Source organism: Microtus oregoni, unplaced genomic scaffold (assembly GCF_018167655.1).
Source record: "Microtus oregoni isolate MIOR12 unplaced genomic scaffold, Mior012 000129F_ref0000347, whole genome shotgun sequence".
NCBI lineage: Eukaryota > Metazoa > Chordata > Mammalia > Rodentia > Cricetidae > Microtus > Microtus oregoni.
This window is the reverse complement of record NW_024544772.1, coordinates 813,703-957,881: the sequence shown is the minus strand read 5'-3', so window position 1 is coordinate 957,881 and position 144,179 is coordinate 813,703. Positions and strand designations below refer to the sequence as shown.

Here is a 144,179-nt window from a genome sequence, read left to right as displayed (position 1 = left end):
CAGGTCATTGAATAATTCAGTTTTCACTGACCATAAACTGCTGTGGGAAAAAGCCAGATTTCTGTGGCATGTCACAAAGACTTGAATTTCAGAAGGTGAAATAATTTTTGGCTTAGAATCATACCTTATTGCTCCTCAAAGGAATCTTCTTCAGAACCACTGTATGATGTCTTGAAAACATTTCAAAGCTATGAAAACAGGAGGCATGTTCTTGGTAAAAATAAATGTGATGAGCCTTTGTAGATGGTACTGGCACATTTAATTTGTCTAGAAAAGAAGGAAACAACCCATGGCAGCTGAAATTGAGGTTTTCAGGTTGGTTTCTGCCTTTTTAAAAGAAAAATTTCTTAAGGTTTATCCAGAAGTGTCTTTGGAACACATATTATTTCTCAAGTAAGGTTTCTGTTTAATGTGTGTCTGAGCATTTCCATTGATGCCTTTTCTATTGAGAATTACTAGAGACAAAATATCTTAACAAGAAATGGTAGTGGTGTTTTTCAAATGCCAAGTTTATTTTTAATCATTAAGAAGTAGAAAATATTTTTATAGGGATCATGGAACCTCTTAAGCCAGAAAAAAATCCCCATGAATCAGTGGGAATTAGACCACTTTATATGGGTGGTGATGTGGACAGAATTGGGGAAATGACAGCTAGGTATATTTCCCTAAGAATGGCCTTTGATACTTTTCATGAAAGTTGATTTTCTGTCATTCTGGTGGAAAATCTAAAAAAGTGCAATGTTTATAGTTAATTCCTTTGTGATTGTATTGGGTCTGATTAGATTTGACCCAATTGAAAAGGTGACTCAACTTGATAGCAGAAAGAAGACTAGCCTTTAAAATGATGAACCTTAAATACAGTTAATATATAATATGTGCTTTATACACATATTCTTTCAAGTATACCAGTTACTTAGGTCAGGAAGAAGTAAGAACATTGGACAGAAAGAGTAGAATTCAATAATAGCTTACTCCTTTTGGAAATCACATTCATCACTTCAATTTTTTATTTTCAGAGGGAGAGAGAGAGAGAGAGAGAGAGAGAGAGAGAGAGAGAGAGAGAGAGAATTTATCCTATTCCTTCTGCACCTAACAAGAGTGTATTAGCGAGATTGTTTCTCAGACCCATAAAGGAAAATGAAGAGAAAAGTGCTTTTGTAGAATCTTCTTATTAAACAGCTAAGACACTCTTCTTTATGAAACCAGGACTGGAATAAGAGAGGAAGATTGAGTGCTATATTCAGACTTCCCACCTCTTTCATGCCTAATTGATGAAACTGCTCTTTACAACAGAGTTGTGGAGAACAGTTCAAGCACTTGTATTTACAAAGCACTCAGGTACCTAAGGATCAGGGAACATTGTAGAAAGGGTGTAGAGGTTGCAAGAGCCAGAGGATTTGGACATTTTCTGTGATATTGCACTGTAGAAAAGAAAGGAAAAGGAAGAAAGGAAGGAAGAAATAAAAAACCAGAAAAGGAATGAGAGGGGGACAGAGAGATTGAGAAGGAGATAAATTTAGAGTGTAATGGCACCAACTTTACTACATTACTACTGTATTTCCTGACCATTATTTCTCCAAAATCTTATGCTGAATATTTGAGACCACATCATTAATGCATTGATTGCATCAGCATGGTAATTTTCCAGTTGATAAGATCAGCACTTTTTCTTTCACAACTTCTTGCTAACTGCTTTTTTAAAATACATAATTCTGTGCCTGAAGGATCTATACAAAGGTCCTTCCCCCTAGGTTTTTTGTTTTTGTTTTTTGTTTTCAAGATATGGTTTCTCTGTGTAGTTCAGGTTTTCCTGGAACTCACTTTGTAGATTAGGCTGACCTTGAAATCACAGAGATCTTCCTGCCTCTGCCTCCCTAGTGCTGGGATTAAAGGCGTGTGCTACCACTGCCAGGTGGCAAATCCCGTTTTAATATTAATTTCTTTTGCATAAAGTATTAAAAGTTAATAGCCTATAGATTGTTGTCTTTTAATTACATATGCAGAGTTGGACAAAGTTGAAGGTATCTCATTATTTCAAAATAGCCCAAACTGTCCTATTTTAAGAACACTCTGACAAATATAAATCAAAATATTGGGTCCTACCGTCATGTACCTCAATGCAGCTATACCACTTAGGAAAAAGTGGCACACTACAGAATGAGAAAAAGATCTTTACCAGTTGTGCATCCAATAGAAGCCTCGTATCTAAAATATACTAAAAAACCTAAAAATAAAATCTTGAAGTGGGAAAAACAAACAGCATAATTAAAATTATTGTTGAACTGAACAGAGTTTTCATAAGATAATACACAAATGGCTGAGAAACGCTTAAATGTTCAACATCCATAATCATCAGGGTAATTCAAATCATCATTGCTTTTAGATTTCATCTTACAACAGCCAGAATGACAAAGTTCAATAAAATAAATTACAAAACATGTTGATAAGGATGTGGAAAAGGGGAAACATTTATCCATTGCTGGTGGGAGTGTAAATTTGTATAACTTCTGTGCAAATCAATGTAGGAGTTTCAGAAAACTGAAAATTGTTGTGCCTCAAGATCCAGATATACAACCCTGAGGCATCTACCCAAAGGACTCCATATATTTGACCACAGAAACACATGCTTTACCATGTAAGTTGCTGTTTTCTTCATAATACCCAGAAATTGGAAACAATCTACTTGTCTATCAGTTGATGAATGGATAGTGAAAAGTATGACACATTTATATAATGAAATATTATTCAGCTTTTAAAAATGAAATTATGAAATTTGCAGGTAAATGGATGGAGATGGAAAAAAGTCATCCTGAGTAAGGTAACTCAGATTCCAAGAGACACATATTGTGTTTTTTCTTTTACGTGGATGCTAACTTTTAAGCCTTCCATATGTGTGTTATAATCCATGTATCTTCTCAGGTTAAGTATCCAGTAAGGGACTACTGGGGAGGGGAGGATTCTCAATGAAGGGGAAATATATAGTCTAGAGAGACAGAGAGAAAATTGGAGTAGGGGGATTAAATGGGGAGGGATGACAGGACAGGGCTAAGGCTGTGGATATGGGGAAGAAAAAACAACATTAAGGGCCATTTGAGAGGCCATGTCTAAACTTTCTACTGTTGAAGCTTCCTAAAATTCATACGTAAGTAAAAGACATCTAAATGGAGTCACCAATTAATAGGGAGATGATGCCTCAACTAGACATCTTACACTGCTAAATGAAGCCTCCAGTGCCAGGAACAGTTTACATCTAGTTGTGTTGTTGGCCAAGGGTACTCTGTGGAAATTCCCAATATCTCAACCTATTGTCAAGGCTTTTCGTTGCTCTTCACAGTCCAGTGGTAAAACTCTATTGCTAAAGATACCAATTAGTTATCTCGTTGAACACCATTAAGTTGAGCTTAAGTATCTACCTAAGCTTAAGCTTAAGCTTAAGTATCAGCCACTAATGTTTCAGTTCCTACAGAAAGGGACTGAAGCTTACCATCCAAATCAGCTGTTCCCTCTTCCATAGTAATGAATTTCTCCTTAACATCACCCTGTACCTTTTTAAAATTTTGCTCAGTTGATCGAGTCATGTTAAACAAAGATCTGTTCTCTTCCATTAAGTATCTACCTAGAGGCTTCACTCCTATTGACTAATGTTCATGGTACTTGAAGGTACTCTGCATGCTACCAGAGGAAACAGGTAATTATCAACCCAGCTACAAAGGCTGCAAGCTATAGCTGTAACTTCCCTATAAGATATGCTGGTCCAATCGTGGCACAAACATTATGGGAGTGAAAAACCACTCTGATTAGATTTAAGGACCATTCAGGAAGATGGTACTCATACTTGAGAGTGCTTGGTGGCCAGGATTATAACATTGGATAGGCCATGGGACCAGGGGAAAACCAAATACTACTATTAAATAATTCCTAACATTCTCTTATACGGTAAATCATTGCCACTCAGTCATCATCATAGAAACTTCTTGTTGTAGATGGGATATAACACAAAGACCCACAATTTGACAATGGCACAGAGTGAGAGATTTCTGAAATCAGTCTTAAATAGGAGGTGTTCATCTACCTGCTCCTCTAAGGGATCAACAAGCTATGCTGAAGAGGATGGAGAAAGATTTTGAAGAGGCAGTGTTGATGGATGACTTCCAGGAAACAGTGTCTACCAGACACAATTGGACTGTGGGACATATGAACTCACTCAGACTGTGGCAGCAAGCACAGGGCTTGCTGTAGGTCCAAGCAAGGTGGTCTTACAGCATTGAAAAAGTTGGAAGTGGAAATGGGTTCCCATTCCTAACCAAGAAACTATTTGAAAATGACAACCAATTGGAAAGAAAAAATCAATTTTACGCAATGGGGTCCCATTGGGCACATTAACCACACAACCACATGTAAAGGAAAGTCCCATGTCTGGCAGTAGATGGCCAACACAACACAACCTCAGTGGTATTTTTTGTAGAGTTTTTGTTTCATATTGGTTTGCTTTTGTTTTACTGGCCTTTTGCTTGTATGTTATGGTTTTGATTTTGTGTTTTTGTGGGGATCATGTGTATGGTTCTTTTTTACCCTTCCATTCTTTCTTTTTTCTAAAGTGAGAGAGAAAGAGAGAAGAGTTGAATGGATAGGGAAGTGGGGAGGATCTTGGAGGGAGGTAGGGAAAGGGAAATCAATTAGAATATATTATATGAAAAAAGTTTTCAGCAAAAAATATTGGGGACTGAGGGAAAACCAAGTTATTCAGTATTAACATTAACACAATTGGAAATAGTGTCTCAGAAGGTTTTAAAACTGTCAGTCTTGATTCCTTTATATTTGAACTGTGTTTATTTTATTATTTTAGCTAATATAATATTCAGACAACTGTGCCATTAAAATTCCCTCACCCCAATGTAATGTATCTAGATGCTATTGGAGAAGTGGAAAACCAAATCCCCTGAACTAAGAAAGCAGTCCTTAATGAGTTCACAACTCCACTGGAGAGAAAATGTAAACCTATCTGACATGGTCTTGGCACATACAGGAAAATTTATTAATTGGCCCTACAAAGAAAGGCAAAGGATCATATTTCTCTGCATTGATGGAAATCATAGAGATTTTGTTTTTTAAACCGAGGCTTTAAGAGTCAGAGATGAATAGGATCATACTTTGTAAATGTCTATACATTGGAGACAGGATTGATAGTCTTATTATCCTGTGTATTTAAAACATCCCAAGTCTCTGGTGCTAAAAGATTTATACACCATTTTATATTTATTACTCATTTCCATTCATTACTCTTCAGGGTGGCTACAAGAAGGTTGTTATGAGAGTGGCCCCTGGTTACAAAGAGGGCAAAGGCACTGAAAAATGATGTGAAGAGCTAGAAGTTGGCAAGTGGGAACAGCAAGGTTCTAAGTGAGTTTTTGTTTTCTTTTTGACTATGTGATCAAAGTGACTGTTTGGAAATTGAGAAGTTTTTTGTTGTTTGTTTCTTCAGGTTAGATAAGCTACTCAAAGCTTCACTTACCATTGCGGATTCTTAGAAGTCTATACTTGTCTACAGTGTTCTCCACGGGCCTGTTTTTTTTTTTTTTTTTTGTACTGAGACAACTTAATTGGGGTAATAGGCAGAGCAAGACTCCTCTTGAACAGTCTTGAGTTGTTTTTCCATGACAACATTCTCTAGCCCCATTTATGTAGAAAGCCGAGAACAGAACAATGCTGTGGTAAATGGCATCCAGAAAACCAAATTTTAATGAATGGTTTCACCAACTCTTGAGTAAGGCATGACAAGTAGAGACTATAATATATTATTATGTTTATCTTTATGACTTGCTATGCTGAAAACTGTACAGAAAATAAAACCTAACAATTATTCTTTCTTTAATAATTTGTGGCTCTGCTCCTAGGTCGGGGCTTCTAAGAAACATGGTAGCATGGAAATAGCATGATTCTGTTTCTATATGTTCTTTTTCTGAAGATTCTGTTCAATGAAGCTGAACTTTCTTTAAACTATAGAGAAAGTCTGCTTTCAGTCTGCTAAGTCCCTCCTACCGTGTGTGTGTGTATGTGTGTGTGTGTGTGTGTGTGTGTGTGTGTGTGTGTGTGTGTGTGTGTGTAGGCAGGTCATGAAACAGAAATGGAGACTGCAAAGGGAAAGAAATACATGTTAAGGAAAGGGAGAGGGAGGAAGAAAAGAGAGAGTGATGGGATGCACCTGCAATGCAAGCAGAAGGTAGTTATTTGGAGGAACATGGGACCAGCAAGGGAAGGCAGGGATTTGGGGGAGAGCAGTGAGGAATGGCAACTAAACCATCCTGAACTCATACCTGCCATACATGCAAATGACATTGACTGAGCAGGTTATATTTAGGAAAATTAATGTAAATTTTTATATATAAATTTTATATATATCTTATATATAAATTTTATATATATCTTTTTTCTCTAAGCATATATATTTGAAGAGGAGAGGAGAGGTATATTGGAGGCTTTGGATGAGAAAAAGGAAGAGGAAATAGTTTAATTATAATTTCAAAAAGAAAAAAGTATATGTGAAAATGTTTCAATGAAACCCATTTCCTTATATTCTAAACTTAAACTTAATTTTAAAAATAAATTACCCATGAGTGCAGGGGGAAATCACTCTCATAGTCCCCAAATGATAGCTACTGTATATAATTTATAGAAAATATAATGAGTTGCTCCAATGTAATGTTTTTAAACTGCTGACTAAATTTATGTAAATGAAGAACTAGCACAAGGCATTATTTAATGTAAAGAAAAAGAGAAATTTCTTGTTTCTCTCTTACCTAGCATGCTGAGTTTAAGTGTACAGCTCAATATTGAGTACATTTATGTTACTGTTATCTCCAGAAGAATTTTCACCTTAAAAATATGAAATTTTGTCTCTGTCTCCTTTCATCGCTTGCTGAAGGTTAATATTCAGGAGGATGCCTATATGTTTTTCTTTGGGTTCTCCTTATTTAGCTTCTCTAGGATCACGAATTATAGGCTCAATGTCCTTGGTTTATGGCTAGAAACCAAATATGAGTGAGTACATCCCATTTTCCTCTTTTTGGGTCTGGCTTACCTCACTCAGGATAGTGTTTTCTATTTCCATCCATTTGCATGCAAAATTCAAGAAGGAGACAGAGACCCACATTGGAGCACAGGACTGAAATCTCAAGGTCCAAATCAGGAGCAGAAGGAGAGAGAGCACGAGCAAGGAACTCAGGACCGCGAGGGGTGCACCCACACACTGAGACAATGGGGATGTTCTACTGGGAACTCACCAAGACCAGCTGGCCTGGGTCTGGAAAAGCCTGGGATAAAACCAGACTAGCTGAACATAGTGAACAATGAGGACTACTGAGAACTCAAGAACAATGGCAATGGGTTTCTGATCCTACTGCACGCACTGGCTTTGTGGGAGCCTAGGCAGTTTGGATGCTCACCTTACTAGACCTGGATGGAGGTGGGGGTTCCTTGGACTTCCCACAGGACAGGGAACCCTGATTGCTTTTCGGGCTGGGGGGGGACTTAATTAATTGGTGGAGGGGGAGGGAAATGGGAGGCGGTGGCGGGGAAGAGACAGAAATCTTTAATAAATAAATACATTAAAAAAAGAATGAAAATAGACCCTTATCTATCACCGTGCACAAAACTCAAGTCCAAATGGATTAAAGACCTCAATATCAGCCCGAACACACTGAACCTGATAGAAGAGAAAGTGGGAAGTACCCTACAAGAGCTGGGCACAGGAGATCGCTTCCTATGTATAACCCCAGAAGCACAGACATTAAGGGCAACATTGAATAAATGGGACCTACTTAAACTGAGAAGCTTCTGTAAAGCAAAGGACATAGTCAATAAGACACAAAGGCAACCTACTGATTGGGAGAAGATCTTCACCAAACCCACAACAGACAAAGGTCTGATCTCCAAAATATATAAAGAACTCAAGAAACTAGACTTTAAAATGCTAATTAACCCAATTAAAAAAATGGGGCACTGAACTGAACAGAGAATTCTCAGCAGAGGAAGTTCAAATGGCCAAAAGACACTTAAAGTCGTGCTCAACTTCCTTAGCAATCAGGGAAATGCAAATCAAAACAACTTTGAGATATCATCTTACACCTGTCAGAATGGCTAAAGTCAAAAACACCAAGGATAACCTTTGCTGGAGAGGCTGTGGAGGAACGGGTACTCTCATCCATTGCTGGTGGGAATGCCATCTTGTGCAACCACTGTGGAAGTCAGTGTTTCGGTTTCTCAGGAAATTCGGGATCAACTTACCCCTGGACCCAGCAATACCACTCCTGGGAATATACCCAAGAGATGCTCTATCATATGACAAAAGCATTTGTTCAACTATGTTCATAGCAGTATTATTTGTAATAGCCAGAACCTGGAAACAACCTAGATGCCCTTCAATGGAAGAATGGATGAAGAAAGTATGGAATATATACACGCTAGAGTACTACGCTGCGGTAAAAAACAATGACTTCTCGAATTTTGCAGGCAAATGGATGGAAATAGAAAACACTATCCTGAGTGAGGTGTCCCAGACCCAAAAAGATGAACATGGGATGTACTCGCTCATAATTGGATTCTAGCCATAAATTAGGGCCACGGAGTCTACAATAGGTGAACCTAAAGAAGCTAAGTAAGAAGGTGAACCCAAGGAAAAACATATAGTTATCCTCTTGGCTAAGGGAAGTAGACCCAATTGCCGGGGAGAAAATTAGGATCTTGGGGGTGGGGTGGGATGGGGGTAAGGGGAGATGGGGAGAGAAAAGGTAGAAGGGAAGGAGGGGGGACTTGGGGAATCAGGAGAATTGGGATAAAGGAAAGGTGGATAGGGGAGCACGGAACCACAATTCTTAGTTAAGGGAACCACTTTAGGGTGAGCAAGAGATTTGACCCTAGAGGGGCTCCCAAGTGCCCAACATGAGGTTCCCAGTTAGTTCCTTGGGTAGCTGAGGATTGGGAAGCTGAAATGACCCTATCCAAGAGCAATACTGACGAATATCTTGCATATCATCATAGAACCTTCATCTGGTGATGGATCGAGACAGAGACAGAGACCCACACTGGAGCACTGGACTGAGCTCCCAAGGTCCCAATGAGGAGCAGAAGGAGGGAGAACATGAGCAAAGAAGTCGGGACCACGAGGCGTGCACCCACCCACTGAGACAGTGGAGCTGATCTACTGGGAGCTCACCAAGGCCAGCTGGACTGTGACCGAAAAAGCATGGGATAAAACCGGACTCTCTGAACATGGCGAACAATGAGGGCTGATGAGACGCCAAGGACAATGGCACGGGGTTTTGATCCTACTTAATGTGCTGGCTTTGTGGAAGCCTAGCCAGTTTGGATGTTCACCTTCCTAGATATGGACGGAGGGGGGAGGACCTAGGACTTACCACAGGGCAGGGAACCTGGACTGCTCTGTGGACTGGAGAGGGAGGGGGAGAGGAGTGGGCGGAGGGGTAGAAGGGTGGGAGGAGGGGGAGAAGGGTGGGAGGAGGGGGAGGGAAATGGGAGGCTGGGAGGAGGTGGAAACTTGTTTTTTGTTTATGTTTTTTTTTCTTCTTTTCTTAATAAAAAATAAATAAATAAATAAATAAATAAATAAATATGAAATTTTGTATCTATTAGACAACTCTCCAAGTCCCCTTTCCCTCAGTTGTTTACTGCCTTTAGTCCATATTCTTTTTGTGAATATGACTATTCTAGATACCTCATACAGATTGGAACATAATAATATTACTCATTTTGTGTCTGGATCTTTTCACTTAGTATAATGTTCTTAAATCTTATAAACTGTGTCAGACTTTCCTCCTTGTTTAAGAATGAAGAATGTTGCATTGTGTACACATACACACATATTATATATACTAGTTTTTATCCATAGATAAAATGCTGAGTTGGTTTTATCCTTTATGACCAAAGCTGTTATGAATGTTATGAAAACCAGAGTGCACATTTTGTCAAGAATTTGCTATAGATTATCTTGGGCATATATCTCCAAATGGGATCTCTCATTTAAAAATTCTCATATGACAATTTGATGTTTTATGGACAGTCACCATATTTCTGTTCTACAACGGCTGTGCTATTTTCCAATCAGATTGATAATACCTGAGAGTTCTAATTTTTCCATATTTTCACCAATATTGGTTACTTATTAAATAGTTACCATTCTAGTGGATGGTAGACCCAAATATGACTGTCCAAAATAATCAATGAAATGATTCCTAATGATGTTCTGCTATATTCATAGATCAGTGCCTTGTCCAGTCATCAGAAGCAGTCCTTCAGAAGCAGATGGGACAGGTGCAGAGAACCACAGCCAGACATTATGCAGAGAAAGTGTCTAAATTGGAGGTATCTTTTTTTTATTAATTTTATTGAGCTATACATTTTTTTCTGCTCCTCCCTTCTTCTCCCCTCCGCTTTGACCATCTCCCATGGTTTCCATGCTCCCAATTTACTCAGAGATCTTGTCTTTTTCTACTTCTCATGTAGAATAGATTTATGTATGTCTGTCTTAGGGAACTCATTGTTATCTAGGTTTTTTGGGATTGTGAATTGTAGGCTGTTTTTTATTTTTTTTTGTTTTGTTTTATATCTAAAAACCACTGATGAGTGAATATATATATGATAATTGTTTTTCTAGGTCTGGGTTACCTCACTCAATATGATGTTTTCTAGACTCATCCATTTGCCTGCAAATTTCAAGATGTCGTTATTTATTTATTTATTTTTTTGCTGTGTAGTACTCCATTTCGTAAATGCACCACATTTTCCCTATTTATTATTTGGTTGAAGGGCTTTTAGGTTGTTTCCCAGGTTCTGGCTATGACAAACAAAGCTGCTATGAACATAGTTGAACACATGTCCTTGTGGCACGATTGAACATCCTTTGGATATATATTCCCAAAAGTGGTATTACTGGGTCTTGAGGAAGGTTGTTTCCTAATTTTCTGAGAAATTGCCATACTGATATCCAAAAAGGCTGTATCAGCTTGCACTCCTACCAGTAATGCAGGAGTGTTCCCTTTACCTCACAACCTCTCCAGCATAAGTTGTCATCAGTGTTTTTGATCTTGGCCATTCTACAGGTGTAAGATGAAATTTCAGAGATGTTTGATTTGCATTTCTCTGATGACTAAGGATGTTGACCATTTCATTAAGTGTCTTTCAGCCATTTTAGATTCCTCTGTTGAGAGTTCTGTGTTTAGGTCTATACTCCTTTTTTTTTATTGGATTATTTGTTCTTTTGATGACCAATTTCTTGAGTTCTTTGTATATTTTGGAGATCACTCCTCTGTCTGATGTGGGGTTATTGAAGATCTTTTCCCATTGTGTAGGCTGCCATTTTGTCTTTTGATTGTGTCCTTTGCTTTACAGAAGCTTTTCAGTTTCAGGAAGTCCCATTTGTTAGTTGTTTCTCTCAGTGTCTGTGCTACTGGTGTTATATTTAGGTCTCGATCAGGTCCCTCTTTTCAGAGCTTGGGATACTCTGTGGAAGAGGGGAAGAAAAGATTGCGGAAATCAGGCTGGAGTCAGAGGGGATGGAAGGCACTAGGAGAAGATGGCCAACTAAACCAACTAAGCAGGGCTAACATGGGTTCACAGAGACTGAAACAGCAAGCATGGGTCCTGCATGGGTCTGTACCAGGTACTCTGTATATCTTTCATGACTGTTAGCTTGGTGTTATTGTTAGTCTCCTAATAGTGGAGTGGGTAAATCTCTGACTCTTTGGTCTGCTCTTAGGACTCTTTTCATCCTACTGGGTTGCCCTGCTCAGCCTGTAAAAGAAGGTTTTTGTCTTGTTTTATTGAATCTTGTTTTTTCGAGTTTGCATGTTGTGTCTTGGAGGCCTGCTCTTTTCTGAAGAGAAATATAGGGGCAGTAAATCTGGGGGGTGGGGGTGGGGAGAGAAGTGGAGGGAGCTGTGAGAAATGGAAGGAGGAGAAACTGGTTAGAATGTATTGTATAAGAGAAGAGTTCAATTGAAAAAAGCAGTCACACCTATTTGTCCTCTTTTTCCCTCTCAGGGTCAACTATCTAAATCTCCTATTCACAACAATAACTCAAAATAACTACAATAAAACTCTTTGGTTTACATATTACAATTTTATGAACTTGAAAATGATAATTTATCTTTTCCAGTTCTAATTCTAAATTCCCAGGAAAAGAGTGGTTGACGAAGCATGTATCTAGTCATAGAGTTAACTATGACCAAGGAGATAAACTCACATATTCAAATGTGTCTATATTCTCCAATCTTATCCCTTGTCATTTTCTGCATACTTTCCATATCCTTCTGATACTAAATAATGATTGTCTACTGAAGATATAGGGAAAAAGGTAGAAGCTGTTGTTCTTGGTAAGAAACATCTGAATAAGCATTTGAAACCTTACCTTCATTAGAAGACATAAAAAATTATCGCATGTAGAGGAAAAGTTCAACACATCCAGGCTAATTAATAAGATGACATAATTTAAATCAATATTGTGCTTAACAATAATATCCAATCCTAATAAGTCAAAATTTTAATGACATTGGATAAAAGGAAATCCATTTAATTTATTTGTTATGTGTGTGCTATGTGCACATGTTCATATGAGTGAATGTGCAGATGTGTGTATGTGCAAGTGAAGGACAGAGGTCTATATTGGGTAACTTATTCATTCTCTGTGTTATTTTTCTTCATGGCAGAGTCTTTTCTGAACTTCGAGCTCATTGATTTGGAAAGACCTCCAAAAATCTGCCACATCTTCCACACCTTCAACATATTTACCAGCACTGAGATTACAGATGTGTAATAATTTGCATGTCTGTTTCTGTTTTTCTTATTTGAATACGGTGGTTCAGAACTAAGGTATTCACACTTGTACAGCAGACACTTTTGTGACTGTCATCTCCCTTCCAGTAATCTAGATCTTTTAGACATCGAATTCTGAAACTGTTATGGCTATTGTATGTGCATCTCTCTTCTTTACTTTAACATGGATAAAATGTGACAGTAGTCATTGAAGTCACTCTGCCTCAACTAGACAGATAGTAGAGATTCATTTGCAAATATAGCACTTGTCATCTACCTTTATATTTTTTATCGACTAGAACTAATTGTTGAGGTAATGAATAAGTAATACAGGATTTAGGTAATGTCAGGAAAGATAGATTAGCTCCCAGAAGTTAAAGAGCAATAAATCAAAGTGGAATCCAGGTCTGTGGAGTTGGAAGAGAGCAAATTCATTGCATACATAAAATATTTTAATTCAATACTATTCAACAGTGGGGATCATTTTTTTTTGTGTGTTTGCAATTTGCAATATTAGGTATGGTAAGGATTTTAGATACAGAGAGAACTGTTTGTGAATGTTTCATGTGTTTCACAGTGAAACATCTATGAGTATTTAGAAAAGTTGTTCTATGGATGCTTTCATAAAATATTATGTTTTTACTCTAGGCACTGAATAATTGTAATATGTATAATGAAAATTATAAATTGATTACCTCATTGTTAAAACATATATACTATTGTAGTCAGCTAAAAATTATACATTTGCTTGTGTTCTTTAGTTTAATTTATGGAAATAAATACATAGTTTCAACTTCAAATCAGTGAAGACCTCTTATTTTGTAAAGATGCTGACTTATTTTTATTATTTCCTTTATTTTAAGGTTATAATAAAAATTACATCCTTTCCCCCTTCCCTTTGAACTCTTCCATATACCCCTACTTGCTGTCTTTCAGATTCATAGTATCTTTATTATTAGTAGTCATTGTTAATGTATGCATACATCCCTAAATACAGCCTGATGAGTCTAAGTAAGGTTAACTGTATGTGTATTTTCAAGACTAACCACTTTGTATTGAATAATACATTGATTTGTTATTCACAGGAGAAGACAACTTCTCCAACTCTTAGAATTTCTTAGTTTCTTGCAGTTAATTGCACAGGATTGAGACCTCATGGCTTCCTCCCCACCCCTGTCCACTTTTGCATATCTATTGTTGTTGCTCTTGTTCAGCTCTTGTTTATTTAGGAAGTTATGGTGTTGAGACTTAATGGGTATGGCTTCTGGAATCTCAAGGTGTTTCACAGCAAACACCTGATCCTCTGGTTCTTAGTAAGCTTTCTATCCTATCTTCTGAAATGTTACCAAACTGTGGCTATGGGAGGGTTTTGTGGATGGACTCACTAGGAATGGTTCTGTAGGTCTGCTTTTTGTTTGGGTGTGGTTTCTATGATATTCCTTTTTGCAAAGAAAAGCCTCCTTGATGAAGGGTGTAGACTACATTTATTTGTGAATATAAAAATAAATATTTAGTTAGGTGTTATGCTGGATTAATAAAGTGGTAGTTGTAGGTTTTCTTTGAAAATCCATCATTTTACGAGTACTGAGCAGTCCACTAGGTTTTCAGAACCAGGAGTGATTTTCCTCTTGTTGAGAAGGTCTTAAGCCCAATCATGAGCTGTTGTTAACCAACAGCACTGATACATTCTCAGGATTATCATGACATGTTGGTTGTTGTGGTTCATACTCATCATAGTTGAGTAAGAATGTCAGTTGCTTCCCTCCTTTCAAAGCCTGCATGTAATCTTCTGATACCATGAAATATAGTCTTCAGGGAGAAGGCTTTCAGTTCAGTTCCAGCTCATGGACCTCTAGGTTCTGTGTCTGAAATGCATTGTGTCTACAGCTGTAGCAACTCACTTTCCACCTCTGGGAGACAACCAAGGAAATAGCAAGTACTGGGATTCTCTTTGCCAGCTCTAACACACCAACAGCCAAAACTAAGAGAAGGTTTGATTAGTATGGTGTTGAGGGATTTGTTGTATGTCTTTGGCTCTTCAAGGGAGCATTTTCAGTCCAGGTTAGAACCTGGAAAAGGGTGTAGAAAATCTGACTGCATGGGGAGGTTGGATACAGCTCAGAGGGGACTTGGAGGTGGTGGAAGATCTTCTAATTTCTTTAAGAGTACAATTTTTGAATCCCAAGTGCTTGTGATTTTTTTATAATTCTTACTGAAAGCATTAGATATGATCATTTTTGAATTGTAATTAAGGAAAATAGCTCATTGCTTCCTTGATTTCATATGTCTCACAAAGCTGAAAATATATACTGTATAATCCCTTACAAGGAAACTTGGTGAATAATTATAGATTTAACTCTAAAATACAAAGATTTTGGAGATTATCTTTTATTATAGTGTGGATACAAAGTGTTCCTGCATGCACAGAAAGACTCATGTGTTGGGAGATTAATTGGAAGCTAACACATTTGTGGAAAGTATCTGGATCTTTAACTTTCTGATATAATCAATGGATTAACCTCTTGGTAAATTCATCATATAATGGCTTTAAGTGTAAATTGTGCCCAGTTGGAGGAAGTATTCCTAGAAAACTATATGTTGTCCCTGGGCTCTTCTTATGTTTCTTTTTGTCATCTATAAGATGAACACACTTTACCACATATGCTGCCATGATATTTGCTACCATATTTTGTCTTGCTTTGGGCCTAAAGAAATCAGTCCAGCTCCCAATGGATTGAAACTTTGGAAGCTTTCCTGTTTTTACATGTATTTGCTAACATAGTGAAAAACTGAGAGCCACAACTCCTATTCTGAACAGATGAAAGTTACCAACACTTTCATGACTTAACAAAGAACTGAAATGAAAAGGCCAATTACTACCCCAAATCTAGTTATAGTCACAATCTGTATATGTAGAGAGTAGGTCCTGGTAGAGTAGCCTGTGCTAAAACAAAACAAAACAAATTTTTATCAGTGAATAAAAATAAGTCAGCATTTTACATTGGTCAATGAGAGAATAGTATAAACACTGATACAAATAGCAATTATAATGAGGGAAAAAAAAGGTGAGGTTGTCTATATGTCTAGTTTGCAGAAGGGTTTTGTTTATGGGACAGAGAACTGTAAGTTAATGGGGCCCCTAACGTTTTAAAAATATGGCAGTGGTTGCACTTGTTCTGGTCTTATCTAGGCAGCCATATTTTTCCGGTATAATGGATGAAACTTCCCTCAGCTCCTTGTCAGATGTGTTGTCAGTTGTTTTCTGGGTCTTAGTCATTCTGACTCGGGTAAGACAAGAGCTCAAAGTAGATTTAACTTCCCTTTCTCTAATTGCTGAGGATGTTTTTAAACTATTTCTTGGTCATTTTTTATGTGTTTGTGTATTTTGCCTGTATGCATAGCTGTGGGCAGTGTGTGTGTGTGTGTGTGTGTGTGTGTGTGTGTGTGTGTGTGTGTGTGTGTGTGCAATGCTCATGGAAGCCAGAAGAGGGCATTGGAGCTGTGAGCTGCTATGTGGGTGCTAGGAAGAGGTCCCAGGTCCTCTGCAAGACCAGGCAATGATCGTAGCCAGCGAGTCATTTCTACAAGCACTTCTTTGTTGTTCTTTTATTTCTTCATTTGAGAATTTTGTATTCAGATTGTCAGTGCAAACACCACAGATCTTATCTTAAAAGAAATAAAATAGTTTATTCGGGAGCCATTTTGAGGGACTGTGGTCTGGGAAACCATCTTGACATTGCCCCAAATTCCATGTTCCAATGTGGAATCAGCTTCGTGAAGTTTACATAACAAATAAAGTCATAAGTCAAGACAAGTTTAAAGCACATTTGAGGGCACATCAAAGAGGCAGGTACATTAAAATAGGGGAAGCTTTTCTATAGACCCACGATGCTACCTGAGCTTTTGGGTTGATGAAAGTCAATGGTCTGAGATGTTAATAGATTCCAAGAGGTTTTTATCATTAGTCACAGGGTGTTAATTCTAACAGAGAAGTAGACAAGGAATGGTTGTTCTGGAGGACCAGACCCAGTCCAAAGTAAAGTCACTAGACTTTGGGCAGGCAACATTCCAATCTACCCGCAGTATTGAAATTCCAGTCATTAGTGGAGCTGATCTATTGGGAGCTCACCAAGGCCAACTGGACTGGGACTGAAAAAGCATGGGATAAAATTGGACTCTCTGAACATGGCGAACAATGAGGGCTGATGAGAAGCCAAGGACAATGGCACGGGATTTTGAACCTACGTAATGTGCTGGCTTTGTGGGAGCCTAGCCAGTGTGGATGTTCACCTTCCTAGATATGGATGGAGCGGGGAGGACCTAGGACTTACCACAGGGCAGGGAACCCTGACTGCTCTTTGGACTGGAGAGGGAGGGGGAGAGGAGTGGGGGGAGGGGGAGAAGGGTGGGAGGAGGGGGAGAAGGGTGGGAGGAGGGGGAGGGAAATGGGAGGCTGGGAGGAGGTGGAAACTTGTTTTTTTTTCTCTCCTTTTCTCAATAAAAAAATGGAAAAAAAAAGAAAGTCCAGTCATTAATTAGTCTCTGAAGACACAGATTCTTTTCAAGAGCTTTTCATTCACAGTTTCTCCTATTGCCCAAGCATCATATTTTGTGCCTTCAGAGTTCACATATCAAATATTGCAAGGTTCCTCATAGCTAAGAAGGCTGTTTCAAAGATCTGTAATAAATGAGATGAGAGAGAGAGAGTCTCAGGAGAGAGACAGCTGGATCATATTAAAACAATTTAGCATCATGATCTAGATCTAAATTGATTATTATTTTTTTTGGTTTTGGTTTTTTGAGATAGGGTTACTCTGTAGCTTTTGGGGCCCGTTCTAGAAGTAGCTCTTGTAGACCCCTCTGTAGCTGAGATATCATTTACATGTAACATAGATTACTATATCTAAAATTAAGTAATCAAGAATATAGTTTGACTTAATGGAGTGAAGGTACATAATGAAAAATATCTCTAATATAACCAAAACCTACCTAATTTAAACCAGATTGACTATATAGTTCCTGTATGTTTATACATACTTGTAGTCTATGTGCTATCATATTTAAATGGTTAGAAATGAGACTTTGGAAGGAGTCCCTGTAGCATTGTCTCTCTTTTTTATTAGTAAAATACACATATTGTTTAATTAAATTTTTAATCCTCAATAGTTGCATTTTATGACATTTTAGGTACTAATTAAATAAAAAATTCAGTACTTAAGGTATAAATTATCATGGCTGTTGTTATTATTAGAGGCCATCAGCTTAAGAGGAGGAAAGGGTTACGTGTATGTATGTGTCCTGTACCCGTGACACACATGTGGAGGTCTGAAGAGTAGACAGGAGTAGGCTCTTGCCTTCCATTGTGTGGGTCCTGGGGTTCAGTCTCAGACTTGGCAGTAAATGCCCTTACCTGCTGAGCATGGCCCTGGCACTGTGGCTGGCCTTTAAACTGTGCTTTCCCTTGACTTAGAAGTGAAGAAATCGTGCAGTTCTTACAGTACCTTAAAAATAATAAAGCCACTTCTGTCCAGCGGGTGTTAGCAAATTCCCAAGATGCCAGCTACCAGCGTTCCACTCCCTGACATGTGTGTTAAAAAGCTTGGGACTTCTCTTTATGACACTCATATCATATTTACCTAATGGCAACTTGCTTTAGGATTTCCTGTCATCTTGGACACCATTGAGCATCCCTGGGGCTGTTTGACCCATAACCACAGGTGGAATTCCTGGTTTCTGTGCTCACCTTTCCACCCAGCATTGTTATTCCCTTGTACAGTTAATGGAGTAGTGTGGTATAGACTAAAGAGCCTTGTGAGTGAAGTGGGCCTGGGCCCAGGCCTGTTAAAGCTCTACTTCTCTTTATGGTCTTAGTTACATCAGGTGTCAACTCTGCCAACAAGCTGATGGAGGCCCTTTTCAGTTCTGTAACCCAGACTCTGCCTCTCCACTTACTCTTTCCTGGTATCATTGTGTGGCTAAAGCAGCACTGACTGTCTGCTTGTCAATTGAAGGTTTATTATAGGCTGCATTGGTACAGTAAAACCAAGTTCACGGGTGCATAAATCTGTAGTGTCACCTGCTACAGTGTTTTGACTGCTCCCCTACTCCCACCTGGGCAGTAATGGAGACATCTAGGATCAGGTAGTTGGCTCTCTTGTCAAGCCATTCTTGTGGACTGAGTTCTGGACACCCGAGTGTCTAGGAATATCTTCCTTGGTGCCGAGACAGGCAGATGCCATCAAGTCTGTTCTTTCCCTGCAGAGCCAGGGATAGGGATGTGGAGTAAGGAGGGGGAAAAGCCTGGTGACAGCAGGTAAGGCAGAAGGAGAACAGGCCAGAGGACTGGCAGCCCGGTGAGGAGGAGGGAACTGCTGACAGCTGTTGTGGCTAGCATAGCAGTCAGGGGAGCTTCTCATCAGTTAGCCATGCCTTTCAGTTCCAGACTTGGAGAGGTGTCCAGGCTGCAGAAGTAGCTCTTGCCTGCCAGTCCCCGCTGCACCCAGCAGGCCTCCCAAACTGTTGTCCATTCATGACTGGCATTTGATAAAGACTGCTTTATGGGAACCATACTCAAAACACTGGTTTTAGATTCTGTTTCTTGGGATACCTGAAATTCTGCTAAAAGGAGAGAAGTGTAGAGCTATAGGAGTCTGGGAAGATAGTGTACCAGGAAGAAGAGGGCTAGCCTATGACTAGTGAAGATGCTTTGCACACATCCTGTCCCTTAAGGTACTTCTACCCCATCTGATGATGAGATCACAATTCCCCTACCCCCAACCCCATTCTTATTCTGAAACCATGCAACTAAGATCAAAGTGATTCATTGGGGGCGGGACGTTCAGGAATTCAAAAGTATTTGCATGCTGCCTTTGCATGTGACAGTTTTGTCTCCTCCTGTTTCACCTTGGAGAGTGAACATTAGGATGTATGTTCCACTAGAGCTCCTGACTGGTAGCATTTGAGGACATACGGCAAAGCTGGACTTCTCCAACCCTAGCCAGCTGGGTTTACCATCACTGCAAATGATGAACCTGCTTGCTTCCCTTCGCCCCCTGGCTTGACCTTGGCCTAAGCATGTCAGGGGTACTGATATTTTGGAGGCATGATTTTACCTGGTTGCCCAACTGGTCTTGAATTTGGCCTGTAGCCTAGGCTAGCTTTTAACCCTTGAGTCTTCTTCCCCTGACTCCCAAATAGCTGGGAAGAAAGGTCCACCCCCGTAGGCCTGAATCTTTTCCTACTTCAAGCTTTATTTCTTGTTAGTTTTCTGTGTGAGACTAGCACACCCGAGCATCAGGCATATGGAAGTAAGGTCCCATAACCACACCAACATGGCGAGGATTCGTTGCTTTAAGATTTTCAACATGCCCTGGCTCTCAGCACACTGGAACTCTCATTGTCATCACTGTTGCTATTTTTAACAGATGATGCCATTGTCACTGGTTGGCAGGTGGAATACCACATCCTGTCAAAGTTAGTTACATTTTCAAAATAACATTTCCTGATCATTCTGGTATCTTAATCTCTTTGGATATTGATGTATTATGCTAAGTGGCTTAACCAACAATGCTAGCATTTGTCTCTGTTAATAGGCTGGAAAGCTATTTTAGCAGATCATCACGTGACCTTCGTTAAGCATATGTGATGCTTGCATTTGAGGACCCTTTAGAAGGACATCCTGGGAAATTGCCACGACCAATCACCATGACAGGCAGCTTATAAAGGAAAACACAGAATTTGTGACTCACAGTTTCAGAGGTCTGGAGTCATGGGGAACATGGCAGCAAGCAGACAGACACAGTACTAGAGTAGCAGCTGGATCCACAAGTAAGTGTAACCGCGCAGCTCCTATCATTCCAACTCCAGGTAACGGGAGCTCCCTTCTATTGCAGATATTGACGAGTACAGCACCATTCCCAGAATCTGCGATGGCGGGGAGTGCACAAACAAAGTCAGCAGTTATTTCTGCAAATTACTCCTTACAACAGCTCTGTCTTTCTGAGCACAGAATCAGTCTGATGCAAAACTTCAAACCTCACTTAATGACAGGAAGACACTGTAGTGATTTGAATGAGTGGCCCCCAACAGACTCATAGATTTGTGTACCTGGTCCCCAGTTGGCAGAACTGTTTGAGAAAAATTAGGAGGTGTGGCTTTGTTGGAAGATGTGTGTCACTGGCTTTGAGGTCTCAAAAGCCACACCATTCCCAGGTTCTCTTCCATCCCCCCCTCCCTCATACTTGTGGATCCAGGGTACCCCATATCTAACAGGAAATCATGGAAGATGGCTAAAAGTCTGGTCATCTCAACGCATCAGTAGAGATCTTTCGGCTACTTGACTCCACACCACCTAGGACACTTTTGCCACAGCAGCCTCTGCCATCAGTTGATACTGCTCCTGGGATGTACCCAATCTGTCCTCACATTCTGCCCATTTCTCCCTCTTTTCCCCACATACTAATCCTAAGGAAATCCCTTAAGAAATATCTTGGGTGCTATAAAGGCCAAAGTAGATCAGCTGCTAGGGCCTGAGGCCACTGGTCTCCTCCATGAGGATAAGTTTGCTAATGGGAGCAGTTGAGGGGAAGATGAGCATTTGTGGAAATGCATTCAGCCATGGAGCATCCTGTTGGGTGGTAGTGGCATCTTGTGTCCTTGCTCATGGATTTGTTGCCGATGTCCTCAGCACATGAGTTAAGGCTCAGTTGTCTCTCTATGACTGCCTTTAGCTGTGTTGTCTCTCTATGGCCACCTTTAGTAACTTCCCAGAATCTATGCTAATTTAGGTCTGACATCTCGTAATAATCTTTAATTGATCTGGCTTCTATATGATCTACTTTGTCCGATCTACCTTCCTAAAATAGTGATTTGGTTAAATAACATTCTTGCTCAAACATCTCAGGTATTTTTCATCAGGACACAGAAACTAGTAATCTTTGATCTGTGTCCATTGATTATACATACACTACAGCCATGTCAGTACCTACATATATACATACATACTGCAGGTAAGGCAGCACATGCATGCACCCATATGCGCGCACACAAACACACACATGCACACACTTCAGGCATGGCAGTTCTACTCTTACCGGTTTTGGTGTTTTGCTTGCATGAAGACAGAAATTTTCCCACCATTTTCCTGCAGAGGCAACCCTCCAAGGGCTTCACAGGGCAGGTTTGTCTGCACACCCGCAGACTTCTCCCTGGATCTGGTTGGTAGAAGACCCATTCTTGCTGAGCCAGCTGTCCAGAAGTACAGGAACCAGGACCAACACTTTCTGGGAATTATGTCTGTGCTTGCTGGGGGTAGAAGTACCACTCCAAAATCGTCCTGTGTCTGTGATGCTCAGTCTTTTAGGGTTTGTTTAGGTTGGCCTACCCTTCTTTGCTTAAAATAAGGTAAATGTTCCTAAATTATGCATATTTATCTTTAGTGTCTCATCAATAAAGCCATCAGTATTTGAAGGCTTTGTAAGAATGACTCAGACAACAAGTGTATGTGGGTGACCCTCTGTGGCAAGACGTGATGCTTAATAGTCACATTCATGGCACGTAAGGATGGGGTTTTGACTGTGGAAATGTCTTTACTTTACACATGCCATTTCCACATATCTCATTTTAAATGAGAAGCATATTTCAAATATTATTTACTTTTCACAACTTGATTGTGTGTAAGACTGTACAGAGATATGTTTGGCTTGGAGAACCACACCCTCCACTTGTGTGGACAGCGATAGGCGTTTGCACTTGGTTATGTGTCTCCATCTTTTTACAGGGCCATCTACAGAACACGCAAGGCTCCCATTCTTATTTATAAAATGGGAAAATTAAGAAACATGCATAAACAATGTAAAAATTTTTTAATCTAACAATTGGTATAAATATTTAATAAACCAAAAATATGACTTGATTAATGCAAGAAAAATAACAAGGAAGCTTTTGTTATGGATATGTTCATTTAAATGTGGGAGCAGTATGGGAAAGACCAAAATCTGATTCAGAGAATGTATTAATGGCAGAAGATGTATGAAATTATTCTTTGGATCATTTAGTGTACAAAGTAGTTACCTGCCAACGCCTCCCTGGCATAGTTATTTTCTGAAACTGGAAGCTTTAGAGTAAGGGTGTGGGTGGGGTGGGGAGAGGCAGGCAGAGAGGCCGGGGGTACAATGTGCTCTCTGAAAGCTGAAGGGATTGTGCTCTAGTGGCTGGCTCACCCTTGGTGGCTCTTCCTCTAGGACTTAGCATCTTGTTCATTATTAGTAGATAAAGAGCTTATAATAATGGGGTTCAATGCTGTCCTCCTAGGGGTGCTGCCTTTCAACATTACCGACTACTGTCAATTGGTCCGCTATCTCTGTCAAAATGGGCGCTGCATTCCAACCCCGGGCAGCTACCGGTGTGAGTACAACAAGGGCTTCCAGCTGGACATCCGTGGGGAGTGCATTGGTAAGCAATTTATCGCTTGATTGACACTGGGAGATGTTGCAATTCTATTTCATTGTTTGTGTCTTAGTCACTGTTCTGTTGCTGTGAAGAGACACCATGACCACAGCAACTCTTATAAGGAAAATACTTAATTGGGGCTGGCTTACAGTTTCAGAGTTCTAGTCTATTATCATAAGGCCACACCTCCTAATCCCAGTCAAGTAGCACCAGTCCCTAATGACCAAGCATTCAAATATGAGTCTATGGAGGCCATTCCTTCTCAAACCACCACAGTTAATATTGGTTTTCTATTGTTGTTGTAACAAATCGCCTCTAACAGTGTCTCCAAACAGTAGAACTTGTTATTATCTTTGGCTTCCTATACAGGGCTTAAACGCTGGTAGGGTGTGTCGTCAGAACATCAGAGAGGACTTCCTTACCGTTAGTATGTCTCAGACTCTGGAGGCCAAGTCTCATGGCTTTTTGGCGTCTATACAGTCAGGAGGGCAGCGTCTTCAGCAGTCCAGCACAAGACCACTGGACAGTTGAATCTGACAACACCCAGTGGGCATGTGCTCTTTTGTCTTCAGATAAATTGGTTTCTTAGTTCTGTTAGTTCTTGTTTTCTCAAAACCTTTTGTTTCCTGCTCACATGGGCACTGTTCTAGAGGAGAGGGAAGGGATGTGTGGCTCAGTGTTAGGCCTGACTCTGTCCCCAAGAGATTTGGACCAATAAGCCTCGCTGAGCCTTACTTTCCTCAGAAACGGCAATGTAGATGGGCGGGCCCTGGTACTGAGTTTTTAATGAGCCTGTAGCATTTTGGGACTAAGGCTACCAAGACCACCTGCATGGGTGGTACTGAGAACCCCTGCAAACAGCCATGTGGCCTTCATGTTTTGTTCTCACAGGTTTAATAGAACAGCAGGAGATGCTTAGACACGAGGCAGACTTTTTCTGTATTAAAACAACAACAACAAATACAACCACCTCTGAAGGAACTGTCTCTTTGACAGTTTTTTCTCAGTGCCAGGAGTTGAACCCAGAATCTCATGTGAGTCAGACTGGTGCCCTACCACTCAACACCCTATTGCTCTTCTTCTTTTCTTTTTTTTTTTTAATTTTTGAGACAAGGTCTTACTAGGTTGTCTAGGCAAACCTTACACTTGTAATCCTCCTGAAATAACAGCCCTATGCTTTCATGTCTGCTTGATTTTCTTAGACCAGACTCACAGAAGAAAAAAAAATGTTTATTATCTGAAAGCATATTCATATTCTCTGAAAATGACATGAGAAAAGAACAGAGGTGAACTGCTTCATGGTCTCACAGTGGGTAGACACGGTATATTGTCTGTGGGAAGAGAGAAAAACACTTTGATTATGCAATTTCTTTCTTTATTGTTTCGAGTTTTGTTGAGAAAGGGTCCCACTAGGCAGCCTTGGTTGACCTGGAACTCAATATGTAGGCCAGGCTGCCCTTGAACTCATTAGACATCCACTGCCTCTGACTCCCAAATGCTGGGGGATTAAAGGTGTGTGCCGCCATGACCGGCTTTGCTGTTTTATTCACGCTAAAGAAAAAAGGTTTTATGCATGAGAAACCCACAAAGCCTTAAAATATAAGCTGTTGAAGTTCTCACTAAGATCTGTTGTGTTTTGCAGATGTGGACGAGTGTGAGAACCCCTGTACTGGTGGGGAATGCATCAATACCCAGGCTCCTATACCTGCCACTGCCGAGCTGGCTACCAGAGCACACTCACCAGGACCGAGTGCAGAGGTAAGGGGCTCCTGGGGACCGGGAAGCATCTGCCCCAAATGAAGGCGTTGCTTTGAAGAAATCCAGTGAGACATAAAGGCAATGAAGCTAACCTCTCTCCCCTACTGCTTGCTTTATGTAAGTCCCTGACTTATACTGAATCCCCATCTCTCAGCAGCCATTGGTTGCCTGTAGCTCTTCATGTAGAGGCGGAGCCCTGTGAGATTTCCTGTTCATGTTGGTGGTATGTCATGGGTTTATTTCTTAAATAATTTATTAAGCTGTCCAATATACTTTTGGTTAATATCATTTGTGCAGCAAGTTTCTGGGGCAGAAATGAATAAGATACAGTGTCCACTCTTCAAGAACTGGAAGTTTTATCTGGACATTCAGCATAGAATGACCTGTGTCATTAATCCAGTAAAACTAGATAAAAATAAGTGAGCAGGTAGAGAGGTCTAGACCACATAAAAATGTCAATCTACTAATGTGAAATAATTTTACTTGCCTCCTTTAGCAAAAGCCCTTTGTGTTAATTGAGCAGGTTTGATGTTTATCTCTGAACTATTTTCATAATCATCGCTATGTTTAGGTAGACTGCCCAATAATGTCAACTTTGAGAAGAGAAAACAAAAAACTGGAAGCACATTATTTCTTCATAACTCTATTAACAGCCTACAACCCGAATTATAAATCTGAATAATTTGAGTATTCAGCGGAGAGTCTTCTTAATGCTTTAGTTGTTAGTTAAAACAATTCACATGTCAGTCGTATACTGGACATTTTTCAATAGAAGAAACCACTGTTAAGAGACTTCGCTGCTGAATAAGCACAGAGAAATGATCGTTGAGAAAGGGTTGGCTGGATCCAGAAGGCTGCACCTTAGGCTTAGAGGATGAGCTTGGGACAAAGGGGAAGAAAAGATAGAGACAGTGGAAGGCACGTTTGAGTGATAAACTTCCATGCTGTCTAGATTGCTTGAAGTACACAGTATCCCTCATGGCATTCCACAGTGAGAAGGAAAGATGGATTATTTTTCTTATTTATTTTAATCTCAAAAAATTATAGAATGCTAAAATTGGTTCAAGAATATGTGGATTTTTTTTTTTACTATTTTTCTTTGTGGAGGAAGATAGATTTTAGTGAGCATTAGGAATAAAAGAGGAGGGAAAAAAAGGAAATCAGAGATTTTTGCCACAAAGATCAGACAGAAGAAAAGCCCAGACTGCTTCAACTACTCCAGTGGGATCAGCCTGGAAAGAAAGTGCGTAGGCGGGTCAACCACAGACGCTGGGCAGACAGGATAACTGGACAGACGTAAATGCCCATTCCTCTCTAGGGTGTGCAGGATGCTCACCCTCAGGCACTCAGGGCCTCTGCTCAACATGCATGGCTTGCTCTCATCCGATTCTGCCTGATTCCATGTTCCTGGGGACAGGCGTGGGCATGCTGCATGCTGCAGAGACAAAGCTGTCTTACCTAGCCTCTTTGATGTTCATCTTTTGTAGTTCTTGGAGCAGAAGTACCAGACCCAGGCTACCCCGTTGTCCATTAGGGCTAGATATTTAATCATGAAATTAGAGATCAGATATAGGTTATTTGAGTTTACGTCATTTTTTTAACATTTCTAGTTCTATTATAATTATTATGATTATTAGTGAAGGAGGGGACATCCCCTACAGAATCAATGTTTTGCTTGGTAGGCAGAATAGTCATAAAGTTTAGACTGAGAGTTATATGTCTATGGATGAAACTATGAGCATCTCATAGTTATGTGGAGAACTATTAGGAGAAACTGAGAAATTTCTCAAAAATAGCATTTTCTGTAATTATTTCTCATATTGTTGTAAGAGTTTCCTTTTAATCATGTTAGAAATTATAACAACCAAAGTTCAACATAAATAATCATATATACTACTCAATAAATTATCTAGAAAAATGCTGAAAACTTTGTACAGTTGAGGTCTGAGTCGTCTTAAAGAAAGTAGGAGTGAATGTGATCATGTAAAGGTTTCTTTCTGTTTCATTTCCTTTTAATACTGATGATCCCACATTCCTTGTTATTTGGTATGATATATATGATGATGGGTATTATCAAATAATTGAAATACAAGATTAAGGTCCTAAGTTTGGAAATGGAAGGAGAAAGGAAATAATTTCAAGTCCTCCAAGTTACCTTCATCCTTTCTCACTTTAACCCCAGACATTGACGAGTGTCTGCAGAATGGCCGGATCTGCAACAATGGCTGCTGCATCAACACGGACGGCAGCTTTCACTGCGTGTGTAACAAGGGCTTCCACGTCACTCGGGATGGAAAGAACTGTGAAGGTAACAGCGGCAGCCAAGGTGGCTCCTCCCCCATTGCATTTCAGCAGCCAGAGCCTTGAACAAGACAGAACCAGGTGGCGGGGAGGAGGCAGAAATCTTTAATAAATAAATAAATTTAAAAAAAAAGTTAATAGGCAAGAAAAGGCCAAAGGAATTTCAAGAGCTGGGAAGTCCACAATAAGCACAAGGTGAGGAACCCAAATGCCTTGTATTCCACTGGTGCTCATTTCTAGCCTTGGGTCATGGATTTGATTCTGACCCTCATGCACACATAGATATAAAAATCAATGTGTGGTAAAAAAAAAAAAAAAGACAGAACCAGGTGCCGGGTGAAAGGTCAAACTGTTCAATGTGTTGCACATATTTCTGTCTGAAAGGCAAGCCTAAATTTTCACCCCGTCATGGCCACAATTTGTATGTGTCAAATAGCATTTATTCGTGACAGCAGCCGTGAGTTCTTGGAGTTACCTGTTGGTGATGAAGCTTTTGTAGGATGCACCATTCCTTCCTATTTTTATGCAACCAAGACTTGCATATTATGTAGTTTTATACAAAACAACAAACAAAACAACAATGAACCGCGTTTACATCCACACCTTCTATAGTCACTTGTAATCTTTTTGTGTAAAGTACCTGCCTCATACGCGACCCACAGATCAGCGTCTGGGCATATCAGACTGCTTTGAGAGAAACAGGGGCGTGGAGAGGCAGCCTTTTATATTGACTTCTGAACTCATCGTGGGAGCTGCTTTTCCTTGCAAAGTCACTGTGACTGCTGTGGATTGCTGTGGATAGAGTTCACACTTCGTGGGCTTTAGCAGAAAGTTAAGGCTGCTTCTTATCATGTTTTCCAACTTCTTTAGCAGAGAGCCCAAGAATCTGCTAATATGTTGAAAGAATTTCAAAATTGTTCTTAGGAACATGTTTGGCAGAATATTATCTCAGTGATTCAATCCACAGACTTGAGGCCAAAATTCCCAGTTAGGGTAAAAATCTGTTTTTTTAAATAAAAGAAATAAAGAAAAATTGTAAATTACTTTAGTCTGAATAAAAGCCTATAAGTGAAAACAGGTCATGTTGAGAGGTGTGAGCCTCCTGGGATAGCTTCAATAGCTCGCAGGCCAGCATGCCCACGAAATTAGGAACTGTCTCTGTGATCAAAGGGTTCTAAATATAAGTCGGCTCAGCTGGATCCCATAGCCGAGTTTAGCACTTACTAAATCCATCTTTGCAATATCTACTTCAAATTGTTTAAAATGACAAGCTTTCAAGCTTTCCTCTACTTTTTCCTACAATGTATTTTCCCCTCCACCAACCCCTCCCAGGTCCTCCCTTACCTCCCTACCAACCCAACTTCATATTATTTTTCTCAATAGTCTTTTATTTTAGAAAAGAACCAAAATTTAGCCTAAATACATTTTCATTCCCAGTAGCCTTAATTTTGTTATATTTTAGTATAGCAGAACTAAGTCTGGACTAAGCTCACCAAGCTGGTAGCTGTCCTTTTCATCTGTGGATGGTAAACCTCGAAAAATCCCATTAACCTTGGCTGAGCTGACCTGAACTTGAGATGCCTGTTTCGCATCCTGTGTTTTCTCTTTGTATTTATCATCTAGATGAAAATCAGCCTTAGGCATTAGTGACAGAAAATAAGAGAGAGGCATGAATTACGTCTATCCAGGCAGCCTTCCTTGCCTGACCGAGAGAACGTGTGTCTCTGTTTCTAGACATGGACGAGTGCAGCATCAGAAACATGTGTCTTTGCCTCCTTTCTCTTCACTCTACACCTTTCCTTGAGATTCTCCCCGTGTAGAATTCCTCAGTTGATTCCAGGCTGCTCTGAGAATAACCCAAATGCCTCTGATATTCCTTCTTGTGTTCAGCCGTCCAGAGAGTCACAGCTAATGAGCTAGCCTGAGAGTCACAGCTAATGAGCTAGCCTGAGGAATTCTACACAGGGTTATTCTCAGAGCAGCCTGGAATCAACTGAGGAATAGTTATTTAAGGAGCTGAAGCATTGATCTCTCCAGTCTGACACTCTTTCTGATCCTTCCATGTTCTGTCTTTTCCTTCCATCTGGGGGATAAGGACAGTTGGGTAGAAGGCTTGGGATCTTTCGATCATTACCTTTAGCCATTCTCACTTCACAAATTTAACACCGCATGCTGGAAGGCAGGACTAAGTACCATGGTGCCTCTTCTGAGTGGCCCTAGAATTTAGCTCTTGTTAAAGTACCATGGAAGAAAGCCTTAAGTTCTTGGCAAGGTGTGCTTTCTCCAAGCTTTAAAGAGCATCCAGTCCTTGGTTGTTTCCCTGCATTCCCTGAAACCTTCATGTTGATGACTCATAATATTGTGAAAACCCATGTCTTCAATGGCTGTGAGTGACACCATGACCACGGCAACTCTTTTTTTTTTTTTTTTTTTTTCGAGACAGGGTTTCTCTGTAGCTTTGGAGCCTGTCCTGGAACTAGCTCGTGTAGACCAGGCTGGTTTCGAACTCACAGAGATCCGCCTGCCTCTGCCTCCCGAGTGCTGGGATTAAAGGCGTGCGCCACCACCGCCCGGCTTCACGGCAACTCTTATAAAAGAAAACATGCAATTGAGGTGGCAGCCTGCAGTTCAGAGGTTCAGTCCATTATCATCATGGTGGGGAGCATGCCAGCATGCCAGCAAACATGGTGCTGGCTTCACCTTGGTCAGACAGCAACAGGAAATAGACTGTGACTCTGGGCAGTATCTTGAGCATAGGAAACCCCAAAGGCCACCCCCACAGTGACACACATCCTCCAATAAGGCCATAACTACTCCTAGAAAGCCACACCTCCTAATAGTGCCACTCCCTGTGAACTTATGGTCCAATTGCTTTCAAACTGCCACAGTCTGTCTTCAGTTTAAAACAAACAGTTGAGCTTTTCAATTTTTGAAGTAGGGTTTCTGTACACATGGAACTCTGTTCCAGAAGGATCTGACATGAGGAAGAAAGGTTTGAGACACAGAAGCATTCTACAGTAGGATAGCACATTAGGCTGTGCTTGTACCTGTGAGGAAGAAAAGGAAAGGCTGTGATTGCTGAGATCTGAAATGCCAAGGTCTGGGGAACCACATGACAGCCTCTTGGTGTTAGATCACGCTGTTTCTGAGGACAGTATAAAAAATGGAGGCCCCAGAGCCATTGATCATCATGAAAATTGCATCTTAAATAGATTGTTGAATTGTGTAGAAGAACTAATAATTGCACTGGTTTACCTGGACTTTGCATTCCGGAGAGTGGGAAGGAGGAAGAGAGAGAGAAAGGGAGGAGGAGAGAGATTGGTCCATATGATTGTCCCCATTGTCCTCCCCTGCTCCCTCCCCAGTATATAAAGCTAAGATAAACACACTTAGGAGGGAAAAAGAAGCAGCCATCATATGCTGCTTTTGCTTACCTCCTGTTTCTCCTCTGGCTGTGGAATGAGATTGTGTCTTCATCCGTCATCCTGAACCCGCAAACTCATGACTGCCGAAAGCCTCGTCAGCAGGGCCTGTGCTGACTGGGGAACTTTATGTCCCACTGGAAAGCCTCCAGGCTGCTCTTCAGAAGGTACTCTCCACTGTTGTACTGTAGGGCTCTGCCTGAACAAAAAGATGCTTGAAACAAAGACACCAATCTGAGTCTATGCTCTTAAATATAACTGCTCTTTTAAACACAATCTGAACACGAAACCATGGACCATCGGGATGTGTTTTGTGCCAAACAATACAAGCTAAATAAAATCCAGAGGTGCTTCACTCTCAATTTGCCTCAGCTTAAGGTCAGAAGAAAGGAAATAGTCTCCTACTCTAGCTGTGTATTGTAAAAGGGTTGTTAGAAAGTGACTCATTTCAAAGCATCCTTGTTTTCCACAACTCAGTTTGGGTATTCTTTTGACTTTGTCATATCAGTAGGCGAAATCTCCACTATTGCTTTTCTGAACCTAATGTCATATGATACGAAAAATACTCCACTTAAGAAAGATTTTACTGTGTTCTTATGGCTTTGAGTGTTGTGCTGACCAAGTGCTGCCATCAGAGTCATCCTGTATCCCTCTCTCTTCTCTCTGTGATGCTCCTTCAGGCCTTTAATGTCTGCCTCTCACTAATTGTCCCAGAGGGACCAGCAAGGCTGATACTGACAGGGATGCCAGCCTGGGTGTTGGCTGCAGAAAGGAAAAATTTTGCCAGCACAGTCAAAGATACAGTTTATAATCAAACTAGATTTCTGGCTACAGTGGGATGCATGACAGAGTCCTTTGCCTTCTATTGGTCATTTTCCTTCCTCCATCAATTCTGTCTGGCTTTTGTGTTTTTATTTTTGGTAGAAAGCATCTTTGGAGGATTCTATTAAGATGGCTTTTAATGGAAAAGTAGCAAGCTCAGTTGATTTCTCCATTTCCCATCTCTGGAAAACACCGAGCAGACAGTCCAAGACTTATTCTTCAGCTTAGTTCAGGGGTGGTAGGTGACAATATGGTCACAGCTCAGATGCCCGCTTCCCTCCAGGGTCTGGGATGGGGGGAGATTTGACTCATACTATCTTACAGTGAGCAAAAGGAATGAAATATTCTCTTCCATGTGAACTCAAACCCCAGAGAGCAGTCCTAAGGTCGTTGCACATATTGGAATTGTTTGTTTTCATTTAATGTTTGTTTTAGAATGTGATTAACTTTGAATTTTTGGTGCTGTAGATATAAACGAATGTGCATTAGATCCTGATATCTGCCCGAATGGAATTTGTGAAAATCTCCGTGGAACCTACAAATGCATATGCAATTCGGGATATGAAGTAGATATAACTGGGAAAAACTGTGTTGGTAAGCTCGGCTTGCTTTCTGAGACATCTCTTGACAGCTTTGAAGAATCATGGCAGATTCCCTTGGTAGAAGAGAAATCTGTTAGGTGGAAGAAACACAAGTGCTGGGAGCCTTGGTGACTTGACTGCAGAGCGACTCCTATCTCTGCTAAACCGTTCTCCCAGCCGCTCCTTAGATTTAAGCAGAGAAAGCAGTTTGTTTTCAGTAACAATGATTTTATGTTAATTTTAATGAGCACCCTTTTCCATGTGATAACAATCTTTAATTAAGGAAGAAACCAGAAACCAAGTAAATCATTTAGTTGGTAAGAAAACAGTCAGCCTACGGCATTATTTCTTTCTTTAGCATTCTTTTTTTTTTTCAGCTTTCTTTTTTTTTTAGTTTTTTTTTCTATTTTTTTTATTGCTAAAAGAAGAAAAAAAACATAAACAAAAAACAAGTTTCCACCTCCTCCCAGCCTCCCATTTCCCTTCCCCTCCTCCCACCCTTCTCCCCCTCCTCCCACCCTTCTCCCCCTCCCCCCACTCCTCTCCCCCTCCCTCTCCAGTCCACAGAGCAGTCCAGGTTCCCTGCCCTGTGTTAAGTCCTAGGTCCTCCCCCCTCCGTCCATATCTAGGAAGGTGAACAGCCAAACTGGCTAGGCTCCCACAAAGCCAGCACATTAAATAGGATCAAAACCCCCTGCCATTGTCCTTAAATTGCCTGAAAGAGTATTTTCTGAAAATCTCTTCTGTCTGGAGTGACACAGAGCCTTGTGTTTCCTGACGCTGGGCTTTTAAAACAAGATACTCAGAGTTATGGGGAAAGGATGGGCACAAACTGTGAAGTGGGGCATCTTTTTAGTGGAAGAACAAATATATTTTGAATATAAGCAGATACACCTTTATGGGATATGATGGGAATGAATAAGCTTTAAGATAAACTAGAAAAGTCTGAGGCTGTATTTTAATTTGGAGTTAGGCACTTCTGCTTGCTTTTGCCTTGGTGACATTTTAGAGCCAAAATTGGGAAGGCCCCTGTCCAAGGAGCTGATCTAACTTTGAAGCAAGTGATTTTTCAGAAAAAATTCAAGATTGATATAAACATCTGTTCATTCTTCCAGGTTGCCATACACATATCAGATATCAATAATTTATTGTGTGCTGGATTCTCCTGCTGCTCATCCAACATCAGGTCTCTATGAGTTCTGACCCAGGAGAAGAAAACCCTTTTGCATATGTCCCTGGCCATTGGCTGTCTTATTTGCATAGTCTTATTTGAAGCCTCCTGGTGTTTGGAACTCTTGGGAAATAGTTGTGTTCCTTGTATTATTTTGGTAGACTTTCAACATTCTCTTTACTCAAAGAAACACAACTTATATATATTATATATGTATTAGACACTATATTTTAGATACTATACATACATACATACATACGTGTTGACTGTTTAAGTATATTTTCTGCTGTGGTTAGAGTAATCCCACATGGCCTTCATCTCCTGATGCTGGGACTAAAGGTGTGCATCATATTGCTGAGGTTGCTTTCTATTTATTCAGTTCCTTAAACTGGTAAGATTAGTCCTTTTAATTCTAAAGCTCTAAAGCCATCGCAAAAATAAAGACTACTAACTTTCAGAGAATCCAAGAGTTGAATTAACTAGCATCCAGCAGCTTGAGGCTTTGTAGACACCTACTTTGGACAAGCAGAATATTTCTTATTTGGGGAAAAGCAATGGAACAAGAGTCTTGCCCCTCTGGTAGACTTGATTATACCACTGGGAACTTAGAGACCTAACCTAAAAGAGAACGGTGTTGACTGCTAGGGACAGCCTCTTGCAAACATTCCCATTTGTTGTCTTTCCAGATATTAATGAATGTGTACTCAACAGTCTCCTTTGTGACAATGGACAATGTAGAAACACCCCTGGAAGTTTTGTCTGCACCTGCCCCAAGGGATTTGTGTACAAACCTGACCTAAAAACCTGTGAAGGTAACTGTGCCTTTGTTTTGAAATTGCGTACTTTACTGTCTCTGGGAAAGCTCTTAGACAGCCTGAGGGGTAAATTGAAGTCTCTTCTATTTCAGATAGCCAAGCCAATTCTGTTGAGATTGTCTCTCCTAAATGACCCTGTTCACACTCTAGCCATAGATGTACATACTCGTATTTGGCATTTTGCTCACCCTTTCATAGTAGTTTTAGGGCGTTCATTTTCATTTGTCTCTAGCTGGCATTTTATTTGCTGTCTCTTAATAGATGAAGAAAATATTGTGCCTGCATAATCTGAATCCATAATTTTCTCCAGATTTTTCTGAATATGAAGACTCAATCTTGTGCCAGTTTCTATACTGTAGAAATATGCTCAATTAGTATTCTGGCATTCCTTCTAGTTTGGAAAAGCCTGTCTAGGCCAGTGTTACTATCTAATGAAGAGTACATGGTAACAAGGCCAAAGTCAAAACATGCCTTTTGTGCCTAAAGTGTGTTCTGGTGTGTGTATATTATCACATTTTTGTTATCTGTTCACTGTTGATAGACAACTAGATTGGTTACATGTCCTTGCTACTTTGGAAGCAGAAACACCGATGTGCAAATGTCTGTTTCCTGTATATGGAGCCCTTTAGGTCTAGACCCAGGAGTGGTAGAGCTGGGTGGTGGTAGATCTGGTTTTAATTTTTTGAAATACCTCCATGATTTCCATAATGGATGTGGCTAGGATAATGATCTCTACCCCTCCCTCCCCCCCGACACCTGCACAGGCTTCTCTGTAGCTCTGACTATCCTGGAACTCTGTAGACTAGGCTGGTCTGGAATTCAGATCCACCAGCCTCTGCCTCCTAGGTGGTGGGATTAAAGGTGTGCATCAACACTGCCCACCTGAACGTTTTACAAAAAAATACTTGGGGGACATGTGTTTCTGCTCTAGAGAACTCATTGTATTAGCCCATTCGTTTGTCAGAATTGCTTTTAATTTGTCTTAGTTGTTTTTAAGTTCTAGATATTAGCCTTCTGAGTATACTTGGTAAAGATTTTCTCCCATTTTGTGGGCTGTTGATGTCTTTTGATATAAAGAAAATTTAGTTTCATGTAGTTCCTGCCATTTGTTATCAAGGCTGTTTTTTGTGTTTCTGGAATAATGTTTAGAAAGTTCTTCCATACACTAAACATCTTTTTCTTTTAAGATTTATTTATTTATACAGTATTCCTTCCATGTGTGCCCGCATGCCAGAAGGGGGCGCCAGGTCTCATTATAGATGGCTGTGAGCCACCATGTGGTTGCTGGGAATTGAACTCAAGACCTCTGGAAGAGCAGTCAGTGCTCTTAAGCACTGAGCTATCTCTCCAGCCCCTACACTAAACATCTTAAAGAGATGTGTTTTCCTGGATCAGCCTCAGGTTTTAAATGAAGGTCTTCGGTCTGCTGTGCATTGCTTTCCTAATTACTTCTGGGCACAGAGTCCTTCACTGTAGCTGAGGCTTATCTCGAGTCAGCTGTAGACTGGGCTGGCTGTGATCTCATACGCACTCTTGGCTTTCTAAGTGCTGGGAATAAAGGCAGCGTCACTGTGCCGAGCCCTGGGTGAAAGATGGGGGTGAAATGATCAGATGCAGGTGAGAAGAAAACACGGGACACGAACAAAACCCACTTAGGAGTTTATTAGGAGGGAACGTGCACACGCCTGGGAAACGGTGTACAGAGAGAGCAAAGGTGGTGTGTCCAGCTTTTAAATGCTGGGGTTGGCGTGACTGTCATGCGCTGATGACGGACGACCCACGCCTGGCACATGTGCACAGGGTTTAGCATGACTGTCACACGCTGATGACACAGATGACAGGCGTCCCACGCCAGGCACATGTGTACAGGGGGTTGGCCTGGCTACGTCACACACTGATGACGAGCGACCCACGTCTGGCACATGCCTACAGGGTTTAGCATGTCTGTCACACGCTGATGACACAGATGACAGGCGTCCCACGCCTAGCGCATGCACATAGGGGGTTGGCATGACTGTCACACGCGACCTGCACATGCACACAAGGGCTTTAGTTGAGTGTCACGTGGATCACGCTGGGCGTGACCAAGGGTCCAATCACCTGTGCCTGCCTTTAGAAGCCAGAAGTGCAGGGTCTGAAAAAGCCTGGGATAAAACCGGACTCGCTGAACATCGTGGACAGTGAGGACTACTGAGAAGTCAAGAACAATGGCACTGGGTTTTTGATCCTACTACATGTTCTGGCTTTGTGGGAGCCTAGGCAGTTTGGATGCTCACATTACTAGACCTGGATGGAGATGGGTGGTCCTTGGACTTCCCACAGGGCAAGGAACCCTGATTGCTCTTTAGGCTGCCGAGGGAGGGGGACTTGATTGGGGGAGTGAGAGGAAAAGAGCATTTTGACGTGCGTGGGGTAGGGGCTGCTCAGCAAAAGGGAAAGTGGCACCAGCGGACACCAGCAGAACGTTACAGATTGGTGACCGATAGTTTGAGGGAAAGCAGAGCCGGTGGGACACTGGCAGAGCACTCACGGGTCAGTGGCTGATAGTGTGAGGCTTTATATTCATTCCATAGCTGAAAACACGAAAACCTGCAAAAACTGCAACACCGCAAGGCCTATAGGAGATCTTCTCTCTGCAGGCGGGGTGTTGATGAAGCCGACTGTCACCCATCTGGGTGACTTGAAGCAAGAGGCTTGAGTCAGTCCTGGATGCTCTCATAGCAGGGACCACTTAGGAGTGGGCAAATAGAAAAGATAAAAATGCCAAGGATTCCGTGCCCCACAGTAAAAAAGCACTGCTCCATGTATGCGGAGCTAACGCAGGAGCACTACCCTTGATTGTCCTAAAACTTTTAGGTATGGAAAGCTAACGTGGGAGCACTACCCTGCTATGGAAAGCAACTAGAGATGAATGTCAGCACAGGGCTTTACTGTAGCAGTGAAGGCTGTGGTTGGAGCGGATTCCCATCCCCTCCCCCTCGTTTGTAGGAACACCATAGGATTGCTGGGAGCTCAGTGTCAGTTCCTTGGGTTCAGAGAAATGGTTTAGCTGACTGGAAGGGGAAAACTCACCAACGAAGCTGCTGGTGTGCTTAGAGGTCGGCGCTCAGGTGACCCCCAGGTTCCATGTATCCCCAGCTGGCCCGCCTGTGCACGGGAAGGAACATGGAGAGAGTCTGTTAAAAATGCTGCAAGATCCCCGGCGGCAGTAGGCAGCGGGCCCACCGAGCAGCTAGTCCCAGGCAGAGAGTATCGGTGGCTGGTCCCGGGCAGGGTGGTCCCAGTGAGCCTGGGGATGTGAGCAGGTGGTGGGTAGAAGGCACATGGACAGATACATCGTACAGACTAGAATTGGATATTTACTACTTAGAGGAGGGGCAGGGGGAGAAAGGGAAGAGAGAAGAGGACAGAGATAGGGATTGCAGGGAATGTGTGCTCTGAAAGGAACACAGAGAAGCTAAGGTGGCGGGGGGGGGGGGGGGTTGCCTCTTAAAGAGATGAAAGTCATAACAGTCTGGTCAAGTCACAGAACTTGAATGTTACGGTTAAACGGCTCATTTCCCTGAGGCTTGCTGCAGGCCACACTGTGGGTAATTCAGGGAAGTGGTGGGTGGGATACCCACCAGCGGAATGGCTGCCTCAGACCAGGAAGCCCCGTCTCACCCAAATGTCTGTGCTGTGTCCTTGCGGGAGGCAAACATTACAGTGCATGGTGACTTGAAGCCAATACAAGGTGTGTAAAGAGAAAATACAGTGATCTGCAGCTGCTTCTTAGCAAGAAAGGCAGCTGTGTGAGATTCTCTATTGAACTGCTGGCTCTATGCACAGGCCACGGCCTGCTGAGGAAGGGCGGGCTCGCCGCCAAGCTTAGCACACTCCAAGCTGGCTGCAGGCAGCACAGCCGGGGGATTCTGAAACAAAACGTTGGGCACCACTTGATGCTGTAAAATAATCTCAAACCAGTTCAGAATTAGGATAATGAAAGGGTTATTTATTTAAGGGGAAAACTTAGAGATCACCATCCTAAACTTCAGTACATTGTCTGTTGAATGCCTTACCAGTTTGTCTACAGCACTGTCTGCAGCATTGAGCTTTTAGAAGGGGCAGCTAGCTACAGTGATGGTTTGGGGGCTGTTTTGATGGGCAGTGGGTTGGTAATCAGGTACTGGGGTACAAACCTGATAGGCTAAGGAAGCAACAGAGCATCAACCCTTGCTCCACCTTCCCAGATAGAAAAGGCTGTGAATCTCTGCAAGCCTTCTTCTGTTCCCTTTCTGTACCTCTCTGTGTGGGTCCTCCTGAGTAACTCATGTGTACTGCCCTTGATTTAAGACTTAACTTCAGTGACCGTCTCAGCATTGCTGCTGTTCATTAGATGTTGTGAGGACAAATCACACTGTACAAAAAACTCTTGTTGGAGGTTTATTGTTGAAAAGGGAGGAGGCTGGAGAGATGACCTAGAGGTTAAAAGCACTGACTGCTCTTCCACAGGTTCTGAGTTCAATTCCTAGCATCTACAAGGCGGCTCACAACCATCAGTAATGAGATCTGGTGCCCTCTTCTGGCCTGAAGGCATGTGTGCAGGAAGAACCCTGTATACATAATAAGTTTTGTTTTTTTTTTTTTTTAAAAAGGGAGGGAGTTGAAAGGGAGAGGCACTGAGGTCTTCCTGCCTCTTTGGAGGAGTGTTGGAAAAGGTACAGGGGAACGGGTGGAACTCACTTTTAATGAGGGCTAGGTGCATACCCAGAGACTACACTGTAATGGAGTGCATTCGAACAGACTGTTAGTGACATAGTGGCAGTAGGACCTTGGACTGGCCGGGTATCTGCCTGAATGCTGACAACGCCTGTCTGCGGAGATGTTGTCAGTGGGTTCAGCTGTGTCCCCTGGGCACACCAATGTGCCTTAAACGCTATAAGTCATCTGTTTGTAGGGAGTGATTTTGACTGGTGACATTCTGCTAGATCTGCAAGCGCGCAGGACAGCGTAATTCTAACCAATAGCCTTCCTCCCTTTTGTGGGTTATAATTAGATGAGGAACTTTGAGTAGCAGGTGAGGTGGAATGAGGGTGCCGAGCCCTGAACACCCATTCCTGCCTTCTTAGGGGCCCTGAGAAAGCTGAGATAGTTGGCTGTTTCTTTCACTCCGCTGTGCAGGCCCTGTGGGACCTGGCAAGATATCGAGAGCAGATGATAAGTTGACTTAAGGGAGAAAAGTTTTCTTAGGTTCTGGGAGTTGAGGAAGGGGAGTCGAAAGTGTGAAACTTGGTCTGTCGATTGCCAGTACTTATCTGGGGTGCATCTTGACAGTGCATCTGACCTCGTCCAGGTGCACCTAAGTTGTCTCCCCAGACCTCACAGGAGGGTTTTTAGTTTACAAAAAGATAATCCTCTTTCATATGGGATTCCCAGTCCAGTAGAGTTCAGCATGGCTTTTGGGTGAAGCTCATTGTTCTGGAATTACAGGCACAGCAGTTGTGCAGTGTCCTCTGAAAGCCAATGGATGATGGAGTCTGCAAGACTATGCAGTTGTTCCTAGCTGAAGTTTAGAAAGGGGACCTTCATGTGGCTTCGGGGACTCTCCAGAGAGAACATCATCTTTGGGAGTCTTCTGACCCTGGACTTCCAAAAGCATTCAAGGACTGATCTGAAAGTGTATTCAAGTATGAGCATCAAGAAGGTCACAAAACCAAAAAATTGGAATCTTGTTTTAAAAAAAAAAGCAACCTGGCTTTTCCTCTCGTGGAGCTTGCTTCCTCAGGCCCAAAATATACAAAGGACTCAAGAAATTGGTCATCAAAACAACATGTAATCGAATAAAAAAATGGAGTACCGACCTAAACTGAGAACTCTGAACAGAATAATCTAAAATGGCTGAAAGACACTTAAGGGAATATTCAACATCCTTAGTCATCAGAGAAATACAAATCAAAACAACACTGAGATTCTGTCTTACACCTGTAAGAATGACCAAGATCAAAAACATTGATGACAGCTTATGCTGGAGAGGTTGTGGGGAAAAGGGAACACTCCTGCATTGCTGGTGGGAGTGCAAGCTGGTAAAACCCCTTTGGATGTCAGTGTGGCGATTTCTTAGGAAATTAGGAAATACCCTCCTTCAAGACCCAGTAATGCCACTTTTGGGTATATATCCAAAGGATGCTCAATCGTGGCACAAGGACATGTGCTCAACTATGTTCATAGCAGCATTGCTTGACATAGCCAGAACCTGAAAGCAACCTAAATGCCCCTTGACTGAAGAATGAAGAAATTGTGGTACATTTACATAATGGGGTACTACACAGCAGAAAAAAATGACATCTTGAATTTTGCAGGAAAATGGATGGAGATAGAAAACATTTTGAGTGACATCACCCAGACACAGAAAGACAATTATCACATGTATTCACTCATAGGTGATTTTTAAACATGGAGAAACCCAGCCTACAAGCCACAATCCCAGAGAACTTGGACAACAATGAGGACACTAAGAGAGACTTACATAGATCTCCTGAGTAAATTGGGAGCATGGGGACCTTGGGGGAGGATTGAAGTGGGGGGAGAGGAGAGGCAGGGAGGGGAGCAGAGAAAAATTTAGAGCTCAGTAAAAATCAATAAAAACCAGTCACACACCTCCTGCAACAACACTGGGAACGATGCAGTAGGAGCAGAGTGCAGGAAGGACAGGAGAAAAACGGGAAACCAAAGAAACAAGCCCAAAGGAAAAACCAGGAGCTGAGTCCCAAGAAGCCGGTCAGCACACCATTCATGGACACTCTGTGGGCAAAATTTCAATGTGGGCAAAATTTCAATGAAGAAAACGCCCCCCAGTGCGTGGCTGTTTTTCACTGTCATTTGGTTCTAGCCTGACAGAGAAGGAGATCTACCAATGCTTCTGTGAAAAAAGGGAAAGATCCAGGGAAGAGGTGAAGTGGAAGAGCAGAAGAAACAGCTGGGATGAGGCTCTGCAGACCTGAGGAAAGAGCGCATGTCAGTAATGACATCACATCTGATATCATAGAGACCAGTGATCGTATTTGGAATTCATTAAATTACACAACAGTAAAATTTAGCCAAAGGGCCTGGCGGTGGTGGCAAGCCTTTCGTACCACCAGTGAGGGAGGCAGAGGCAGGTGGATTTCTGTGAGTTGAAGACGGGCCTAGTCTACCGAGAGTTCCAGGAAGGCTCCAGATCTACAGAGAAACTGGGGGGGAGGGGGGATTTGATCCTCATGTGAAGATTAAGCAATCACTATGCTCCAGTTGCCAATTGTAGACCAGTTACCGAGCACTCGTTCCCAGCCCAAGGGAGGACTCTCACCACTTGAAAGACAGCTAAGATCTTTGCTATGCCTGCTATTCCCCAGGAAGCTCCTGTGCGCAGGCGCAGAGTACAGCATCGCCAGCCAGACCCAGAAGACCACTTTTCCCAGGAGCACACGCAACCAGCGTCTGACACAAAGGCCCCTGCGTGCAGTGCATGGGGATCTCCTTTAAAAGCCGAAAGGCCGTTAGTTCACCCTTGCCTTTCCTCCCTTCACTGTCGGGCACGCTCCACCCTCCCCGCAATAAACCTCTCCACGTGGGTTTGTTGCACCTCGTGTCTCATTTCGACTCTCAAGAAGAACAACAACAGAAGAACAACAACGATGCCTGTAACCAGAAATGGAAGCCAATTTCACCCCTTGTACCTTAGAGTCAAAAACTGAAATACAACCAAGCCCCCAAATGGAGTCACTTAGGTAGAGTTGGTTTGCCGAGCAGCAGCCAGAATGGAGCAATCAAATATGTGGACTTTGCCTGGAGTCACAATAGACCAGGTTCCATGTCCCTCACATCTAGGTGGAGCAAAAGGAGGCGGCCCTGAGCTAGCCAGAAGAAAAGACCGGAGCCAAGACTAAGATGACAGCATGCCTTGCCTGCTCTCTATCCTTCAACAGTGTTGCAAAGCCAGGGACTATTCCTAGGGGCAACTGGGACTGCCTTTCCCAGCACTGAGTGCTGTGAATAAGGAAGCTCAGCTACTGGGTAGTAGTGTGATTTGACCACCAAGGAACAAGTCTCAAGTGACTGAGTCTGACTTTGTGCTCTTCTTACTCAAATTCTAAAGCTTTTTGCTTCTACTTCCAACATGAATAATGCTCTATTCATTTGTTTAAAAAGAAAATTTAGAAGGGTGACCCTTGAGAAGTACTAGTATCTGTTGGGGGACAGCGCTCACTCAGCTCGACCTGTGAGGAATATCATTAAGTATCTGTCTCTCACTGAAGTTCTCCTGTTAAGAATTTTCCTAACTCCAGCTCTTGGCTGACTCAAAAATCCCAATCAGGCCGAATCACAAGCAAGCCCAATTAAAGGATATCCAGGTATAATGGGTAACAGGGAAGCCATGAATTCCACCACTGGGGCGGGGGAGAAGACGCCACAAAGGGACTTTCCAGGGAGCAGTTTAAATAGACCAGGGGAGTGGTCAAGGTTTGGAAGTCTGCCTTCCCCTTCTCAGGTGAAGGCTCAAGGTTTGGCGGGCAGAGGGGTGGGGGCTCTAAAGATGGAGGCCAGAGACCAGGACTTGCATTCCAGTCTGATTGTATAAGGGATGACAGGAAACTGAGGAGATACCTTGACTAACAGTTAGGCTCTCTGAAGGCATAAGTCACAAAACAATCCCACACGATTTTGGAATTATGATTAATACAAGTGTTATTCTTAAAAAATATACCTGGGCGGGCTGCTGGAGCCCGCCATGAGAAAAGCGGCTACAGCTTCCCACCAGCGGGAGGGCACGAGCCACACTGGCGGTGGCAGGCAGTAACAGACATATAAACACAGAAAATAGCCATAAACATTTATTAAGAAAGAGGGAAGGAGAAAAAGGGGGAGAGAGAGAAAAGAAAGAGAGGGAGAGAAGGAGGGAGAGAGAGGAGGAGAGAGGCAAAGCCCTGTGTGTACACTGGGAGAGAAAACAGCAATGGCGGGCGAGGTCAGAGGTTAAAAAGGAGTGGGCGTGGCTAGGGCAGGGGACAACAAGGGTTGTTTGTTTAAGGGTAAAGCTTCCAGTTCACTGTCCTAGACAGCAGTCCTCTGAGTGAACAGGAATGGTCTAGCAAAGCGGAGTCAGAAGCAAGAGAAGGAGCAAGGAGCATACTGCAGCTTTTTAAAGCCCAAGTGGGCTGGTATCTTAGGGGCAATTTGCTGAAGGAGCAGAATGGGCTTCCACAGCAGCTCTCTTAGGAAAAAGGGTGTTGTCTCATGTCTGGCTTCTTTGGGCATGGGGCACGTGGGGGAGGGGAGAGCTGAGTGTTAGTGGGTCTGCGCTCAGCAGTATGGAAAGGAATCCTGGGTACTGTCATCACATCAACACAAGGCACGTGTTTCTTACGGGAGGTGAGAGGGTAGGTGTCCTGTGAGGTCCTGTCCATTGAGGTTCGGGAGACCTAGGAGTTAGCTAAGGATATCTCGACCCAGTAAGACAGGTGCTGGACAAGCAGGCATCAGTAAGAAAGAATGAGAAAAATTGTCCTGCAAGAATGCAGGGTAATGTCAAAGTTTTAAGTGGGTAGGAACGGGTCCCGTCTACCACCATAACTGAAATTGGTGAGAGGAACGTAAGGCCCAAGTGAAATGCTAGAACATGATAAGTAGCTCCTGTGTCCAATAGAAAAGTAATGGAGTTACCGCTACCTGCAGCTTTACCTTAGGCTCAGATAGTGTTACGGGATATACCAAGTATGGGCAGCATCAATCCTCTGCAAGGCTGAGTAGTTCGAAGGCTGGCACAGTTTCACTTGTTGATGTTGGTAAGGCCGGACCTCTGTGGCGTGGCATAGAGGAGAAGCATGCAGAGGGTCATTGTGATTTCCAGTGTGCAAGTTGCTGGCACATAGGGCATTGGGATGTCCCAGCCAGGTTCTGATACTCTGCACTGGCAAATGAAGATCATCACCCGAAACTCTTGAGAAACTTGCTAATTTGGGAAGGCAGAATCTAAGTGAGTGTCTGCCTCTGTCAAGGTTCTAAAAGGAAACCTTCAGCTATACACACAGAGAGGCTTATATAGCGCTTCTTAGGGGCAGAGTTTTCCCAGGGAGAAGATGGATTGGTTAGTTTTTCCCCACTGAGGATTGGTCAGTTTAATTGGTCAGTGGTAGATATGACTCTGATTTCATGGCCAAATTGTTTCTTTCATTGGTACATTTTAGCCTTTTGATTCTAATCTTGGGACCAGGACATATTTCTTTCACTGACTCTGATTCTCGGGATAAAGTGTATTTGCCAGTGGTTTTAGGATCAGGACGTGTTTCTTTGGTCCTGGGTTCAGGGATAAAGACGTTTTTTTCCCCCCTGGCTCAGGTCTCAGATTCAGGATGTGCTTCTTTTTCTGGCTCTGGGTTCCTAGTCAGGGTGCTCAGTGATTGGTTGGTTTCTTGCTCCTGTTGTCCCTTTTAGCTTACACTATGGCTAGGAATGCATATGTACCACGTAAGTCATACAGCTCTTCCAGAAATCCATCCATGGTAGAAATGAAAAGGTTAAATTTCTGGATGGTGATACTTTATGCAATTGCCTTGGGGTTGGTTTACAATTTCAAATATATTCCTTAATAAATCTAGTATTTATTACTAAACTAACGCGCTTGAGTTGTAGTTTTCTGAAAATTTGTGACAGTGTAATAAAGTTGATTGGCCAGCAAGTGGAGGCAGTTTGGCTGGCTGGTTCTTGTGGTTGTTGAGAGTTAAGGTGTAATAAGGATGTTGGCCAGCAGATGTCACAGTTGTTGCACTAAGGGAGGTCCCAGATCAAGACCTGAATTATCTATACGATCTAGAATAGGTGCTAACAAATTTTATTAAAAACAGTATTTTCTCACATGGAGCAGGCTTGGTTGGGCAAAAGCTCAGGGGACCGAGAACTTGCCTGCACCTGTGAGCCGCAAGGTTACTAACAGAGCTAGGGCCAGTAGATCCTATCACTTGCGGATTAGAGTGTGGCACGCAAGCCTGTGTTCCAGATGCAGGCTTAGAGCTTCCGGGGTTAGAGCTTGGCCTGATCTGAGCATGCCTGGTGGTAGCTGGTCCTCAACAACAGATCCTTGCTTGGGTGGCGATAATGGACCTCATGGAATACGGGCCAGAGTACCCTCGGGATTGTGTGCTGCTCTGGGAAGTTGTGTGGTTGTGGTAAGGTATGGGGGATGGGATCCATGCGGTTGGCAGGTAGCTTACCTGAGCCATGTGGGCATGGACTGTGGTGGTGGGCAGGCCAAAGGCATGGGGTTCTGCAGCAGGGAGCAGCAGTAGCTGGACTGTGTCCATGTGGGCGCTAAAGTACAGACGTGTTAATGTAGTCCACAATGGAGCATGTCAAAGGTTTGTTTATTTGGGAATAAAACTCCCAGTAAGGACAGATCTGCTGTTCTCTGTTTGCACTGGAAGCTTGAAACCAAATCGAACTAAAAGATCTACCTTCCATCTATACTTACAGTACCTCATATCATGCCCCAAAAGGTCCAGAGGTGTGAACTTTACCCGGTCAAGGTACAGTTCCTGTGACGTTTTAGCAAGGGTGTTTTTTAAGCAGCTCTTTGTTTGTTCATTCTCTCTTTCTTTAAGACTGGGGTGGTATGGGATGTGAAAATCGTAAGGAATGCTGCTACTTTACATAAGGTTTGAGAAATTAGGTGAATTTAGGACCGTCGTCTGACTGGAGGGAAAAAAATCTCTCGTAGAAGAAGCTCAGTAGTGACTTGTTGCTTCCCACTGTTACTGCTCCCCGTCCTGGGAGTGCGGAGATGAGAAGCAATGACAGAGACTCCGGGAGATCTCAATGCAGAAGCTCCTTATTACAGTTGAGCAAGGCCAGTTAGGATGTCAGAGGACATTGTTGGTAGGTCCTTTTCAGAGCTGGTCGTCGCCGCTGGCCTGTTGTCATTGGCTTACGCTGGTGCGCATTTGGTTTCTATGTAAGTGGCTCACTAACAGGATGCTGCTGCCCAAACTGCTTATTCCTGCGTGTTTGCTGCACTTGCTTGTGCTTGGGCTGTTGCTCTGCCTTGTCTCACCATTTTGATGTTGACTGGAGGCCTGGTAGACTTACCTTGCCGTGCTGTGTTTCCGCCTCGGAAGCGCATCAACATTTTGGATTATGCCTGTTTTAGGTTGACCTGCCAAGCCAGGTCTTACCTGTCATTGATTTCTAGCACTCCAAGGCTTAGGTCCCCAGGAGGTCCTCACAAAATGAAGCAGCGACTTACTATGAGGTTTAGGGTCTCTGTGGACTCCTGTATTTGTATTAACCACTCATGGACCACCTCTTGTGGATGTTTTGGCCCTGTGTCCTCTAATGCCATTGGTATTTGAAGGGTTGCCTTTTTTGTTGTTGTTGTAGGAGACACTTAAGCAGAAGCATTAGGGCCCCCACCACCCCTTTCATAAGGCACCATGCAACAAGTTTAAGGAATTTTATGTGATTGCACACTTGGCCAAAGAACGTGGTAGACAAACCCAGTGGCTCAATTGATGTCTAGTTAAGTTGCATGATGTCATTTGTAGGTTGCCACATCAGTCTAATAAACTTCTTATGCCATGGTTCCAATTGGCTGTCTCTTAATGGACACTGTACAAGGACATACTGGATGTTTGGTACAGACTGGAATGATGATCACTGTTGGCTCTCACTAGGTAATGCAAGGTTTGTATTTCTTCATCCAGTAAATCAGTCTGTTGTTTTAAATTCATAGCAGACAAATGAACGTGAGCGTTAACTGTTCTGTACTGAGGGGCACAGGTAATGTTCTATGAGCTGTTTGTACGGTATTGACCGTAGCTCCTGTTTGAATAACGAATAAGAGAGGGCAGGGTGATCGCTGCTGTAATTGTTTTGGGCGTGGCTCTTCCTTTTGTTGCGGGTAGCCCACGCTCTTTCCTGATGGCATTATGGGACAGGAGGCTTTGAAAAGCATATTTGGGCATGGTGCTGGTGGCACATGCGTTTAATTCCAGCACTCCAGAGGCAGTTGCAGTCGGATCTCTGAGTTTAAGTTCAGCCTGGTCAACTAGAGGTGTTTCCAGGACAGGCTGCAAAGTTAAAGAGAAACCCGGTTTCTGTGAAAAACAAAACATATTTGGAGTTTGTGTGAACACTTAGGGATTTTTGTAGCATGAATAATAAAAAGAAAAGCAGCCAGGCACTAGTTCTTAACTCTACCTCAGACTGAAATGGGCAATCCTACCTTAACAAGTCTTCAGACTGAGACTGCTCTGTGTTTCCACCAAACCTCAGACTCCTGTGTCTTCTCCTTTATTCTCCTCTCTTTGCTCAGCTGTGTTGCGCCTGTCTCCACCTCCCTGCTGCTGGGATTAAAGGTTTGTGACTCTGAAACATGGTAATTACAGGTGTGAGCCAGCACCACCTGGATGTATTTCTGGATAGATACTGCATACCCTAGGGTAACCCTGAACTCAGAAAGATTGATCTCTGTCTGTCTCCTGTGTCCTGGGATGAAAGGTGTGTGCTACCACTCCCTAGCATCTGTCTCCAGTGTCCTGGGATGAAAGGTGTGTGCTACCACTCCCTAGCATCTAGGGCCTGTCTTTGCACTCTGATTTCTCAGTCAAGCTTTAATTATTAATATAGAAATAAAACATCACCATAGATTTTCTTGTGCCAATTTAAGGTACAGGGGGAGCTATTATCTCAGCCTGCTGGTTAGTGGTGTGGGTGGGGAGTGCTATGCCTCAACCACCCAGTTTCTGGCATTATGGTATAGCTTGCTTTTCGGTTGGTTCCCTCATTTAAGAAGGAGCTGCTGTCTTTACACCAGGTATAGATGGCCTAAGGCAATGTGTCGTCCTGTATATGTAAGGCATGGGGCCGTAGCTCCTGTAGGGTTTGACCTGTTAAAGTCTAATATATGATTTAATATTTTTTTTGTTGTTGTTGTTCCTGAATCCTGTCTCAAGCATTTAAAGCTGCTGGGATACATAGGGACAAGATGTGTTCATCGTAAAAAGCCTGATCCTAGAGATCAGTGTAATGTCCCTCATCAAGAATTTGATCTTGGGAAATCTTAAGTCTTACTTTTCCTTGCTGTTCAAAAATTTTTGCCCCTTCTGTTCAATAACACCTTCAAAGCAGCTGAGGTCCATCTTCTAGGACCTGCTGAGATTATTTGAAGCCAGCTGTGTGGGGTAGCCTGGGTCTAGGGGTAGCTCGGATGGCCACAACCCTCTGTAGTAAAATCAATCTCAGCTGGATGGACGGGCAGGTGGGCCCCCCACTGATGAGATCTGTGTCTCTTCTCCTGGTCGTGAATGACAATAGCCGTTCCCCATGATTGTTGGAATTCTGAGGGTACAATTGCTTCATTTCCAATTTAAGGTCTTTTGAACGGACCTGGTGAGTGGTGAACTTTTAATCTTCTTGGCTTCCTCATCCACCAATGGTAGGTGAGGCCTAAATTTCCCGTGGGGTAATTGGAGTGCCTCCATTTCTGTTAATATGGAGATGTCCTCCCCTGTGTGTGAGGTAACCCAGACACAGAAAGACAATTATCACATGTACTCACTCATAAGTGATTTTTAAACAAAAAGCAAAGGAAACCAGCCTACAAATGATAATCCCAGAGAACTTAGACAACAATGAGGACATTCAGAGAGACTTAGATAGATCTCATCTACATGGGAAGTAGAAGAAGACAAGAGCTCCTGAGTAAATTGGGAGCATGGGGACCTTGAGGGGGGGAGGCAGGGAGGGGAGCAGAGAAAAATTTAGAGCTCGATAAGAATCAATAAAAATGCCAAAAGTTACAGGCTCAATGTATAAAAAGGACCCTGGTAAGCCAAACTCTAAACATAGGGCGGAAGTCTCAGTCCTGTTAGCTCCTACAGGGGAGGGGTAAGAAAGTTCAGATTTACCAGTGCAGACACCGGGAGTCAAGTGAAAGGCAAATAGTAGACTTGTTCAGCAGTGGGGATCGCCTTATATACCTACCTCCCAGCACCCAACCTTCTCAGCAACGGGGAGAGCCTTATATACCTGCCTCCCAGCACCCAGGCTTCCTCTGCAATGGGGAGAGCCTTATACAACTGCCTCCCAGCACCCAACCTTCTCAGCAATGGGGAGAGCCTTATATACCTGCCTCCCAGCACCCAGGCTTCTACAGCAACTGGGAGAGCCATATACACCTGCCTCCCAGCACCCAACCTTCGCAGCAATAGGGAGAGCCTTATATACCTGCCTCCCAGCACCCAGCCTTCTCAGCAATAGGGAGAGCCTTATATACCTGCCTCCCAGCACCCAGGCTTCTCAGCAATGGGGAGAGCCATATACACCTGCCTCCCAGCGCCCAGCCTTCGCAGCAATGGGGAGAGCCTTATATACCTGCCTCCCAGCACCCAGCCTTCCTCACCAGTGGGGAAAGCCTTATATACTTGCCTCCCAGCGCCCAGGCTTCCTCATCAGTGTGATGATGTGGCATGATTACCACTCATTGTGTAGCCACGATCATGACCTCTGACAATACCTGTTGTTAGGCCTTCAGACAGAATCCAGGTTGGATCGTCTCGGCCTCAGGGCTTCATCTTCCTACAATTGCTGGGAGGCAGGTTGTAAACTGACTTCTAACTAGAATTCTTCCTTGTTTATTATAGGTCAAGCGGATTTAGTCAGGGACTGCTTCCTTCTTGGCCAGGGGTGCTGTAGTAAATAGGGGCGGCGGGGCTGCATCCCCAGCACCCCGGCTGCCTGGCTAGCTTATGCCCGAAATAACAACACACGAACTGTATTCATTTAATCACTGCTTGGCCCATTTCTAGCCTCTTCTAGGCTAATTATCACATATTAATTTAGCCCATTTCTAATCATCTGTGTTGCGCCCCTAGGTGCGCTTACCGGGAAGATTCTAGCCTATGTCCATCCTGGGTCGGAGCTTCATCGCGTGCGTCTGCCTGAGAGCTGGGAGCCTGGCGTCTCTCTGAGGCGTCTGCTCCCAAGAGGAGAGCTGTGGAGTCTGAGCTCACTTCCTCTTCCTCCCAGCGTTCTATTCTGTTTACTCCTCCCACCTATCTTCTAACCAATGAGGGCCAAGCAGTTTCTTTTTATTTAACCAATGACCTTCCTCCATCAGGGTGCTGTGTTGTTTTTGTGGATTTCATCTGCATGTGGTCTGGAGTTCTCGCAAACTCACCTGTGTTACCCAGGAAGTAAAATGTTAGGTATGAGGTATACATATTGAGGCTGTACGATTGATTTGAATATTGGAGTGCTTTAATGAAGGAAGACGAGGTAGTTATATATGATCTCAGTCTTTTACTGTTTAAGATTGTTCACCTAACAAAAAGGGGAAGTAGTCTAAGCAGTTTATCCACTCCAGTGACCTCTTGCAGAGGTAGAATGGTGGCTCCATTTTACTTGGTAGAAAGAGATGAAAATGGTCCCGTAGCGGACTGGAATCAAGTCACAGGACAGGTGAAAGTAGGTACCAGAGTTGGGCTGTTAGAACGAACCTACATCGTGTGTTCGTTATCTCAGTCCAGAGTAGAGGAGGGTTCCTCTGGTTGAGATTGCAGTGAGTGTGGAGAGCAGCCAGTCCAGGGAGGGACAATGCAGTTCCGCGATTGGCTACAGCGGCCCAAAGTCTCAGACAGGGAGCTGGTTGTGGGTGAGAGACGTCAATGGGGCCACCAGTTTCACGAGGAGAGACAGACAAGTGGATACGCCACGATACCGTGCCACAGGTCTCCGAAAGTGGCTGCTTCTGGGCAGGGAGCAATGGGCGGGTACGAGACAGAGACGTGGATAGGCACACCGTGCAGAGTGAGGTTGGATATTTATTTAGTCGGTTATGGAGGGTGATGTTGTCAAGAACATGAGCGAGGTAAGACCAACTGGGTTTTTCCAGGCTTCTGTGGACAGAGTGTCAGTGATTGGGCAGGTAACCAGATGTCAGTCCTCAGCCGCGGGGAGTCAATAGAGATGAATGTTCATGAAAGCTGACCTGGACGGGTGCTGCAATGGAGCAGGCACAGGAAGTTGGAAAATGGTCTGAGTTCAGGATCCTCACATAGCTCAGGCTGCTGGCTTGCGGAATGCGTAGGAGAGACTGGCAGAGCCATGCACCAGTGTTATTCATGACCCAGGCAACCCAAGGCCGCGCAGTTTTCCTGGCTAGTTAGAGGCATACAGATATGCTATGTGGAAAGAGCTTGGGTATAGGCTGACTTTAGTGGGGGGTGGTGGAGAAAGAGGGAAAGAGAAGAAAGGGTATTGGGGGGAGAAGGGAGAGAGGTAGAAGCTACCTCTCCATCCAGAGGAAGGGCAGACAGAAAGTAAGTAGGCTGACTAGGAGGCAGGAGATCCACTTACCTTTCCTGGAAGCTGGAGATTGGGAGTAGGCATGCCTTGTCTTTAGAGGAACAGGGTATCCAGGTGCCAGGCCAGGCTAGCATATTTACCTTTACATAGTGCCTTCATGGGGATGCCTTGCTAGCCTATTATCTTTAAGAGGTTGGTCCTGGTTAAGGTATTGCTTAACTTACGGCTTTCTGGGACCCAGAGAAAATGGGTGCAAGGTCTAGGTGGGCTCTTTTTCTGTGATTACCGTTTGGCACTGGTGAGCTTGTTCCTGTTTCATGAGTTTTCCCCTCATAATAAATAAAAATACAATTGTTTATCATTTAGCTAGCTGGATTATTTCTTGTTATACTTCTCATCCATTTCTATAATGGCATTTTTTACATATTGTTTGAGGGACTCTATTGCTTTCATAAAGTCAATTTTTTCCACCTCTGTGCTAGGGTGTTCAAGTCCTTCTGTTATAAGATCGTTGGGTTCTGGTGTTTTCATGTTGTTTTTCAGATTGTTGGGTGAGTTCTTGCCTTGGTGCCTGCCCATCTCCTACCAATGCTATCTATTGGGTCTTCTAAAACAGGATCAGATTTCCCTGCTGGCCAGGGGCCCCCGCTTACAAAATGCCCCCGATCCGTTTCCTGGCTCCTGCCACGGGCCAAGATCCCTCTCACCACTCAGCAGGGTCTACAGTAACAGGACCATGCTCCCTGTTCACCAGGGATCTTGCCAACAAAAGGCCTACCATTCTGTAGGCCAGCCACCAAAACACCTTACTTGAATTAGTTGTAGTGAAACGATATGCTCTCAGTGTGGGCTTCACTGTTTCAAGCTTGGACCATCAAAAAATAGAAGTATGCGTCTGTGCCACATCTTGGATTATTTCTTGAATCAAGCTAATTACTTGACTGCTGGCAGGAGTTGCAATGGTTCTGTATAACATTTTGACTGATTACCTAAGGGGTATTTGGTCCATGCCTTATTACAAAGGCAGATTAGTCAAGCTCTTAGGATTCCTGCATTGTATTGGTCCAGTCCAGCTAGGGCTGACAGTGGTGGTCACATTGAGTCTGCAGTGCTCCGTCCCCCAATAGTGTCTATGCTTCTTCCCTGAAGCCTCTGTAGGAGCATTCATACCGCCTTGTCCCCTCACCTGTAGCCTTCACCGAAGCCGCCTTGTGCTCTTTTGAGGCTGTGCATTGGGCCACATGCTCAGAGTCACATTTTCCAAAGACCACGAGGGGCTCAACAGCAAGGTGGCTGTTGACAGCACAGCAGCTTGACACCTGCTGGTAGCACAGTAACACGTGGCCAATGACTGCAGGCACACAGAGTCTATGACATAGTGACTGTGCTCTCCGAGTTCCTGATTGTACCTAGCCAATCAGAGATGAGCATGAGATGCCACTGTGAACAGATGGGAATACCTTGGTGCTGGGAGGGCCAATAACTTTTCCCATGGTTAAATAAGTCTGCTGAAGCATGCTTTGTAAAGTATCTGTATTTGAATCAGGTAACAAAATGTTATTCATATAATGGTAAGTTATAGACTTAGCAAATTGCTTACGAATTGAATTTTAGATGTTTGCTTAACAACAAATACGGGAGAATTTCAAGGGCTCGTAGATTTTTTTATATGTCGAGCATCTAATCGCTTCTGTACCAGCTGCTTTCAAGCCTGCAACGTTTTCCTCAGCTAGGGGCCATTGCTTAACCCGTCTTGGTTCCTCAGTCAACCACTTTAAAGGTAGGACTGTTGGTACATCTGAAGGGTTATTAATTGCTCTGTATTCTTATACAGCCCAAATGGCTGGTGTCTGTCGCCTGTAATATCTTCTAATATTTTCCTCAGAAACATAAGTTTTGGGGGCTGCAAGAATGTTAATCTGGCTATTCCATTGCTGCAATAGGCCACGACCCCATAAATTCACTGTAACATTGGCTACGTAAGGCCTTAGTTTTCTTTTTGCCCTTCTGGCCCTTTGCATTCAGCCCATCTCATGCTTTGTTTTACACGAGATAGGGTTTCAATTCCCAGGAACTGAACATCTACCTCCTGAAGAGCCCAATTTGGATGCCAAGATTCTGGAGTAATGATACTTACATACTCAGCTGTGTCTAATAAGCCTTCAATTAAAATTTCATTTTTAGAAATCTGCCAGAATATATGTTTCCTCTCTCACCAGAGGTTTTTTTTTTGGTTTTTTTGGGGGGTGGGGGTGGGGGTTAAAAACAGGGTTTCTCTGTGGCTTTGGAGCCTGTCATGGAACTAGCTCTGTAGACCAGGCTGGTCTTGAACTCACAGAGATCCGCCTGCCTCTGCCTCCCGAGTGCTGGGATTAAAGGCGTGTGCTATTGCCCGGCTTCACCAGAGTTCTTGACTCATCCTCCACATTTATCCCATCATTCAGACCATTAGTGCTTTTGACAGCAGGCATTGGAATTTTTAATTTTCCTGTCGAGACACATTCTCCACAGTAACTTGCAATGACTGGACCACATTTGTCATGGGGCCTGCGAGAGGCTTCCCATAGCGATTCCCGATGGTATGGGATTGCCTTGTTTATTTTTTCAATTATAATATATATTTTGTTATAAATAATATTTGACATAATCAATTAAACTTTTTTTTTCTACTTCTGAGCCATATCACTTTGTCCTATAAAATTGGAGCTTCAGTGCCAGAAAGCTTCTCGGCAACTCTCAGTTTAATTTAGATTATTGGGTGAGTTTTTGCCTTGGCGCCTGCCCATCTCTTCCTATTGATCCTATCTAATGGGTCTTTTAAAATCGGATCAGGTTTCCCTGCTGGCCAAGGGTTCCGCTTACCAACTGCCCTTGCTGTTTCCTGGTTCCTGCCACAGGCTAAGAATCCTCTCACCCCTCCGAAGGGTCTTCAGGATCAGGACCAGGCTCCCCGTTTGCCAGTGACCTCGCCTACAAAAGGTCTACCTCTTTGATTTAATTGTAGTGGGGCGATCTGCTCTTGTTATTGCGCGCCCGTCCCCGCCTCATGCCCGTCCCCGCTCATGCGTCTGCTGCCTTGTGGTCCCCGCCGCTTGGGTCTGCCTGGGTCTGCCGCGCCGGTCCCCCCTCGGGGTTTCTCTTTGATTTACTTGTGGGGCGATGTGCTCTTGTTATTGCGTGCCCATCAGCGCCGCTTGCGTCTGCCGCCGCTCCGGTCCCCCAAAGCCTATTCCTGATTGCAGCGCCTCTCTGCCGCTACTGTGTGCCGCGCCTCTCCACCACTCTCAGTTTAATTTAAAAAAAAAAATGGGATTGGAGAGATGGCTCAACGTTTACTTTTTTATTGATATTTATTGAGTTCTAAATTTTTCTCTCCTCCCCTCCCTGACTCTTCCCCTCCCCCCTTTAAGCCTTCCCCAAGGTCCCCATGCTCCCAATTTACTAAGGAGATCCTTTTTTCTTTTTCTTTTTTTCTTTTTTTTTTTTTACTTTCTTCTTCCCACTCAAAATATTGGCTGAGATTCTGTTGAATAATCTCCTAGGTGCTAGTAAATCTGAAGCTCAGATGGTTATTCCTCATGGTTACCGGCTTTGACCTGTATATGTAAATCCTGGTCGGGATTCCCTCCTGCAGAAATCCCTGGGTTGGAGTTGGACCTGGGAGGGTTTCTGGTTACAGTCTGCTGCCTCAAAGGTCTCAGGCTCAGGTGCATCCGGACTGACAGAGGACCTGCTTACTCCCTCAGAGGTCCCAGACTCACACTGTGACCTGCAGGTCCCAGACCAATGCCCAAACTCACAGAGGTCCTGGCTCAGGACTACTCTCTCGGAGGTCCCAGACTCATGCCCCCCCCCCCGAGATCTCTGGTACCTGCCTTTTCCTTCAGAGGACCCAGGTTTACTTACGCCAAAGCTGGCAGAGGTCCTGGCTCAGGCCTAGTTCTTGGGAGGTCCTAGATTCTTGCCCAGACCCACTGGGGTGTTGGCCTTGGTCTACTGCCTTGAAGGTCCCGGATTCTCAAGACAGGTTCTGCCCACAGATATCTGTTTTACCCTGGCCCAGTTGTTCACAAAAACATCTTATGATGGAGACTAGAGACTAGGATTGGGGTCTTTCAAAGAGTCTGATATTTGTTTTTGACCTCCACCGCTGGTTGTTGCCTCGGCCCACGACTTCCTACCAGTTAGTCCCTGCCCTGTGACAGAAAGCGGAGGGAAACAAACAAACACAAATAGACTAACAAATCAGACACAGAATGCAGACCAGAAGCCATGCCTGAGCTTTTGCGAGCGCAGAAAAGGCTGGATGGACCTGAAGTCGGCTGGTAGCTGTCAGGACCACTATGCCAGATATCTATGCCTGAATGAGTGTGGCATAGCCACCATTGGCCAGAGCTGCCAGAGACTCAAGTGGCCCCACGAACTGGGCGCCAACCTTAACTGTTCCCTCAATTTGGGAAATAACCAGGCCAGCTTAAAGATAAACAATTATATTTTTGATTGTTATAAGGGAAAACTCACACCACAAGAATGGGAAGTCCGAGTTCTGCCGTGTCCCATGGGAATCACCTAGAGCACACGAGCACCTGGTCCACCCCAATTTTCTTCTTGGGTCTCAGGTAGCCATGCCTTAACTAGGTTCCACTTAGAGGTGTTTGGTTGACATAGCTTCCCCCAGCAGCCTAAATCTGCAGTAGCACATCTCTGCAGGCTAGGACTGTGATAGGACCGCTCCGGAGGCTGGAGCCTAAGGAGAACAGCTCAGCCCTAGAGAAATGGTGCAGGGGCCCGTCTGTAAACAAATTAAATTGAGCCAGCCACCCGCAACTAACTTTGACTGAGGAGGGGAAGTATCACCATGCAGCCCCCAGGTTTCGGACACAGTGGGGAGCTAAGTCAAGTAGGAACAGATTATTTCCTTACAGAATGCCACGTAGAAAGTCTTTAAGGAAGTGGAAAGGGAATTATCCAATCACATCCGCATGAGCAGCGGCTCCTATAGCCCCTAATGGAGACAGACCATGAGGGCAGGAGACTGGTCTGAGTCTTTGTAGGCTGCTGCTAAGGGCTTCCAGATCTCCTGTTGTACCAGCTGGAGGGCTTGCAAGTGAGCCTGCAAAGTGGCGGAGGTTGCATAATTAGCAATATCAGAATCAAAAAAGGCTATAGCTGGAGGGGGACCTCCATGTAAGATTTCAAAAGGAGTTAATGTGTGCCAGGGGTGTTCCTGGCTCGATACAATGCCAGGGGTAGGAGCTGTGCCCAGTCCCTAGCGCCTGTCTCGAGCGTTAATTTAGTTAAAACCTCCTTGATTGTTCTCTTCATTCTTTCTACCTGCCCTGAGCTCTGGGGTCTATAGGCACAATGCGATTTCTAATCAATCCCCAGTAACTTGGCCACTAACTGACTTATCTGGGAGATAAACTCAGGACAATTATCAGTCCCAAGTACCTTGGGTAGTCCATACCTTGGGAGGATTTCTTCCTAGAACTTAACAGCGGTCTGTGCGGTTTCCTTTTTGGTAGGAAAGGCTTCGACCCATCCTGAAAAGGTGTCTATAAAAACTAGCAGATACCGATAACCATACATGCCAGGCTTAAGTTCAGTTAGATCTATTTCCCAGTGGATCCCAGGCCTATGCCACCTGAGTCTGAGTCCAGGCGGCCTATTTGTTTTGCCAGCATTCACTTGGGCACAGGCTTTGCAATTGCTGACGATTTGTTGTATCAGGGTTTCTTTCTTGGGTATATAGCTACCCATTTCCTGTCTGCTGAGCATGATGTTCATCTTTTTGGTGCTCAGGTGGTTCAATTTATGCCAGTAGGAAATGATCTCTCTGGCTACCTGTACCGACATTACAGTCTTTCCTTGGCACATCCATCGTTGTCTCTGCCCCTAATTTCTGGACTATATCCAGATCTTCATTGGTGTAGTCAATCGTGTCCATGTCTCTTTCCGGGCCTTCCTGTCCAGTTAATATTGTTGTTGTCGAGCTGAGGGCCTAGGGCCGCCTGCTTGGCCGTTTCATCTGCCAGGCGGTTTCCTTTAATTATCTCAGTCTCCCCTTTCTGATGTCCAGGGCAATGAATAATACTTAGTCTCTTAGCGAGAAACAAGGCTTTAAGCAGGGCCAAGATTTCAGCCTTGTTTTTTTTTTTAATTTATTAAAGATTTCTATCTCTTCCCTGCCACCGACTGCCATTTCCATCCCCCTCCTCCAATCGAGTCCCCCTCCCTCATCAGCCCAAAGAGCAATCAGGGTTCCCTGCCCTGTGGGAAGTCCAAGGACCACCCACCTCCATCCACAAAACTCAGCCTTGTTTTTAATGTCCTTCTGAGGTTAGAGGGCTCCTCCCTCCTCTGATATATTTCCCCATGAACGTGAGCCGTGGCAAAAGCATAGCGGCTGTCGGTATAGACATTGAGTGCATTACCTTCTGACCGCTATCGGGCTTGGGTGAGCGCAATGAGCTCTGTCCGCTGAGCTGAAGTTCCGGGTGGCAGGGCGCTGGCCCGGATTAACTGCTTTCCGTCCACTATTGCTGCTTCCGGCCTTCCTTTCTCCGTTGAGCAGGTAACTGCTTTCGTTGGTGTACCAGGTCAGGTCAGCCTTTTTCAGGGGTTGGTCCGTCAGGTCTGGCCAGGTTCCATGTATTTCCTCAAGGGTTTGTTGGCAATCCGGAGTGGGGCGCAGCATGGTAGGATTCAGGATGACTGCTGGGCTGAAGCGGACCCTGTCCTTACCCAGCAGGAGTGACTGATAATGAGTCATTCGGGCATTGGAGAGCCAGTGGCTCGGTGGCTGGCGAATGAGGGGCTAAAATGGTGAGGGGCTGACCCAGAGGTGGTTTTCCAGCGTCCTTTAGGAGCATAGCTATGGCAGCTATCATCCTCAAACAAGGGGGCCATCCTGAGGCCGCCGGATCCAGTTTCTTAGATCGGTAGGCTATAGGCCTCCTCCAGGGCCCCAATTTTTTAGTGAGGGCCCCCTTTGCAAACCCTTGTTTTTCGTCTATAAAAAGTTCAAAATGTTCTTCTTCTACCGTTGTTGTTTTTCTTCGGAGTCGAAATGAGACAGGAGGTACAATGGACCCACATGGAGAGGTTTTATTGCGGGGTGGGTGGAGCGTGTCCGACAGTGAAGGGAGGAAAGGGGAAAGAGAGTGAATGAACGGCTTTTCGGCTTTTAAAGGGGATCCCCACGCACGTGAGTCAAACGATGCATCCTGCACCTGCTTGCAGGGGCCTTTGCGTTGGACGTTGGATGCATGTGCTCCTGGGAAAAGTGGTGTTCTGGGTCCAGCGGGCAACGTTGTACTCTGCGCCTTGCACAAACACCCCCCCCCCAGCATCCTATCAAGTTCTCCTGTTCTGCTCCACCTTTCTGAAGCCACCTGAGGAGCTTCACAGCAAGGTTTCGTAGCTCAGTCCCCTAAGGGACGTCCCAGCCAGGTTCTTGTAGTCTGGGCTGGGCAGGTGAATCAAGGCCATCACCAAAGACTGTTTGGAGAAAGATGTATTTGGAAAGGAAGAGTCCAGCAGTGTGGCTGCCTCTGCCAGAGATGGATGAACTGCAGTACCCTGTCGACCTTAGGGCAGCCTTTACCTGAAGGGCCAGAGAGGCCTTTATTTATAGGGCTTCTTAGGGGTGGAGATTTCCCAGGGGGAGGAGGACTTGTTAGTTTTATTCTGCTCAGGGATTGGTCTTTATCTGGTCAGGGGCCCAGATGACTCTGACTTCTTGGAAAAGTGTATTTATTTCGCTGAACTTCTTAACTTTTTGACTCTAATGTTACTACCAGGGCATATTCCTTTCACAGGTGTGAGGGCATATTTCTTTCACTGGCTCTGATTCTAGGGACAAAGTGTGTTTCTTTGACACTAGTTTCAGAGTCAGGGCATATGTCTTTAGTCCTGGGTTTAGGGATAAACATCTTCCCCTCCCTGGCCCAGTTCCTTAAAAACCTGAATAAGTGTCAATGGTATGGTATACATATTTCAATTTTTTAAAATCTGAAAGCAGAACACATCCATTATGTTCTAATTTTCTGTAGACCTATTTTATAATGTAGGATTGACAGAAGTTTCTCTCTATTTTTTTCAGGAGCAATTTTTTTTTGTTGTTGCAAAGTTTACTTCTTAAATAATACTTTCTATAGTATCTATGTTTGAATCAGACAGCAAAATGTCATCCATGCAATGGTAAATTACAGATTTAGGAAATTTCTTACATAGTATCTCCAATGACAGATTTACAAAGTATTGGCACAGTGTGGGGCTATTGAGCTTTCACCATGGAAGGATGATCCATTGGTATCTCCTAGTAGGTTAAGAGTTACTATAAGTTGGCACTGTGAAGGCAAAGTTTTCTCTGTCCTGTTCATGCTGCTGAAGAAGGTATTTCTGAATCTTGGAGACCGGAGTGTCACGTGCGGCAGTTTACAAAGGGCCAACTATTCTGGCCACATAGCGATGATCAGTATAAATATTGAGTGCCTCCTCCGGGGAGAGCTGCAAAGCTGGGATGAGAGGTATCAATTCAGTGACCTGAGCAGATTTGCTCTCCACTATAGCCTTTTGTACTGTGGGAAGGGACACTACGGCTGCTTGGCCTGGAGGAGGACCCATCTATAAAAACGACCCGTCCTCCTGGTGTAGGTTGAGCCTTAACAATTTTAGTATCAATCACAGGGCGCATTCTGAAAGAGTCAATGTATTTGTTGGGGGGGGGGGTTGTCAGATGACTCATCGCAGCACTGAGGGATATGGTTTAATCATCACCATTATGCTGAAGCCAGGATAGTCGTTGAGCTGTTAAAAGTTGTCACTATTACATCAGGCTCCTTGCCAAACTGCTGGACACTGAGTTTGGTCGCTGTAAACAGAAGGACAATGAGAGCCTTAGGGAAGCCACTACTGTTGGAGGGTGAAGCCTGCGAGTGTACCCAGAGTATGGGCCCCACTCGCCAGAATGCCCTGTGGGTCCGTGGGGAAGGTGAGTAGCCTTAAAGGCTGAGAGCAGTCTACGTAGTTGACAGGTGTTTTCTGCAAGGATTGTTCAGTTAGTGCACTGGCGACGAGCTTCAGGAAGAGTCCCTGCTCAACCTAGACGGGTCCACCACCCCGCCATGAGATAGGAATGGGTGTAATGGTCGAAGGCTGCTTAGCAATGGCCCCTGCTAAAAATGCCCCAGTCACACGTGATTTCCTGACTGGCGAGCCACATGAGTCTTTTCTGTCACAGGTTGAGAATACCCTGTAATCTCCTCCCTAGGCCTTCGTTGTGGCAAAAATCACTGGGTTTTTCTAGCATCTTCTCACTAGCTGAGCGGTGAGCATCGCCCCCATGCCTTCCAGCACATTCCTCTTCCATGGGGTAATAGGATGTGAGGCAATACGTACGGCTGAAAGAGGCTGGAATGTCTCCCTCATCCTTCCAGGGGAGCAGATACAAACTTGGCAATGGAGCGTGCTCAGTGCCTACACCTTGGAGAGCTATGCTAGATTCATGAACAGGCCAAGCCTCAACCCAAAATCTTCGGGGTACAACAGAAATACCAGCTTCCTTTTCCAGGCGACCCTGGAATTTTCTGCTTTCTGTTATTGCGGCGAGCTCCCTGACCAGCAGGAAGGAACAGCCACCAGACGAGGATTCTTCTCAAATCACGCTTTATTGGAGCCTCTTGGTTGTAGGGAGAGCAGAAAGCAAGGGGCAAGGGGCGCTGAACTATAGCTGCTTATATAGGGAGTCTGCCTAGCAACTTTTGATACTTTGATACTTTCACTATTTTTCTGGAGACCCACCGGCAGGAAAGAAAGCAGGGGAACATCCCTGTCAATTACAGACCAGGATGTTCCCCTGCCTGTCAGGGGAAGTGTGGGCAGCTAGATCACAACAACTCACCCTGTTTTCCGGTGGAAGAACTGCAACCCTAATATGGAGTTATCTATCAAGCGAGGCTGGGGCCAAATGCCATCTTGTAATGGCAGCTATTCAAATCGGCTCCCAGCAGTTCCCCTTTTCTGTCTTTCTCTGTAGGCCAGTGAGAAGGTCTTACTCCTGTTCAGGTCCTCACCTCATGATGCGAGGACCGATCAAAGGAGGCCCAAAACTCCTGGTCCTCCTTCTCCCGTGCAATGGAATAAACTCCTGGGAGTTGCAAAGGCAGTACTCAGAGTAAAAAATGCATACCTTCCTCAGTGCAATGGAGAATTTCTCCCTGAGAGTGCAAAGGCTATGCAAGGAACAAACCTACTGGCCTTTTAGGACAGATAACTATACTTGGGGTGAATCGCCATTCTCCAAAGTGGCTAATGCTTGTAAAACCGCAACCTTCTCTTGAAATGTGAGCTCGGGGGCAGCATTTTAGTCTAGGGCAGATTATACATCCCAAACAAAAAAACAAAAAAGGGGGGAGCTTCTCACTGTCATGGAACCACCCCCTCAAGTCAAGCCCACCACCAAAAGGTCGTCTCTCCGGAAAGTCAAGACGAAGGAGAGGCTGAGCACACAGCTCTGAGGGGGAAGGAATAGCCCCCCTCAAAGTAGGGACTGAGGAGGCCTGCAAGAGCCAAACTGAGCTTGTTGCCCCAAAGGAATCCACCAGTGTGTTACCCTCTGAGCAATGTTCAAAAGTGCCAGATGGTGAAAACACTACACGCCAAGTGTCAAACAGGTTCAGCTGGGGCCTGCGAAACTGAAGTGGGCAAGTGTTAACAGTCTTCCAGATACCTCGAATGACAAGAGTGAGCTTGACACGATGGAGGGAGACCATACAATGATGTCTAATAGTTCTGTTATCCGAGAACAAGAGCTTCGGATCCACCGTCTCCACCTCAAGTGTCCCATCACGCAACCATACCAACGGCATCACTGGTCTGATTATTTTCACAACTTTGTAGATTCTTGCCTCCAGAAAATCCCTCAAGATCGAAAGATGAAGAAACTTCTTTTCCAGGAGGCACATAACGGACCAGCGGTAGAGCAGAGATTGCGGGGAACGAGAGGCGCGGCATGGAGCTCCAGGCAACCGGCTTCTGCCTTGCACTGCTGTGGGGTGGCGCGATGGCAGTCACAGCGACACAGGGAAAGGAAGTTGTTTTGTTGGACTTCACAGCAATGGAAGGAGAACTCGGCTGGCTCACACACCCTTATGGCAAAGGGTGGGACTTAAGCTGAACGTATCTTCATTGAGTTCAAGTTCACTGTGCGAGACTGCAACAGCTTCCCAGGAGGCGCCAGCTCCTGCAAAGAGACATTTAACCTCTACTACGCCGAGTCGGATGTGGACTATGGCACCAATTTCCAGAAGCACCAGTTCACCAAGATCGACACCATAGCCCCAGATGAAATCACAGTCAGCAGCGACTTTGAGGCTCGCAATGTCAAGCTGAACATGGTGGAGCGCATCAGCGAGGCCGCTCACCTGGAAGGGCTTCTGCCTGGCCTTCCAGGACATCGGCGCCTGTGTGGCGCTACTCCCCGTCCGTGTCCAGAGATTCTGCAGAGCCTGGCTCGCTTCCCTGAGACCATCACCATGGCCATCTCCGAGACTCACCCCCTGGCCACTGTGGCTGGTACCTGTTGGGCGGTGTCTGTGCCGGACTTTCTGACAGAGAAGTTAGTGCTCTTATCCCCCGAACCAGTACCAGTTACCAGCCAGTAGGTGTCACGACACAGCTGAAGCCACGTGGCTGGCTCAAACCTGGTTTTAGCAGTAAATACTGAAAGATGCTCAGACTAAAAACAGTTATTCAGTGTTAGTCACTGAGAATGCGCTCTGCGGAGGTCCCTGACTGGTCAGCAGGCATACAAGGACAGCAAGGCAGCAATGCTGACAGGGAAGCTGGTGGGCCGGGAAACCTGGACCCAGAAGCCAGCCGCTCAGTTGCTGGTGGCATAGGTTGTAGATGTGTCCGCGTCTAGCGCTTTTCAGGGCCGCCACACAGCAATTCTGTCTTTAAATGCACCATGCGGAGCCTCACGTCAGCTGGAGACCCAAGCCCCACATTGCTCACCAACTGTTGAATTATCTTGGTCCTTGCAATAACCAGGCTAGCTAAAAGATAAAACAATTGTATTTTTATTCATTATGAGGGGGAAACTCATGAAACAGGAGTGAGAAGTCCAAGCTCAGCTGTGTGGCGAGGGAAACACACAGAGAGATGGTACATAGTGCTGGTTTTTTTTCTCCGCGTTTCAAAAAGCCACACCCTTAGTCCCACCTCTTTTTTTGTGTATGTGGTTTTTCAACACAAGGTTTCTCTGTAGCTTTAGATCCTGTCTTATGGCCAGCTGCTGTAGGCCAAGTTGGCCTCGAATTCACAGAGATTCGACTACATCTGCCTACCGAGTGCTGGGATTAAAGGCGTGCACCACCGCCACCTGGCTTGGTCCCACCTGTTAGAGATAATTGGTTGACAAAGATTCCCCATCAGTAGATCAGGTGAATGTTGGGATGAGCCAAGTAAAATTACGTTTTGGAGGTCTTTGTTTAAGAAGAGCTTAACATTTGCAATAGATGTCTTGAAGGTAACTTGGTTATCCTAAGCATGCAAGGATGTTTGTACAGTAGTGCATCAGCTCTTTGTCTCGTGACCTTTTTTTTTTTTCATGATCAGCAGAGGCAGATAAAATTTTTTGCAACAGTAGACACTTTGAAGAATAGCCCCAATGTTCCAGGAAGGAACATTCATTCCATCTTAGTCAAATTAGCTGATGGTATATTTCCATAAACTGGAGGCTCACAAGCAAAAGGTGGTTTTTGCTGTCATTTAGTAATTCAAGGACTTAAAACAATGTTAACCACCAGAAAATATTGTACAGCTGGCTCATAGGGTGTGGTACGATCAGGACGTGTGCCCTTGTTGGAGGAAGTGTGTCTCTGTGGGTGTGGGCTTTGAGGTCTTACATGCTCACACTCGGTCCAGTTTTTCTCCTCTTCCAGTGTCTGTGGATCTCTGCTCTTTCTCCAGCATCTCATGCCTGCACACTTACCATGCTTCGTAATGGACTGAACCTCCAGACTGTAAGACAGTCCCACTTAGTTTTCCTGTGTAAGTCACCGTGGTCATGGTTTCTCTTCACAGCAATAGAAAACCTAAGACACGGACATTCAGAGTTACCAAGGTCATTCTGCATGCCCAGAAACCACTAGATGGTAGCCTTCTATTAATGAAGATAAAATGCAGTTTGGTGGTTGGAGTAGAGAAAAATTGCTTAGGAGCTCTTGTACTAAAAAGTGCCCTTCTGATCACTCGGTTTGTAGTTTTGTGGGTTTTTATCCAGTGGTCCTCTCCCTTACCCTGGGCATACACGGTCGCAGCCAGTGTTTCAGAAGAAATAACCACAAACACCCCCCATTCTAAACAGTAGAAGAACACAGACACCGGGTCCAAACCAGGAAAGAAGGAAGGTGGAGGTGCTTCTTCCTCTGATTTTCCTGCCTTTGTGTGTGAGCTAATGTTTTCCTCTTACAACATTTGCTATTGTTTCTCCAGTTCGTATTTCCACGTCTTTGCCTGTGGTATGTCCAGCAGAGGATCTTCTGTTGTCCTGTTAGCCGAGGTATGCCTGGACTTGTGTCTTAGGTTGTCATTGTTCCATTACCCTGCCTGGGCTGCTTCCTCCATAATAATGGTGTCCACCAGTTAAATGTACTGTCTTGTAAGAGATGAGGGGGGAAATAATAAAGAAACTTTAGAATATTTTTCATCATTGACAATTTCATGTATACAAATTATTTAGATTATATCCAACCCCAGATCGTCCTCCCTTCTCTAACATTTGATTTGTATTTCTGTATATGTAGCCTGTTGAATCCAGTTAGTGCTGCCTACATGTGCATGGGTCAGGGAAAGTGAAAACTCGCTATGATGGCTATGTTACCCCAAGTCAGTGTGAATGTGAGTGGACTCTTCAGGACAGGCTGTTTCTAAAACGTTATATTTAACATCCTGTTATACAAAGGTCATAGTCGTATGTATGTATGTATGTTTATATATGTATGTGTATGTATTTAACTTTTGATGTGTATATACACCTTGAAAATTTTCAATGCACAAGAATAAAATTATAAGGGCATAGTACTAAATTGTTATCACGTTTAAATAACAATTGAGAACACCTCCCCCCCCCATATAAGTCTGAAATCAGAAAGGAAAAAAAGTAAAACTTCACAGAAAGAGACTTCAAAAGTCTAGAAAACCCAGGGTACACGTTCGAAACTTGAAAATGTGAAGGTCCACATTACTCGATGATGTATCAGACATCAGTGGAAACAGGAACTTGGACATAAAAGCCATATCCTGCATCTTGGAGATCGGGGAGCATTAGTTTGCAGTGAGTTTCTGTGTCGTCAGCTCAAAAGCTGTTTGCATTTCCTTCGGACTTGGTAGAAGAGACTGGCTCATTCTCCCCCAGTCCATCCTGTATTAGTTACTGCCCAAAGTGCTTTCACTGCGCATGTGTACAAACCCTTCTTCAGTTATTAATTTCATATTTGTGTATATTACTGTGTGGTGGTTGTTGCACTGTTTTTTTTTGTTTTTTTTTTAATTTTTTTATATGTTTGATTTTTTTTTATTGAGAAAAGGAGAAGAAAAAAAAACAAGTTTCCACCTCCTCCCAGCCTCCCATTTCCCTCCCCCTCCTCCCACCCTTCTCCCCCTCCTTCCATCCTTCTCCCCCTCCTTCCATCCTTCTCCCCCTCCTCCCACTCCTCTCCCCCTCCCTCTCCAGTCCAAAGAGCAGTCAGGGTTCCCTGCCCTGTGGTAAGTCCTAGGTCCTCCCCCCTCTGTCCATATCTAGGAAGGTGAACATTCAAACTGGCTGGGCTCCCACAAAGCCAGCACATTGCGTAGGAACAAAACCCCGTGCCATTGTTCGCCATGTTCAGAGAGTCCAGTTTTATCCCATGCTTTTTCAGTCACAGTCCAGCTGGCCTTGGTGAGCTCCCAGTAGATCAGCTCCACTGTCTCAGTGGGTGGGTGCACCCCTCGTGGTCCCGACTTCTTTGCTCATGTTCTCCCTCCTCCTGCTCCTCATTGGGACCTTGGGAGCTCAGTCCAGTGCTCCAGTGTGGGTCTCTGTCTTTATTTCCATCCATCACCAGATGAAGGCTCTATGATGATATGCAAGATATTCATTAGCGTTGCTCTAGGATAGCGTCATTTCAGGTTCCCTATCCTCAGCTGCCCAAGGAACTAACTGGGGACCTCAGCTTGGGCACCTGGGAGCCCCTCTAGGGTCAAGTCTCTTGCCCACCCTAAAGTGGCTCCCTTAACTAAGAATTGTGGTTCCAGGAGGATTGGGATAAAGGAAGGTTGCACTGTTTTTTTTTTTTAAAGTGCTTTTTGAACTGTTCTGTGGTCTGTGGAAAGGGAGTTAGAAAACAGCAGGTCAATGACTTTTGTACCGAATTGTCATGTTCAATTGTTAATTTAATTGTGTAACCAGACCGCATATTGTTTGTATTGCTGTATTGGAGTGTAATCCTGTGTGTCCACTGCTGTTATGAGGCCCTCTCTGTGTCTCCCAGTGCCTGGTACAGAGCCTTTATTTGGAATATATCGTGTCAATAAACTCTTCTTTCAATTTTGTGTCAATAAATTACTTGAGCTTAAACATTGGTTCATTTCCTGACTCACAGTTCTGAAGAAAACAGAACGCATTGCTAGGAGACTCTCATCTGTGGATTCCCCTCCATCTTGTCACAGAGCCTTCATGTCCATTAGTGTTAGAACAGGGTGTGTGAGATGAACCTTCCAAGCAGGAGGTGCAGGGATACTGTAGTGTCTTAGGGTCTTTCCTGGAACTAAGAGGTGGCAGGGAGACCCAGCAGGTGACGGAGGGAGGGAGGGAGGGAGGGAGAGGAGGGCAAGTCAAACGTTGCTGCCTCGAGTGGCCCTGCACAGGACGGCCTGCTGCTCTGACTCCCGGCCTGGCAGTGGGTTGCGTTTCCTCACTGTCCCTGCCAGCAGTTTTTCCACATTTAACGTGAGCCATGAGGCCTTGGCATCACTATGCCATGAACACAAACTCTGACCCAATTCCAGCCCAGCCGCTCCACTGTTGCCAGTGATCACCTGGGATCTGTTCCCCTGTAGAGGTACTGTAAGAACTTAGGGTCTCTAGGCATGGTGCGTAGAGCAGCGCTCGGTAAAAGCTGAGTTGTTGGGTCCTGTGTGATGAATATTACAGAACAGCAGCAGACGTCTTGGGAAACACGGTCATTGTGTATTTGACCCAAGACTTGCCTTCTTAGGAAATTTCCTCGTCAGTATAACTTTGGCCACGAGTTTTTATTTGTGTATTTGTAGCATTACGTATTTTTTTGTGGCCTTGAACTCAAGACCTTTGTCCCTCAGTCTCTCCAGTCCTAAGGACACAAATTCTTTAAAAAATCGTATTTCTTAGCCAGGTTGTGGTGGCGCATACCTTTAGTCCCAGCATTCAGGAGGCGGAGGCAGGAGGATCTCTGAGAGTTCAAGGCCAGCCTTGGCTACAGAGTGAGTTCCAGGACAGCTAGAAACCCTTCTCGAAAAACAAAACAGAAAATAAAAAAGAATATTATTTCTTCATTGTGCGTATAGATACAAAGTGCAGGGCAGAGGTCAAAGGAAGGTCAACATGTAGGAGTCAGTTCTCTTTCTCAGTCATGTGGACTCCAGGGCTGGAACTTAGGATGTTAAGTTTGACACCAAGAGCTTTTGTCTCTAGAGCCATATCATTGGCTCCTAAAGCAAGTTACTCAGTAGGATGTGTTGTGACATCCATCACACAAGCAATTTTACAATGAGTCGACATCTTGGATTACAGTCACCAAACCGTACAAAGACGTGTTTATTGACATGGGTGATTATGGCCTCGCTGATTGAAAATGGACGTGATCAGTTAACGTTCAATTGACAAGTGTATCAGTGAACACAGCAGTCTCAGGTGTGTGTTCATTTCTGTGAAAAGGAACTGATGTTGAGTGAGCTTCGTGTGGTTTTCACATGATTATATACTATTGAAGGTTCACTTGAGTATTTATGTCAGGATGAAAATCCCTCACAATCACTATGCCCCCCCCCTTTTTTTTTTAATTTTGTCTTTGAGTCAGGGTCCCACTGTGTAGTCTTGGCTGACCTTGCAGCCCCTACTAGCCCAGGCCTACCCCTGCCTCCTAAAGGGCTGGGATTAAAGGCATGAGCCACCTTATCTAACTTCTCAGTCGCTCTTAGCTCCTTTTGTGTTTTTGGAACCTGATTGGGAAGAAAATTGCGTCTTTTCTAAAAAAACATCATTTGATACGGAAGTGAATTTTTAGAGTGTCCTCACAAGAGCAGTAATAGTGCCCCTCCCATGAGCCATTCTTACCTGCCTTCCACTGCTCCGTGAACCCTGGGCTTCCCCCGTCTCCCACTCTCATGGGACGTTAGTATGGAGCAGCAGGTTCGGCTCATTCCCCCTCATCCTAACCACTTCTGGAAAAGCTCTTGTGGTTTTTTTTAGTTTGTGAAGTCATTATTTGTATTCCTCTCTCCAGTCTCCATGCCCTATTGCAGGCATTGGGAGTAAAAATCCCATGGTTAAGATCATGAGGTCACTGCACAAATACTCAACAGCTGTGTGTTTTAGGCAGGTCACCTGACCCCTCAGCTGGAAAGCAGATGTTTCTTGAACTCTCCAACATCTTAGGCACAGGAGATACAGCACTGAACAAAGCCGGCACTTGTTCTCGGAGGTTGTCTGCACTGAGCTGGTTGGTACAGACCCGGTTGTGCCGAGCGCTTTAGAAGGAACACAGAGGGAAGCACAGGATGACAGAGTGGTAAGAGCTGTCATGGAACACGGTTATTGTCCAAACCTCAGTCTGAGGCAGCAGGAAGCTATGACCAGCCAGAAGACTTCTGCAGGAGGCAGAGGTGTGCTGCTGTAGGCCTGACTTTTCAATTGCTTTTCTTCCCAGCTCCACGTTCATTGAAGCAACCTGGTAAGTCAAAGTCAGCTCTAAGAGGATATTTATACGTCGAGGGCCATGTGCTCAACCCCCAACAAATACTTATACCATCGGGGCTGGAGAGATGGCTCAGTGGTTCAGATCACTGCCTGCTTTTCCAAAGGTCCTGAGTTCAATTCCCAGCAAATGGTGGCTCACAACCATCTGTAATGAGGTCTGGTGCCCTCTTCTGGCCTTCAAGCATACACACAGACAGAATATTGTATGCATAATAAATAAACAAATATTAAAAAAAAAAACTATTACCATCACCGTGGTAGCATAAGGAAGCAATGTCTTCAGCAGCCCCGAGGTGGGCAGGTTTGGTGTGTCAGGAACATCAGAGCATCCAGGACAGACAGAACATAGAGAAGTCAACAGAGGTGAAGTCAGAGGACTGAGATGCATGGATGTAGTAAGTACACTGAGTTTTATTTTAAACAAACCTTTAGGTTCTGAGGAGAGATTCAAGGCTGACAGACTTTGAAAAGGACCACATGTGGTAGGAGCAGAGACACAATATTCTGTAAGATGATGTCGTGTATGGGCGCAGGTAAAGAACGGCTTCGTTCACCATCATCTGGCAAGATTGAATGGGTTAACTGCTATAATGGAATGTAGTGTAATAAAACGTGCTGGAAGGCAGTATTTGCTGCGTTGGTCAAGCTAGGGTCTTTCCTTGGGAACGTTTTCTGCCTCTCGTGTTATTCGTACACACCCCTGTATAGTCTTCAAAGGAGCGAGCACTTCTCAGGAGTGTCTGCCATGCTGGAGAAGGAGTGTTCATTGAAGTTGCACTTCAAAAGAAAGATGTAAGTGAAGCTAACTGATGTGGCCACCTTCTGTGACCAGGAAGTCTCCCATCATCTGGTTACATGTCAGAAGCAGTAGTTTAACCCGTGTCACAGCGGGATACAACGTGAGCACCACACAGCAGCAGCGGCCAGCTCTTAAACGATGTCATGCAGATGCTGGGCAAATGCAGGCCATCACTATCCAAATAAGTCATGGCGTTCGTTCATCACCGTCTTTCATACACCAAATGAAGCCATAGAGACTTGAGGTCGCCAACCTGCCTGACATCCCACAGCCAGCGAGCAGCAGAGCCAGCAGGTAGAAGAGTGGGACTCGAGTGTCCTGTGCGGGGGTGAGTAGGCAGCTAGGAGGAAAGCCACGGAGAGGGTGATGCTTTCCCTGGTGCCATTGACATTTTAAAGACTGGCTTTTGTTACTGTTTTTGATACCCAGACTGGCCTCGAGCTTTCTGCATAGTCCAGATGACCTCAAGTGACAGCGGTCATCCTGTCCTGGCCTCCTGAGTCTGGCGTTACAGACGTGGACTATTGCAAATGAGCACCGTTTTTTACAGCACGACAGTTGTCACATTGTGCTGTATGTGACGTGTTGTACTCCATAGGTGAGGAGAATGGGCGGGAAGAGGAGTCCAAGCACTGATGACTGAGAAGTGTAGGTAGTTCATTTACCCACCAGTTAGCTTCACTGATTAGTGAGCCTTCTAAGAAGTTCCCTCATGCTGCCAGTTAACTTACTACTTCTAAAATAGTGACAGAAAGAAAGACTTCAATTGAGTATTTCCAGTGAAGCACCGTGGTGGGGCATTGCTTATTGCACGGAGTCCTTGTAGGCAGAGCTGTGAGAAGGCACTGTGATCCCCTCTTTACAAGGAAGACATAGAAAGCTCAGAGAAGGTGGGTCATTTTTTCCAAGCCAGACAGTAAGGCAGTCTATTACGAGTAAGATTGGCTGTCTCACGCTGTTCACCTCCCAAAATTCGCTTAGAAAGATGTTTACTGGGGTTTAAATTATAGGACCAAAGACAATGTCAGTAATTTTGGTGTCCTCAGAACTTAACTTTGTACCAGGCTGGTAGTTCTGGAGGACGTTTTCCTGGGTGCTCATCTGTCATGTCATGATGGGCAACAGAATAGTCAAAGGCACCAAAATCACTTTACTATGGGAATGAAAAGGACAGCCATCACTTTCTATGGGGATAGCCTGTTCTTTGATAGCAGAAGTAAAGAAATGTCGGTATCCCGTATGTATGGCTCAGAGATTAGAGACCCAGAAGTCCTATATATTATCGCTGAGTGAGGAAGGAAGGCCTTGAAGAGAATAGTTCTTCCCGAGAGATAGCAGACTCCCACACTTAGAAATACCAACAATAACCAACGTTGTTAAAACCTGACGGAGGTAAGACATTCGGTGATAAGAAAGATGTGTACTGGAATTTACTGAGGTCCTTGTGCAAATGCTCCCCAAGAGACCCAACACTCAGGCAAATGGCCGCACAAGTGGTGCAATCTTCTTTTTGGTTTTCTTTGGTCCTTCTGTATATTTTTGTGGCTCCCAGATCGTTCCTTGTTCATCAGCGACTGTTGGTCAATGGCTTCCTGATGCTAGCGTTGCTCTAATACTCCAGTGTCACTGTTTTGGTTTTGAGGTATTCATTCAGGGCTTCCTCACCTGGGGGAAGAGATTAGGCAGTAGAACACACACAAGGATAGGTAAGAACTTGTGGCCTAGACCTGTGCTCCTCAGGTTCACACGAGATGTTCGAGAGCTTTGAAGTAAGTTAGGGGAAGACCCTGACATTAGGCATCGCTAACAGTCCTCACAGTGCGGATGCTAGCAGATCATAGACTGTTATGAGTAGTGAGGGCTAGAGTAGCCTACCAGGCCCTTCAGGGATTGGCGCGTTGGTGAGCTTCAGCCCTAACCTTCCTCCTGTTCCCTGCTTTATGAACTGATTCTTTGTTTTGCGGTCCTGTGACCAGGGTGCTGTCTGTTCAGTTGCATTTAATAAAGCAGAGTTGAGTACAGGGACGGAAGCTTGGGGGCAGGCACTGAGAGGGGAATGGAAGTGCAGCTTCCTTTGCTTGTTGGAGAGAGAGCTGTCAAACTTGTTCCCTCATTAGAGCAAACTTGTTCCCAGCCTTCTCCAGAGCAATCAGATCAGATATTTTACAGCCCCTAGGTAAGTATAACCCACGATTGCCGAGATTGAGACTACACTGAGCCAAGGAGCCTTCAGTCGTGTTGGTACCATGAGGAATTTTGTTTTGTTTTATAGTCAAACAAGCCTTTAGCTGTAGGTTACAGTGTCAGAGAACAAACAGAATTGGCTTCTTCTGTGACAAAAACTTTCCAAGAAAACCTGCAACTGTGTCTTAGACCCAAACCACTTTTTATTCCTATAAATACATTGTCAAAAATCTCTAGGAAACAGAATCTAATGCCTTAAATGAGCCAAATTTGCAGGGAAGTTTCAGCAAATCAAGTATTTTTATTTCAGAGTGTTTTGAGATTCACAAAGTATAGGCTGCTTTCAAATTTGCTATTTGGCCAACGATGCTCTTGAACTGGTCCTCCTGTCTCCTGTGCTCCTAAGTGCTGGATTGTCGGCACGAACCACCATACCATGCTCTCCCTTCCTAAGGTGTATTTTTACACTTGATATTTTTAAGCCATGGAGGACTACAGAGTAGGAGGTGAGATCTGCAGGCGGACTGGCTGACTTTTACTTCTCTGTCTGCACCTGTGGGTGTGGAACTTTGCACCTCATCCCCCTGTTCTGGGCCTGGTTTCCCCTGATCGGAACAATGGCATCCTAGCAGCTTCCTGCTGGGTTTCCTCAGTTGTGCTCATCAGGTAATGTCTTCCATGAGGGCCCAGCACAACCTCAGCATCCAGAGTGAGCTGTGTCTTGAGAGATGGCAGGAAAACCGCTCACCATGAACTGAGTCCAGCATCGTGTGTTCTCTGTGCCTAGAAGCCCTACGTGCCCAGGAGACCCTGCTTATCTCCGTGACTCTGCAAGACTCACAGAGAGGACCAACTCCAGAGCTACTTTGACCCCCCCAGACTGTCGTCTTGGTTCCACTGAGTTCCACAAAACCAACTTCATACTGAAAGTCAGATTTAAAAACATGTTTTAGCTAAAACAATTGACCCAAGAGATTTCTGAGTAGGGAAAGGCCCTTCTCAAGCAAGCCCCATGGCCTGTGTTAAATCTCCAGGATCCATGGGGTGAAAGGAGAGAACCAACATGGACAGTTTTCCTCCGAGCACATGTGCGACGTGACACACGTACCCATGCATGGAAACAAACAGTTGTGGTTGTCTTACAATGTACTTAATGGTTTTTAGAATTCCAGTGTCCTTTGTAAACTGCTGTGTAGGAGATCCCGTTTAAAATAATAAGGGAGTGCAGTGGCCTGGAAATAATGTTTCTGTGTGGTGCAGTGTGAATGTCCAGGAGCAAAATAAGCCACACTCACCTAAGTCCTTCCCAAAGCCAGACTGCTTCACTCCGCCGAAAGGGGCGGCCACGTCTGTCTTGTTGTAGGTGTTGATGAAAACCGTTCCCGCCTCTAGCTTGTCACTCACGTACATGGCCTTGTTGATGTCTCTGGTGAAAACCCCAGAGGCCAAACCATATTCGGTGTTATTTGCTCGGCGCAGAACTCCATCGATGTCCCTGTGAGATGTTTCCAGAAGCAGAAAACACCATTAAATGTGCAGGGAGAGTATTCCACTCTCCACACAGGTCAGGGAGTATCTCTTCCCATTTCACCAGCATCATCTTTTTTAGTCTGCAGGGATCATGTGTGTGCTTCCTCTGCCAGTTTTCGGAGCCTTTTTTCTTGTGTTCACCCCTCTTCAGAACTGTCCAGCCTCAAAGCTCTCCTTTCTTCCCCAAACGCAGCTACTCTGTCTCCTTAGCTTTTGAGACAGGGTCTCTCATTAAACCTGTAGCTCACCAGTCAGGCTGGATTGGCTTGTGGGATGATGTTCCTCTCTCTGCTCAGTTCTGAGTTTGCATCTGCCATGATGCCACACCTCCCTCGTAAGTGGGTGCTAGGATCTGCACTCCGGCCCTCCCCTTTGCCCAGGAAGCCCTTCATCCAGTGAGCTATTTCCCAGCCACCAGGTGCTTCTAACTTATTAACCCGTTGGTTTACTCTTAGGGTGGAGAATTGCACATCCATTGATTGCATGCTCTAGGGACAGCACCAGGTAGAGGAGTCATCTCGCTGAAACCCATGTTACACAGTGTGCGTAGGGAACACACCCATTTGGAAACTTAGAAATGACCATGATAGGCCCGAAGGATTCCTCCTTGGCGAGGTACCTGTTGTGGTCCTCGACGTCTGTGAACACAGTTGGTTCCATGAAGAAGCCTGGGAGGAAGAATAGAAGCATCAGCCACAGAAGATGTTGTTTTCATCCCCAGTTTACTGAGGTAGTCCAGCCCCCACCCCAGGCTTATCTAAAGAAGAAGAGAACTGTCTTCTGTGTAGCAGGGGCCTTTCTGGATGCTCATTTTTTTACATGACTATTGTGGAAAGTTTAAGGATGTAAAAGAGTATGTATTTAATATATATTCATAGTTCAGCTCCTTTGAGTTGTTGTTTTTCCCCACTGACGTGTTTTGAACCTCCATCCTGCCTCAGGTTCTCAAGTGCTGGAGTTAAGGTGTATGCTGCCCTACCTGGCTGTACCATTGAATATCTTAGAATTTTTAATTTGCCATTGCTTTGTTAGGTGATATTTGTTTTTCTATATTGTCTATTCCTTTAAAAAAATAACTGGGGCCTGGTGAGATGGCTCAGTGGTGAAGAGCACTTGCTCTTCCAGAAGACCCGGGTTTGATTCCCAGCTCCACGTGGCAACTCACAGGTACCTGGAACTGCAGACCCTGGAGATTGAGACCCTCTCTTGACTGTCACAGACCCCAAGCAAGCATGTGATACACAGACCCACATACAGGCTCAACACACACATAACCAAGCATGTGATACACAAGTCCACATACAGGCTCAACACACACATAACCAAGCGAGCATGTGATACACAGACCCACATACAGGTTCAACACACATACATATAAAATAAAAACAGATCAGTGCCCCATTTTTTAATTGAGTTAATTAGCATTTTAAAGTCTAGTTTCTTGAGTTCTCTATATATTTTGGAGATCAGACCTTTGTCTGTTGCGGGGTTGGTGAAGATCTTCTCCCAGTCAGTAGGTTGCCTTTGTGTCTTAGTGACAGTGTCCTTTGCTTTGCAGAAGCTTCTCAGTTTTAGTAGGTCCCATTTATTCAATGTTGCCCTTAATGTCTGTGCTTCTGGGGTTATACATAGGAAGCGATCTCCTGTGCCCATCTGTTGTAGGGTATTTCCCACTTTCTCTTCTATCCTTTTCAGTGTGTTCGGGCTGATATTGAGGTCTTTAATCCATTTGGACTTGAGTTTTGTGCACGGTGATAGATATGGGTCTATTTTCATTCTTCTACAGGTTGACATCCAGTTGTGCCAGCACCATTTGTTGAAGATGCTTTCTTTCTTCCATTGTATACTTTTAGCTCCTTTATCAAAAATGAGGTGTTCATAGGTTTGTGGGTTAAAATTCGGGTCTTCTATACGATTCCATTGGTCAACTTCTCTGTTTTTATGCCAGTACCACACTGTTTTCATTACTGTAGCTCTGTAATAGAGTTTGAAGTCAGGGATGGTAATGCCTCCAGAAGATCCTTTATTGTATAGGATTGTTTTGGCTATCCTGGGTTTTTTGTTTTTCCATATAAAGTTGATTATTGTCCTCTCCAGATCTATGAAGAATTTTGATGGGATCTTGATGGGGATTGCATGAATCAATTAAAAAATGGGGCACTGATGTGAACAGAGAATTCTCAACAGAAGAAGTTCAAATGGCCAAAAGACACTTAAGGTCATGCTCAACTTCCTTAGCAATCAGGGAAATGCAAATCAAAACAACTTTGAGATATCATCTTACACCTGTCAGAATGGCTAAAGTCAAAAACACCAACGATAACCTTTGCTGGAGAGGCTGTGGAGGAAGGGGTACCCTCATCCATTGCTGGTGGGAATGCAATCTTGTGCAACCACTGTGGAAGTCAGTGTTTCGGTTTCTCAGGAAATTCGGGATCAACCTTCCCCTGGACCCAGCAATACCACTCTTGGGAATATACCCAAGAGATGCCCTATCATATGACAAAAGCATTTGTTCAACTATGTTCATAGCAGTATTATTTGTAATAGCCAGAACCTGGAAACCACCTAGATGCCCTTCAATGGAAGAATGGATGAAGAAAGTATGGAATATCTACACATTAGAGTACTACGCTGCGGTAAAAAACAATGACTTCTCGAAATTTGCATGCAAATGGATGGAAATAGAAAACACTATCCTGAGTGAGGTATCCCAGACTCAAAAAGATGAACATGGGATGTACTCACTCATAATTGGTTTCTAGCCATAAATAAGGGTCACGGAGTCTACAATAGGTGAATCTAAAGAAGCTAAGTAAGAAGGGGAACCCAAGGAAAAACATATAGTTATCCTCTTGGCTAAGGGAAGTAGACAAAATTGCCAGGGAGAAAATTGGGATCTTGGGGGTGGGGTGGGATGGGGGTAAGGGGAGATGGGAGAGAAAAGTTAGAAGGGAAGGAGGTCGGGCCTTGGGAAAACAGGAGGATTGGGATAAAGGAAGGTTGGACAGGGGAGCACAGAACCACAATTCTTAGTTAAGGGAGCCACTTTAGGGTTGGCAAGAGACCTGACCCTAGAGGGGCTCCCAGGTGCCCAAGCTGAGGTCCCCAGTTAGTTCCTTGGGCAGTTGAGGATAGGGAACCTGAAATGACCCTATCCTAGAGCAATACTGACGAATACCTTGCATATCATCATAGAACCTTCATCTGGTGATGGATGGAGATAGAGACAGAGACCCACACTGGAGCACTGGATTGAGCTCCCAAGGTCCCAATGAGGAGCAGAAGGAGGGAGAACATGAGCAAAGAAGTCGGGACCACGAGGGATGCACCCACCCACTGAGACAGTGGAGCTGATCTATTGAGAGCTCACCAAGACCAGCTGGCCTGTGACTGAAAAAGCATGGGATAAAACTGGACTCTCTGAACATGGCGAACAATGAGGGCTGATGAGACGCAAAGGACAATGGCATGGGGGTTTGATCCTATGTAATGTGATGGCTTTGTGGGAGCCGAGCCAGTTTGGATGTTCACCTTCCTAGATATGGACGGAGGTGGGAGGTCCTAGGTCTTACCACAGGGCAGAAAACCCTGACTGCTCTTTGGACTGGAGAGGGAGGGGGAAAGGAGTGGGGGGAGGGGGAGAAAGGTGGGAGGAGGGAGCGTAGGGTGGGAGGAGGGGGAGGGAAATGGGAGGCTGGGAGGAGGTGGAAACTTGTTTTTTTTTTCTCTTTTTCTCAATAAAAAAAAAACAGTAAGTTTTTTAAAAAATAATTATATGTTCGCCTGCATGCGTGCCCACTGTGCTCTCGCTCGGTGCCCACAGATACCAGAAGTCCTCTGGAACTGGAGTCACAGCTGTGAGCTCCCATGTAGGTGCTGGGAATCAACCCAGGTCTTCTGCAGGAGCAGCAGTGATGTAGATGCCTTATCCCTCTCCAGCTCCCAGTTCCTTGGTCTAAGGACTCCAGTCTCCATGGACCACCATTTTCTCCCTGAATCAGTGATTTTCATCTAGAGAATTGCGGAGCAGTGATTTTTCTACTCTGTCTTTTTTTTTTTCCTTCTCCCAAGACGAGTTTTTTTTCTATGTAGCCCTGACTGTCCTAGAACTCACTCTGTTGACCAGGCTGGCCTACAACTCAGAGATCTGCCTGCCTCTGCCTGCCTAGTGCTAGGATTAAAGGCGTGCACCACCACCACCCGGCTTTTTTATTCTTTTGATTTACATCAGCTCTTTTCTGGAAATGTCCCTGTACCACCTATTCAGACTTCTGGAAACTCAGCTCATCCAGGGAACACAGGATAAATACTTTGATTTTCCTTGCTTTCACCATTATTTAAAATGAAGAGCCTGTGTACAGTAACCGTCCAATCAGTACTTGTCTGGTTTTGAAGATCAACATATCAAGCCCCGTCTTGTCAGCAGGTGAAACCTGCATGCACACACTGCACCTCCACGCATATGCACCCATGTGCACAAACACGTACACACACACGTAAATACATACGCTGCACAGATACATATTCACACACATAAGTACACACACACACTGCACCTACACGCATATGCACCTATGTGCACAAACACATGTGCACACACACATGTATATCCATACGCTGCACATATACACACACATATGCACACACACATGCCGCACCTACACGCATATGCACCCATATGCACACACACATACACATGTATATACATACACTGCACATATACATATTCACCCATATAGGCACACATGGATGTGCACACACACATACACACACTGCACATACACACACATACATACACACACATTGGCGCATATGCCACACCTGTATCCATAAGCATACATGCACACACGTGTGTGCACACACACACATGCACACACTGCACATATACACATATAAGCACACATGCACACGTGTGTGTGCACACAGACACACCACTCTTCTGCAGGGGAGGCACTGAAGCATAGTTCATTACCATCCATTCTGGGTTTTGGGGGTGGGGCAGGCACCAGGCACTTCCCCAGAGACGTTCTTACCTGACCACTGCACCTGTCGTCCTCCGTATACCAGGGTGGCCCCTTCCTTCACCCCAGTTTCACAGTACTGCAGCAGCTTTTCTAGATGGGCTTTGTGGTTTTGGGGCCCGTGGTCTGTAGATCTGTCCAGCGGATCACCAATCTTCATCTTCTTAATCTCTTCCACCTGTATTTTACCCAATCCACAAAACACCATCGCCGTTAGTAGTAGCAGTGTTACCAGTAACGTGTTCTATGTGTATATTTGTGTCGTGGTGTCATGAGCGGTTGACAGATGTGTGGTTGGCTCTTTCCAGCTGCACTGGAAGCAAGTCTTCAATGTTTCCATGTTACAGAAGGAGAAACCGAGGCCCCGAAGGGGTTAAATGGGTTTGTCTTCTCACACACAGTCAGTTTACACTGTGACTTTAAAGGTCAAGTCCCCAAGTACTATATTCTCACAATACAAGCCCGGTGCTGTGTATCCAAGTCCTGAAGGTTAACCCATGAAGAGCAAAGTGACATTCTGGAGTTTTCATTAACGTCTTAGACTCTTGATGGGAAAAGAATTTCTAGTGTTTTTTCTTCTTTAAGTGTGGTAGAGCGGCCTTGTGAGATTCTCATGAGATTGCCAGGTTGGAAGAATTGCTGGAAATGTTTGTTGTTGTTTTGGGTTTTTTTGTTTTGTTTTGTTTTTTGGGTTTTGTATTTTTGAGACAGACCCCATGTAGCCCAGGCTGTCTTAGAATCCCCTGTGTAACCAGGGCCGACCTGACCCGTAACCGGGATGGAATGTTCTGGTGAGAAGTGTCGCACTACTCCTCCCTGGCACAACTGTGTGTGCTGCTTCTCATCCTGGTCGTCCTCTGTGTCGTTTTCTGGCTGTAACTCCAGCTCAATGAGGAGAAAGGACAGAAGCCCCCATGGCCCCGTCAGTTTGAATATAGATCTGCTACTGATCTCTTGGTGTCTTGCAAACCCTGTGCTGGAGAGATACTCTGCATGATGATGACCCTGGCTGCCTGCCTGTTCTGTATTGTCAACGCCCAGAAGATGGTGACCCTGGCTGCCTGCCTGTTCTGTATTGTCAATGCCCAGCAAATGACATTGCTGGGTGCTCAGCACTTAGCTGTTGAGGGGCTGGAGAGATGGATCAGAGGATAGGAATGCATATTGTCTTTTCAAAAGACCTGTTTGGTTTTTAGTATTTACATCAGGTGTTCACAACCACCTCTGACCTACAGGGTGCACGCATGCACACACACACACACACAGTTGCAAATAAATCTCATCTAGTTTTGGTGGTGCGTGTCTTTAATCCCAGCATTTAGGACTCAGAAGCAGGAAGATCTCTTGAGTTTGAGGGCAGCCTGGTCTACCTAGCAAACTTCCAGTTATGCAAGTTGCACAGTGAAAGCCTGCTCATCCAAGTCTTAAAAAAGGAAACAGGATAAATGAATACAAAAATTGCCCATTTAGAAAACAGGCCTGTGCTGGACCAATACAGCAAGTGCTTGACATTTCTGGTCTCTGCTTTGGAAATGTCTCATGTGTCAGATCCTATGAGCCTCTCTATGGCTATACTGCGGACTGGATTCTAATGAGACACAAAGTAAATTACTCTGTAAGCCTGAGGAGTCAGTGACTACTGCCTGCTGATTCCCCACGACCTGCCTTTGAAAAACTGTCGTGCTCTCTGTGAAGAAAGGATGCCTCTGCTTTTGTGTGTTTGTTTATGTGTCTGTATTGGTGCAGGTGAATGTGTGTGAGTGCGCACACAGGCGGAGGCCAGAGAACAACATGGCTGTTTTCCCCCACGTGTTCTCCACCTGTGTTTTGAGGCTGAGTTTCTCCTTTGCCCGAAGCCTGCTGGTCAGTCTATGGTGTTTGGTCAGCCAGTCCCTGGCCTCTGTTTGTGTTTACTGCCTGTCCAGCACTGGGATTACAGGTATGTGCCAGTGCACGGTGTGTGTGTGTGTGTATGTATGCATGTGCATGTATGTGTGTGTATTGTGTGTGTATGTATGTGTGTATTAAGTGTGTATGTGTGTATTAAGTGTGTGTGTATGTATGTGTGTATTAAGTATGTGTGTATGTGTGTGTATTAAGTGTGTGTGTGTCTTGGAACACAAGGCCATGTGTGTGTTAAGTAGTCACTGAACCATCTGCACCCCTGGCCACCTCAACTATCACAACTCTGCCATTGCTATCTCACATCTGAAATTCAGGAATAATCCCAGAAGTGCTTTTCCAGAGAACTATTCGTGTACAACCTGCAGCAGATCTAAGATGCCTTACCACCCTGGTTACGAATTCGTCGTGGATGGACTCTTCCACAAACAGCCATCCTGCTGCAATGCAGTTCTCTCCTTTATTGAAAAACACTGCACCCATGCCCTTCAGCAACAGAGGAGAAAGCCACGTTAGTATTGCTCAGGTCAGCCGGTCATCCCATCACAGAGAGAGGGCGGCACTCCGTGTAAGAACATGTTCATGTGTGTGTGCACATGGAGATGAGGTCAACACCACATGTGTTTCTCAGTTGCTCTCCATGTTTTAATTTTTTTTTCTTGTCAGAGTCTCTTGTTTAGCTGGACTGACTGGCTAGTGAACTCCAGGGATGCTCCCCTCTCCCAGTGCCGGGACTCCAGGTGCACACTGCCCTATGTTATATGGGTGCTACGAATCCAGATGCTGGTCCTTGCACTTGCTGTACTGACTGAACCCTCTGCCCTGGCCTCACCTGTTTTTATGCAAGTGTCATGGTAACAAGAGACTGGAGACAGTCCTGTAGATTGTTAGTGACTCTTAGCGACTGCTGGGAGATCGTTGTTTTGACTTTTCCCAGTTGCAGCTCGTGAGCACTTATTTAAAATGTGTGACAATGAGGATACACCTAAGATGATCCTGTGCAGGGTTTATAGATGAGTACCGCCATGCCCGGTTATGATGTGCTGGGAGTCAAACCCTGACTTCCATTGCAGGCAAAGGCAAGCCCTGCTAACTATTTTTCTCCTTATTTTAGAAATATTTTACGTGTTAAATTTTGGAGGCAGGTGCATAAATATTCTAACATGTGTATGGAGGTCAGAGGTCAACTTGCAGGAAGTGTTTTTTTTCTTCCACTTCGTGAGTCTGCGGATGGAACTTGGGTGTCAGGCATGGAGGCAAACCCTTTGCTGAGTTTCTTTAAAGAGTTTAGCCAGAGCCTGGTTTCTAGACCAGAAGAGGGATGAAGGAGACAAGGTGCTAGCAGACAGGAGGGAGCTATTATAAAAAGCCATTTAAAGCAATTAAGCATCCTTAGGATAAACACAAAGATGGCATTTGCTTCTGAGTAGCTCAACTAGATCCCATCTGAAGTCCTCCAATAAAGGAAGGGAAGCGTGTTGTAGATCTAGGCGCCTTCTGCCTGGTCTGGGCCCCCTTACCATCCTCACAGCCTTGTCAAGTTCACAGTCATTGAATATTATAAGTGGGGATTTGCCGCCCAGCTCAAGGGAGACTTTCTTCAGGTTGCTCACAGCGCAGCTAGAGGAGAACAAATAGGAACAAGCAGTTATTCTGTCCGTCCGTCCGTCCATCTGTCTGTCTGTGTCTCTCTCTCTCTCCTAACCATGTTCGTACTTGACATGCAAAATACAACTGAGCGTCAGAAACATTAAGAACCTCATTTATGAGGGCATGGAGTGCATGCCTGTAGCTCCCACATTCAGAGCGTGGAGGCAGGAGGATGGCGAGTGCAAGGCCTGCCCTGCTGCACAGAGAAACCATGTCTCAGAGAGGAGAGGGGAAGAGAAAAGAAACCCGATATGGCGGCTGGGCGGTAAATGTGGGAGGTTCATGTGGTTTTTCCCATGGTTTGCATACTTCAGAGGTGTTCTGTAATGTTTGAGAAATCCGGTGGTCTAATAATGAAATAATGAAATAAGGGAAATTCACCTTTAGGGATTTTGTATATCAAGGTCTGCAGGCAAATCCGCTACTAGACAGCCTGCGAGACCGCCACAGGCGGGATAGCAATGGTTCAGGTACACTTAGTTCTTCACTCCTTATTACGTAGCTTTTTGTTGGTTTGCTTTTTGAATGGTGATGGAGACAACCCACGAGAAAGCCTTCCCAGCCTTCCTAAGCACTCTTATGCTGAGTGGATAGAATTATTGATAGGAAAAAAAATAGCCCACAGAATTCTCCCGTGTCTTGGTGCAGCTCTGTCTCCAGCCCAGGGCCCTGGTTTCAACTGTGGAGAGTTTTGTCTTACATTTGTGTGTCTCAGTATTTGTCAGTGATAAAGGCAGTTTCTCCGTTCGTTACTGTTTCTCTTATTTCTTGTTTTATTGTTGTTGCTTATTTTGTTTCCTGAGACAGCATCTCACACACCCCAGTTAACCTTTCCCTTCTGACCCCCCACCTCCACCTCCAGAGTGCTGGCATTGCAGTGTGGACCATCACATCCTCTCTCTGCAGCCATAGGAATCAAATCCAGGGCATTGTGCAACCTCGGCAATCAATCTGCCAGCTGAGCCTTATCCCCAGCCTTTTCTTTGTTCCAACACACTCTGTTAGATGTCAGGTCGAAGCCTGATTGAGTGGGCTTCCCACAGAAAGCCAGTACCTGCTCATGATCTGTTTGCCCACAGACGTGGAGCTGGTGAAGCCAAGCTTGCGGGTGTCCAGATGCTGAGACAGCCACTGTCCTGCGACTCCGCCTGCAGAATTCAGTGAGGGGAAGACACGACTCAGATCGTGCAGGGAGTGTGGGTTTGCGTTTGCTCAAGTAGGTTTCTAAGCTTAGATTCGAACCCGCAGTTACATTTTCTGTGTTAATTACAAATGGATTTAAACAGTGTCCTCCATGCAGCGGTGCCCATTGATGGAGAAGCCCCAGTTGTTACCTTCCAAAGTCAATATGGCCCCCTTAGGGCGGTTTTACAATGCCATTCCTCCCCACACTCCACACACATTAGATTTCAACTCTATATTTCCATTGCACCATAAATGTATTACGCTTCGTGAACTGTATTCAGTTGTAACGCAGTTCATTCAGGCCAAGACTGCAGTGGAAAACAGCATTCAGCTTCCTGAGGTACCCGTTGGTCCCCTGCTGACTTACCTGAGCCTGGCACGATGTTGATTACCCCCTTTGGAAACCCAGCTCTCACTGTCAGCTCTGCAAACTTCAGGGCTGTCAAGGGCGTGACCTGGAAGTGAAGACAGTCGTTGCCTTCCTCAGACCTGTCCTGTTCTTACCAGGGCCCTGATTCCCTCGTTTGTGGGCGTGGTGCACACTTGAGGTATGTGCACAGGAGTGTGGGTATGCACACTTATGGAAACCAGGGCTGGATGTTGGTGTCGTCCACCTTATTGCCCTGAGACGCGGCCTGTCACTGAATCAGAAGCATGGCGTTTCAGCCAAGCTGGTTATAATCAATCTGGCTGCATCCACGTGTTCCCCATCACTGCACGGGCTACAGACACATCCATCTGTGTCCAGCTCACCACACAGCTTCTGAGAATCCAGACACAGGTGTACATGCTGGCAAAGCTTGTCCTCTCGCCCAGTGAGCCATTTCCCTGCCCCTGGGAGTTCATTCTCTTTGTATCTTACATTTCTCTATTGTTATGTTTTTAATTTGAAGATAACTTCAGACTTATGGTAAAGTTTCTAAAATAGTCCAGAGAATTCCTTGTTCACCCTGGCCACCCAAATATGAAGTCTTCACTGCGTTTCTTTCTTGTTCTCTCTATCCTTTTATTTTTCTCTATGCTAACGCTGATTAACTAAACGAGTGCTTCTTTTTCTCATTTGACCTCTAACAGTGGGGTAGGCGGAAGATCCCAGGGAGGTATGGAGAATATCTGAGCTTCTGTTTCCACCGGCAGGTACACAGTAAACCATCTGTGACTCACGTTTAGGGCTGGACAGTAGTGTTCAGTGTAATGGAAGTGGGGTGGGAGATCACAGAGGGTGTCAGTGTCCTGTGAATGAAGCACACGCAGAATCAAGGGGGACCTGCCCTCCCTCCATCTGTCCGTCTCTCCCTCTCCCTCTCTCCCTGTGGGAGGGTGGGGAAGGAGTGGGAGATCACCATAGTCCCCGCATTCGCTTTGTGTGTCTGTGCCACTGGCCCACTCAGTTGTTCCTCTGCCCTGAAAGTTGCCCTGTGTGCAGTCAACAGGCCTGGCTACATGGAATCACAGATCGTATTATTATTTTAAATTAAGCAACCTTCACAGAATGGACAAGTAGCCAAAAGACCCGGCGTGGAACCTGCATGACAAATACCGCAGCCCACGTGGAGAAAGGGCACCTGCTCCCTCTTCTAGTGACAGGTTCCTTAGCTACACAGAGAGGCTTAGACAGGGCCGCCTGGAGAAACTCTTGAGAAGCCGGCCGCAGTTGCTGCAGTGCCAAGAAGCCTACTGTGCCAGCCTGTTGTTTAGTCTACCACAGCACTGTCGTTGAAGAGGGGACTGATCCACGGTGTGTTATTATGCCCTGGAATGAAGCCACCATGGGTAGAATAACGCTTATACCCACTCCCAAAGCTGGGTATGGCCTCTGCCTGTGATCATAGCCCTGGGGTGGTGGAGGCAGAAGGACCAGATGTTTTGGTTTCAGGCCAGCTTCAGGTGCAGGGAAGTTCAAGATCAGCCTGAGTCACATGAGGTGTTCTTAACACATACAGAAACTATTGCAGCATCAGTAGGCTTCTCGGAGAAGTGCCTGAGGTGTGTTCTTAAGCATTCCCTTGTTGTCCATGCGTGTACATGATTTCAGGCGTGTTCAACCTGTGGCCCTTCCGTCATTTGTCTCACTGGATGACTGTGCATATGACCGAGTTACATCACAGAGTCGAAGTTTGTACACCCCCGGACCTTACACAGTTGCCCAATTTCTACGTTAATCTTATGTACTTTCCCCCATCTTCCATCCATTTGCGAGATTTTTGGTAATTAAATGTGAATGGGGTCAGTAAGATGGTGCATAGACAATGCCCTTGGCACCAAACCCTGTGACCCAAGTTCGATTCCCAGATCTTACAGGGAGAGAACAAATTCCTCAGACTCGTCCCCTGAGCTCTGCGCCCACGCACGCACACGCTCCTCCCCAACCTGCGATTTCTAAAAATGAGAATTTACAAATAACATATGAAGCGTTGTCTGTGAACCGTGGGAAGCTTGGAGGTGTGCTGTTCACAGATGTGTGTCTGTGTTAAGTTTACAGGCAAGCGGAGCCCTGTGCCCGCTGGTGAGGCTCACCTGTGCCGGCTTGAGGACCAGGGTGTTGCCCGCCGCCAGGCATGCTGCACTCTTCCAGGCCAGCATCATCAGTGGGTAGTTCCAGGGGATGATGATGGCGCAGGCGCTCCGGGGAGACGACCAACGCCCTTAGTGCCCCCCCCCACGCTGACATAACGTCCATGTCATCCCGAGGCTCGAAGCTCCACACCCTTAGACCCCCCATGCTGGCGCAGCGTCCACGCCACCCAGAGGCTCGAAGGCCCACGCCATTAGTGCCCCCCGCCACACTGGCACAGTGTCCACGTCACCCCAGGCTCAAAGGCCCACGCCCTTAGTGCCCCCCCGCCATGCTGGCGCAGCGTCCACGTCACCCAGAGGTTCTCCTCTTACCCAAGTGGCTCCTTCTTGGTGAAGGTTAGGTTGTGATTTGGACGGGCCTGGTTTATTAGGATTGTAGAGCCCTAAAGGAAACGGAGGTTGATATTTTATTAACTTAAATTACTAACCTTAATCGCAGATAATATGCTTTTATGCTCTCTCCTGTTCAACGTCTAGGAAATAAATTCCTGTGTTAGAATGAATTGCTGTTTCTTTTTCAAATGAACTATGATAGGACTGGGGAGATGACCCTGCTCGGGAAAGTGAATGCTGTCAGCTTGATGACCTGAGTTCAGATCCCCAGCATCTACGTATAAAACATGAAATGGCACATGTCTATAATCCCAGAACTGGAGAGGCAGGACAGGCAGACTTCTGGAGATCTCGGATCAGACAGTCTAACCGAATCCACAAGCTCCAGGTTCAATGAGAGACCCTGTCTCAAAAAATAGGTGGAGAGCAATTGAGGAAGAGACACCCAACATCCACCAAACACACACACACGCATGCATGCATGCACACTGCACGCATGAACACATGTATACACACAGATCAAGAAAGAAAAATTCTTAAAGGAGGCTCCTAGTGGGTTTGCCTGCTTTTCTGCAGCACGGGGATCCAACACTGCTCCCCCCCCCCCAGAGGACGGGAAATGAAGTGATGCCACAGAGCTAGAGGCCAGCCCTGCCACAAACCAGTGCTCTTGAGGCCACCTCCCTCTAGGGATGAGGAGCGTGTGTGCCTACCTGAATTTTGTCACACCAGCCTGCGAAGTATCTGAATGTCTGCACAGACATTCCGATGTGAGTCTTCAGAGCCAGGCTGTAGACAGCCCTGGAATCCAGTGCTTCTATGGTCGCCAGCTCCTCTTGGTTTTCTTCCATCAGATCAGCGAGTCTGTGTGCACAGTGGGAGGAATCCACTCAGCACTTACATGCTAGCACTAGTTGTACATGCTAGCGCTAGTTGTACATGCTAGTCTAGTTGTACATGCTATCACTACTTGTACATGCTAGCATTAGTTGTACATGCTAGCGCTAGTTGTACATGCTAGTCTAGTTGTACATGCTATCACTACTTGTACATGCTAGCATTAGTTGTACACGCCAGCGCTAGTTGTACATGCTAGGACTAGTTGTATGTGCTAGTCTAGTTGTACATGCTAGAACTAGTTGTATGTGCTAGTCTAGTTGTCCATGCTAGGACTAGTTGGACATGCTAGCGCTAGTTGTACATGCTAGGACTAGTTGTACATGCTAACACTAGTTGGACATGCTAGCACTAGCTGGATATGCTAGCACTAGTCAGTTGTACATGCTAGCGCTAGTTGTACATGCTAGCGCTAGTTGTACATGCTAGCGCTAGTTCTACATGCTATCTCTGCAATTCCAGAGACTGATCCAGAGCAACATACCTCCCCCTATGGAGAGCATAGTCTAGGAAGGCAGCAATTAAATAAATCATTGTATAAATGGTGTAATTCAGCAGGTTATTAATACAAATTTTGCAGTGCTATGGATCAAACCCCAGACCTCACATGCTAGGTAAGTGCTTTACCACTAAGCTGCAGGGAAAAGCCAACCTGGCCTCCTAGGTATAAGCAGTGGCGTGGTGGCGGAGCCAGAGCAGCCACAGATAGGAGGTGGCGGGTCAAAGGAACCAGCAGCAAGTGAGTAGTTCATTATCACACAGGGAGGGGTCAGAACACAAACCGCACCCCACTCAGGACCGTGAACACTTGTGGCTTTTTGGTTGGTACAGAAATGTTTCAAAACTAACTGCAGAGGACAAAGCAGGCATGTGGAGTGGATCCCAAACCCCACAGCAGATTCTTCAAGCTGCCAGTTTCCTCAGAAACATGAATGGGGCCTGTGGGATTGTTGGGAATAGTCAAAAGAGCCATTTGTACTCATGCCCTGTAGTAATAAGGGCGGCGGGGCTGCGTCCCCAGCACCCCAGCCGCCCGCACGGCTAGCTTAGCTTATGCCCCGAAATAACAACACATAAACTGTATTCATTTAATTACTGCTTGGCCCATTCTCTTCTAGGCTAATTCTCACATAGTAATTTAGCCCATTTCTAATCATCTGTGTATGGCCCCCCAAGGTGCGCTTACCAGGAAGATTCTAGCCTGTGTCCATCCTGGGTCGGAGCTTCATCCCGGGAGCTGGGCATGGCGTCTCTCTCAGGCGTCTGCTCCCGAGAGGAGAGCTGTCGAGTCTGACCTCACTTCCTCTTCCTCCCAGCGTTCTGTTCTGTCTACTCCTCCCACCTATCTTCTAACCAATAAAATGGGCCAAGGCAGTTCCTTTATTAGCCAATGACCTTCCTCCATCATTTCCCCATTTTTGATTTAAACAAAAAAAAAGGCTTTAACTTTAACATAGCAAAATTACATATAACAAAACAGTTATCAAGTAAAAGTTACAATAATCTGTATCATAACTAAGGAAAACTATAACTAGCTATTCTTAACTCCATCAAAGACTCCAGAAAGATATAATATTACCTAAGTAAACAAGAATTAAGAAACTTCAAACTCTAGAAATGACAAAGACATCTCGCTGCCTGGACAGTCATCCAAAGTTTCTCTGTACCGTTGGGGCATTCATCTTCAGCCTTCAGGCCCATGGTATCCAGCAGACATTTCCATAAAGCAGGAAAATTCAAAGTCAGTTCAGTCACTATCTGTTGTGTCTTGCAGAATGTCTCGCAGACTCTTTCAAAATGAATCAGGAACCCCGAAAGATCATCTCACCTTAGGCAAGTTCAGTAGTCCTCTCTCTGCAGGTTCTCTGTGTCCAGTTTATGCAATAGTCCAGGCAAGAGCAGTTTCTTGCCCAAATGGCTATCAAACTCCATAAGGTGCCTCTTTGATGCCCATCTTCCTCTTGAAGTACATTGGTGCTGCCAGGAGCAGAGTGTCTCATTGTCATGAAAAGTCCTCAGTTATTAAAACATTAAATGTCCTATTCTGTAATCTTTGAAAGACATGAAGAATGTCTATCTAAAATATATCTATGCACATCTAGAAAATATTAACTAACATGACTACAAACTTGACTATTATTTATGATTATCTATTAACAACTTATATTATCTAATTATACATTACATTTTTTAATGAACTACACAATCACAATACCTTAATCAATATCAGAAATACATATACATATAACAAAATTGACCGTAAATCTCTATCAATAAAGCAAAATCTATACTAATGCAAATTATTCATATCTATATCATATCCCCCTTTAAATGTAAAAGAACATTTATAAACATTTTTTGGGAATATGGGCGCAGTTATTTCTCTCCAAACTGCTTCCTGCTGAATGGGGGCATCATTAATTAGGTCTTTCATGGTATAACCTGTGTGCTAGTTTCATCTCAGTTGGCAGTTGAGCAAAGCAATTTTCTGAAGGTGTTCACACCAACCCTTCAGGAGGGCGTGGTCCATCATACCAAATCGGAATAGAAGAAATGAACAGCGTCTCATCCTCTGTGAAAACAAAATAAGAAACTCCTTTCCAAAGTATCATATCCTTAGATCCAAATTCAAAATATCTATGTTGGATTAGTTCAGCAGCATTTATAAATAAATATCTTTTAGTAGCTTTTGCTCTTTCCTCAGCATTCAAACAATTCAAAGAGAGCATAATAGCATACAGTATCAAAATTCTCTGTGTATTTTCCATCTTTGTGCAGCTTTGTTTTAACCTCTATTTTGTTTATTTTTACTTTTAACTCTTTGCTTTTTGAGACAGGTTCTCTGTATCTTTGACCTGAAGTAACTCTGTAGACCAGGCTGTCTTTGAACTCTCAGAGATCTGCCTGTCTCTGCCTCCCAGGCATTGGGATTAAAGGCGTGTGCTACCACACCTTGAAGTCACAGAGGTCTATCTCCCTCTGCCTACCAAGTGTTGGGATTAAAGGTGTGTACCTCACACAACAACTCTCTTCCTTTTTTTTGTTACTTTAAGAACTTTAAATTTTAGTCTGCATATATTTTTAACACACCTCAAACCATTTAGAAATTTTCTTTGTCTTTGAATCTATCTTTACTGTATATCTCTCTTTTTCTGACCACACGAGTCTTTAATTTACCAAGCAATATCAGTAGGATTAAAGGCGTGGCTTTGCCGGCTAGATCCAGCCCATTCCTTAGCTTTCCAGCCTCGTGGCTGAGGTACTGGCTGTAGCCAGCAAGCGAGCTTCAGCAGCCTGTGCTTGCAAACCGCACAAACCGCCTGCATAAAAGAGTCAGAGTTTGTCCTGGCAGGATAGCCCAGAAAGCTGGCATTTTTAAACAGCGCAGCTTTTTTCCTGCTACGGCTGAAAACCGAAAAGCATGCGTTCAGCTTTTCGTCAACACCGTTTAAGTGTTTCGTGGCAGGACCTCTTAATGAGCTGCAGGCTTTGCAGCTAAAGCTGAGTCAGGAAGCTTCTCTTAGAAGAAAGCGCATGCTTGCCTCTAACAAGCAGAGCAGACCCGAGAACACAGTGAGTCTAGTTGCCATCAAACAAATTGTAGCACTTTACTCCAAATGCTCTATTCAAAAGCTCTGCCTCCCGCAGGAGCCAGACAGAGATCGCAATGGCGGCACAGCCCCAGGAAGTCGCACTTTAAAATGACACAGCATTTTTTCTGCTACTGTTGCCGAATCAGGAAATCTCTCTACAGCATGCCACCAACAAACAGCAAACATCTGTGTTAAACTCTCTTTCCCTTATTTTTAAGCCTTCTCAGGTTTTTTAAGTGGGTTTAGTCCATCACGTGGAGCGCCAATCTGTAGTAATATGAGCTGGTGGCGGGGCTGCTTCCCCAACACCCAGCCACCTGCTCGGCTAGCTTAGCTTATGCCCCGAAACAACAACACACAAACTGTATTCATTTAATTACTGCTTGGCCCATTCTCTTCTAGGCTAATTCTCACATAGTAATTTAGACCATTTCTAATCATCTGTGTATGGCACCCCAAGGTGCGCTTACCAGGAAGATTCTAGCCTATGTCCATCCTGGGTCGGAGCTTCATCCCGGGAGTGGGGCATGGCGTCTCTCTCAGGCGTCTGCTCCCGAGAGGAGAGCTGTCGAGTCTGACCTCACTTCCTCTTCCTCCCAGCGTTCTGTTCTGTCTACTCCTCCCACCTATCTTCTAACCAATAAAATGAGCCAAGGCAGTTCCTTTATTAGCCAATGACCTTCCTCCATCAATGCCCCACCCTGATTCCCCCATTCCTCTCCCACTCTCCATCCTTCCCTCCCTGGGGTGGTTCTGGACATTCAGGAGTCTGGCTGCACAGGAGCCTCCATGCTTCTACTAAATCCAGATCTAAGAGGTCTGTCAATTCAGGCCAAACGTTTAGCTGTGTGTAAGCAAAAATCAGGATAAATTATTGGAACTACTTCTAGAATACTCTCTCATTTTTAATATTCTTCCAGAGTGTTGGTATTTTTCCTCCTTCCTTTTTTTTGAGACAGTGTTTCTTTGTGTAATAGTCCTAGCTGTCCTGGAACTAGCTTTTATAGACCAGGCTGTCCTCGAACTCACAGAGATCCATCTTCCTCTGCCTGTCTTGGGATTAAAGGCATGTGTCACCACCACCCGGCTATCCTCCTTACTTCTTTGTCTTAAAAAACAAGGCGTATCATGTCCCCATGTGCACTTTTGTCCATTTTCTCTACTCTTGTCCATGACCTTGGAGAATGACCTGTGTATCCTATTTATTACCTGGTGACTAGGACACCTCAGGACATTTGTAACGTGAAGTGTGTGCAGCTACAGAGACTCTAGAGTGCTATTATGCAGCTACAGAGGACTCTAGAACACTCTTCTGCAGCTAAAGAAGGTACTAGAGCCCTATTCTGCAACTATAGACCTTGCCAGGTTCTAGCCACAATCTACTCCTCTATCTCTTCAGACCTCGGGGAAGCACCAACTTTCTTTGCCACCAGCCCTATCTTCCCCTGGTCTTTGTGGGGGTTCCATGATGTTCTCCACATCTTACTTAATCCTTGATGAGCTCTGACTGATACGAGCAGTAATGCAAACGTCAGGAACATGTGTGGCATTTTATATGACTCAAGTAACAAGAGACACATTACATCTTCCGCAGGTGTATTCAACATAGAATGTTTGTTTTGTGAGAATTTTTAAAGTCTTAACAATATCAATCAATACCCAGACATCACACAGTTGTTTTTACAGAAAGTGTACCTGTACATCAGCCTTCCTCTTTCTCCAATACCCAGATACCAGAGATCACACAGTTGTTTTTATAGAAAGCGTACCTGTACATCAGCCTTCCTCTTTCTCCAATACCCAGATACCCAGAGATCACACAGTTGTTTTTACAGAAAGTGTTCCTGTACATCAGCCTTCCTCTTTCTCTGGCATTCATTCTTCCCATTCACCATTTTCAAAGGCGTCCTTGGCTGCAGCCACCGCTTTGTCCACATCCGCTAAAGAGGCGTAGGACACTCTGCAGATCGTCTATTTCAGGGCAAGCGAAAAATAGGTCTCCTAAGGGATCTATCGGTATGGCTCTTGGAATTAATATTCTATTACTAGGAAAAGTAGAGTGTGACTTATCACACAGGGGGTGGGCAGGAGAAATCCATGACAGGAAACCAATCCACGTGAGGCAAAGAAAAGGGCAAAGTTAGGACAGTGAAACTGAACCTGATCATGGTCCATCCTATGCCTCATCTTATTCCAGAAGAACCCATTCAGGACAGCTGTTCCGTTTTTCCTCAGGGAAGTGGGATTGTTTGCCCTGAGTTCTCAGAGTCTGAAGTATCCCCCTCCCTCATGGTGCTCGATACAGAGAGATCTTCTGTGTGCAGGCACAACAGTCTAAGTTCATCATAAATACTCAGTCTCCTTAAAACGAGGTTTCTGTGGGTCACAGTAGCCAGTGTTAGAGCTGAAGGGGTAAGAAATGCACGAAATGTATTTGAGGAGCTTGGGGGCAGAGCTAGAGTTGAGTGACCTCAGCCTGCCTGGTGACCAGCCTTGTGAGCCCAAAGCTCATGGCTGGTGGTCCCTGCGGCTGTCATTACTCACAGATCCATCTGTGGGGTTCACAGTGTCATAAGTCTCCCCGTCCTCGGCATCCACAAACTGCCCGTTTATGAAACATTGATATGGCATGTTCACGGTCATTTTGTGTACCTCCTAGGAGACCTGAGAATAAAACAAATGTGTTTCTGGGCTTATCAGCTTGATAGTAGATGGTGATGGAGAAGTATTTCCAGGGCTGGACAGACTGCATGTGGTTAAGAGCACTTGTTCTTGCAGAGGAGCCAGGCTGGGTTCCCAGCACCTGCATAGCTCACAGATTTTCTGTAATGCAAGTTCCAGGGCATCTGGTTCCCTCTCTTCATCTGTAAGGGGGCCAAGTATACACATGGTCCACAGGCATACATGCAGGCAAAACACGCACACACATAAACAAGTTTAAAAAGGAAGTTTAAAACCCATAAAATGAGAGAGAGAGGGAAGGACAGAAGAGAGAGAGGGAGAAGGAGGAAGAGAGAGAAAGAAATTTTCACTGATGTGGAAAAAAGGCCAAGTCACAGGGATGTCACGGGACAGAGACAGGCATGGTGTGATGCACTCAGGTGGCAGTTCTGCCCTGGGCTTAGCTCAGATGTTCTTTATTACAGACAGAAGAAATTCCTCAAACACCCACAGACAGCGCCCTGTAGCAGCAGACGCAACAGCGCCCCTGTGGCACCACTTCCATCCTTGGAAAGTTTTCTCTTATCTGGGACCATCTCCAGTTCTCCTCCTTACGCTCTGTCTGTTACACATGAGCTACCGCATGGTTCTCTCTGCTGCCAGGTGGTGAGCAGAGACTGAAACCACTCTACTTGCTTCCGTCAAGCTCAGAACCCGAGTTATAAAAACAGTCGCTATCAGCCTGTGAGGAGATGGTGCAGTAGTTAAGAGCACTTGGTACTCTTGCAGAGAACCGTGTTCAATTCCAAGCAACCACATGAGGCAGCTCAGCTGCCTGTAACTTTAGCTCCAGCAGGATCTGACACATTCTTGTGGTTTCCATGGATACCTACATTCATGTACACACACACACACACACACACACACACAAAAGCCAAATAGATACACATGCATACACATAATTAAAAACAGAAAAAAGACATTTATATAAAGCAATAATTGAAAACCTGTGGTCTGTTTTATAGCAAATCCAGAAAGAATTCATATGAAAAATAATAGCCCACATTGCGGAGTATATAACAGAGATGTGTGGCAGTGGGGGTTTCCTGTACAATTGGTATTAAGTTGGTATTAATCTGACCTAGATTGCTTTTAAGCAAAAAATGCTTATTGAAAGAAAATAACTAAAAAAGTAGTAAGACAAACAAAGCAGGATGGTAAAGGCTCACACATCAAGGAAGACAGGCGAAGAGAAATAGACACCAGACTAGACAGATAGAAGGCGCAGTGACGAAGAGTTTCACAAAAATAAACATCTGCACTGAATGGAGTTCCTCTTAGGAAGCAGAAGCAGGTGGATCTCTGTGATTTTGATGCTAGCCTGGTTTACAGAGCGAGTTATAGGACAGCCAGAGCTACATAGTGAGATCCTGTCTTGGAAGAAAAGTTTGTTTTGTGTCAAAGGATGTTACCGAGAAAGGGAAAAAACAAATCAGCGTGCACGCACACACACACACACACACACAGAGAGAGAGAGAGAGAGAGAGAGAGAGAGAGAGAGAGAGAGAGAGAACCCATTCATAGGGTAAAAGAAAATATTCACAAATTCCTATGTGATAAGAATTGAGTGTCCAGAATTGACAGAGGACTTTGACTCTAAAAAATCAAAAAAGCCAATTTTTTAAATGGACAAAGATTTGAATAAGCATTTTCACAAAGAAAAATAAACAAATGCACAGCAAATACTTGAAAAGATGCTTAATATTACTGTCCATTAGCGAGTGTAAAATCCAAATTATACTGGGGTGCTTTCTCACACACCTGTGGAGAAAGTAAAGAGAGAGAGGCAAGCGATGGAGCTTGAGAAAGGGCTCGGAGAAGTGAGATCTCTCCATTACACTGATGGCGGGATTCCTAGATGATATGACTGCTGTTGGCAATTCCTCAAAAGATTAAACACAGGGTTACAGTCTGAGTCCCCTGCTCCACTCTCAGCACGGCACCCAAAAGAACTGAAGATGTGTGTTCACGTCAAAGCATACGCCTTGAAGTTTTATATCAGTATAATAATAACGGCTGCCCAAGGGAAATGGTCTAAACACATGTAGTCTGACGAATAGATTTATAAAAAGAGAGCATGGATTTTAAAAAGGAAGTGTACCTGCACACAGTGAGATAATATTGGCCAGAAAGAAAGTTGAAGTGATGATAACTGCTACCGGGTGCACCTTGAGCAGGTGTCAGGTGGAAGAGAACAGATACAAAAGGCCACATGCTGCCCACATATACCTATATAAAATATTTACTTTATGGCAAATCCATAGACACAGAGAAGAAACTGTGGTTTCTGAGGGCCTGGATACAGAGTAGGTGAGCAGAGAAGCATAAGATGGTCACCAATGGGTCCAGTCTTTCCTTGTGGAGTGATAAAAATATTCCAAAATAAGATAGCAGTGTTGATGATGATTGCAAAATGTGTGAATGTTCTAAAAATCACCAAATGGCTAATTTAACTGGGTAAATTGTGTGACACCTGAATAGAATCTCAATACAACTAGTCCTAAAGGCCATCAGTATAAATGCAGATATGCATGCTCTCTGTAGCAGTGGATTGGAAGTGTTTGGAGTTGAGCATCAACGAGACACTTACATAATCCACCACCAGCTCCACCTCTTCGTCCTCTCCTCTCAGTTTCCGCACGACCTTCTGGATGAAATCTTCGAACTTGGTGGCCATGTAGACGTCTTCGTTCTGCAGTTGAAGGCCACCACACTTCTGTCTGATCTCTTCCACCAGCCTTAAAGTGAGAACCAGCTCACGTTAGAGTCTCACAGCCTTTTCGCTAATTTTGGTCAAATGATTTAAGAATGAGTCCTGTTTGCATCATACAAGATTGTCCACGTGGCAGGTACAGATGCCATGATGATAAGATGGGGGACATCCTGGAGAGACACACTTTCTGCTCTCACAGAGGACCTGGGTGCAATGCCCGTCACCCTCATAGGGCAGTTCACAACCATCTGTAACTCAGTCCCTTTCAGGCCTCTGTGGGCTGCTTGCATGTGATGCATGTAAGACAAACATGCACACATGCACGCACAGAGACATAAGATAAACATAAATTTAAAATATAATGTGGCATGAGAAAATCACAAATCAGTCTGGAGAACAGTTCTGTTGCTTTTAAGTTTACCCGCAGCTGTAAGTTAGGAAGTTAAGGAAAGATGTTTTAGCTACAGCGGATAGTTAGGAGCACAGAAGTCTGAACCTTTCAAATGAACTCAGAAAATGAGGAAAAAAAAGAGGCAACTTTCTAATTGGAAAGATCGTGATACCTGAATGAAGTAGAGAATATTTTCTGTAGACTATCTATAAGAATAATTTGTTTGTCTTACATGTCTAACTTAAGTACGAGATAGCACCCCTAGAAGACCAGTGTCATTCACAAGTCCTTGCAGATAGCACCCCTGAAGGCCAGTGTCATTCACAAGTACTTCTCTGTCACTTCCGCTTCTCCATGGAACTGCTGTTGTTCATCAGTCTTTCTTAAGTGGGAAAGGTCCACCAAGTCCAGTGTGGAAAGCCTGCTATTTAGAGTCCTCTAATAATTTATTCCCTGAAGAAGCTGACATACCTTGTAAATTGTTCATAACAGAGCTAGCAAGATAAAGTAGACAGAAGCTCTTACCAATAAACCAAGAGTTTGACCCCAAAACCCCAAATGGTAGAGGGCAAGAACAGACTCCCACTGGTTTTCTCCTACTTCCACATGGCATGTGGTTGCCCAGTGCACCAACACAAATACATACATGATTTTTATAAAGATAATAATGAATGATCAAGTTAGACCAACAGGAGATGGGCAATTCCTGCAGGCATCTTGTCAGCAGTAGACAACAATAACTACAGTACGGTCTTGGAATCCTTACCAAGCTAATCAGAATTTCCTCAGAACTCACGAAATTATAGTTTATAGGCCCAATCCTCTTGACTTTGATGATGTCACATGCTCATGAAATGAATACTTTTTTGGTTACTCTGTGAATAAGAGAGAGGTGTCGGGAGTGGAGAGAGTGGGAAACGGTCATATTGGGACACGGGCAGGTAAGGTGTAAGAATTAGTGTCCTGGGGCTGCAGTGAGACTCAGCAGTGAAGGGCACATCCTCCTGCAGAGGACCTGTTTGGTTTCCGCACCATTTGAACAGTTCATAACTGCCTGTAACTCCAGCTTCAGAGGACCAATGCCTTCTTCTGGACTCTCTGGGTACCTGCACACACTGACACTGGCATTCACTCTCTCCCTCTCTCTTTCTCTCTCTCACTCTCACACATGTACACATACACATAAACAAAAAATAATATATTTTTTTAAAATAGCAAACAATTCGAATCATGAAAGAAACGTGAAAACAGTCTGGTTAGCAACCAATAAATAACCAGACCTGTGAGTGTGGCCATGGAAACAACAACAAAAACCACAAAGAAGAGGGAAGTATGATGGACACGTTCCCAGGGAAATGTATGTGTGTGCACGCATGCGTGCGTACTCACAGAGGTAGTGCCTTTACCTCACAACATCCATTGAGCTGGCTCCAGATTTAAAGAAGTCTGTGGAGTCTTCAATCACAGGGACGTTGCTTAGAATCCGAGCCCAGATAACCTGCACAGAAAGGGCCACTTTCATGAAGAAGGACCGTATGGAATGCCGGGGCAGAGACCTCTTTGACCTTTACATGAAGATGCAACGTGGAGGTATTGTTCGCCCCAGATGCCCAGTAAACATGACAGAACGGGAGCATTCCACCCCACCAGTCTCGTCCCGTGAAAAACGACATGCAATTATAGGTGAGGTTTTGTCCTCGTTAGCGTAAAATGACCTCCAGCCTGGGTTTCTGAATGGTTCGACCTTTGTCCTCCATATCCCAGGAGAAAAAGTCACGCTTCTACTGCACTAAGGATAATTACACCAGCTACAAACAGGTCTCTTTTTTCCCCAGGTAAGAGTCTCATTATGGACAATGCACGTTCACCTTGATGGTCTCTGCCACCTTCATCTCCTCGGCTGTGAGTTCTACCACTGAGGTCTCACCCGACGAGAAGTACTGGGAGGCAGGGATCATCTTCCCATCCTCAAACTGCAGATTTCTCACTACCAGCTACGAGACAGCAGGAGAAAGAGCTGAGCATCTGGACCTTCTGAGAGGGAGGCTTTTGGGAGGCGGAGTCTAATGTGTTAGATGGGTGTGGAAACCAGCTTGTTTGGATAATACAAACATATGGTTGAACTACTTCCCTGTGTCTAAGAGGACTCAAATGACATCTTAATGGAGGCAGGAAAAAAGGATAGAGTCAATTCTAGGGCCAGATGCATCTCAAAATGGATAAATGGTACACCTATGGAAAACTCGCATTGCGGTTACAGATGCCTGGACCAAAGACTCCTACAGGATGCTACACTCCACCGCTGCCAGCACACAGTCATTGTGGTGCACTGTGGACACATGTGCTGGGATCTGACGGAGATGAATGCTGTTGTGCCTGCTTTGCTATTGCGGAAGTGGAGGCTTAGTGAAATTCATTCTCTAGTGTCACCCGGGTAGTAAATAGCAGAGCTGGTTTAAGATCTACCAGTGACCAGGTGGTGGCACACGCCTTTAATCCCGGCATTCAGGAAGCAGAGGCAGGTGAATCTCTGTGAATCTGAGGCCAGCCTGGTCTACAGAGCTAGTTCTAGGACAGCCAGGGCCACACAAAGAAACCCTGTCTTGAAAGACAAAAGCAAAACAAAACAAAAACCAAACAAACAAATAAAAAAGACCCAGCAGTAGCTGGCACTAAAATGTTGTAACATTAACAATCCATTTATCCTTAATGATAACTAACGATATTTATGGTTAAGCGGGGACAGCTCTGTAAACTACAAATATCCTTTTATACTTTTAATGGGAACTTGTCCAGAAGGCCCAGAGATAGCCACATGGGTGGGGCTGGCTTGGGGAGGGGACAGTAGTGGACAATGGAAGAGGCCACTTGTGTTTCACTGGATCATCTCAATCTCTGACAGGGGGAGATAAATATGGATCTCTCCTTGCTTTATAGATAGGGAATCTGAGAACCAGCAGGGGAAACTATCCTTCCCAAGCCATCAGGTGGAAGAGCAGAGGTGAGGGTCCATGGGGTCTTCCTGAGGAACCTTGTCCTTGGGCATGCAAAGGTCTCTCATCTCGGGAGGCAGGGCACACACCGTGACCCTCCCACCTCTCAGTGAAAGCTGGAGGAGTTATCCCCTGTGAGCTATGATTATAGAAGGAAGGCAGAAAAAGTGACTTTGTACACTCACTGCTTTTCCATCGTTACCAAAAAGAACAAGTCCATTTTTGGTAACAAGGCCAGGCTTCTCGGATCCTCTAATGTCCAATGGCTCTCCAGCAGGCACAGAGCTAGTTAATAACGATGAACCATAGAATGTCACCATCTGAGGAAGACATCAAACCCTGTGAACTCGGGAGGTAAAGCCACTGCCCAGTGTGTGTGTGTGTGTGTGTGTGTGTGTGTGTGTGTGTGTGTGTGCAAACACCGAAGTTCAGATTTGTGTAGTAACGTTGAGACATGGTTTTGTCGTGTGTGTTTATGAACCAAGCATCGGTAGAAAGGGGACAAATGAGAATCTCTGCAAATGTGTGGTCAAAGTCTCAGAGATGCCTGGAGAGAAGCTCGAGGGTCAAGAGTGCCTGTTAGCACCCATGTGACCCCTTAACAACCACCGTAACTCCAGTTCTAGGGCATCCAATGCCTTCTGGCTCTGAGGGCTGCTACACGCAAGTGGTATACACACACACACACACTCAGGCATGCACATATGTACAAGTAAAATGAATAAATAATTTTTTAAAGTCTTAAAGATGGGGGCTGGGGAAATTCTCAGCTGCTCAAGTGTGATGTGGGATTCCCCTCTGTATGCTATGAATATGTTTTATTACCCTTGGTTAATAAAGAAGCTGCTTTGGCCTATGGTGGGGCAGAATATAGCCAGGCAGGAAATCCAAAGAGAGAGAGAAAGAGTAGGCAGAGTTAGGGAGATGCTGTGTAGCTACCCAAGAAGCAAGAAGTAACAACCACAAGCCTTGCGGTAAAATATAAAATAATAGAAATAGGTTAATTTAAGATGTAAAAGCTAGCTAGGAATATGCCTAAGCTATTGGCCAAACAGTGTTGTAATTAATACAGTTTCTGGGTTATTATTTGGTTCTGGGCGGCTGGAAAACGTAAAAGCAGTCTCTGTTTATACAAGCACTTGCTGCATAAGCTTGAGGACCTGAGTTTGACACCCAGGTAAAAAGCGGGGTGTGATCGTGCTGGCCTGCAATCCCAGTGCTGGGGAGGCAGAGACTGGAGGATCCCAGAGGCTCAGTGGCCAGCCGGTCTAGCCCGTTGCTGAGTTCCAGGCTCAGTGAGAAAATATCTCAAAACCAAAGCAGAGAGGAAATCAACACCAGTCTCTGCCCTCCAGACACACTTATGCACATGTATGCACATGTTCCCACACATATATGGCCTCACATGCTATACTCCCTCACACATGCACACACACACACAGGAGCACATATATACACATACAAGGAAAAGGTTCAAACAGTTGCACAACCAGGTGATATGGTGTGTCATTCAAACTGACTGAGATTAAAAGAGAAAAAGTGGAGCCTTTTTATCATAAAGATGTGTGTGTATGTGTATGTGTGTGTGCACGCATGGTGTTGGCCCTGGGGGTGGCCTGTAGTCCTGGGGACTGTCCTGGTTCTCTTTTGTTTATTTGTTTGTTAACTTGGCACAAGCTAGAGTTATTTGAGAAGAGGAACCTCAATTGAGGAAATGTCTCCATCAGATTGGCCTACAGGTATATCTGTGGGGAAATTTTTATTTTTATTTTTTTGTTTTTATTGAGCTATATATTTTTCTCTGGTCCCCTCCCTTCTCCCCTCTCCCATGGTCATGGGGCATTTTCTTAATTGATGATGCCATGGGAGGGACCACGCCACCCCTGGGTGTGTGGTCCTGGGTTCTATAAGAAAGCAGGCTGAGTAATCCATGAGGAACAAGCCGGTCAGCAGCACTCCTCCATGGCCTCTGCTTCAACTCCTGCCTCCAGGTTCCTGCCCTGGCCCTCAGTGATGGACCGGTTCCTGGAGGTGTAAGATGAAATAAACCCTTTCCTCCCCAGGTTCCTTTTGCTCGATGTTTTATCACAGCAATATCTCCCTAACTAAGACAGGGCTGAACTCAAGGGCTTCATATATGCTAGGCAGTCACTCTACAACTAAGCCCTCAGGAACATGGGGACCCTTCCAGTGCAGGGTGATGAGAGGTGAGCTGTGCAGGATGTTCTGGGGATCAGTTCAAGAAAACAAGACTAGAAAAGGATGGTGACCAAGAGCAAAGGACACTGATTTTTTTTTTAAATTATCATTCTAGCCAGGCGGTGGTGGCACACGCCTTTAATCCCAGCCTTCGGGAGGCAGAGGCAGGTGGATCTCTGTGAGTTCGAGACCAGCCTGGTCTACAAGAGCTAGTTCCAGGACAGGCTCCAAAACCACAGAGAAACCCTGTCTCAAAAAACTAAAAAAAAAAATCATTCTATAAATTTCGTTATTTATTAAGCTCTAATGATTATATGTATTGAGTATTTCCTGCATATCAGGAAATGGACATGTATTAACTCATTTAACCTTCGTCACAGAGCGAGGCTTGGGTTTAAATGCCAGTAGTACAGACGAGAGAGAGAGAGAGAGAGAGAGAGAGAGAGAGAGAGAGAGAGAGAGCTTGTATGGGGGAAATGTATCCCGTGAACGCATACCTGTCCATTTATCTCTGCCCAGGCTCCAGGGACCTTATCATGACCTAGAATCCAGTTATGCAAAACTTCAGCAGGCTGGTCCCAAGAAATCTAGGTGGGCACAATAAAGACTGTAAGGGCTAGCTAACCTTTTTCTCCATCAGGGACAGGCATGGGGACACGTAGGGTCAGCTGGCTTGGAGGCCAGGAAATGGTATACTGGGAACTTCTCAAAGGCAGAGGGCTGTGACCTGGCTGTGCGTTATTGATGTAGGTACCTTGGCATTTTCCTTCCTCTGGATCCCTTCGTATGTCGCCCCCTCTTCCGGCTGGGGAACACGAGGAGCTTTTCCATCAGCTATGAGTTGCACGGCTTCTACCTAAAGCCGAGAGCATCACTGGTGTTACATCCCCGTCATCCACAAAGGCATGGAAATCTGTGTCCAACAGACTGACTGCATAGAACTGCTCAGAAGTCAGCCAGGCTGTGATGACAGCTGCCCTCCATGGCACACATATGGCTACTTATGTAAGTTACCCCCTGGAGACATCACAGGTATCTGACAGGTGTGTACCACTTTCCTGATTTGCAAATGAGGAAGCTGTGGAGTTTCAGGAAGAGCCAGAGAACTAACTCTAGGTCCAGCCACATTTGGCTAGGGATAGTTATGAATGCCACCAAACACGACTTCATACATAAACTAGCTTAAAGCATCAAAAGTTTTGGGGTTTTTTGTGTGTTTGTTTGTTTTTGAGAAAGGTTTTTCTGTGTGGTTCTGACTGTCCTGGAACCCTCTCTGTAACCAGGCTGGCTTTGATCTCAGAGATCCTCTTGCCTCAGCCTCCCCGGTGCTGGCAGTAAAGGCATGCGTCACCCTATCTGGCTGATTTCTTTTTTCTTTTTTGCTAATACAACTGCACATCTTTTGAGTGTGAACTTTGTAGATCTCAGTGTCATTTCACAACAGCGAAAGGTTCGACATGCCTGGAAGGATGTCGTGCCCACTAGGCGTGCCCACTCTCAAGATCAACCTGCATTGAAGCATGGACTCTTGTTGGAGCTGGAGGTGGAGCTCAGGGGCAAAGCTCATGCTTAGCATCTGCAAGGCCTCAAGTTCCACCCAGAAAGACGGGAGGGCAAGGGCGGGAGGAAATGGGCTGTTGTGTTGTCATGGTGATGCTCGCCACCGTGACTTCACTTCTTTGGGGTGTGTCTATATTCTCTTTCCTGACACTTCACTGGGACGTCCCCGTGTGCCTGTGTGCTGTTTGGATTATTATGTTCTGTTTTGAGCACCTGCCGTGAGCTAGGTTCTTTACATGAATGATGTTGTTTAACTTTGAGAATACTTCTACAAGCCAGATAGTGTTTTCCACAATCTACATAGGAAGGAACCAAGGCCATAGAGGCTGAGGCGCTGGCTGTCTGTTCAAAGCATCATGTGTAAGTGGTAGAACAGGAATTGCAGATGAGTCTCTGTAACACCAAGGACCGTCTGAATTGATCACTAAGTGACATAAACAAAGGTCTCAATTATCCCTCACATCAGTGGTGACTTAGTAGAACCTGGCTGCTTTCCCTACCAAATTCTGGTTGGGGGGGGGGGGGGGGAGAGGATGACCAAATGACTTGCTGAATCTCTGGATATGTTTATGGACAAAATATTTTACTTCATGGGCAATATGTATGCTCGGAGTTTTTCTCCTCCATCCTGAGCACATCTGAATGATTAAATCAATCATCATATTTCACTCTGTTATGTAGACTAAGTAAAACACCTTTACAGTAAGTCTGTTACTCAGATAAAAAAAAAAACTGAAAGATTCTTTATACTTCCTTATAATCAGCCATTATCTACAGGGTTGACGATTCAGGTATTTAACAAAAAGGATGGGACACTTTGGCTGTCGTCCCGTCTGTCCCCTTTCTTTCTTGTCAGCATCACAGAGTGAGTTTCAAGCTCACACTGACACTACAGGCGTGAGCCACCAAGGGTCACAAGCGTGTGCCTGCATGCCCGGCTTAGCAAACTCTCGACGAAAAAAAAAACAGCCCTCTAGCCTTAGAGGTTTCCTATGTTGGTGTTGGTGGTGTAATTATACTGACCATGGCCTTGATTCCCTCGGGAAAAAGGAACCGGTTATAAAGGGCATCCACTGTGTCATTGGGTTTGACGTCACATGCTCTCTGAAGAAGGATAGGTCCTGTATCTAAACCATCATCTGCCCAGAAAACAGAAAACCCAGCTTGCTTATCTCCCGAGATCAGAGTCCTGCGAAAAGAAGAGGTTTCAACTTAAAATGGTGGTTGCTTGTGTCAAGTCAAGAATTAATACGTCATGTTAAAGGAAAGGGGAATTGCAATGAAAAAAACAGGTAGTGAGTGAGTGGCCCGAGAAGTTGATAACAGAGCTCACAGCAGGCAATCCCCCCACGGTTGCTGTCCATGCATCCGCATTGTGTATTGCAGTAATGGCTGGTACAGCAGGCGACCCCCCACGGTCGCTGTCCATGCATTCGCATTATGTCTTGCAGTAATGGCTGGTGGTGCCTCTTAAAAGGCCTCAGAATCCGGCCTTACTGCCACCCCTGGCAGTTTTCCTCTTCTTTGGGACTGAGTAATTTCCATCCCTGCCTGTCCTTCCTACGTCCTGCTTGGTCATGTGTTAGAACAGAGTGGAGACTAAAACAGAGGGCACCCAGCACAACGTGCAAAGGAAAACCGGTGGTTGATTTAGGCTGCATCGTAGAGTAAAATGTCACTCAAGGTTAGAATTAGCTCTAGGCTGGCTGCATAAACTGTAGTAAAAGTCAGTTGATAAAATCAGCTGTTCATACTGCGTGCTGTATGCAGCCTAGACTGAGAGAAATACTTATCTCTATAGTGGCTTATAATGCAAACAATATGCAGTATATGTGGGAAACGCCTAATGCTGATATCAGAGCACAGGCACACACAGAGAGGTTGCAAACTGTCTGTTCAGCAGTGCCCTAAATCGTCTTTTTAGATTTATTCTAATTTTTATGCATATGTCTCTGAGTGCATGCCATGTCTGTGCAGATGACCACAGAGGCCAGAAGAGGACATCAGATCCCCTGGGATTGAAGCCACAGGCTGCTGAGAGCTACCTGATGTGGGTGCTGGAACCAAACTCTGGACATCTGTAACAGCTGCAAGTGATCTTAACTTCTGAGCTGTCTCCCCAGCCTTAACCCCTTCTCTGAATCATCTGTATTTCTCTGAGTGATCGAGTAAGCAAGCGCTAAATGTTTTCAGAAATATTGAGGAATTAGCATTACACTGCCAGGCGCCTTGAAAATACTTATATGCTCTTTCCCAATGATTCTGCATATAGAAATAATTCAAAATGAAAAAGAAAAGATTCAAATGCAAAGGTATCTACTACTATTATTTATAAGACCAAAAGAAAATGAATTCCTGGCATCAACTTTTAAACAAGTATTTTCCTTTTTTTTTCCAGCCATTTAATCCACACGTCGATGTTTTTATATACTCGATAGCTAATGCCAAGCTTATCAGGAAGGTGGCAGATATGAGAATGAAGGTGGACATGGTGGGGAGACCCAGTTCAGCCTCAGCATGGGGTGCTGTGGTGTTAGGAGCTTAGGGAGTGCCAGGAGCTGTGCTCGACACAGATATGAGGATGTTGGACCATCTCTTTGAGGAACTTTGAGTCAAAGGAAGGGGATGGATGATAAAGAAGGCAGATTAAAGTGACACACATCTTCCTAAATGTACTTGAGATCCTTTGTGTAAAAAGGGAAAAATTTTCCGAGAGCATCACACACTGTGAAGACCGTTAAAGTAGATGTCAAAAGTGCAAAGAAGTCCTGCCGTAAGCCAGCATGATCAAACTGATCTCATTCATCTGACCACAGAAGCATAATGCCTCGCTGAGAAAACGTACCAAGTCACACGGCTGAACATGGGTTAATTTAAGTCGTAAGAAGTAGTTAGAAATAAGCTTGAACAATAGGCCAAATAGTTTATAATTGGTATAAGCCTCTGTGTGTTTATTTGGGACTGAATGATTTCAGGACGGGTGGGATAGAAACGTCTGTCTACACAGCGCTTTGCTGACTAAGCCATCTTTCCAGCCCCAAGCTCCCCCAGTGTCTGCATCATGTAGGAAATACATAACACAGCGTGTGGGAACAGCCACCATTCCTGCTATTCCAAGTCTCACCAGTTGATGGCAGAAGTGCCCCTGTGCCTGGGAAGGAGGGAAGGGTGGTAGATGATGGAGCCATGCTTTGGGCTGTCAATGACATCCATGGGGATGAACTGTGTGCAGAAGGGGAGCACGTTGAACTCGGCGCCCACTAACTGGTAGGCTTTCACCACCTCCTTGATGGTTTTACCCTTGACTCTCCATCTAGGGAACTTGAACACAGGGATCCCATCTTTCTCTGCAGCCAAAGCTGAGCACAAAATAAATAAATAAATAAAAATAAATAAATAAATAAATAAATAAATAAATAAATAAATAAATGAAAAGTTTTTTTTTTTTCAGGTCATGTTCTTCTATTCCCACACGGTAATATCACAGTTTCACAAAACTTTGACAGGTTAAGCGTCACAGAGGGGAACTTGGACCGTGACTAGAGTTGGATGTTGTTTGTATCAGGCTCGTCTGTCTTTCTAGAGGGGCGTGCATCATCTATGTGTTGGCGTGCATCTATGTTAAAAGCATAATGCAGCCAGGCGGTGGTGGCGCACGCCTTTAATCCCAGCACTTGGGAGGCAGAGGCAGGTGGATCTCTGTGAGTTCGAGACCAGCCTGGTCTACAAGAGCTAGTTCCAGGACAGGCTCCAAAACCACAGAGAAACCCTGTCTTGAAAAAAAACAAAACAAAACAAAAAAAGCATAATGCGTTCAGAGGCTGATGAGTAGATCATATTTTCAGATACTGACTTTCATTACTTTTTTTTGGGGGGGGGGGGATTTTCAAGACAGGGTTTCTCTGTAGCTTTTTGGTTCCTGTCCTGGAACTAGCTCTTGTAGACCAGGCTGGCCTTGAACTCACAAAGATCCGCCTGCCTCTGCCTCCCAAGTGCTGGGATTAAAGGCGTGCGCCACTACCGCCTGGCTCTTTCATTACATTTTTATTCATTCATTTGGTGTGTGTATATGTTGTGTGTGTGTGTGTGTGTGTGTGTGTGTGTGTGTGTGTGTGTGTATGTATGTGTGTATCTGTGTATGTATGTCAGCCCTCTATATATCCATACTAGGTCATTTCCAGGAGCCACGGCAGGAGGGTTTGACCCAGTGTTCCCAGGTGTACTAGAGGGTCAGCCTTCCCATCCTTGTCTGGAACTGTGAACACCCCCACTACTCGGTGGCCCTCTTTCTGGAGGTGGCTGTAGACTTCCTTTCCGAGGAGGCTCTGGCCAATAAGCGCCAACTTCAGCTTGTTTTTGAAATAGACCTGTGAAAGAATGTGGTAATGGTGGCAGCTGACATCGTGGGCAGAAAACACTGGATGACAGATAGCGGGAAACGTCGTAAGATGACTCAAGGACCAGAAGTTCCAAGACCTCCAACACAAAACGATTAGTCTGGTGGCTATGGTGACTGGAGGGTTGCTAGTACAAGACCAGCCTGGGTTACTTAGTGACTTGCAGTCCTGCTGGCCAATTGGGGTAATAATGCTCTCGAAAACTAGACTCTAACAAAAACTACCATTTCAGACATGAGAAACCTTCTGTCAAGTTGTTGCTCCGGGGAGTCCAAAAAACTCCCAAAACAACACTGTTACTGTGCCCTTGATTGCCTCTCAGAAGCTGAAGGCCAGACCTTATTGCTGAAAATGCCATGTACTTCAGATATAGGATTCAGAAAAATCAAGCTGGATTTGGCTGCAACGCCTCTTGATACAGGATACCTTTCTGTATGCTGTGAATATGTGTTGCTTTTATTGGCTGATGAATAAAGCTACTTCGGCCTATGGCAGGGCAGAATATAGCCAGGTGGGAAAGACAATCCAAATATAGGGAGAAAGAAGGTAGAGTCAAGAGAGACGCTAGCAGCCACCGGAGGATTAAGATGCCAGAACATTACCGGTAAGTCACAGAGCACATGGATTATTAGAAATGTGTTCATTTAAATATGTAGAGCTAGCCAGTAAGAAGCCTAAGCCATTGGCTAAACTGTTTGTAATTAATATTAATCCTCAGAGTGTTTATTTGGGAACTGGCGGGTGGGAGAGAAACCTCCAGGTACAGCCCCTTCCCTGAGTACTAACTTTTATAGCACTAGAGGGGGCATTGCCAGCAGCCAGGGGAGAAAATCAACAATAGCTGTGACATTTGCATACACAACAATCATTATGGCAGGATATCCCAAAAGGTGCAATGGTTGTGCTCACATCTTGGTGCAACCAACAACTTGATTGGGCAAGGACTTAAGACCCTCTAAATAGGGAATTTATGGTTGGTAAGATAAACCTAGCCAACTCCCCATGGCTAGTGAGGTGGTCGACCTTAGAAGACCCTACAGCACTGCCTCTTTACTAAACTAGTCTGAGTCCCAACTGCATCCTAAATACTCATCCTTGTATCCACAGATAAGTGTAGCTCTCGCCCCTCATCAAAGGAGCTTTTTATTCATAGTGGATGGAGATAACTATAGAAAACCACATGATTGGTTAAAATGCAGAACTGGCCATGGGATGCTTAGCCCCAACTATAATACAGTGCCTGCACCTCAAATCCCAAGTGACCAGCCCTAAGCATGTATGCTAAATGGACTCAGAAGGTTTTCACACACACACAAACACACACACACACACACACACACACACACGTATGGACTCAGAAGGTTTTACGCATACACACACATACGGACTCAGAAACTTTTACACACATACATGTATGGACTCAGAAGGTTTTACACGCATACACATGTATGGACTCAGAAGGTTTTACACACACACACACACACACACATGTATGTAACAATAATAGTTGAAGTGGCACATGGGAAGAGTTGGAGGGAGAGAAGGAGGAGTACCTGTGTTATAAACGCAGGTACTCATGTATGAAATGCTCAAAAAGTTAATACTGAAAAAGCTGGATGTGGGGGCATGCATGTGTAATTTCAGTGCGGAGGAAACAGAAGCAGGGGGATTACTAGAGCTTGCTAGCCCACCAGTCCAGCTGAATAGGCAAGTTCCAGGCCATGAGAGACCCTGTCTCAAAAACAAGGTAAATGGGCACTGAAGAGCTGATGGCTTGGTCGTTCAGAGCACACTTGCTGCTCCTCCAGGGGACCTGTATTCCATTCCCTGCTCCCGTGTTAGGTGGCTCAGGACCATCTGCAACTCCAGTTCCAGGGGATCCTCTTCTGACCTCCATGGGTACACACACACACACACACACACACACACACACACACACACACACGACACACATGCACACACTTATTAAGAAATAAAACCAGCCAGGTGGTGGTGGCACATACCGTTAATCCTAGCACTTGGGAGGCAGAGGCAGGTGGTTCTAGTGAGTTTGAGGTCAGCCTGGTCTACTAAGTGAGTTCCTGGACAACCAGGACTGTTACACAGAGAAATCCTATCTCGAAAAAGAAAGAAAAAGAAAAGAAAGCAAGAAAGAAAGACAGACAGACAGACCAGAGTAAAGAGTACCCAAGGAACAAACCAGAGTTGACCTCTGGCAAACACACACACACACACACACACACACACACACACCAAGAAAAATTAAAAATGCTCCATAACTATTTGAACTCTGTATCCTATAATTAGGGCAGAAACAGAATCTTCCCATTGGCCACCTTACAAAAATTTCAACTTCGCCCCACACAATTGTTAATGCCAGATATTTTAAGGCATCTGAAACTCTGCTTTCAAAATGCATAGAGGGGCCAGGCCGTAGCTCTTTGGGGGAGCATCTGTTCGCCATGTGCAAGACCCTTGGCCCGACAACCAACATTACCAACCAAAGTGGGGTGGGCGTGGACAACTTCAAAGCACACAGAAGTCAAGAGTCCTCGTCCTTCAATGCAGTGTGCTTCTACATTTGACTGGACTGTCATCTGGCTAGCTGGAGTTCAGTTCCAGATCAGCTGAGAAAGTCTCTAAAGCAACCATGTTGCATTCACTGACCGCTTTCTGAGCGTGGTGGGTGACTCCGCACCCCATCCCTCTCTCTGATGCTGTGAACAACAGCGCAGCCTTCAACCTGAAGCTTGCATTTTACTACAGAGCCACCTCCACACACCCAAGCCCAACGTGAGTTTTTAATGCCGGGAAACGCTCAGATTCCAGGACTGTAAGTCTATTTGTGAATTCGCAGGATTCCAGAAGACTAAACTTAAGATATTTCTTGCTTCTGTGTCTCCAAGTACAGTCTGAGTGCTGACTTGTCCGTGCTGGCGGAATCCACCAAGAAGATGCTCTCGTTTGTTCTCGGTGCTCGTTTCCCTTTCGGACCCCCTACCCCATACTACAAGATTCATAGAAAGAGTGGTCCCTGTCCTCGGAGACTTCATCAGTTGGGAGGGAGGATTACTTGAGACCCCCGGGGAGTTCCCGGGAGAAGGAAATGAAGAAATGGTAGCGTCCAGAATGGGGAGCCATGGAGTACTGACAAGCGGCAATCGAGACAGGAGCGGCAGAGAGCTTTATCGATTCCAGTTATTTGTACCATATTATGAAGACAGTGGGAATCCCTGAGTGACTGTGGGCAGGAGGGTGCTGTGGATTCCTCCCCGGGTTAGCCCATCTCTGGGGCAGCTCTGTCGAGGCATGAGCCGGCTCCGAGGCGTGCCTCTCGTGCTTGAAAATGGAGCAGAGAGGGAAAATAACAGCTGCTTTTCAGTGTGCTCCCAGGATGCATTTGGAGTGTGCAAAGGCTCTGGCTAGTGTGACAAGCTCTCACCTGAGCAGGAGCAGCGTGTCATGCTTCAGATAGAGATGAACCTACGCAAGATCTAAGACATCAGCGACAAGCTTGTGCAACTCGATTTCCTTATTGCATCATAACATAAAGAAGGCATTCATATCCATTGTCATTCTGATTTTTTTTTCTCAGTGCTGGGGGGTCAAAGCTGAGTTGCTGTACATGGCAGGCCAGTGCCTCTAGCTACACCCCCAGCCCTCATCACTTTTTAAAATCCTTTTCAAAGGGTTGTTATTTTCACGTTATTAATGTGTATGTGACTGCATGGGTTTATGCCATGAGTGTTGTGATGGTCTCAGAGTTACAGGTGGTGGCGAGCTGCTGAACAGGGTTACTTGCAGAGGGTAAAAAAAAAATCCTTGTGTACACAGAAAAGCACTGGAGAGGCCAAGAAAGTTAAACACATAACTTATCTCTTCCATGGAACAAAGTACATAGTTGTTTTCCTGGAATGGTGTTAAGAGGGGATGTGGTTTACAACCTGGTAATCCTGTGCTACATGTTGGGAGAGGCTACCCATGTATCCCCCAGAATATTGTTCGTTTATCCCGGACTCCCCGCTGCCCTGCTTCCCCAAAAAACCCTTGAACATTACTTCTAGGCCATAAAACTCATCTTTGTGAGCAATGTCACTGTACTTTACAACCTAAGTAATTTCTATGCCATCTTAGATCCAGGGCAGTCCTGAGGCCCACGGCCGTTATGTTTACCTCGGTCGTCTCCCAGACCTCATCTTGAGCATTGTTTCTAAGTCAACAATTTCACTCACAGGGCTGAGCTAATTGTTATCTGAATGCTTTCCTCCAAAACTGGGCCGTGGTTACGCATGGCTGAAGTCAAACGATCTGTGTCAGACCCTAGAAGCCCTAGATTTGGTCAGGTTACCAAATCAGACTGATGAGAATTTTGTTCTTCACCCTACTGGCTGTGAAGTCTGCATGGACCCTCACAGAGATGCTGGGAATCAACTCCCATCCTCTGTGAAAGCAGCAAGTGTTCTGATCCTCTGAGCCAGCTCCCAAGCACCCCGCAACACGTTTGTGTCTCCCCCTTCTCCCCTCCCTCCTCCCAGTCACCCCAGACAGAGTTTCTCTGTGTAGTCCTGGCCCCTGTTGTCCTGGCCCCTGGCTGTCCTGGAACTCTCTCTGTAGACCAGGCTGGCCTCGAACTCACAGAGATCCACCTGCCCCTGCCTCCTGAGTGCTGGGATTAAAGGCATGCTTTACTACTGTCACACCCCCCCACCACGCCCGCCGCAAAAAAAAAAAAATCATAGTTTTTTTTTCAACTCAATATGTCAATGTCAACACAGAGGCCTGTCAGGAGGTGATACCTGAAGAGGGATGCTTAGCATGTGGGACGGAAGAGAGAGAGAGAGAGAGAGAGAGAGAGAGAGAGAGAGCGAGAGAGAGAGCGCTAACATTTCTGACTTTCAGGAAAGGGGAATGCATCATCTCCACTCTCCAGTGTGTCCCCATCGTTGTAATGTCATCTCTCTGAGGCCTCTCCAGAGCCCAACTGATACTGGTACCATGCTCCTGGGCTTCTAGAACTGAGAGCTAGAGAAATCTCTTTTTATACAGTTCCTAGCCTCCTGCATTTTGTAATAGCCACAGCAAACAGACTAACACAAACTCATTAAATGCAACCAGACATACCCTTTCTTATGTACTCGTGTTCATGCCTATGAATTCGGAACACATAGGCACTGCCACACCAGCGGACGTTCCAGCACTCGCTACCATTTCCCTATGCCACCAATACTTGCTCCTTCCTACTAGTGATCCTGAGATCTAGTGACTTCTTCTGTCTCTAGATCCTCTTTCAAAAACGTCAGATCTGTGACTATCCAGACCTTTGGGGGGGGGGTTCATATGCTTAACATACATATTTGAGTTTCATTCCCAGTGTGGACTCCTGTGGTTCTTTTCTCCCCATGCAAGGTAAAATCCATTATATCCGTGGTTTTGTTACATTTTGTTTATCCTATCACCCGATGAGAACGATCTTTCCAATTAGGGATGGTTATAGAAACACCCTATAAATATCTGCACACAGGTTTTATTTCCTGTGGGTAAACAGGTACCTAGAAGTGTGGAGCTTAGCCTATAACTCAGGGGTGCAGGGTGTGCTTTGCCCGTGGGAGGCTCCGGCCCCATCCCTAACACCATGAAAACAAACAAAGACCTGATAGAGCGGAGGCAGCATCCTGTGGTGGAGATACCATTTAGCACTATACAAAATGGCTCAGCAAGAAGGCTCGTCTGGTAGGGACACTTGCTGCCAAGCCTGGGGACCAACAAGAGGGAAGGAAAGAACAAGTCACTGACTTCTCCATGTGTGCTACGGCATGTCACCGCCTCAAGTAAAAATGTGATTGAAAAATTTTGCAAAAGGAACTGGCAAGCTTCCAAAGTGGTCGTACCATTTTGTATTCTTATTAGCTGTGTGTGTTTATTTTAAAATAATTCTTAGGGAGCAGATCACAGTCCAAAGGAGGTGATCTATATTATCTTTAGAGTAAAATGTCCCTAGTTCTTCACCATCTTCCTTTTGACCATGCAGAACTCTGCCTGATTCTAAGCTCTCTCCGTGGCCACCTTCCCACATGTACCCCTGGGGACAGTGGTCCCCTGGGACAGCCTGCTGCTTCCCCCAGCCTTGTTTCTATTTCTGCTGTCACCTGGTCTGTTCAGTTTTTATTACTGAAAACTTCTGTAACTCTACGTGGAAATCCTCATCCTTCGAAACTCCTTCCCTTCAGCTTTCCAACAGCTCACTGACAGGTGGTGACAATGGCCGGTGAGGTGACAGCCCCTTGCTGTCTTGTGAGTGGTTGAAGAAGCTAAGGAAGGGTCCAAGGGCAGCCCAGCTGAGCAATGAAAAGCCCCGGGCAGGCAGGTAACTGTGACTCTTCCCCGAAATCACTAGAGTTCATTCTAAGGAGCAAGATGAATTCTGACCATTTGAGTTTATCTAGGAGACAGAAAACTTTGAAATGAATGAAAACCAGGGACAAATTCTTAGCACGATTCAAGATTCTGCCTTATACTTGTTTTACATATGGCACTGTCAGAGAAAAACAAATGGGGCAAAATCCTTTATAACACAGCTAGGACGTACTGCTTACAAAAGAGATTATGTACACAGGATAACCGCTTTCCTTGGCCTGAACAGCCTGAACCGTCTAGGCTCAGAAAGGCTCTTCTCCCAAGGCCCACCCAAGTGCTGAAGGCTGAGCCATTTGCAACGTGTCGGCTCCCGTTCAGTTTCTAGAAGCGCTGATGCAATCTCAAGCCTGAGGGCTGGGCCATGGCCGGTAATTCTTACTCCCACAGTTTAACAGCATTCCAGCGTGGCTACTCCAGCAGTGCTGGGTGATCCTGGAAATCTGGCTGCTGCGACTCGGTGGGAAGCACCAGGCAGTCCCTGCTTTCAGTGCTGAGCTTGCCTGAGTCACGGTCGCATCTGACAGACCGTGCAAGGCTGGTGCCTAGTGCTCACTCTAATTCATCATCCCGATCTTATACCGTTCACATCGGGGCCAGGGAACCTCTCGGTTGAAATGCAAAACGGAAGAAAACAGATGCTAGCTCCTGTTCCTTTACTCATTGTCATTCCCCAGCTCGTCATCCCAGCCAGACCTGACACATTCAGTAACCTCGTCTGCAACTCATTCCCCGCAAGAGACAAAGGCTCACTTGACAATCCCCATCCCGGATACCGCAGCAGTCTTCTCTGAAGTCGCCCAGTATGAAAAATGATGCGGTCCCATCTTGTAAGATCTGGGCATCACTGCCCACCCCAGCGTCTGCCATGCTGACCCTGCAGCCCCTGAGGTCTGGAAAGCAAGACCAGGACGTGGATGCTCGCTTTGGTTGAACTCACCTGACCGGTGGAGAAGTGCCGAAGCGCCTGGCTGCCTGGCCACCGCATGATAAACAGCAGCGCGCGATTGCACGGGCTCGGGAGGCAGGCGCTGGGAGTGGGCACCAGGGCTGCAGAATGTTCAATCCAAGCTCTGCTCAAGGCCCTGCCCCTCAACTGACAGGTCCCGCCCCTCAGCTGGCAGAGCTCCTGCTCTCCCGCCCTCCCACGTGACCCGGAGCAGTCTGGAAACGAATTGGTGCCCAGCTGCCCGGGCATCTCTTGGAAGCTACCTGGACTCCGCCTCTGTTCCATGAATAACCAAGGTGTTCACCAGCGGTGGGACCTTCAGATCTCTCGGAGTCAGGAAGAGAGATGCACCTCAAAATGATCCATTGGACACCCTGCGAGGGTTACTCTTCTTTAACAACTTGGCACAAGGTAAACTAGCCTGGAAAAGGGATTGCCTAGATGGAATATTTCTTGTGTTAAAAGTGAGAAGATGCATCCTAATTGTGGGTGGCAGTCTTTCATGGGCTGGGTCCTACAGTAAGCTTGCACGCGTTCTCTCTCTCTCTCTCCCTCCCTTCCTCCCTCCCTCCCTCCCTTCTTTCCTCCCCCCCCCCATTCTCTGCCTCAGGTTCCTCCCCTTGCCTTCCAGACCATGATGGATAATAACCTAGACTCCCAAGTTAAATAAATCCTTTCTCTGCTAAGTTTTTTCTGGGGGGGGGGGGGGGGATTCGAGACAGGTTACTCTCTGTAGCTCTGGCTGTACTGGAACTCGCTCTGTAGACCAGGCTGGCCTTGAACCCACAGAGATCAGTGTGCCCCTGCCTCCTTAGTGCTGGGATTAAAGGCATGAGCTAACACAACCTAGCTCCCTAAACCACTTTTTGTCAGAGTATTTTGTAACAGAAATTAAATTAGAACACTTCCCAAGTCACCCAGGAAATAGTCTCAGGAAATCGACCGGCTTGAGCTGGGAAGCTAAGGGGCTGTCTGGGCAGCCTTGCTTCAGAAACAGCCTGGTACCTCGATCATCGGAGGATGAAGGTCGGTGAGATATGGTTCCCTGGGCTTGTCGTCTAGATCTGGTCCCCAGTAGATAATCCATACCTGTCTTTGTCCCTTGCCCCTCTGAAGACATCTCACACGTGCTGTAGTGGAACCTTCGTCCCAAAAAGACGTCTTAGCCCGGAGCTCGGGGCTGCTCGGGACTGCTCGGGGCTTGGCATCCATCCTTGTTTCTTCATGTTCTTCACATGTGATCATTTCTTCGCAGCTGTTTGTTACGAGCTCATTGAACAGAGCAATAGCTTTCTCTGCCGTTTCCATACTTAAGTGTTGCTCTTTGATGGACTCCACAGTCCCTAATACCTTTCAACAATCCACGTGGTTTATTTAGACAGCCCTGCCTGGACAGCAAACAGCACTGAATGCCATAGACTTTAAAACAGCCAGATGTGAAAGACATTAGGTTTTCTTCCCCTCCCCACCTCTAATTTTGTGAATATTTTTTTTCTTTTTTTTTTCTATTTTCTCTGATCCAAACATGTAGCCAACACTCTGGTCTTTTCATTGTAATTATGTGAAGACATTGTTACTGAATTCTTGCTTCGATCTGTTTCACTTTTGAGCCTTCAGAGTTCAGGTACGCTGTTTAGGGAGCTTCCTTCCTTTTTAAATTTTTACTTCATTTTGAATTATGTGCACTGTGTTGTTTATATGTGGGTATCTGAAGGCGACTGCTGGTGCCCTCAGAGGGGACTTGCAGGAGGTTGTAGGTCACTTGAAGTGGGTGGTGGGGACTGAACTCTGATCCTCTGTAAGAGCAGTCCGAGCACTAAACCATTGACCTTTCTCTCCAGCCCCCAGCCAGGACATTGCTTATAATCCTACCAATATTTTGAGACTAGATTTTTGTTCCAGTTGTACTGATATGTCTGTCAGCAACTGTGTGGAACTGTGCGGTCTGAACTGAACCTTTCTGGTAGCAAATGGTTGGACGGATATCCAGCCCAGATCATTTTACAGAGTCTGCCTTCTGGTCAGGGGGTAGTGGTGCACGCCTTTAATCCCAGGCAGGTGGATCTCTGTAAATTTGAAGCCAGCCTGGTGTACAGAGTGAGTTCCAGGACAGGCTCCAAAGCTACACAGACAAACCCCGTCTCAAAACACCAAAACCAAAACAAAAATAAAAAAGAGTCTGCTGGGCGGTGGTGGCGCACGCCTTTAATCCCAGCACTCGGGAGGCAGAGGCAGGAGGATCTCTGTGAGTTCGAGACCAGCCTGGTCTACAAGAGCTAGTTCCAGGATAGGCACCAAAACCACAGAGAAACCCTGTCTCAAAAAAAAAGCAAAAAAAAAAAAAAAACAGCTTTGCGCAGTGGCAGTATCGTAGCCAATGAGGTTTATCCGAGGCGTGATTATTGCTAATTGAAAAAAAAAAAGAGTCTGCCTTCAGTATCGAAGGAATAAAATGGACTGAGCAATTTCTAAGCTTTTAACTTACTTTTATTTCATTTATTTGGTGTGTGTGTGTACATAGGTGTGTGGCTGTGCCTGTCCATGCATACACCAAGAGATCGGTGAAGGATGCCAGGTATCCTGCTTTATCCCTCCCCATCTTATTCTCCTGAATTAGGTTTTTCTCATTGAATCTGGAGCTGTATTGGTGACTTGTCGGGGACATGCCTTGGCAAAAATACCACTTGCCAGGATAGAGGCTTGGGGATCAGAAAAATAGTAAAGAGATCAAAGATATGAATGAAAACAATAAAGCAGAAACATAGGATAGAGGGAGGGAGTTCCAGCGAATACTAAAAATGTCCTCATTTAATTTCCAATTGCTTAAAATACCCAGACCCCAAGGGGTAGGAGTAAGAAAAAAAAACTGCATTAACATGATATAAGAAAATGAATAAACCAGCTGAAGGTCATGGGTTACATTCTTAGGTAAACATTTTGTTGCTAGAACAAGACAAGTAAAACTGGCACCCTAGACCAAAGCATTCTGTAGGCAAACTACTCCCTGGGTAGAATCCATAGTTATCTCCTTAAGGGAGTAGAAACTTAGTTGGATCCTTAGATTTTGTTTAGAGTAGAAACAAAATGTCTACTTCTCTATTCCTGAAATTCAAGGTCTGGCTATTAGCCACACCTGTTGACAATAACCTTGAGAGAGGAGAACTCTCTGACCTGAATCTAGGTGGGACCTTTGTTTGAGGTAGAAGCACAATAACCTTGAAGGAATCGAGGTAAGTTCCCACTCTCTGACCTTTGGTCAATGTGGAAATAGGCTCACATTTTTGGGCCTCCACAGAGACTGCTTAGCCCCAGCAATCCACCCGTCTACACCCTGTCACTAGCACTGGTGTTATAGGTATACAACTTTTTGCTGTGGGATAATGTACACTGTAAAGATTTGCCACTTGTATTGGTTTAATAAAACACAGATTGGCCAGTAGCCAGGCAGGAAGTATATTTGGGGCAACCAGACTAGGAGAATTCTGAGAAGAGGAAAGAGAGAGAGATGCAGTCACAAGTCAGATGCAGAAGAAGCAAGATGAGAAGGCCTTACTGAGAAAAGGTACTAAGCCACATGTGCTAAACATGGACAAGATTTATGGGTTATTTAAGGTGTAAGAGTTAGTTAATAATAAGCCTGAGCCAATAGGCCAAACAGTTTATAATTAATATAAGCCTCTGTGCATTTCTTTGGAACTGAACGACTGTGGGACCAGGTGTGACAGAAACTTTTGCCTACAAGCTTTTTATGCGGGTGCTGGAAATTTGAGCTTGGGTTCTCACCCCTGCACAGCAAATTCTTCAGCTAATTGAGCCATCTACCTGCCTGGATAAGTCTGTTCTTTTGCAGTTGGTGAGATGCTCACACCTGTGATCATAGTGCTTTGGAAATAGAGATAGGAGCATAGCTGTAAGGCTGAGGACAGTCAGCCACAGCTGCAAGCCAAGGTGAGCATGTCGGGGTCAGAGGACAACTTGCAAGAGTCAGCTCTTGTTCTGTGTGGTCCCAGGCGCTCTAACTCAGGTTGTTAGTGGTGGCAGACATTTTTCCTCACTGAGCCATCGTGAAGGTCCAATTACAAACTTTCTGAAGTGTAGAAAGTATTTACTCCTACAGTAACTAGCAATTTTAGGGTAAAGTTCCATGTGTCTCCACACTGTCTGCATTTGGTGGCTTGTTTTGACTGAGTGACTTTTGACCACTTTGCCTATGCAGGAATGCTGCTGTTTGACTCTCTGTTTTTATAAATTGCTATACTGAATATTAATTTTATTGCACGTGAGAATGACATAAAACTTATGAATCCCATTTTTATTAACTGTAGCGAGCTGCATGGTGTCACACCTGATGGAGATGTATAATCAACTCCTATGGCTAAAGTCTGACCTATGCTATGATCACACAATGATTATCAGCTGCTTGCATATGCGTGGGCCTATGGGCAGTGCCCACCTGGCAATCCGGGATTGGCAGCCCATGCCTACTTAAGGGCTGGGAGAGAGGTCAAAGAGAAAGAAAAAGAGAGGTCAAGGAGAGAAAAGAAAAAAGGAGAGAGGAGAGAGGTCAAGGAAAGAGAGGAAGAGAGAGAGAGAGTGAATAAAGATCCTGGAATAAACTGCAGTGAGAAGAGCTCCAGTGGTCGCGTCATCCTTGCGGGACGAGGGTGGCCGTGACAGTTGGTGGCCCATATGGGGACAAGCATATAAGGAACCTCCAAACCTCTCTCCGTGGAGCCCAGAACTTGCTGCAGTCAGGGGGTGCACCAAATAATCCTCAAGGTAAAGATTGGGGATCCGCAACAAAAAGCAGGTTTTCCGCTCTCGCTGGTAGAAGGGAGAGTGGGGGTAATAGGGCTGTGACCAAAGCAGACGGTTTAAAGTCAGAGCCACGATCAAAATGGAGGGTTTAAAGTATAGCCACAGCAATAGTGGACGGTTTAAAATGAAAATAAAAGGAAGAATAGGAGTTTAGAATGGACGTTTCAACATCACACCTGATTTTTCTGGCTCTTAACGAGCTGTTACAGAGCACTTTGGAGAGGTTTTTGGCTGAAGGTGACACAATTGCTCTTTGGTTTGCCGTCTCTGGCAATCTTAATGTGTCATCCTGGGATAAGCCTGGTAGAGATCTGGATTTTGCTGCTGAACAAGGTATGCTAAGGAAGGAAATTATATTCATGTGGTTTGAGTTACCGAGACCTCTGGAGTTTGTAGTGGAGTGTGAGCAGCTGTGGCTCCAAGGCCAAGCAGCACTGAGGGTCTGCAAAACTGCAAACACCGGGACCTGCCTCAGGGCATAGAAGCACAACTGTGGTTAAGATCTGTTGGCCTGAACCTCTGTCCTAGCCCTGGGCAACTGGCAAGGACTGGGTGGGGCTGGCGGCTCAACCCCCTCAGGCCTCCTCCTTTCAGTTCCACGGGGAAGTCTCCGCCTCTCTCCTGCTGTCTCTGCGACCTGAGTCCAAGCACGACTGGAAAATGGCTGTAGATTGTAGTAAATACCCGAAAGAATGCAACGTCCCCGCTCAGCAGCAAGTAGCCAGAGAGATTGACAACGCCCAAATTCCCTAAAACACAGTTTAAGCGGGGCCCTTTCAGAGCAGAAGCAGGATCAGCTGGGTTGCTAGGGAAGCCAAAGAGGTGCACGAGGGAGAAGGTGTCTTCCATGCACTCAGCTGACAAGAATGAATGTGCCACAGGGGTATGGCAGCTGGGGTATGTTAAGTCTATACCTTAGTCTGTCAGACATTTCTATCCATCCGGGGCTGTGTGTGTGATATGAAAAATCTAAAGAATTGTCTAGCTATCTTTTAGGTAATTGGTCTGGTGAATTCGAACAACAACTGGAAAAGTTGCGGGTGACGATGGTGACTGTGAACTCCACACGCATGGATACCAGCCTGGCAGAAGAACTATCTTCCTGGATCACTCCATGGATCATCTGAGGGAGTGGGCAGGAATAAGAGCCTTGGCAAGCTTAATGGTGCTTGCCTCCCTGGTATGCCTATGGTGCATTTGTCACATAAGCGTTTCACAGCATCGCAGTGCAGTTATGATCATTCAAGCCTTCACAGCCATTGAAACAGGACAGTCTCCCCAAGTTTGGCTAGAGATGTAAGAGCAAGTCTGATTGCATGTGTGTTGGTGTCTAGCTCCCACCTCTGTAAAAAGGCACCAGACAGGTCTAGTGTTCTCTGAGTGGATGACACCTGGACAGACACTAGTACATGTTTCATTTTTAACAGAGATCGGACCTATACTCTTACCTGTTGTTTTACAAAACAAAAGGGGGAACTATAGCGAGCTGCATGGTGTCACACCTGATGGAGATGTATAATCAACTCCTATGGCTAAAGTCTGACCTATGCTATGATCACACAATGATTATCAGCTGCTTGCATATGCGTGGGCCTATGGGAAGTGCCCACCTGGCAGTTCGGGATTGGCAGCCCGTGCCTACTTAAGGACTGGGAGTGAGGTCAAAGAGAAAGAAAAAGAGAGGTCAAGGAGAGAAAAGAAAAAAGGAGAGAGGTCAACGGAAAGAGAGGTCAAAAGGAGAGAGGAGAGAGGTCAAGGAAAGAGAGGAAGAGAGAGAGAGAGTGAATAAAGATCCTGGAATAAACTGCAGTGAGAAGAGCTCCGGTGGTCGCGTCATCCCTGTGGGACGAGGGTGGCCGTGACAATTAACTGCTTTTTAACTTGTACTGTTATTACTGCTCAAAATTCCTCCATAGAAATAATAATAATGTTATAATGATAAAATATGGTGAAGAAATAGCTCAAGCAGTTAAGAAGCACTTGTTCTTCCAGAGGACCTGGATTCTATTTCCAGAACCCATGTGGTGGCTCAAAACCATCTGTAACTCCAGATTCAGGGGATCCAATGCCTTCTTCTGGCTTCTGTGGGCACCAGGCACACATTGTTACACGTACATACATAGAGGCAACAAAACACATATGCATAAAATCACAAAATGTTAAAAAAAAATGATGTTATGATAAAAACACAGCCCTAGAGGATGCCAGTCTAAGCTCCTGTAAATGGGAGAACTGAACTCTAATAAGTAAGTTTAATATTGATTAAAAACAAAAAATCTTAGAGCTGGGCATGGGTATACTGCCATAATCCCAACACTACAGAAATGGAGGGATAGAAAACTTCCGGCAGGGCTGGACTAGATAGTGAGATCTGTCTTGAAAACTGAGGTACTGGGTGAGGCGCTCTCATGGCATGTACCAGGCCTTGGGTTTGGCCCCAGCACACACGGAGTTGGGGAGAGAAGGTAAAGAATGAGAATGAAGCTTATGTTAATCAGACCAGTCAATATTAATGCGGCATAGGCTTTCCTCCTAGTAAATAATGTAAGTCTTTGTACTTGCTTTTTAAAACATTTTATTTTTAAAACTTATGTCTCTGTGTGTGTGTGTGTGTGTGTGCACACCTGTACATTTAGGTGCCTGTGGAGGTCAGGAGAGGGCATTGCATCCTTTGAGCTGGAGTTAGGCTTTTGTGAGTTGCTGTTCACAGATCCTGGTAACTGAACCCTGGTCCTCTGGAAGAGCAGCAAACATTTTTAACCACAGGGTCATCTCTGTAGCTCTGGGTCTTCTATAAATGTCACTTTGCTGTGGTGTGTTGTCACCGAGTTCACGAAGAGACATCATCTGGCAAGGGAGCAGAGGTGCTGGGCTCTGGGAAAGAGGCAGAGCCCAGTGGGGAACAGTGAGATCCAGGAGTGAGTTGGGATTCCTGCAGTTGGGTTAGTTTTGAAGGGTCACTTTGTGTGCTTGGCCCTCCCTGCAGAAAAGAGGCTCCCTTTCTGCCCATCTGCCATGTTGGCACACAGTTAGAGTCCTCATAGATGTCAGTGCCATCCTGTTTAGATTCCACAGACAGTGGAACTGTGACTCCGGAATAAACCTCTTTATATATTCTTCAGAGTCACTTGTTCTGTTTACAGAATAAACCTAGGGACACTGTAAGATTCAAAGTCATTCTTTTTTGCCTGCTATTGATCTCATTGCAAATAAACATTTCAATAAAGGTCTTTAGGGACAAACCTACAATGATCACCAGTGACCTAAAATACTTCCCTCCCTCCAATTTTCCTCTTCATTTTGACTAGCAGAGAGCTCATAGGCCAGGCATTTCTGTTGGCTCTTATTTCTCTGGGTGCAATGGCTCTCCTGTGGCCAGTGGTTGGAAATGGCATGCTAGAGCATTATCTACTGGCAGATTGCCAGCAGTGGGGAGTGCCACCGTGGCTTCAGCTGCTGTGTCCTCAACTTCTCTGCACACACAAGGGTCAATGCCTCTCATGAACTCTGCCCATGGAGCTAAATATATTTCTTAAAAGATACATTACAAACAGACCTGATACCTTATTATTATTTAAAATTTAAAAGCAAGACTGTCTGCACTCTTTGAACAGAGGATGGTTTTTGGTCATTCCTGGCAGCCTCCAGAGCAGTTCCTGGAAGAGATGTCTCTGAGTACATTTTAAGCCAATCACTACAACAGTGCTTTCACTGAAGCTGGGGGGAGGTTTGCAGAAGGGAGAGGCAGGGAGAGACTGCAGCCAGCCAGCCAGCCATAGGTCAATGAAGCTGAGAAGGTGATGGAAATCTTTCTCTGTTATTTGCTGTTGAATAATACAAAATAATGAAATGAATAAAGACATAAAAACAAGTCAATAATAATAATAATCCCACAACCCAAGGATAACAACTATTTCGTCAAGCCAAACTAAAACCAAAATGAGAGATTTTTCGAAGAGAAAAAATAAGGAATAGCTATATGGGAAACAGTCAGTAAACTCCTGGCATGTTCAAGAGGCAGAGGAAAAAGGGAGATTTTAATGGAAGAGGGTTACATCAGTTTGTGAAACCATTTTTGTTGGCCACAGTGATTATAACAGGGGGCCGTATCAGCTCATGATTGGACAGTCACCCATCAGGTTCTTTCGAGATTCTTCTCCTGAAGGTTGCCTAGCCCTCCTTGCAAACATTGAGATATGACGGAATATTTTGTGATGATGATTATTAGGCAGTCATGGGTACAGGACCCTTTCTGCACAACCTCCTGGCTTCATTCATTTTGCTTTTTTTTTTTTTGTAGGGTTGACAAGAGACCTCATTTTATTTTAACGTTTTACTTATCTATGTACAACACAGGGCGGGCATGTGGAGGTCCATGGACAAACATCAGAAGTCAGTTGTCTTCTCCTTTCACTGCGCGGGTCCCAGCAGTTGAACTCAGGTGTGGTGACAAGCACCTGTACCTCCTGGGCCATCTTTACCCGCATGAGACTCCATTTTGATCCTGGCGATGTTTGCATCTCATTTGAAAAAATAAGATTCCTTTAACCTTTCACTGATTTCTAGAAAGATGAGAAACAGAAAGCCTTGTGGTTGTACCCAGACTGCTGGCTGAGTCACACAGCTATTAACTAAGTAAGCCGTGGATCTCACACAGGGTGGGAAGCAGGTCTGGGAGTGGAATACCCAGAATTCCGTTGTGGGTTCAATGACGTTGATCAGATGCCCACGTAAAGTTCCTGTGGAAATGTCTAGTTGATATAGCATGAAATTATAGTATATTTAAAGACCTTATCAAACTTTGGTGATATATGTGTTCTTAGACTCGTGACTTTCCTCCAAACATATTTCTGCCAGACCCTTTTCTTTATTTTTTTATTTTTTTAGGTCCTTTTCTTTCTATAGATCAACAAGCCCTGGTTGCCCATTCTTCAACTCTTTTCCAGATTTCTGTTTCTGTTTGGGTTTGTTAGAAAAAAATCATTGATTTTTTAAAAAAAAATTCCTTGCAAAGTCAGGCATAGTGTCACATGCTTGTAATCCCACCACTTAGCAAGTGGAGGCAGGAAGATTTGGAATTCAAGGCCAGCGTCAAAGAGTTCAAGGTTAGTCTGAGTTCCCTGGGCTTAACAATAACAACAGCAATAAGCACAAAATAAATGTTATCTGCGTTAGTAAAGTCCTAGAAGTTCTTTTATCTAAAATTCTAAATGTAAGCATCTAAATAATAAAATTATTACAAAATAGTCTTTTTTTAAAAACAATCTTCTTACAAAGATTTTATTTATTATGTGTACAGTGTTCTGTCTGCATGTATGGCGGTAGGCCAGAAGATGGCACCATATCTCATTATAGGACGGTTGTGAGTCACCATGTGATTGCTGGGAATTGAAGTCAGGACCACTGGAAGAGCAGCAAGTGCTCTTAATTGCTGAGACATCTCTCCAGCTGAAATAATGGTATTTTAAAAAAGCCGTCCTGCTGTAATAGTTAATTGCTAACTCCAATACCTACACCATAGTCACCGTGAGATGCTTGGCTGCTAAGACCAAGTGGCTCAGTGGTAAAATCACTATCATAGCTCTCCCCCGGCCATATACACCCTCTCCTTGTGCTAATAATACCCACTGGTTTCCATATAGGCTAGTCTCTTCCACTCCCAGGCCAAACGATTCCTGCAGTGTTGCTTTTTCCTTTGCTCTCTGCATCCGCAGAGCACGTGACCTACACTCAGCCAATCTGTCCACCCCTCCCGTTCTTCCTGTTTCCAAGACAGGCTGGAAGGTGTGCGCCAGTACCAAGAAAGGCAATCACTACTGGCAAGACTTGATTCCGTGACTTTTGTTCGAGTTATTCGTTAAGCGTGCTCTTTTTCTCCCGTAGGCTGGATTTAGTTTTGTGATGATTTGAGTCAGAAGCTGCCAACAGGGAAGCTAAACAAGGCTGCCAGAACCCTGCACGCTACAGAAAGACACCAAACATTCCAACGGGACATCCTGAAGGCAGAGGCGCAGGAAGTCCTCTCGGGTGTGACAGGTGTCACTGTAACACGTTCTTGAGATCGGTATCTTACAAAGAAGATGGTCATTTTTTGGCTCAGATCTTCGGAGGTTTCGGTCTAACACCCTGCTGCAGACCCAGTAGCAACAGGGCCACTCAGCTATGGTATTGGGATCTTGTCTCAAAACCATGTCCAAACCTCAACATCTCAGAACATGCTTTTCAAGAGAATATTCTTTATTGATTTTTTGGTACTCTATGATGCAAATAACTTAAAAACTATACTTGCAAAAGAGTCAGCTAATAGACAAGAAAAATATAAGAGCCACTTTGTATATATCAGCATCTACTCATTCCCAAGTAAACCATTGTCTTAACGAGATTTGAATTCTCCTATGTATTTGCAACCACATGGGCATGTTTACATAGATTGTAATTTAACGGCAAATATGTGATGTTCTAAAATTGCCTCCTGTCCTTTTATTTTTCACGCCATTTGAGACCTATTTCATTACATAGCTCTCTAGGAATTCAGAGTATGAATGATTAAGTTTTACTTTTTGATGGCTCTTTAGACTGTTTCGTATTAGCACTTCTTAAAAACCGGGCTGATAGGAAGCTTTTTGTGTAAATTTTAGGGTAAATGTAGAACTCTGGGTAACAAATTCCAATCCCACTGTCTTCCAAACAAGGGAGGAAGAGCAGTAATCGGTGTAAAGCAAATCCAGTAGTGAGGTTGTTTGATAGCCTTCTTAAAGTCACTACTCTTCTATACACAGAGGTCTTTTGTCAAAAAACAAAACAAACAAAAACAAATGGGGCAGGACATGCACGGGGTGGGAACTGCGAGGGTAAAGTCAGAAAAGAGCTGGTGGGGCAAGCATCTTGGTCGGAGGGCCAGGGCAGTGTCCTGGTGAAGGACCCTGTCTTTGCGTTGGTCCCCACCCCGTTATTTCCGCTCTTTCCCCGTTAGACTGATAGAGTAGCTCCCTCAGGTGTTTAAACAGCCTGGACGCAGCATAGGAGAAACTGAATGTGGCTTGAGAACAGATGCAAACGGCAGCGAGGACAGGGAAAGGGTGCAGGATGCCAACAGCCATCGTCACTAATAGCGGCCCCGCTGGGCGCAGGCGGACGGACTCGCTTTCCCAGAGGCCCCCGCGGTCCGTAGGGCCGAGCGTCCACTGGCTGTGGCGCGCGGGGGCGGGGCCGGGGCCGGGTCCCGGAAGTCACGTGCCGTGACAGCAGCTGGGGTGAGGCCCGTGTCGCGGCGGTGGCAGCTAGGTGCTGTGTCTGTGGGAGGCGCCGCCGCGGCGATGGCCGTGGACACTCTGTCGCCGGACTGGGAGTTCGACCGCGTGGACGACGGCTCTCAGAGTGAGTCTCCGGGTGTCGGGCGAGGCCGGCCGGGTGGCGCGGCCGAGGGACTTCGGACGGCGCGGGGAGGCGCGGCCGCCCGCTGGGGACTGTCCCCTGGGGTGGGACGCGGCGCTGCGTGACTGCCGGGGTCGCGTCGAGCCGCTCGGGTGCCCGGTGTCCCTCGCGGAGGCGGGGGACCGGCCAGCGGCGCTCGCTCCCTGGGGGCCCGCCACGACAGGCCAGCCTCCCCGGGATGCCCATCCCATCCCAGGGCTGGCGCCAGATGCTCTGAGCCTTCAGTTTTAGAAGAGTCTGGGTTCCCATTTCGGTTTCCTGTTTTCTTTTTTTTTACTTCTCAAATCAACTTTATTGAAGTTTGGGTTCGCGTTCCTAGAACCATGGAAGATAGCGGAAAAATAACTCTTCCTGGCATTAAAAAAAAAAAAAAAGCCAAAACAAAAACATCAGTCAACACGGGAATGTCATCTCATCAATCCTAGGCCTTTTATTGATTTTATATGGTTAAAAAAAAAACATTCTATAATTGTCATTGCAGCTGAATTTTCTTTTAAAATTTAATTTATTTTAATTATTTTTACAAGATCTGCTTCGCAGTTGCTTAATGAAATCGAGTCGTCCGGTTTTATTTTTAAAATCAGAGGTACAACCCTAAAAGCCTCGCAGTTTGTGTCAGTGAAATGTACAAGCCAACCTAATAATTATATGAGAAACTCTTGTGATTGATTTGTTTCTTATCTTCTGAGTCATAGAAGAGAAATTGGGGTAGTTGTTTGAGAATTTTTAAAATGTGTATCTTTCCCCAAAGTAGGAATGCCATTTCAAAAAAAATTACAGCTGAATTGCGGATTATTTTAGAGATTTAGCATGTACAGATTTATATATACTGAGGTTTTAGTTGCCTTTACATCCGGGTCCTGTTCCGTGCAGTATTTCAGTAAACATTTCTTAATTGTATGCGGCATAAAGATCTGGGCGAAAGGATAATAACCACTTTTGGGTTTTGTATTTTCGGTTTTAAAGTGAACTGTACCTTGTCAGGTGTTCTTTTTTGTTTTGCATCTGACCGAAGTTGGAATGAAGGTATATAGGGCTTGAAGTAGAATGATCAGCTGGTTAATCATAATACCATGTGAGCATTGTTTTAGACCCTAGAGGGTTGGGGAAAACAGGACTGGGGAAAGGAGGGGAGAGAGAGCTTGAGTGAGGACACAAGGTAAGCACACCTGTGTGTACACGTGTGTGTGGATGCGCTGTGATAAAGCCCTTAACGCTCTATCCTAAGTTGAAAAGGAATAAGAAAAATAAACCAAGAAATGCAGTTCGTTGGGAGGGAAGTGTGGTGTGCACTTTAACTTTTATGAGCTCAGAGCTGTTAGATATCTTATCAGCAAAGAGCTTAAAATGCTTCTGCAGGTTTTCAGGTGTTTCTAACCTTGGTCTCACCAGCTGATCTAAGAGCGTGTTTTTCTAGTGCGGTCTTTAAGAACCCATTTGCTGGTCAAGTGATACTTTGGCCATTTCCCATACAATAGAGTAAGACATTAACACAGGATTGTTAGCTGTAGGTAAGAGATTTCTCTTTGCCTGGTTTCCATTAGTTTTTGGACTTTGATTCATATCTAGACTAATTGTTTTCCAAAATTAACTGAGTGCTATATTGAGACAGCAGTCTTAGTGAACTGAATTGATGCCCCTGATTCAGGGCCTCAGTAGCAAAATAGAAGAAAGGTGTCTTTATTTCCTCACAGTGTGAGTCAGGACTTTATTTCATAATGGCTCCACATTTCAAATTTGAAGGGAAAAAAAAAAACCTTTTTTTAAGTCCTTGATTAAAGAACTGAATTTAAGTTGAATTTTTGGAATCAGTAATCAATTCTTAGGTATAAGATGGAATGTTTATTAATTTTGGTGAGTAGGCTTCTGAAAAATCCAACTTATTTCAGTGGCTCTAAGCTTAAGGTCATGTACTAATATATAAATTTTGTGGGTCCCAGCTGTTTTTTTGTTATGTTTTATTATGTGTGTGCAATACCTGCAGAGGCCAGAAGCTGATATTGGATCTCCTGGGTCTAGAGTTACAGAATCGACACATGGGTGCTGGGAACTGAACCGCAGTCCTCTGAACCCCAGTAATAAGAGCAGCCAGTGCTCTCAGTGGCTAGGCCATCTCTCCAGCCCCTACCTCAGCCAGTATGTTTTATCTGGCTTATACATGTTGATTATAATAACTAAAAAATTGAACAAGTAAAGCATTTTGGTAAGTTGGGAATTAGAGAAATAATAATACAGTGTAGCAGGTCTAAAACCTACATGTAAAATAGATTTGATTGTATTCTTAAACATTTTACTATGTATAAAATTAACCAACCTTTTTGCAGTTTGCTCTATTACAACACAGAATTTTGTACCTGCTTCCCGTCAGGTAGCTGATAAGCTTTGCAGCAGAGTTGTGTGTGACCAAAATAACATAGGATAGCTTCTGGACCCTGGGTTGTCTGAGGCATGACTCGGGCTGGTTGGTAGCCCCAGATCCTAGGGTAAGGACTGCAGGTTTTGAGTACTTTGACATATTTGGAGAAAATTCAAAGCCGAATGACTCTTTAACTTTGGAGCCTATTTCCATGAAGTGAGGCACTCCAAGGTAGTCATTGACCGTGTTTTGCTGCTTTACTGAGATCATTTGAAGCTAGTGTTCTGCCATTCAGTAGTTGTAATTGTAACTTTCTGTTTTACAATTTAGAAATTCATGCTGAAGTCCAGCTTAAGAACTATGGGAAATTCCTTGAGGAGTATACATCTCAGTTGAGAAGAATTGAGGACGCACTGGATGATTTGATTGGAGATGTTTGGGATTTCAATCTTGATCCTATAGCATTAAAGGTCTGAATTAATTTCATTAATATATATATATATATATATATATATATTTCTGAAAGAATGACAATCTTACAGTATCATAACACAAAGTCCAATTATTCCACCTAGTCATTGTTTTGATCTTCAACAAAGAGCTAGATGGACACACTGGCTTTGTTTCTTTCATTGTAGCTATTTTACACATAGTCAAATATACAGATTTTTTTTAAAATATACAGATTTTTAAGGATTTCTCACTGAGTTTTCCTGAGCACAGAGCTCATCCACCACATATTCGAATGAAGATAGAAAACATTGCTGTCATTTCTCAAAAGGAATGAAATCGGGGATCTTAATGTGGGAATGCCTTTTTAAAAACAATTACTTATTTTGTGTGCATTGTGTTGTGTCTTCATGTGTATCTGAGTGAGGGTGCTGGATCCTTGGCAGTTGGAATTACAGAGAGTTGTGAGCTGCCATGTGAGTGCTGGGAACTGAACGCGGGTCCTTCCAAAGAGCAGCCAGTGCTCTTAACCTCTGAGCCATCTCTCCAGCCCGAGCTGTCCATTCTTTAGGGATAGACATTTAGGTTTTCCAGTTTTGGCTGTTGGAACTAATGCTAATTATGTGTCCTGGGGTTTTATGTACACATGTTTTCATGTCATGCATTATACTAGAAGCAGAATTACTGAGTCGTTTGGTAGCTATGCTTAGTTTTCTGAGGATTTTACTGTACACATATTTGTGTGTGTTTGTGTGCATGTGCTGTGCCATGGTGTGTGTGGAAAGAGTACAACTTGTAGGAGCCAATTCTTTTCTTCCATATGTCTTCTGGGCACCAAACTTAGATCACCCGGCTTGGTAACAAGTGCCTTTACCTGTTGAGCCATTTTGCTGACCCCCTTCTCATCTTTTTCCTGTGGCCACACTGTTTTTCGTCCCTATCAGTAATATATGGGGGTTTCAGTTTCTCTACATTGTTGCCAAAGTTTGTTATTGTTTGTCTTTTAAAATCAACCCTATCTTAATGGATGTGAAATGAAGCCTCATGGCTTTGTGAAACAATGAAATTGTCTCAGCTTTAGTCTTCGGACAACAGAAACTTTAAAATCTCTTTATACATTTATCCTCTTGTACAGTACAGCCCTTTTTCTCCCAGCTTACCCTGGGACCTTTCTTTAGTCCCTTTATTGGGAAATTATTTTATGTTCCTGCTCTGCAAGGGTTATAGATTCTGATAAGATCCTTATAAATAGAAATTGCAAACTAAATGAGAGAAGTTATTTTTAATTTACGTATGTACTTTATTGTTAGTATGTAACTCAAAGAAAGGTCCAGTTTTCACTTAATAGAAAACTCGTTTTAGTTACTAATCAGGAAAGCTTTAGAGCCAGAAGGAAATGAAGCTGCATCAGATGTAATGACTTAAATTTGGCCCGTTTAGTTACGACATCTTACTAAGTGTATGCTTGCATAACAGTTTCTGAAAGGACAGAGCTCACTGTTAGTCTTTTCTTAGTGTCCTCCCACTTTCAGCCACTTTCTGTTGGGCACAGCTGGAGCTGTTTGGGTGCCTCGTGTTGTGTGCAGGCTGTTTCTCGAGTGATTGTACCTTTCGTCCTTTGTTAAAATTATCTTAAACATAGTAGTTGAGTTGATGCTAATGCTGACTGACTATAGGGTCTAACACAAGTTTAACTGTAATCCATTTAATCTCATTTTATATATTTAAAATTTCAGTGTTTTTTTTCTTCCCTTCAAATTAAAAGATGTTCTTTCCCTTTGTTTCCGTAGCTTCTGCCCTATGAGCAGTCCTCCCTCTTGGAGCTCATAAAGACTGAGAACAAGGTAATTGTCCTAACCTAAAGAGCATTCAGAGAACGCTCTTGGTGCTTACCACTCACTTTTTCTGTCTTTATTTTTGAAACCAGGTCCTAAACAAAGTCATCACTGTGTATGCTGCACTTTGTTGTGAAATCAAGAAATTAAAGTATGAGGTAATTGTTTCTCTTCTTTAAGATCAATTAAAAGCAGTGTGCAATAAATACTGACCCACTTACAATAATAGCAGTCCTGAAGGACTTAGAATAATCTGGCACTCATTGAGTGGTTACTGTGTTATGTGTAGGGTGAGGACTCAGCAGGTGAGGAACAGGTGAGAAATTGGGGCTTACAGTGGGTATTGCTAAAAGTAGCAGTGTGAATCTAGGCCTGCCTGCCTCCAGAGTAGTATATGTGGTGTGTGTGCTGGCTGTCCAGAGGTACACCCCCTCCCTACCTTCCACTCCCCAAGACAGGGTTTCTCTGTGTAACATCCCTGGCTGTCCTGGAACTCGCTCTGTAGACCTTGGCCTGGAACTCACTGAGATCCCCCCTGCCTCTGCTTCCTGAGTGTGCGCCACCACTTCCAGCTTTTTGTTGTTGTTTTTCCTTTTAAGTTTAAACTTTTTATATGGATTTGGATTTGGAGCCATTGTAGACATTGGTGAACTTCTGTTATTTTCCCTCCCTTTCTTTATGTTCTGTGAGTGCAACTGAACCGGTGGGGAGATGAGTGGTCTTGAGGGTGGGCAGATGATGGAGTACAGGCTAGAGGACCAAGCTCAGCTTGGGTGTCAGTGGTTATCTTCGTCCCTGTAAAGAGAAGTTGATCATCTGAGAGCAGATTCTGAGATTTATGTGTAAGCCATGTCATATGTCATTAGAGAGTTAAGAAAGTTTAGGATTTGAAAGCAACCTTTTAAATTATTTTGATTTTCTTTTAAACAGGCGGAAACTAAGTTTTACAATGGCCTTTTGTTTTATGGTGAAGGAGGTAAGTTCAAATTTTAGAATTGCATTTGTTGCTGCCTTTTATGAAACTGAAGTGAGCCAAAAGCTAACAGATTAGAAAAAACAAACATTCAGAAATTTTTAAAGATATATTTTGTGTATGTGGGTGCCCATAGGGGCCTCTCTTTGTGGGTGCTGGAAATGTAAACTGTGGTCCTCTGGAGGAGCAGCAAGTGTTTTGAGCTGCTGAGCCGCCCTCCAGCCCTGACATTGAGTTGTCTCGTTGGTGCATGGATGGGTTAACAAGTGAGAAGTGGAGTATGGCAGCAGACCCTCTAGAGCCGGCATGTGTTGTGTCAGCACGGTCCTGTGATGGGACCAGTGTGGGGGTTCGCGTGGCAGTCAGGCGTGGCTGCTGGATGTTGTATATAGTTTATGACTTTGCCATTTTTCTCTTCAGTGTTAAAAGTCCAGTGTTTCGGTACTGGGCACTAGTGAAAGAATTGTTTGTCTTTGTTGCTGGATTTAAATAAAAATAGAAATAAAATTCATGCTGCTTTTTAAAGCTACAGATTCCAGTATGGTGGAAGGTGACTGCCAAATTCAAATGGGGAGATTCGTTTCATTCTTACAGGTAACTATTTTTTTTAAGGTAGCTGATTTTTTTTTACTTTCTCTTGAGCCATTTATTTATTTATTCAAGATAGGGTCTTACTAGGTAGCCTTGACTCTTCTGGAGCTTACTGTCTAGACTACGCTGGCCTCAGACTTATAAGAGGGTCACTGCCTCAGGCACTTCACATTCTGAGATTAAAGGTGTGCCTCATTATGTCTTGCTGAGTCTTCTCTTTGTAATTTTGCATAAAAATTGCACATGATTGAAAAGTTGTGAAACATTCAATGCCGAGGACTTGTGCACTCAGAGAGTAAAGCAGTTAGTGTAGTTATAGTGTAGGCCATTGTGACTCCTGAACTGTTTCTAAGGGAATTTTGGAGAATAAGGTATCAAGAGATGTGAACAATTGTTTAAAATTGTTTTGATAGATTATATAATTTGTATAATTTGATTTGTATAGTTTCATTTGTGAATAATATTGTTTTTAACTTTAAAAATTTTGGGGGGGGGGGTGCTGGAGTGATGGCTCAGCCATGAAGAGCACTGGCTGCTTGTTGAAATATGAGCGGCAGGCTGTGTCCCACCACCTGGCTAGCTTTACCTGAAATAATTACACGGAAACTGTATTCTTTTAAACACCGCTTGGTCTAGTAAGTTGAGCATCCGGGGGTTCCTTGGACTTCCCACAGGACAGGAAACCCTGATTGCTTTTCGGGCTGGGTGGGGGGGACTTAATTGGGGGAGGGGGAGGGAAATGGGAGGCAGTGACGGGGAAGAGACAGAAATCTTTAATAAATAAATAAATTAAAAAATAAAAAAAATAAAAATAAAAAAAATTAAAAAAAAACCTGAAAAAAAATAAACACCGCTTGGCCCATTATATCTAGCCTTTTCTCAGCTAACTCTCGCACCTGGACTAGCCCATTTCTAATAATGTGTGTAGCCCATGAGGTGGCTTACCAGAGAAGATCTTAACTTGCGTCTGTCTGGAGTGGGAGAATCATGGCGACTCACTGACTCAGCTTTCTTTCTCCCAGCATTCTGTTCTGTTTACTCCACCCACCTAAGGGTTGGCCTATCAAATGGGCCTAGGCAGTTTCTTTATTAATTAACCAATGAAAGCAACAGATAGAAAGAAATCACTCCCACATCAGCTGCTCTTCCCTGCAATTCTGAGGTTTGATTCCCAGGTCCCAGCACCTGCTCACATGGTAGCTTACAGCTGTCTATAACTCTGGTTTGGAGGGACCCTTTACCCTCTTTTGGCATAGACACACATGTAGACAAGACCATAAACAAAAAAAGTAAGATTAAAAAAAAAATGTGTGCTGGAGAGCTCATTTTGGTTCACTGGTTAACAGCATGTACTGTTTCCAGAGAACCCTAGTTGAGTATCGGGGCTCACAGCTACATGTAACTTCACTCGGGATCCAGTGCCTCTGTGTGGATACCTGTGCATAGGTGCTCACACACTCAGCAGGAGCCTTGTTAGCTGCGCTCCAGCATACTGATTGTCCGGGAGCGCTCTAGTGTCTGAAACATCCAAGTGAGCTAGCAGTGCTTCTCAGTATTGGAGGGAAAACAGCAAATGGATGGATTCCAGTTTTGTTTTGTTTTTTTATACCATCTGACAGTCTTTTAATTGACTCCATCTATTTCTGTCTTACAGAATCCGAACTTATTTTGCTGTGCTTTGTATTTTTTATTCTCCTGCTATCATTTAACCTTCAGAAGTTTAATAACATGTAAAATGAGCTGTTTGAAATTAAAATCTATTACTTAGCACATTGATAATGCCTGTATCCTAGGACTCCAAGCACTGAGAAGGCTGAGCTGGGATTATGAGTTGAAGGCTAGTCTGGCCTATGTAGCAAAAAGCTGTTTTTTTTTTTTAAAAAAAAAAAAACATTATTTTTACTTTGAAAGACTTCAAATTCTGTTTATGTGTCAGTAAAAGCTGTTTACTGTCCCAGAGTTCATCTGAGGTGTTCAGTGGCTGTGTGTGCGTGCTTGTGTGTGTGTATGTGTGCACGCGCGCGCGTGCGCGCGCTGCCAAGCTACTCTTGGTGACGGAGGAAACCAGCACATAAAAGCAATGAAAACTCTTGCTCAGGACTTATAGTTTAGAGTGGGTGAGGTCTGGGCCCAGCAGAGTGAATTAATATCTTTGGGGTAAGTGATATTGCACTTGGTGTGTGCCAAGGTACATATTTGTGACCAAAGGTAACACATGAAGTGACCTAGTGACTAGTGGACCTTGCTCTGTCTTGGTCACACTTCTGGAAGCCATTGTCATTCATTTACAGGGCAGGGGTGGGCTGTCCCCTTCATCTCGGAGCTGCGAGTAACTGAAACAGAGACTCAGACTGCGAGAGTGAAGCAGGGGCAGCAGAGACAGGGATGACCAGCTGTGCAGGAGCTGAGGGAAGTGTTGCTTGAGGGCTTCCTCTGTCTGGCTGCTGGGTATCTGGGGATTCGACCCGAAACTGTTGGGGTTGTGTTAGAACGTTCAGCCCAAATGTCGTGACGTTCCTGAAGCAACCCTGTGATGTATACTCTCCTTGTCCTTTCAGGAGCTGTCCTGTTTTGTCACGAGGTGCTATGAAGTGCTGGTGAATGTTATCCACCAGCTGGCTGCCCTCTACATCAGCAACAAGTAATGCACTTTAGCATTGTTTGACTTTCATGAAGTAGAGGGAGTACTTCTTAGAAAAGTAATTATTTGAAATAGCTTTGTATTCATTTATTTACTCAGTATGTACACTTAGGATATTTAGGTACTGCTGGACGTGTGTGTGTGTGTGTGTGTGTGTGTGTGTGTGTGTGTGTGTGTGTGTGTGTTTATAGACTAATGAGCTGCAGTTTTCACCAAGTTACGAACTTGATTTCTGTCAGCATGAGAATGTTGAACAAAAAATTTTAAAGATATTTCACGATAGAAAAAAACTGATACAGAATTAGTTCACACAGAGGGTTTTATTTTTTTTTTCCTGCGTACATTTAGTGGTCATATGACTTTTCTTAAACTACAGAGTCTTGGGGATGGAGCGAGTGTAGGCAGTCTACACTGAAAAAGTACTTAAAATTCTAATGATCTTCCAGATCGACCCTAAATTAAGAACTGATCAAATTTCCATAGTGCCCTTGCTGTTCTTATCACCATAAATTACATCTAACCTTTGGTCAGTTCTTTGTATTTTTTTCTACATCTATTGTACTGCTGTTGAGGGATGTGACTCATACTTTAATGAGAGCCAAGACCCAGAGGTGGCATTACCATGATCTCACAGCAGCTTTGGTACTGTTCCTTGTGGTCAGCAGTCCATTTGTTGTTCCTGCTGTACCACGCTGTGAGGGGGTAGAGGACATTTATCACCTCACTCTCGGGGACTTCTGGTCAGTTTGCTGTCTTTATGTATTCTGGCTCTTCACCAAAGCGATCTTTATACCAGGAGCAAAGGAGTGGCAGTCCCCTCCCCCACTCAGTGCAAAGGATGGTAGTCCCAGATCTCCACACTCCCCCCCGCACTACCTGAGGTGGAATCCTGGGGACTCTTCCTCGTTCCTGCTATAGAAAGATAATATTTAAAGATTTTGTTCAACTTTAGATGTGCGTCCTGTATTCTGGAATACTTCATATGTAGTTTGATATGTAAGAACTATATTGATTAAGTTCAGAAGGAAGTAAGTGGTGTAACCCTAGAGGGTGTGGTTCATTGCTTCTTAGCAGGAGTGAGAACTGAAGGAGTTTGGTTTGTTCTTAGGACTCTCCAGGTGCCAGTTTTGGTAGAGTGAACAGATTATAGTTGCTAACTGAGAGACTCATAATTCATCAGTGTGCTTCCTCTACTTCTATGCCAAGGCTCATCCTTTAGGGTTAAGAAACTCAGGTCATTGGTCAGTTGTCAGGTCTTTACCTGTGAGTGCCACATAGCAGGGGTAGCCCAGACAAGTCAGAGTTTCTGCTTCTGTATTGGTTTCTTGAATTTAGAATGAACTGTAACCATAAAGGTGTTTTTTGTTTTTTTTTTTTTAAACTTTGGTATTGTTTTATTATAGGATAGGACCCAAAATTATAGAGACAACTGGAGTTCATTTTCAGGTAAAAGTTAATTTTTCTACTTTATTTTGGAATTTGTATAATTAAGAAGTGTAACACATCTCCACCCCTGTTCTTGTGTTCCCTCCGTCCATGCGGTTGTCAAGGCATCTCTTACTCTGCACTGCCTCTTGTAGTTTTTCCCGGTAGTGTTCCGTGCAGATTTTCTGTTGCCAGTGAACAAATCTGCAGCATCACAATTAAGGAAGAAATATTAGGTAAAATATATTGTATTTAGGCTAGTACCATTTGAACTCAGAACTGTAGTTAATAAGCCAGTTGGTCCCTCCTTTCACCAATTTAATAATGAGCCCACATGTGTTTTTCTTTAAAAGTTCACATGAGACTTCTAACGAGTGACTAAATGATAATCATTAAAGGTTTTTTGACAGACTATGTATGAGCACTTGGGAGAACTGCTAACAGTTTTACTTACCCTGGATGAAATTGTTGACAATCATGTCACACTGAAAGACCATTGGACCATGTACAAAAGGTACGCCACCTAAAATACTTACTTTGTACAGTTGATGTGTTAGTTTGGTAAAACTAAACAGTTACAAATTATTCAGATTCTTAACAAGACCTAGCAACTCTAATGGAAAGAAATTCATGTCCAATATTTATTTTTTTTGTGTGTATGTGTTTATGTCTGCCTGTCTCCATGTGTTCCCGCACATGGGTCAATGCCTAGGGAGGCCAGAAGAGGGAGCTGGATTCCCTGGAGCCACAGTCCCATGTTGTGAGCCACCTGATGGGAGCGCTGGGAACTGGGCTCAGGTTTCCTCTGCAGGGCTCAGCTCTTGAGTCACTGAACTGTTTCTCCAGCCCTGTGGTGTCCAGTAGTTTCATGAAGGCAGTCAGCCCTGCTGTTAGATGGGCTTTTGTGAGAGAGATGTGTGTGAGCATGCTCAGTGCTGCAGAAGCTTACTGGTTCCCCTTGGGGTTCTGTGCAAGTGAAAGTTTCTGCCTTGCTTTTCATTTATTTGATTACATACGCTGGAACACTCTTAAATTTTTATTCAGTTTACAAGTTGTCATTGAATATTTGGTTAGTGCAGAGCAATAGGCAGCTGAATAAAGGCAATAAAAAGCGTAAGAATTTCATTAACATTGCTCCATCCATGTTTTCCAATGTGGAGAGCCGAGGAAGGAATAGTAAATACAAAATTTTATTTCCTGGAATATTTTTAGCTTTTAAGAATTTATTAGATAGATTTAAGCTCTTTCTTTAAATCTAGAAGGTTACTGAAGTCTGTCCATCACAACCCTTCGAAATTTGGGATTCAGGAAGAAAAATTAAAGCCATTTGAAAAGTTCTTGCTGAAGTTGGAAGGGCAGTTACTTGATGGAATGATATTTCAGGTAAGTAGAGATTGGTGCAGCTCCAAATTACGGGGGGACACTTTTGTAGAATACTTTGAATTTCTTTACTTTTCTTTTCTTTTTTTTTTTTTTTTTTTTTTTGAGACAGGGTTTCTCTGTGTAACAGCCCTGGCTGCCTGGAACTCACACTGTAGACCAGGCTGGCCTTGACAGAGATCCACCTGCCTCTGCCTCCTGAGTGCTGGGATTAAAGGAGTGTGCCACCACTGCCTGACTACTGACATTTCTTTTCTTTAGAAAGTGGTTTGTCTTAAAAAAAATTAATTATTAGTATATTAAAGTATAACTCAGTGTCTAATAGTAAACAAAATAAAAAGTTACTTATAATGAGGGTTTTAAAATTTAAACTATGCAAAAATATAAAATTGAATCTGGCATGGTGATACACTTCTATAGTTCCAGCACACAGGAAACTGTTCAAGACTTCAAGGCTAGCCTGGTGTGCAAAGTGAATTCTAGGTCATCTTGAGATACATAATGATATCCCATTTCAAAAACAAAGACAAAAACCTAAGACTTAATTATTTGCATTATGTTTGTTACTAGCTTCTAGATTGTTTTTTTTTTTTTAAGATTAAAATAAATTTGAAGGGCTGGAGATGCAGTTGAGTGGTGGGGCGTTCACTTTGGTATGCTCAGGGTCCTGGATTTAATCCCCAGATCTACAAAGAACAAATCAAAACCCTTAGCAAAGCCAAATAAAAGCTTAGTTAATTCCTCTACACTCAGTACATGTGCACAAATGCATGCCTTCTAAATTGAAACCAGCTAACATTAGTTAGAAACATCACTTCTATGTTCTCCCTATGTGGACAGTACAGAAGCAGCATGTTGTCTTCCTCCCAGAAGGACCTTTGAAGTGCCGAGGGGTGGTGTCTACTCTGTCTGCTTCAGAGTTGTGTGTCTAGTTCTATATTATTACAGTTTTAACAGATGGACCCAGCTCTTGGTTTTTAAAGTGGGTTTATCAGTTTCTTAGATGCTTTGTTTTCCCTCTTGGGGACATTTCTGCAGAGTATGCTAGGAGCTGGGTATTGTAACTCTGGCTACATTTCTGCACAGAGTATGCTAGGAGCTGGGTATTGTAACTCTGGCTACATTTTTGCACAGAGTATGCTAGGAGCTGGGTATTGTGGCTCATGCCCATTATCTCCTAGTACTTGGGAAATTCAAGCAGGATTATCATAATCTGAGGACAACTTGGGCTACAGAGTGAGACACTCCCCAAAGGGGGCGGGGAGGAGAATGCTAAGAAAGGAATTGTAATAACTAAATGAACAGAAGCTCCTTAAGGTGCTCTTCACAAAACGATGTAGCAGCTGGAGAGGTGACTCAGCAGTACTGCCTTGAAGAGGACGTGGGCTTGATTCCCAGCTCCCATGTGGTGGCTCACAGCCATCAGTAACTCTAGTTGCAGGGTATCTGATACCCTCTTCTGGCCTCCATAGGCAGTTCATGCATGTAGTGCAGAGACATATGTGTAAGCATAACACTTATACCTGCAAATTTTTAAAAATGCTTTCTGCTGGGTGTGGTGGAACACACTGTTAATCCCACCGTTTGGGAGGCAGACGCAGACAGATCCTTGAGTTCGAGGCCAGCCTGGCCTACATAATGGGTTCTAGGACAGCCAGGGTTACATAGACACTTTCTCAAATAAACAGAAACCCCACCACTTTGCAGTACATCAGCAGTGATCCCTTCCGTTCATTTCTGCTTCACTCGGATCTCCTCAGTTGGGGTTTAAGTGCTGTGTGATGGCGCTCACTGTCATTACATACACATACCTTGTCAAAGGATTTAAATATTAAAGAGCATGAGACCCAGTGTAGTTAAAATGAGTACCGAGTGTTTCATCTTACCTAGGTGTTTGCTCATTTGTTCTCTAGAGACTGAATTTCTCTCCAAATGTTTCCTGTCTAGGCCTGTATTGAACAGCAGTTTGACTCCCTCAATGGAGGAATATCTGTGTCGAAAAACAGCACTTTTGCGGAAGAATTTGCACATAGCATTCGCTCAATTTTTGCAAACGTGGAAGCCAAACTTGGTAATGTAAATTTTGCGTTTGAGTGTTTATCAAGTTTACATGTCCTTAAAAGCCCACTTTATCTATGGTTGGTTCTGTTTGTCTGGTGTCCCTTTATAAGGTGAGCCTTCTGAAATTGACCAGAGAGACAAGTATGTTGGAGTTTGTGGGCTCTTTGTACTGCATTTTCAAATTTTTCGAACTGTTGATAAAAAGTTTTATAAGTCTTTATTGGACATTTGTAAGAAGGTAAGAACTTGAAACTTTTAATTTTCAATTTGTGATATAAGTTTGGATAAAATTAGATATCTTATAAAAGTGCTAATAAAAAGTTATTGAAAAAAGAATGTTATCTTTTATGAAATATAAAACTGTGTTAAAATAATAGAGCTGGGGAGCTGTCATCATGGATTAGTGATTGTAGTACACTGTGACGATTGGAGTGGAGGTTACCAGAACTCATGGAAGTGAGGCAGAGACCATATCTCGCAAGCTAGTGATAATACTGACATGTGTCCTAGAACTCTGGATGACTAAAGTGGAGAGCAATGAAGAGAGACCCTCAGTGTCACGTGGGCTTCAATATATACATGTGCTCACATGTGTGTACCCACACACATGAAAAGGCATGCATGCACACCACACGTACATGCAGAAATAAAACCATAGAGTTGAGCGTGTACACATTCTTGAAGTGAGCAATATGATAAATGAAAATAACTGCATTTCATGAATGTATGTGTGGTGAGTGGTGTGTGTGTGTGCGCGCGCGCACATTAACTTGTTTGCTTTAATTCTGAGACAAGGTCTTGCTATGTAGTGCAGGCTGGCCTCAGTCGCAGAAGACTAGTGCTTCATGTGGAACAGAGTTGCCACCCCCAACCACAGCTTTGTGACATCTCCAAGGCTCTACTTATGTCATAAAACCCCTCATAGGCAGGTTTCTTCCCTACTAACCCACAGAAATATCCAGCATACAGGTCCTATAATGCTGCCCCCTGGAGACCCAAAATAAAAACCCCACTCATCTTCCCAAATACATGAGTCATATTTTGCCAAGTAACTCAATCCCTTTATGTGTTTTTTTCTGTAAAAAAAGTCTTTGGTGTCTGAGTCAACAACTCACATGAATGTTTTTTTTTTTTTTTCCTAGCTCCAGTCTCTTCATTGTTTGTGACTTATGCCTTCATATGTGATACAAGCAACCTGGGTGTGGAGGGTGTTCTCTCTGTTCATGTAGCATGGCAGCAGGAGTAGATGGCTGCTCATTCTCTGTAAGGAAATCAGTAAACAGTGGAAACTAAGGATAAGGATGTCCTGAAATATCATTGCTTGTCCTTTCAGGCCCCAAAGCCTCCAGCTAGGTTCACGGTCACCACAATCTCCAAAACCCACTGAGCTGAAGTTTTCAGAACCAGAAGCCTGTGTGTGCCAAATCACATGAAATAATCGTGAGTACACCAATCTGTTTTTTAATGCTACATTCTTTTGTCCCATCAGAACCATGTTTATGACCAATAAACATAACTTGCTGCATCTTTGGTGTCCTAGAATTGCTTTAAATTGTTGCTGGGATAGTCTTACAAACCTTCCTGTGTTGTTATGAGACCTTAAGGTGACAGCACTTATTTCAGAAATCAAAGGCTGTGGCATGCAAAAGACCTATGAGAGTCAAGGCATAACAAATCCAGGCATGACAAAGTAGGTGGCAGAGAGAATTCTGGCAAAAGGAAGTAGGTAGCTTGACGTCCATCCCACTGCAGAAGAGCAACTGGGAGGAGACACTTTTCACTAAGCAGGAGTCTCCTGGTCACTCAACATGCTCCAGTGGAGATCAAACATCCAGTGATTTACAGCCAGTACGAATTAAACCATTCATCAAATGAAACCTAATTTTCTCTGATTTTGAGTATACATTTGTGTCCCTTCCTGATTAATCTACTCTTTATCCTCTTAAGTCCCAATACCTCACTCTGATATCTGTCACATCTTTCCATTTGACATGTTTTTCCCTCAAGCTTTATCCCGCCCCAAGATCCTCCAACTTTTTGTCCCCTCTCCACTACTTCCTAGACAGCCATCTTGTCCTTTACCATACCAAGCATCCACAGTCCATCCTCTCCAAGGGGAAAAGATCATAAATCCTGCTTTGTTTGGAGGCATGTATTTCTGTGATGTCCCATCCACCAAACACAATCCATCATTGACCAAAGAACAGAACATGTTCACAAATTTTTATTTTTCGAGCAAGAATATTCCATTGTAAAAATATACCAGGATTAATAGAAGACCTGAGGTATCTCTGAAAAAAACACATTCCCCAAACACAGTTTCAAGTCTGCCCCTCAAAATTTGAGAATTTCACTTGAACAGATCTTCACCAAATCATAGACATAGATATGGAAGTCATTATCAAACTTGATGAAATACACAGAAGGTTTGGTGGGAACTTGGCAAATAATTTAACCTATCTCTTGGGTTCCATCTTTTTTGTTGTACTGCACACTTTCGCCTGCCAAGGAATCCATGCTTTATTCCCAAGTCAACTCTACTGGAGGACATTCAGGCATGATGTGGAGGTTGCCCTCAATGGAGTCATCAAGATGGTGGTAAAGATACAGGACTGGATCATTCTCATTGACAATGTAGAAACAGGTCATCATGGTCTGCACCTCATCTGGGACCACGCCACTCCACTCCTCCTTAGAGCCTGGCATGATGTGGAGGTTGCCTTCAAGGTAGACATCCAGGAGGTGG

At 44.4% G+C, this 144,179-nt stretch overlaps 1 protein-coding gene and 2 pseudogenes across 4 annotated transcripts; 2 read left to right on the top strand and 1 right to left on the bottom strand.

Moving 5' to 3' along the window:
• Window positions 1-71,599: 71,599 nt before the first annotated feature.
• Window positions 71,600-115,508, bottom strand: LOC121444506 (annotated as a pseudogene).
• A 2,309-nt stretch (window positions 115,509-117,817) lies between these two features.
• Window positions 117,818-117,988, top strand: LOC121444526 (annotated as a pseudogene).
• A 9,553-nt stretch (window positions 117,989-127,541) lies between these two features.
• LOC121444523 (WASH complex subunit 4-like) lies at window positions 127,542-143,076 on the top strand. Of its 4 annotated transcripts, none has more exons than XM_041646346.1 (12): window positions 127,542-127,664; window positions 130,408-130,547; window positions 132,318-132,371; window positions 132,455-132,520; window positions 133,293-133,338; window positions 133,862-133,929; window positions 136,485-136,567; window positions 137,971-138,013; window positions 138,403-138,506; window positions 139,255-139,375; window positions 141,320-141,443; window positions 142,576-143,076. In XM_041646346.1, the coding sequence occupies exons 1-12, from the start codon at window positions 127,604-127,606 to the stop codon at window positions 142,677-142,679; spliced, it is 1,014 nt and encodes a 337-aa protein (XP_041502280.1). In that variant the 5' UTR covers window positions 127,542-127,603; the 3' UTR covers window positions 142,680-143,076. The 4 variants fall into 4 exon arrangements, with proteins under 4 accessions (XP_041502280.1, XP_041502281.1, XP_041502278.1 ...); XM_041646347.1 differs by having other exon boundaries at window positions 139,252-139,375; window positions 142,767-143,076; XM_041646344.1 differs by having other exon boundaries at window positions 139,252-139,375.
• Window positions 143,077-144,179: the final 1,103 nt, after the last annotated feature.

What these genes read in the sequence shown, in the direction of transcription:
- LOC121444523 (XM_041646344.1), top strand. Translation starts at nt 127,604, where the DNA reads ATGGCCGTGGACACTCTGTCGCCGGACTGGGAGTTCGACCGCGTGGAC. An exon ending in TCATAAAGACTGAGAACAAG is followed by an intron (nt 132,372 to 132,454) that starts GTAATTGTCCTA and finishes TTTTGAAACCAG; the next exon opens with GTCCTAAACAAAGTCATCAC. An exon ending in GCCCTCTACATCAGCAACAA is followed by an intron (nt 136,568 to 137,970) that starts GTAATGCACTTT and finishes GTTTTATTATAG; the next exon opens with GATAGGACCCAAAATTATAG.